The following is a 139,615-nucleotide window of genomic DNA, read 5'->3' on the forward strand; positions in this document are numbered from 1 at the left end:
CAAAACAAAAAATGAAAGGTCGCAGTGACAGACCAGGTAAGCCATGATCCAGGCTGTGGGAAACCCCAGTTCAAGACGCAGTAGATTTAGTTCCTGATAGACAGCCTGAGATCATGCATCTCTCAAAACAAGCTGGCAGTGACAGTTCCCATATTTCTATTCTTGCTGGTTCCATTATTACTGATTGATTGGGATATGGACTATAGACTCAAGACTATGGACTCCAGCTCATGATTCTGTCAATCACTGATTATTTATTACAAAGGTAATGACAGTACATAAATAAAAGATGTGACATCAAAATAGAGAGAACACTTTTTTAGAGAATACAAACCTCATTGGAATTTAGATGAAAAGCACTCACAAAATAAATACCAGAATAAATTGTTTAAAACACATATCTCCTTTTTCATAATAATATACAAGGAGTCTATAGAATTTATACTGAGGCACACATTCCAACAAAAGGACACTAGCAAGCAAGGCACACCCTTTTTTCCTTCAATGACAAGGCACAATTACAAACCAAAATGAAAAAAATCTTTTTTACACACATGCACACATAATACTTTCAACAGTTATTTCATGTACAGCTTTCTCCAATTCACATGGACTATTACCATTCAATTGAAAAGGGTAATAAAATTCTGAGATTGCACTTCAGTGGGAGTTAGTCATTATTAAGAATTTCTCCCATATTTATATAAATCCTAGTTGTTGCGATTGCTTTTCACGACATAAAGCCCTCTATGAGCCCCCTAGAACAAGTAGGTATACTGTGGTTTCTGCTCTTTGCTAAGACTTGTGCAAGTTTTATAATGACTGACAGGTTTATTTTAGGTAAAACAGTATGATGAGGGAGAATACTGCTAATATGTGGAAACCTGTTTTTTTTTTTTAATTTATAATATTTTGACAGCATGTTTTGGTCAAGTAGCAGAGCAGTAGAATTAAAGCTGGCCACAGATGGATCGGATCTAGGCCAGTTAAGCAGGGACCAGCCAAGATCTCATCCACCTATGGGCAGGCTGATTGTACCCAAGTCGATCCATTAATCAACTTGAGTACAACCAGCCTGTTAGATTTTTAGCATTCGATTACTGCCTGTGGCTATAGCCACTGGCAGTAATTGTATTCTGCCAGCAGGGAAAGCTCAACCACCAACGACCCCCCCTCCTTCCCTGCTGGCAGAATACAATAGAGCTGCGGAAGTCATTCTCCCATCAACACTGACTGGAGAATTGACAAAATGGGTTACACCTCTGCAATAATTTCCAAAAACAAGGCAAGAGTCCTCATGCTAGAAAGTGATAGATGCAATACAGTGTGTATAAACAGGTTTTTACTCTTTTTAAAAAAAGCAGAGGCACAACTTAAATATGATATTTGCTCTTGTTTACATAAGCTAGCAAAAAAAAAAAAAGCTCAAACCTAATTATTTAAATTTAGTCATACTCACTGAACAACATTTAATAGGAACTTACTGTATTTGCTGCTATATGAGATTTCTTGATAAGTTATGATTCAAGATTTGACTATGCCAGTGAAAAGAGGCACAAGGATAATCATCATCATTCTGTAGTACTGAAAAACAGTACCTTTTATTCCTTAGCAGCACCCTTCCAAACCGATACCTTCACCTGTTAAGTGATTAGAGAAGCCTTTCTCAACCTTTTCAACACAGGGGAACCCTTGAAATAACCTTCCAATTTCAGGGAACCCGACAAAAATTACTATATCTACAACTCATTATACATTAGTGTAATGGTCAGTGGGAACAATGCTCCTTATGCTTGTGTTCATTGGGAACAATTACACCCTGACAGATAGCTAAAAACATCAACGCCTCATTGCTCAAGGAACCCCTAGCAATCTCTAGAGAAACCCTAGGGTTCCATGGAACCCTGGATTAGAGCTTATGACCTCTATCAGGTACTGCCATTTCAGTCCCACCAGGACAGAGACTGATGGAAATCCAGTTTTACAGTTGTCACCAGAACAAGAATAGAGGAAATACTTCAAATTGGGACACCTGTTCCAGTGACAACTTTATAAGTGGCAATTTCCTTTGTAGAGATTTCTTCTCACTTCCTGTTCTGTCTTTAGGGTAGAAAGTGAAGGGAAACAGCCGAACAGGGATAAAACATTAAAATATACACAGTATCTAAGAAATAATAAAACAATTTAGCAATAAATACATTTAAATGGTGAACTAGCCATTTTAACATTTTTGGAGAAATAAACAGCTTAAAGCGTATGTGTGGGTTTTCACTAGAAGGCAGCAAAAAAGGTCCCACAATGTTCCTGGTAGCTAGAGAAATGTATTTTTTTCCCTTGGCTTTAGTTATATGAACCAGTGGTACTTTGTGTCTAGAACAATAATGTGACTTAGTTATGCTTATATGTGTCCTAGTGAATAATGTGAATGTTAATAAAAACAGCAAACTAATCATTTTAGAAAATGGGATTGGGGGATATTTCATCTACCTTTTCGATTTTTTGCATGTCCTTTGCTATAAAACCACATACACACTTTAAAGTGTAAGTGTAGGCATACAGTTAAACACAAAGCAGAAATGCTTATGTGTGAACTGTCTTGCCTGCTGAAAAAACTGTAGTCCCGTTCAACTTTTTATCTATATGAAATTAAACTATTTTTTTCTCCTCTCAAGGCAATGCAGTTGGATCAAGACTGCAACTACATACAGAAAGAACAGCAGCTGTACTGCACTGCTCCAATCAGCACATTCCATTTTTTTTGCAGCCCTTTGCAATATGTTAAAGCCCGATTGGCTTACAAAGCTGTCCCTTCCTTTACCAGTCTGAAAGCTGATGTACAATGACAGGTTGAGGTACTATTCAAAATACATTTAAGTATTTTTTTTAAATAATAATAATGGTATTATATCTGCCAAAACTTACACTTTAACAAATTCTAATGACTCCTCGCCCATTCATTTCTTCTAACTTTTATCGACTAGCTGAAAAGTTGTTCATACATACAGTACATCTTGATATATACATAATTTCAAACCAGACAATTAAATATAAAATTAACATCATTTCCATGGTGGTCGTTCTGTAATTGAACCTCTCCTAGCAGTAAGTCTCCCTGAGCAGCTTGCAGATCGAATGGTGTTCTTTTCAGATGAGCTACAGCGACCCTTTGCACTGGGTGAAGGACCTGCCACAGAGGGGCATCCTCCAGAATCAGAGTCACTGTCTGGTGGTTTCCAGAAGTCTCCTTTCATCTTCTGTGTCTCCAAAGATCTGCTTCCATTATCTTGAGGGTGTACAGCCTTGAGTGGAATTTGTTTGGTATTTGGCTTGGAGCTCTGTGGCCATACTACTGGAGGTGGGCTCCAGAGTAGGGGACGAATCCGGACAGTATCTTCTTTTTTTACCCATGGTGCTTCCCAACTACATTCTTCCACCTTTGGCCCAAACAGTGACTCATCACAATATGATGGTGAGCGGCTCTTTACTCTGAATAAAAGGGAAATACAATAAAAGGCAAACATACATTAGTGCTCATATTGATTGCCAGCCCCATTCCAAACTGTTGTTTTAGCATTCAACCTTTAATTATTATATCTACAGTTGTGGCCAAAATTATTCAACCCCCACTGAAATTGAGTGTTTTGGCCAGTTTGACATTGCTTTTGATCATTCAGTCATCTTGCTTACATTTACATTAAAGAGGCACTTGTAGGTCAGACAAATATAACATAACAGTTATAATGAAATAACCACAAATGTCTTTTCTGTGCTCACAGCATTATCAGTTTTATTCAACCCCCAAGTGACATTCAATCTTAGTACTTAGTACAGCATCCTTTTACAGTTATAACAGCTTTTAAACGTGAAGCATAGCTTGACACAAGTGTCTTGCAGCGATCTACGGGTATCTTCGCCCATTCTTCATGGGCAAAGGCCTCCAGTTCAGTCACATTCTTAGGCTTGCGCACTGCAACTGCTTTCTTTAAGTCCCACCAGAGGTTCTCAATCGGATTTAAGTCTGGTGACTGCGATGGCCACTCCAAAATGTTCCAGCCTTTCCTCTGCAACCATGCTCTAGTGGACTTGGAGGTATGCTTGGGATCATTGTCCTGTTGAAAGGTCCAACGTCTCCCAAGCCTCAGGTGTGTGACGGACTGCATCACGTTTCCATCCAATATCTCCTGGTACTGAAGAGAATTCATGGTACCTTGCACACGCTGAAGCTTCCCTGTACCTGCAGAAGCAAAACAGCCCCAAAGCATGATTGACCCTCCACCATGCTTCACAGTAGGCAAGGTGTTCTTTTCATCATAGGCCTTGTTCTTCCTCCTCCAAACATAGCGTTGATCCATGGGCCCAAACAGTTCTAATTTTGTTTCATCAGTCCACAGAACACTATCCCACAACTTTTGTGGTTTGTCCACATGGCTTTTGGCATACTGCAGTCGACTCTTCTTATTCTTTGGAGACAGCAAGGGGGTACGCCTGGGAGTTCTGGCACGGAGGCCTTCATTACGCAGTGTGCGTCTTATTGTCTGGGCTGAAACTTCTGTACCCACATCTGACAAATCTTTTCTCAGTTCCTCAGCAGTCACACGGGGACTTCTCTCCACTCTACGCTTCAGGTAGCGCACAGCAGTCGAAGTCAGCATCTTCTTTCTGCCACGACCAGGTAGCGTTTCAACAGTGCCCTTTGCCTTGAATTTGCGAATGATGCTTCCTAAGGTGTCTCTTGGTATGTTTAACATCTTTGCAATCTTCTTATAGCCATTGCCCTTCCTGTGAAGAGAAATCACCTCTTCTCTTGTCTTCCTGGACCATTCTCTTGCCTTCACCATGTTTGTAACCACACCAGTAAATGTCTAGAAGGAGCTGAGTATCACAGTCATTTTAAAGCTGCCTAATTGGTGCTTATTATGCTTGATTGCTGCTCGGTGACATCCACAGGTGTTTTCAATACCTGATGGAAAGCACCTGTATGAACCTCTGTTCTTCAGAGTGGTAGTCTTTAAGGGGTTGAATAATTGTGGCAATGAAGAAACCACATAAGAACCATTTACTACTGTATTACATAAACAATTGATGTCATTTTAGTTGCATTTGGGTAGTTACAACGTCCTTGTAGGATTTGATTCTGAATACAATTCCAAATGTACACTATAGTCCCTAAACCCCTTTACAGCATTGGGGGTTGAATAATTTTGGCCACAACTGTATGCAAGCTGAATTCTGAAATATTTACATTTCCCCTTTTTAACTTATTTTATCTAGGAGAAGGTGAACGTCTCCCCTTCAAAGGCACTTGTCAGTTTAACTAGCCACCGTTTACAAAATCCTAATGGGTCACATTGAGAGGTTTGTACTGCGCTCAGTAAAAACAGCCAACCATAAGTGCTTACAGTGGAACTCCAGCTTCAGAGCAGATCTCCATAAGTGTAGGCAAAGGGCAAAACACAAGGAGGCTTTGGATTTTCAGTCTTAGCCTGTACTTGGAGTTTCAGAGGGTCAGACATCAATTGAAATCTGACAATTGCTGCCCCTTAATTCCCTGACTCCATCTATTACACACACACGGGAAGCCGAGAGCCCTAAGCCTCTAACTGTTTCAGCAATAGCAGTTTTCATATTTCTATCTTGATCTTTTGAACTACTGCAGTTGAAGCCCTGTTGCTCTGAAACAGTTACAATGAGAAGCACCTAGTTGTTGTCTTGGGAACTGGTTGTTGAAAAGGAGAAGGTGCCCAGTATAGTCCAAGTTATAACAAACCATATTGGCCCCCCATTGTAGACATTTATTTTCTGCCTTCTACACAGCTAATAAGGCAGTACTAGGAGCTATTATGATATCAAAACTTTTAGGTAACCACTAGTAGCCATATATTTCCTAAATCCTAAAGAGACAAATTCTTGCTATCACAATGTTTCTTGCTCTGTAGATTATTACATTGAAGGGGAAATGCCTACCTATAATGTATTTTCTTTCGTGGTGTCCCTGGCGGGGTGCAGCTAGTCCTGCTAATGGTACGAACTTTAGACTCCTTTTCCGCTTCTGGGTGCCATGAAAATGATACTTGACCTGGAGAACCTGTGGTCCACTGAAGGGCTGGATCTACTTTGCCCCCAAATCTGCCAAAGAGGGTCTCATCCACAAAGGAATTAGCAGCTTTAAATCTATATACACTTCTAGCCTTTCTTGGAGGAAATGAGGTACGATGTCCCGTGATGGAGAGGTCCAGAGACATATCCACAAAGAACATAAAACAAAGCCAGAGGACCTAAAAATGGTACATAGAAGGTCAAGATTATCATCATAATTCATACCTCTAATAGGTCTGATTCAGAGTAATCTGCAATTCTGCACATTTTGTCTACACATTTAGTGCATTATTATGTAACATAAAATTAAAATAATTTCTATGAATTATCAGTCAAAATAATAGAATAAACAACATCAAATCAGAAACAGTGCACCAGGTAAACAATTAGATAGAATATATTAAATATCCAAGGATACATCCTGCAATTCCTCTACCTGAACACTTGAATGTAAAATCTTCAGGCTTTAATAAAATTGCAAATTGTCATATTTATGAATGACTTGGGCCACATGTACATGCCGTATAGTGTGCAGAGCCTGTGTAATCACTTTCCATGGACTTGCAGCTGCTGCATAGAGGCCCATTGAGATGAATTAGAGGTTTTCAGAGCATACAGCCATATACATGCAGGTGCAATACACAATCCCTGGTGCATAACTACATGCAGCCCTATCTTTTCATTTATCTCAATGGATGGCTGTACTCAGCAGCTGAGGGCCCCAGGAAAGTGATTATGAAGGCTCTTAGTGCCGTATAGCCCCTATATGGCTGTGTGCATGCTGTCTTATTGTTGTCCTCTTTTTTTCCGTATATTTGAATCTGACACTTCAACTTAAAGTGGAACTTCACTCTCTATATCAACATTGACTATTTTTAATCCTTATGCTGCTAGCATTAGTAAACAGACAGGAAGGTATCTCATATTTACTTTTTTTTTTATATTCTTTACTTCCTTGTTTCCATGCCTAGGCAAATGATGTCATGCATCCCAGGAGTCTTCAGGAGGGGGATGGATTATCTCTGCTAAGCACACCCTCCTGCCTGATCTATGGGTAGATGGATTCAAGGAAGGAAATGATACATGAATCATCTGCCCTTGCTCAAGATGGCCACAGCCATAAATGCTAAGGGTGTTTTACAATGTGATTTCTAAGCAAAATAAAACATGGAGACATGGGTGGATGGGGGAATTTGCCTGGAAAAATAAAAATGAATTAAATTATTATTATTATACAGTATTTATATAGCGCCAAAAGGTTTGCTCAGCACTGTACATTATAGTGGGGGACAGTACATGAGACAATACAGTAACAATACAATACACGAGGGGTTCGAGGGCCCTGCTCTTTCGAGCTTACAATCTAGGAGGGAGGGGATAGTGGCACAGGAGGAAGTGGCTGTGGGGAATGGAGGGGTAAGAGGAGATCAGCTGTTAGGTGAGGGTGGGGTAGGCTTCCCTGAAGAGATGGGTTTTCAGGGTGCGCCTAAAGGTGAGGAGGGTAGGTGACAGTCTGATGGATTGGGGTAGTGAGTTCAGCACTTTAAGTTTGTAGTGCTTAGATACAATGTAGTTCCACTTTGACATTTCCTGTCCTGGTAACTGACTGACCATATACAATTAGGACAATTTACTAAAGAAGTTGAGAAGCTTTGCACAAATTGTAAAAATATTCACTTCAATTATCCAATTAAGTGAAAAGCAAATTATATTTCACATAACCACAGAAGATTTACCCCCCTTCATGACCAGAAATGTTTTGTGATATGGCGCTGTGTTACTTTAACTGACAATTGCGCGGTCATGCAACACTGTACATAAATGAAATGTATGTCATTTTTTTCCCACAAATAGTGCTTTCTTTTGGTGGTATTTGTTCACCTCTCCGTTTTTATTTTTTGCACTATAAACAAAAAAATACTAACAATTTTGAAAAAAACCCTATATTTTTTACTATAAAACATATCCAATTGAAAAAAATAAAGCTCCTTCATAAATTTAGGCTAAAATGTATTCTGCTACGTCTTTGCTAAAAAAAAAAAAAAATCCCAATATATGTATATTATTTGGTTTATGTGAACGTTATAGCGTCTACATACTGAAATTTGTATTTACTTATTTTTTTTATACTAGTAATGGCGGCGATCAACAACTTATAGCAGGACTGCGGCGGGCATTCTGACACTGGGTGGGAACTAACTGCCACTGACATCCCCAGTGACACTAATACAGTGATCATTGCTAATAAAAAGCACTGACACTGTACTAATGACACTGGGCAGGAGGGGTTAACATCTGGGGCAATCAAAGGGTTAACTGTATGCTGTTTATGTTTTGCTTTGAAAAGTGTGTTTTTATTAAGGGGACCTGCTGCTTTTTATCTCTCTGCTGTGCAGAGAGATAGGAAGCAGCACATCCATGCTGACAGGAGAGAGATCTGTGTTGTTTACACACAGATATCTCCCCTCTTAGCTTCACCGAAGATCACCGAGTCACTGACAATCTCAGGAACCAATTGTAGCGTGGGTAGAGTGGCACACGTGCACCACCTACCTGGAAATGCAAAATCACGTATAATTATGTGATTTTGCACAACGCGGCCACCCTGTAGCAGTACATCTGCTATGGGGCTGTCATCAAGTGGTTAATACGTCTACATGATTGGACACGTTAGGTGAATAATCGCTGCTTATTATGTGAAGATTCTCAGCACCTCTTAGTACAAATCAACTGCCTTCCAATTGCTAAACATGCTTAACAATATCAAATACCAGAGCCCTGTAGTTAAAGTAAGCCTGTTGTGTCCACAAAGTGTATAAATCGCCATTGCAGATTATTATTATACAGTATTTATAAAGCGCCGATAGTTCGCTCAGCGCTGTACATTACAAACGGGGACAGAACATGTGACAGAACAATAGCAATACAATGCAAAACATGAGGGGATTGAGGGCCCTGCTCTTTCGAGCTTACAATCTAGGAGGGAGGGGATGGTGGCACAGGAGGAGATAGCTGTGGGGGATGGAGTGGTAGGAAGAGTGGATGAGGTTGGCAGGTTAGCAGGGGGTGGGGTAGGCTTCCCTAAAGAGATGGGTTTTCAGGGTGCGCCTAAAGGAGAGGAGAGTAGGTGATAATCTGATGGGTTGGGGCAGGGAGTTCCAGAGGATGGGTGACACCCTGGAGAAGTCCTGGAGGTGGGCATGGGAAAAGGAGACCAGGGAACTAGAGAGAAGGAGGTCTTGTGAGGAGCGGAGTGTGCGTGTTGGGTGGTACTTGGATATTAGGTCAGTGATGTAGTTCGGGGCAGTATGGTGGACAGCTTTGTACGTCAGTGTTAGGATTTTGAATTTGACCGTTGCGCAATCGGAAGACTGTGGAGGGATTGGCAGAGGGGGGTGGCGTAAACAGAGCGGTTGGAAAGGTGAATGAGTCTGGCTGCCGTATTCAGGACCGACTGAAGCGGGGATACCCAGCGGCGAGGCAGGCCAGTAAGAAGGGAGTTGCAGTAATCGAGTCGTGATATGATGAGGGAGTGGAAGAGCTGTTTAGTGGTTTCATAAATTACATGGTACTTTGCATGCCTGTAAGTTCATGAGGTCATCTTAAGATTGGTTCCTTTGTGTCTGTGGAAGACCCTGGATCCTAGAACTAGGTTATATACATGGGGTTAACATCTCTTCACGTAGAAATTAAAGTGGACCTTACACCCAAATACAACATTCACTTCTTAAACACTAGCCTTCTTCCAATGTCAAAACACCACAAATCACTTTAAATAAAATACAAACTTTGGGGTTAAGCTAATAGTAGTAAGTCACATTCAACTGAATATGTTCTATAATATTGAAGATTTTTCGGAACTTATCCAAGCCACATTTTCAGTTCTAAGTAGTGGTGCACCAAAAAGAAAATTCTGGACTGAAACCAAAAATTCAGAATGCACTTGGCTGAAAACAAACCGAAATGGACAGCTTTTTATATATTATATTTTTACATATACAGTCAGGTCCATAAATATTGGGACATCGACACAATTCTAACATTTTTGGTTCTATACACCACCACAATGGATTTGAAATGAAACAAACAAGATGTGCTTTAAGTGCAGGCTGTCAGATTTAATTTGAGCATATTTACATTCAAATCAGGTGAACGGTGTAGGAATTACAACCGTTTGCATATGTGCCTCCCACTTGTTAAGGGACCAAAAGTAATGGGACAGAATAATAATCATAAATCAAACTTTCACTTTTTAATACTTGGTTGCAAATCCTTTGCAGTCAATTACAGCCTGAAGTCTGGAACGCATAAACATCACCAGACGCTGGGTTTCATTGCTCTGCCAGGCCTCTACTGCAACTCTCTTCAGTTCCTGCTTGTTCTTGGGGCATTTTCCCTTCAGTTTTGTCTTCAGCAAGTGAAATGCATGCTCAATCGGATTCAGGTCAGGTGATTGACTTGGCCATTGCATAACATTCTACTTCTTTCCCTTAAAAAACTCTTTGGTTTCTTTTGCAGTATGCTTTGGGTCATTGTCCATCTGCACTGTGAAGCGGCGTCCAATGAGTTCTGAAGCATTTGGCTGAATATGAGCAGATAATATTGCCCGAAACACTTCAGAATTCATCCTGCTGCTTTTGTCAGCAGTCACATCATCAATAAATACAAGAGAACCAGTTCCATTGGCAGCCATACATGCCCACGCCATGACACTACCACCACCATGCTTCACTGATGAGGTGGTATGCTTAGGATCATGAGCAGTTCCTTTCCTTCTCCATACTCTTCTCTTCCCATCACTCTGGTACACGTTGATCTTGGTCTCATCTGTCCATAGGATGTTGTTCCAGAACTGTGAAGGCTTTTTTAGATGTCGTTTGGCAAACTCTAATCTGGCCTTCCTGTTTTTGAGGCTCACCAATGGTTTACATCTTGTGGTGAACCCTCTGTATTCACTCTGGTGAAGTCTTCTCTTGATTGTTGACTTTGACACACATACACCTACCTCCTGGAGAGTGTTCTTGATCTGGCCAACTGTTGTGAAGGGTGTTTTCTTCACCGGGGAAAGAATTCTTCGGTCAGCCACCACAGTTGTTTTCTGTGGTCTTCCGGGTCTTTTGATGTTGCTGAGCTCACCGGTGCGTTCCTTCTTTTTAAGAATGTTCCAAACAGTTGTTTTGGCCACGCCTAATGTTTTTGCTATCTCTCTGATGGGTTTGTTTTGTTTTTTCAGCCTAATGATGGCTTGCTTCACTGATAGTGACAGCTCTTTGGATCTCATCTTGAGAGTTGACAGCAACAGATTCCAAATGCAAATAGCACACTTGAAATAAACTCTGGACCTTTTATCTGCTCATTGTAATTGGGATAATGAGGGAATAACACACACCTGGCCATGGAACAGCTGAGAAGCCAACTGTCCCATTACTTTTGGTCCCTTAACAAGTGGGAGGCACATATGCAAACTGTTGTAATTCCTACACTGTTCACCTGATTTGGATGTAAATACCCTCACATTAAAGCTGACAGTCTGCAGTTAAAGCACATCTTGTTTGTTTCATTTCAAATCCATTGTGGCGGTGTACAGAGCCAAAAATGATAGAATTGTGTCAATGTCCCAATATTTATGGACCTGACTGTATAATTGTATTATATTTGACTTTTCAATTAATATGAAATTAAATGAATATGAATCTAGAAAATACAATCTAGTAACGTAAAATAACTTTTAATGAAAGTAACACACAAAAATTGAACAGAAAAATAAAATGAAATATATATAGAATTAAAAAACTTGAATAGAGGCATTTTTGCATTGAGATTAATAGGCAGAAATTATGAATTGAAGTCGACATGATTTTGCATTGAAGTCAATAGGGGGCGTTTTTGCATTGAAGTCAATGGAATGCGATTTTGCACTGAAATCAATGGGATGTGATTTTGCATTGAAGTCAGAAGGGAGCGTTTTTGTATTGATGCTAATGGAACGTAATTTTGCATTGAAATCAAATGGATGTGATTTTGCATTGAAGTCAGAAGGGAGCATTTTTGTATTGATGGCAATGGAACGTGATTTTGCATTGAAATCAATGGCAAGCGATTTTGCATTTACGTCAATAGGGGGTGTTTTTGCATTGAAGATAATGGGACACGACTGCATTGAAGTCAAAAGGACACGATTGTTCATTGAAGTCAATGGAACACAATTTTGCATGGAAGTCAGTTATCATTATGGCAATTTTTTTATTTTTTAATTGCCAAAATGCTGATAACCCTATTTTCGGTTGATAATTTTCAGTGGCCGATAAACCGATGCATCACTAGCTCTAAGGCCTCGTTCACACTGGGCTTACTAAAGTTACACCTGTGGAGGGAAGTATGGAACTCATTAGGGATGCTAGTGACCTAGTGATGATCCTGGTCTGAACTCGTGAGCGAGCTTGTCAGGAAGCTATCACCTGTTCTGGGTCAAGTATCTACGGCCAGGGCATTCCCCTCTCTATACGGATACAGAGGGCATGTATATGTGCAGCTGTGGGGTGAGCAATGCCCTGGCCATAGATCACGGGTGTCAAACTGATGGCCCTCCAGCTGTTGCCAAACTACAAGTCTCATGAGGCATTGCAAGATTGACAGTTACATGCATTACTCCCAAAGGCAGAGGCATGATGGGACTTGTAGTTTCGCAACAGCTGGAGGGCCGCCAGTTTGACACCCCTGCCATAGATGATTGGCCCAGTACAGGTTACAGCTTCTTGACAAGCTTACTCAAATGAGTTCTGAACAGGCTCATCACTAGCGCTCATGGTGACATGACAGCTGTTCTCTGCACCCTGACTGTAACACCAGGCTTCCTTGCTGAGGCACCATTAGGAGGTGTGTCCATGACACCCTAACTCACAGGAAGTAGGCTAAATTACATCCAGAACTGGCACTGAATCACAGAGAAGCAAATCTGTATTGGACAGTCCTGAGCAGAAGGTGAGTACTGCAGTGAAAATTGCTGTTTCAACAAGCGCTGGGCTATTTATTATTTTCTTTTTGCAAACTTGGGGTCAAACTTTAGAGTTTAGTTTACTCAAGGCTAGGTTCATATACAGGTGAAACTCGAAAAATTAGAATATCGTGCAAAAGTTCATTTATTTCAGTAATACAACTTAAAAGGTGAAACTAATATATGAGATAGACTCATTACATGCAAAGCAAGATAGTTCAAGACGTGATTTGTCATAATTGTGATGATTATGGCTTACAGCTCATGAAAACCCCAAATCCACAATCTCAGAAAATGAGAATATTACATGCAATCAATAAAACAAGGATTGTACAGAGAACAATATCAGACCTCTGAAAAGTATAAGCATGCATATGTACTCAGTACTTGGTTTGGGCCCCTTTTGCAGCAATTACTGCCTCAATGCAGCGTGGCATGAAAGCTATCAGCCTGTGACACTGCTGAGGTGTTATGGAAGACCAGGATGCTTCAATAGCGGCCTTCAGCTCTTCTGCATTGTTCGGTCTCATGTCTCTCATCTTTCTCTTGGCAATGCCCCATATATTCTCTAAGGGGGTTCAATTCAGGCTAGTTTGCTGGCCAATCAAGCACAGTAATCCCACGGTCATTGAACCAGGTTTTGGTGCTTTTGGCAGTGTAGGCAGGTGCCAAGTCCTCCTGGAAAATGAAGTCAGCATCCCCATAAAGCTCGTCTGCGGAAGGAAGCATGAAGTGCTTCAAAATCTCCTGGTAGATGGCTGCGTTGACCCTGGACTTAATAAAGCACAGGGGACCAACACCAGCAGATGACATGGCTCCCCAAATCAACACAGACTGTGGAAACTTCACACTGGACTTCAAGCATCTTGCAGTGTGTGCCTCTCCATTCTTCCTCCATACTCTGGGTCCTTGGTTTCCAAATGAGATGCAAAAGTTGCTCTCATCAGAAAAGAGGACTTTGGACCACTGAGCAACAGACCAGGTCTGTTTTTCTTTAGCCCAGGTAAGACGCTTCTGAAGTTGTTTGTTGTTCAGGAGTGGCTTGACAAGAGGAATACGACATTTGAAGCCCATGTCCAGGATCCATCTGTGTGTGGTGGCTCTTGATGCACTGACTCTAGCCTCAGTCCACTCCTTGTGAAAGTCCCCAACACTTTTGAATGGCCTTTTCCTGACAATCTTCTCCAGGCTGCGGTCATCCGTGCTGCTTGTGCACCTTTTTCTTCCACACTTTTCCCTTCCACATAACTTTCTATTAATGTGCTTTGATACAGCACTTTGGGAACATCCAACTTCTTTTGCAATTACCTTTTGAGGCTTTCCCTCCATATGGAGGGTGTCAATGATGGTTTTCTGCACAACTGTCAGGTCAGCAGTCTTTCCCATGATTGTGATTCCTACTGAACCAGACTGAGAGACCATTTAAAGGCTCAGGAACCCTTTGCAGGTGTTATGGCTTAATTAGCTGATTAGAGTTGGACACTTTGAGCCTAGAATATTGCACCTTTTCACAATATTCTAATTTTCTGAGATTGTGGATTTGGGGTTTTCATGAGCTGTAAGCCATAATCATCACAATTATGACAAATCACGGCTTGAACTATCTTGCTTTGCATGTAATGAGTCTATCTCATATATTAGTTTCACCTTTTAAGTTGCATTACTGAAATAGATGAGCTTTTGCACGATATTCAAATTTTTCAAGTTTCACCTGTATATGCATGTGCAGTTGGTACGTTTTTGATGCATGTTTTCTGGCGCTATTGCATTTTTGCATGCATGTTTTTGATGCCTTTTGCATTTTTTGGGCAGTGTTGATTTTGCAAGGAGGACATATCTGTTGAAAAACAAGAAAAACACACCAAAAACGCAAGAACATTGCTGCATGTATAAAAAAAAGTCCCTCCACCTCCCCCAAAAAACACATTGCAGGAAACTGCATAGATGTGAACGGGAGCCATAGAAAATATGGTTACATGGATTTCTGTGGATCTGCAAACGTAGTAAAAAAATGCACAGATGTGAGCCTAGCCTTAGGGCCAATTCAGGAGAGGAGCTGAAGAGCAGAAAGAATGGTGAACGGTCCTAAATGCTAGATGGGTCTAGCGTAGGGTTGCCCCCTCATCCCTTTAAAACCAAACACATACTAATTACACAGATTCTGAGGCTAGTTTATTGCAGATAAGGCACTGAGTTTGAAGTGTTACTAAACCCACAACAGTAAAATCAGTCTGTATATGCAGGAAAGCATGCTTGTTATACTCACTGTGGAACCTAAGGGGTTAATCCTCTGCATTTAGTAAAAAGGCTGTTTGATCCTGACTTCTCTGATTCTCCCCTTCTTCAACTGTCCCCAATCCATCTGCTGATAGTACAGAGCTCTAGGAGTCAGTCTGCAGATGCTCAGTTTGGTGTGTATTGCTAGGTAGTTTTTTTTTTGTTTGGGAGAATGCATGTGATCAACACATGGCCCATCAGTGCTGTCCAGACAGAGGGTCAGGTGTTATGCAGCCTCATAGGACAATCAGGGATAAATGAAAACTCCTCTTACAAGCTTTAACCAGTGCTCTGCTGGACACTGATAGAAGTCACAAGACTGCTATATACTGCTAATGAGAAAAGGTATTTAGTAATTTATATTTACTAAACAAAATAGCATTTTCATGTTCTGTATACTGTGAAAGACGAGATATTGTGAATGCAGGGGCATGGATTTAGTAACACTTTAATTACCATCTTAAAGTGTTAACAAACCCAGGACCCTGCATTCACTATATCTCATCTTTCACAGTACACAAAACATGGAAATGCTATTTTGTTTAGTAAATATAAACTGCTAAATACCTTTTCTCATCAGCAGTATATAGCAGTCTTGTGACTTCTATCAGTGTCCAGCACAGAACATGTTAAAGTTTGTAGAAGGAGTTTTCATTTTGCTCTAGGAGGATACAGACCTCTCTCTGCACAGTGTTGATTGGCCCTGTGCTGATCACATGCACTCTCCCAAGAAAAAAAAAACCTCTTTAGCAATACACACTAAACTAAGCATGTTCAGAGTGACTCCACATGATATGTCTTATCAGGAGATAAGAGGGGGACACTGGAAGAAGGGGAGGATCAGAAAAGTCGGAATCAAACAGCGTTTTTACACAATGCAGAGGATTAACCCCTAAGGTTCCACAGGGAGTATAACAAGCATTCTTTACTGCATATACAGACTGATTTTACTGGTGTGGGTTTCGTAACACTTTAATCAGCCACAGAACCTGTGTAATTAATATGTGTTTGGTTTTAAAGGGATGAGGTGGAAGCCCTAGTGTCTAGCGTTTGAGTGTTAATGCATTCTAATGGCCAGAATAAATGAATAACTTTACTTAACGCTAGACGCACCTAAACGTGTGCAATACGTGGCTTTTACTGGTTTTTTCAAAGCATCATTTTCCTTCCAGGAGCTGTGGTGTCAGGAAGGCTTTTATAGACATCTCCTGTGCACGAGGTCCAAGTCTAGGTTCACACATAAGCGTTTTCTGCTGTGTGTTGTAGAAACGCACAGCAGTCCATTTCACATGATTTCCTATGGGACAGGTTCACATCTTCGTGTTTTCACCTGGTGCATTTTTTTGGACAGGGTCAGGGACTTTTTTAAACATTGTGTTTTTGGTTCTATAGAATTCAATGAAAACGCTGCAGAAAAACATGTAGTGCATTTTTGATGCGTTTTAATCTGCTTAGCAACAAGTTGAAAATTAAAAACGCAGCAAAAACAAAAAACGGACTGCAAAATGCACTGCAGAAACAGATCAAATGCAAACTGCATAGATGTGAACGTAGCCTAAAAGTACCCCTCCCCGGCCTTTCTTTCCTCCCCCACCAATCTGACCAGCACTAACAGGCACGAGGGAGGATGTGATTGGCCCAGCTCTGTGATTGGAGTAGGTTGAGTCCTGGGCTCTGTGTAAGCTCTGACTAGAGCTCACACAGTGAATGTATTCCTTTCCATTGACAACACACGGGTTCACTGCTAGGTTTCCCACTGAGATGATGTCTCTCAGCCAGGGAACAGAGGCCTGCTATTATGGTGGAGACATTCTGCACCCTCAGCCTTTCCTGAATGGACATGCAGTTCTTGTAGTAGGAGGACACTGGGGGTCCCTGACAACCATGCAATCATCTGTAGCAGCATACTGTTACCGTCCAGCTCAGCTCCAGGCTCCCATAGTGACAACATAAACACCTCCCGCCCGGCACTACCCAATCACCCCGGGAGGGTCCTACTCCCTGCTTCTCCCTTCCTAAGACACACAAAGCCCCTCCGAGACCCCAGTACCCGGCTCTCATCCTCCTCACTCAGCTTTGGACTGACATTAGGAAGATAGGCGCGGCAGACAACATACCTAGAGAGGTCGGAAGAAACAACCTACCCCCGTGCTCTGAGCGCAAAGGTATGGTCCAGGAAGTCGGTCACACCATCACTTCCGGGTTGAGGAGAGACACGTGTGTGACCTGTCTGAGCTGAGGAGTCTCTGTGTTTTAGGGGGACCGTTGCTGTGTGGGACCGGCCAAGGCTGATTACTGAAGAGCAGAACTGTAGGCATGGCTCAGAAGAAGAAGAAGGGACACCGGGCACGGAAATCGGCTCAGGAGCGGGGGGGAGAGGAGAGCGACACCGGGGAGTTTGATGTCACCGCTGGGGTTCCCGAGCAGGATGGAGTGGTAAGAGCCTGGAAGTCAGGATCGTGTTAGGGGACTTGACTCAGACTTGTTCACATTGATCTGACCTCAGGGAGTTGTCTGCAACTCAGACAGGATGCATAGGAAATCTAACATATTCCACATACTGGGGCTAGACACGAAAATGGAACACTACATCATTAAGGTGTGAAAGTGACCACGTGTTTCATGTTAAAAGCAGAAATGATGTAACATTCTTTCTTCTGCTGTGTGATGAGACACCTAGATAACAGGTGCGAAGCCTCATTTTCGTTATCTGCATGCGCTGCTAGTAATACGGAGTCATGTCAGAGCTTACTGAGCTTCACAGAGGGCAAATTGTTGGTGCAGCTTAGCTGGGGCCTCTGTGACTGAAGTTGCCAATGTATTTGCCGTGTCACAAGGTACAATATCAAAGGTTATAACAACATATACGGTTTCTGTCAAAACGTCATCTGATGAGCATAACTGAGATCAACTGACCGAAAGGACATTGCGCAGGATTGAGATCTGGAAGAAAACAACTGCTGCAAAGTGACTGCAGAGCTCAATCTCAGTCTTCGAGGGAAACTGTATATGCCGTCATAACCTTTGATACTGTACCTCGTGACACGGCAAATAAAATGGCAACTGGTGCCATTTTATTTGCCATGTCACGAGGTGCAGTATCAAAAAGGTTATGACGGCATATACAGTTTCCCTCGAAGACTGAGATTGAGCTCTGCAGTCACTTTTTCAGCAGTTTTCTTATTCCAGCTCACAGTCCTGCACAATGTCCTTTTTGTCTCTTTCGGTCAGTTGACCATATCAACCGCGCTTATGCTTATCAGATGACAGTTTCCCGGAAACTGAATATGCTGTCATAACCTTTGATACTGTACCTTGCAACATGGCAGATACATTGGCAACTTCAGTCCCAGAGGCCCCAGCTAAGTGGGCATTAACAATTTGCCCTCTTTGAAGCTCAGTAAGCTCTGAAATGACTCCACATTACTAGCAGTGCATGCAATGAATGACGAAAGATTCCCACCTGTTAGCTAGGTGTCTCATCACACAGAAGCAAAAAAATGTCACATATATTCCGCTTTCAATGTGGAACATGTCACTTTCACACCTGCAAATAATGTAGTGGTTCTATATTTTTGTCTAACCCCTTTTATGTAGCCTTAGCTGTTTTGAGTTTTGTTTTGGATATCATAAGAAAAGTCTGTAAGTTTGTTTTACTGTTTGAGTCCCGTAGAGGAGCTTTCCCTTCACTTCCTGCTCAAGTAAGGGAATGCTGTACTTACCCAGTTTCACCATAGATGATCTCAGAAGTGTTTGGACAGGAGTCCAATTCCACCTGAGATATCCTGTCAGGAAGCTGTCAAAGTAGACAGCCAATCACAGGCTGCAAAGGCATGCCACTCCCCGCAGCTGTACATATACACCCCTGGTGTCCAACCCGTGGCTCTTTGGTATATGATGTGTGGCCCTTGGGCCTTTGCAGTCTGTAGTGGAAAAATTGATTAAGATAATAGTATTGATCTCTACTAACCTCATGTACTGGTTGCCAGGTTTGTATTGTCTTCTGCAGCATATACCCAGAAAGAAAATGTAGCATGTCCACACTCTCCGACCTTCATTAGCTCAGGTTCATACTAGAATGGTGTTGGAAACCCGTTATCAGTGTGAATTTCCTGCACCATTTTCAAAACGTGCTCCACTTGCAATCTGCAGGAGGTGTCAGTGCAATGTTAATGACACCCCATATGCAGGTCACAAATGCAATGCATTTGTCTGCACCTGTTTGCTTGGTACAAAACTACCATGCGCTTTGGTTGCAGTGCATGCACTACTTTGGTGTGTTGTGGTGCGATTTGAGCCCATTACAAATGAATGGGCTCAATTTGAACCACACTGAATCACATGTGAAATACACAGGAATGCAGTACACATTCCTGTGCGATTCAAAGGAAATACATAGTGTGAACCTAGCCTTAGGTTTGTAGTTTCACAGTCCTCTCAAGCATAACGTACATTGAACATTGTGTGCTGCCCTTTTGTGATGACAGGGGGTGCATTTGAGACCCTCTTTAGCTCATAAGTTGACAAATACTGGTATACACACAGCTGCTGGGTATGCCTGCAGTGCCTAAATTTGGCTGTCCACTTTGACAGCTTCCTGGGAGGTACAACAGGTGAATTTGGACTCTGTTCTGGGACAGCTCTTTGGCGAAATCCACACTTGTATGTGATGGTAACACATATAACTTGCATTAATGCATTGTGGTGCCATTTAACATGCTAAAACAAGGCTTTCTCTGATTACATGAGGTGGTGATGGCATCACAATCTCCATCTCATCCAGTCAGATAACATCTTGTATTCATTAAACAATATAAGGTGGTCTCTGAACAGTGGCAGTGCCAACTGAGGGACATCCTGTGATCACTATTTAGAAGGGAAGCCACTCCGCATCGGACCCGGAAAATAGATGTAGTAGTGGTGACTATGGCAGTGATATGCAGCTTCCACAGGGATCTGTCAGGTATGAGGAATGCATCCAAGCTGGACCAATGTCAATATAAAAATCATACCAGTGTTGCATCTTCTTATACTGACCATAGGACTTAAATGCAGGTGCAAAGCATTCACAAGACTTGATTTCTACTCCTTTTTGTCTCAAGACTGTACCACTTTCTACTACATCTTTCTATTGCCCTGTAAAGCTTCCTACTGAAGTAACAGGACAATAGGAAAGTGTAGGACGGAATGTGGGTGTCTTTTGTTAATACAGAGAAGTGTTCAGATCTTCACATTAAGATGCATTGGGTTTTTGTGATCCCCTTGTACATAACGATCCTGAAAAAGTTGTTAGCAAGCAGTGTCAGCTGTCAATATTTTGAGCCTTTGGTTTGCTTTTAAGGCCTCTTTCACATGGATGGTAAGAAGAGATGGTTGAGCTGTGGTTTAACCACCAACCTTAAAAGAGAAGTTTTGGGGGAAAAAAACAAACACATACTCACTTAGGTGAATGCAGCATCGATCCATGCTGCATCTGTGCCCCGCTGCCTCTAAGACCGAGAACTGAGTGATTACAAACCACTGATCACTCTGTACTTGGTCTTCAGTGAGCAGGGAGACGGTGACTATTAGTCACCAGCTCCGTTCTCTATCCCACCAGTGCTCACTATAGTGCTGAGCTGTGGAGGGGAAGCCTGGACCTGGAGCCTGTGACGTTAGCTTTGGCTATACTTATTCTCCTTTACTCTTACCATACCACCAGAGGGGCCTGTGTACATGCTGTGAGGCTTCACATCATGGAAGCAGCAAATTTAACATGGCTTGTTGAGTTGACAGGCTGCACTATTGCCAAAATTGCCCAATCGAGTCAACAGGGTTGCGCAGAAACTGAAGCCAAACTCTTGGCCTGCGTTTTTGGCCTATTAGTTCCTTTAAAAATTCCTATTCATTTCCTCCCTTCTATTCCACTCTTTTAACTTTTCCGTTTGATGGATTAATGTCCTATTATGACTTAAAGTGTTACTAAACCCAGGACCCTGCATTCACTATATCTGGTCTCCCGCAGTACACAGAACATGGAAAAGGAATTATTTTAGTTAATATAAACTGCTAAATACCTTTTCTCATCAGCAGTTAGAGCAGTCTTGTGACTTCTATCAGTGTTAAGCAGAGCAGTCGTTAAAGCTTGTAGGAGGAGTTTTCTTTCTGCTCTAGGATGGTGCAGAACCCCTGACCTCTGTCTGGACGGTGCTGATTGGTCTTGTGCTGATCACAAGCACTCTTCCAAGGAAAAAAAAAGCTCTCTAGCAAGTCACACCAAACTGAGCAAGTGCAGAGTGTCTCCACATGATATGTCTTATCAGGAGATAAGAGGGGGACACTGGAAGAAGGGGAGGATCAGAGAACTCAGGATCAAACTTCATTTTTACACAATGCAGAGGTTTAAGCCCTTCGGTTCCATAGTATATCAAGCATGCTTTACTGCATATACAGACTGATTTTACTATTGTGGGTTTAGTAACACTTTAAAGGCCGAGTAACACCCTGTTCCCTTTTTGTGATCAGATATCAGGCTCTGGTTTACTTGAGCTGCACCCGTGGAGTTAGTGTACACATTCCCTTGTTCCTGCTCTTGATTTTCTCTGGGGGGGTAAACTTTCATATCTGGGTTTGCTGCACCTACCATAAACGTTGTCAATGTATGCTTTCTCTGTTTGTGTCTCACCTGCATTGCAAGCTCTTTTTGCAGTTACCATCAAAGGCTTATGGCTGTATTGTTGCCTATTTATATGTTAACCTTCAATAAAACATTGAAACAGAAAAATTGCTGTTCAGCAAAAGAAAAAAAGAACAGGCATGCAGAAGGCTGCAGAATCACCTCCTGAACGCTTGAAAGCAACTGCTTAGCCGCCCTCTGAAATGAGATCCACCTCAGAACACTTTTCAGAGACATCCCAATTGTGAACTTAGCTTCAATGTTGGATCACTGACAGGCGGGGTTAAAATTTTTTTAAGCTGTTGTCTTTAGTCTCTAGAGATGTTCTAGTAATGTTTATTTAAGTCACAGTTTTATTTTGATATTCAAACGTAAGTGTTACTAAACCCAGGACCCTGCATCTGCTATATCTGGTCTCCTGCAGTACACAGAACATGGAAATGCAATTATTTTAGTAAATATAAACTGCTATATATCTTTTCTCATCAGCAGTATATAGCAGTCTTGTGACTTCTATCAGTGTTCAGCCCAGCACTAGCTAAAGCTTGTAGGAGTTTTCTTTCTGCTCTAGGAAGATGGAAATCCCCTGACTTCTGTCTGGACAGTGCTGATTAGCCCCATGCTGATCACATGCACTCTTCCAAAAAAAAAAAAATGTTCTCTAGCAATATACACCAAACTGAGCATGTGCAGGCCTACCGTTCAGTCTGGAGATAAGTGGTGGTCGCTAGAAAAAAGGGGTGGAACAGAGAAGAAAGGATCAAACAGCCTTTTTACACAATTCACAGGATTAACCCCTTAGGTTCCACAGTGAGTATAACAGGCATGCTTTACTGCATATACAGACTGATTTTACTGTTTTGGGTTTAGTAACACTTTAAGAGATAATATAAACAAAAGTAAAATCATTTCAATGTAATGTTTTTGTTTTTTTTGTCTTTTGTTTCCACCCCCCATAAAGCACCTCCCATCGTTCCCTACTGCAGATGTTGGTTCTGATACAGAATTGGACACTAGACAACTGGTCCGAGCACAGAACAAAAAGAAAAAGAAGTCAGGAGGATTTCAGTCAATGGGTATGGTGTTTTTTTTTTTTTTTGTCTGTTGTGTTAGGAAAAGAAAACAGAATGTAACTAAGTGGAACAATGAATAACCTCTACGTTGTATCTGATTAAACAAAAGACCTTTATTATAACTATTGAATGGGGTAGCAGTGTGTTTTTTAAATATACATGCAGCGGTGTTCACCTTCATATGACTTACAATGTTACCATTTGTTACAATTCCCCCATCCTCAGAGCATACTATCTCATGCCATTTTAATCATACCCACTTATATTATTATACCAGAGAAAAAATGTTTGCCATTTAAGTTGTCGTAAATGAAAAATATTACTGTGGATTTTAACTTTGTAGAAAATCTTTGTTTTTTGACATTTCCTTTACATTTGCTCACCAGGTCTTAGTTACCCTGTCTTTAAGGGTGTAATGAAGAAAGGGTACAAGGTTCCAACTCCAATTCAAAGAAAGGTGAGGCTATTAGAGTCTTAGCTTCTTAGAATACAAGAAAGGAATGGGTGTGATACAAGAAGTGCCATTGCCCCTAGAAAATACATTGGGGGAGCCCTCTTGTTGGTGGGACTTTTAAGGTACACATTAGACAAAAATTTTCTAACAAATGACAATTTAGAGAGAACCGTATTTTATTTCTACAATCTTAGAAGAGGCATATAGTTACAAAGTATGGCGGTGTCACCAGACGTGATTATACAGTGAATAGACAGAGATGAGTCATGCATGTATTCGCATTTGACGCGTTTCAAGACCAATCATAATCTCCTTCAGACATGCTCAGAAAACATGACGCCTATAATAAACATATCAATATGTATCTCAGATCGTACATGGATACAATAGACAATATAATTACATTCATAATTATACACTTACATGGCCCCATTCAGGGGCAAAGAGTATAGAAAAGACTGCCAATGAGTTAAAACTATTAATTAAGTGAATGTAGCCAATGAGTCCATAATCCTCTGATGACCGAAGTGGAAAGAGAGAGAAACAAGAAGAAACAACTGCCGCTCCGTTTGTCTCCTGGAGGAGCCCTGCCACAACCACCAAAAGACAACCAAAAAGGGTTGCCTGATCACCAATATTGTTGCAGATGATACTGTATGAGTAAACAATGAGATATGAATAAATTGTGATCTATTATCTCAAAGAATCGACATAACCAGGATGATTGGAAAAAGGGAGCATTTAACGGGGGTGCAAAAGTGGCAAGGAGCACTTAAAGTGAATAAATGATGACTTGACATCCAAATCCCATAGGGAAAAGATCTTTCTGGTATTATATGCCTATAACAAATACAGATGATAGTATCTAAGAAAGGGGCATATAAAGCCACTGATGTGGTAAAGAATTTCAAACAATTGTCCCCAAAAAAAAAATATATATACCAGGTCTGCTGAAGCAAGGTATCGTGGCTGCATAAGCAATATAAAGACTCTCAAAATGGTGTCTTTATACCCCCAGAAAGGCTTGAAAATACTCCAGTCAACATCTGAAAAACTAGAGTGGGTCAGCACAGGCCTTTCGGCACTCAGACCGGCCGCAACAACCCCTCCTCAGCTGCGCGGCGTCACCCCGCCGATGGCGTGATGACATCACGAGAAACATATTCCAGGGAGAGAAGCGGCCGAGGAGAGTGCAGGCCAAGCCTCTCTCTGGTGGAACATCCGTGCCGCCCAAGATCCTGGTCCTAAAGGCCAGCAACCCCAAAAACAGGAGTCGAGGCCCCCGTGCGCTGGGGAGACACAGGAGCAGTGAGAAAAAAAGCAAAAACACCATTTTGAGAGTCTTTATATCGCTTATATATATACTTTTTTCTTTTTCTTTTTTTTTTGGACAATTGTTTGAAATTCTTTACCACATCAGTGGCTTTATATGCCCCTTTCTTGGATACTATCACCTGTATTTGTTATAGGCATTTAATACCAGAAAGGTCTTTTCCCTATGGGATTTGGATGTCAAATCATCATTTACTCACTTTAAGAGCTCCTTGCCAATTTTTGCACCATCAGTAAATGCTCCCCTTTTTCCAATCCTCCTGGCTCTATCGATTCTTTGGTATATATGTATTATCACAATTTATTCATATCTCATTGTATACTCATACAGTATCATCTGCAACAATACTGGCGATCAGGCAACCTTTTTTGGTCGCCTTTTGGCGATTGTGGCGGGGCCCCTCCAGGAGACAAACAGAGCGGCGGTTGTTTCTCCATGTTTCTCTCTTTCCATTTCTGTTGTGAGAGGATTATGGAATCACTGGCTACATTCACTTAATTAATGGTTTTAACTCATTGGCAGTCTTTTCTATATTCTTCACCCCTGAATGGGGACATGTAAGTGTATAATTATGAATGTAATTATATTGTCTGTTGTATCCATGTAAGATCTGATCTATATATTGATATGTTTATAATAGGCCTCATGTTTTCTGAGCACTGCTAAAGAAGAGATTATGATTGGTCTCGAAACGTGTCAAGTGCATATACATGCATGACTCATCTCTGCCTATTCATTGTATAATCACATCTGGTGATACCGCCATACGTTGTAACTATATGCCTCTTCTAAGATTGTATAAATAAAATACTCTTGTAAATTGTCATTTGTTAGAAAACGTTTTGTCTAATGTATGCCTTACAAGTCCCACCAACAAGAGGGCTTCCCCACTGTAGCTTCTTAGAATACATTATGGCATGTAGGTTTCTGTACCAGACTTGTATCTCAGCAGAGATGTAATGTCTCTATTTTCTACTAGGTAATACCTGTCATTCTGGATGGCAAGGATGTGGTAGCTATGGCACGAACGGGCAGTGGTAAAACTGCTTGTTTCCTCATCCCGATGTATGAGAAGCTGAAGGCTCACAGTGCACAAACTGGAGTCCGTGGCCTTATTTTATCACCTACCAGAGAACTTGCCCTGCAGACTCTGAAGTTCACCAAAGAGGTACAAGTTGTGATTACTTTATTTTTTTTTAACTGTTCTTACTTGCTCATTCTGTCACCTCTTCACTGTTGTGAACATTTTTCTATTTCCAATTTATAATAGTAAAATTAATAATGGTCTTCTCTTACAGATTGGAAAATTTACTGGTTTGAAGACTGCTCTTATTTTGGGTGGGGACAAGTAAGTTTTGCAGATTTCTTAATAAATGGAAGAAGACACTTTTTAACCTTTTCCTGCAGTTGGCTGTCCTATACAAACTATTCAGATTGCTGTAAAACTGCTTGGTTACTTCTTCAGGCTCTGGTATGTGCTGGACCTAAGTCCCACTCTAGTATCCTGTTCTCCAATGCCCCCCACCTGGGTACATAGGAACTCCATAGCAGGAGAAGTGGGGGACAATCGGCAAACATTTGTTGAATGTTTCATGTGCAGCTCAGTGTGCATTCTGGCATGAGCCGGCCAGTCAAAATGGTCGAAGGCCAACACTTGGAAGAAGCCAGAGGTGAAGTATCAGGGACCTTGCAGTCATCCACAGTGTTGTAGCAAGGATAAATGTTGCAGATTATAGTTCCACTTTAAGTATAATTAAAAAAAAAAATTAAAATGAAACCCTCCTGTACATGCACATATAGGCACGTTTCTCAAAACCGCTTGTGTACAAAATCAACAATTGGGACACGCATGTTAGTTATCACCCAGTATGCCAGTGTGAGGAGCAATAATTCTAGGGCCATGATTCACTGTTAACTCTAAATTGATGCGCATAAAAGCTTTTACAGCATGGCCTGTGGACAATTATGAGTACCATAGTTTCATGGGTATGCGCAGTTTGGAGACTGGGCATGTTTAGTATCTACTTACTTGGTACATCTTTTATGTTTTTCATTTTTTATATATATATATATATATATATATATATATATATATATATATATATATATATATAATTTATTTTTTTTTTCCGTGTTTTATCGTGTTTGTGGGCACTAAAATTAATTTGAGTGTAACTTGTACTGTAATTTTGCATTTGATAACTGCCAAAATTTATTTCTACAGGGTTCCTGCTTTCAGAAAATCTATAATATTTTGTGGGTTTTAAGTAATATTCAGACCTATTTGATTTCAGCATGTGTGCAAAAGATGAAAAAAAGAAACTGCTCTGGCAGCAAAAAGGTCAAAGTAAAGGTTCAGCTAAAAAGCCGATATCACATTGTATCAGAAAACCCTTGTCTATGTGCCTCTTTTAAACTAGTTTTACATTATTAGCAGCTTTACTAATCTTACATTATTAGTAGCTTAACATCAGAATTAAGCTCTGCCAAATGAAAGCCATTGTTGGCCAACTGAGTTACACTCATAGATCATATTGGAGGGGGCAGTTGGTGGGGCTTGGTTCTGAATGCAGGAAAATCAGGCCTCTAGTAACATAGTGAAACTGTTTAAAGGAACACAGGAGGGCTTTCAGGTGAACAAATGTAACAGCAGGCGTATTGTCAAATACCAATACAGATTGGTGTCATTCTAAGCCTGCAGTATCCGTCTCCCAGTTTTACACTCTTTATTCAGGTGCTGGCACAGATAGAGCACACTGACCACATATAATATGGCATGCAGTTTCTGCCGCATACGTATACAACTCCGGTTTAAGGTAAATGACAGAGAGGCTTTCAGCTAAGAGACCAGCCCATCAGTCACACCCCTCTGACTTAAGCAGTCCATTGATGAGTCGAAAAACTAACAAAATTTGTGTCGATCGTCAAATCTGCGTTTTGGATCATTAGTGTGCCAGCTGCGAAATGTGATTTTCATGTCGCAATCGAAAGTGCCTCATCCAACATGCTGGGTTTTTTTTTTTAGACGACCGAAACAATTGATGGTACAACCATATGAGCTATTTTCCTTTTTCGATTGACAGAACCTTTCTTTTTTCAACTTTTCTATGGCCTGCTTCAAACGTATTCATAATGTCCTCCTTCTGCGGTACACTTAACAGTATATCATTGTATCTTTGCCTGTAGGATGGAAGATCAGTTTGCTGCTCTACATGAAAATCCTGATATGTGAGTAATTTTTGTCATTCTTTAGGTCTTCTGTTCCTCAAACACCACTGAAGACTGATTGTGCTTGTACGTGATTGTTGAATGCCTAAAATATGTTTTTTATTTAGAATCATTGCTACCCCTGGCCGTCTGATGCACGTGGCAGTAGAGATGAATCTGAAGTTACGCAGTGTGGAGTATGTAGTTTTTGATGAAGCAGACAGGTAAGTAGCTTTTTGTATACTGAGGTTAACCTGTACTCCATGTCAGTTGCTCACTGTGTTTTCTTTATGCTTGTCATAGACTTTTTGAAATGGGGTTTGCCGAGCAGCTTCAGGAGATCCTCGCCCGTCTTCCAGAAAATCGCCAAACCTTGCTTTTCTCAGCCACTCTTCCCAAGATGCTGCTAGAATTTGCCCGTGCAGGTAAAATTGCTACATCCACTGCCCTAAGACAAAAACATTGGTCGTTCATCTAGGGACACAGGAGATCTGTAACGTACAGCATAAGCCTAGTCTATAGCTGGTTGGATTTTTGAGTATGTTGCTTTCCCATCTGAGCTACACACCTAACTTAGGAAAGCAGTCCAAAGATTATACATAAGAGGATGGACACCCCATTTCCCACTCTCAGTGGATTGAGTCCTTTGAAAAATTGTAGCTCTGAAAATAGCCAGAAAACACAGGAAGATAAGTCCTTTTAAAGTTTTGCATCTCTATGCCTTGGCTAAAAACTGGTTAAGTATTTTATGTCCAGAGCAGTATCGTCCATAGGAGAGAGCAGCAAAGTTAATGTCAAGCATCATAAACATTATAAAACTATTCTGTTCTCCAATAAAAGGATTTTACTGTTACCATGGTAGAAAGTGGTGTAATAAAATATTTTTTTTTTTTTTGTTTTGTTTTGTTCCCCCGCCACCATAGGTCTTACTGAACCTGTGCTAATCCGTCTGGATGTTGATACAAAGCTGAGTGATCAATTAAAGGTAAAACGATGGAATGACGTGTAGGTAGCCTTTCATTTCTGCTAGAACTGATACTGATACTTTTTTTTTTTTCCTCCAACCCAAGCTGGCATTTTTTCATGTGAGGGCAGAAGATAAACCTGCTGTGCTTCTACATCTATTGCGCTGCATTGTGAAACCTCAGGAACAAACGGTCATCTTTGTGGCCACCAAACACCATGCTGAGTATCTGAAAGAGGTCAGAGCAAAAACAGATGCATGTATAGCCAAGTGTATGACTTACAGAGGTGCGGGGATATATCTAATGTAAAAATGAATGGAGACTATATTAAGCTTGTAAATGCATTAAAGAATGCCTAATATTATACATTTGTACTTTATGTGCATTCATCAACAGGCCCCTACTATAGCTAGCATATGCAAGTTCTTTTAATTTATTATTAACCTAGTCAATTTGTCCCACTCTGTTTTTAAACATATCAGATTGCAGCCAACATAGACCCCTACCTTGTGCCTAGAACTTAGAATGTTCTGTATGAAGGCATGGGGTGGCTGGAAGTCCATCTGTATGTTGCATATGTTAAGTTTGGAGTGGCTTATATCTAATTTATATCTAATTTATATAGATCCTAGTGTAGAAAATTTTTTTTTGTTTTTAATTTTCAAACAAATGACATCTAACATGACATGTTCATGCAAGCATTGTCTACTTTTAATGGGGTGGGATTAAACATATGGACAATGATAGATGGAAACAGAGGTTGCACCATTAAAGTCAAATGGGTCCTCTTTTATAAAAAAAAAAAAAAACACCAACATGGTATTAAACTCAGAAGCAAACATGTATTATACTTCAGCTTATCAGTTCTTAGAGGTGATAGCTGCATTACTTTTCTTTTTTTTTTAATTTTTTTATGTTTTTACCTGGTGATCTGGACAGTATGTCTGTCTGTTTTTCAACAGATCAAGCTGTCCTGCAAATTTATCAGTTAAAGCAGTAGTAAACCCCCTCCATTAAAAAAAAATACCCTGCAAGGTACAGATATAATGTGCTAGTATGCATCACATGCTAGCACATATTATGTAAAGCTTATCTTAAAACAAAGCCTTCCAGCAGCTCACCGCTATATCCATCTTCACCCAGTCTTCCTTCCGGGTTCACAAGCTCCAGTCATCTGACTGGCTGGGCCACGATGACGTCACTCTCGCGCATGCGAACGGGAGTCTCGGGATACAGCACAGTGTTCTCAAGGAACGGCACGGGTATGCTTTATTATAAGCTTACCTGTAGGTAAAAATATACAAAGTGGGTTTACTTCCACATTAAGAGTGTTAGCCCAGACCTTTTGCCACAGAGAGGGACACTTACAATAGTCGGCTTTTATTTATGTAAGACTTTTATTCCAAAAGAAAAAAAACCAGTTGCTGTAAGTATGAGCTGGAGTTTTGCTTCTGTTTTTGTTAGTGTATCTAAATCTACATTTAAATCTGACACCCCTCTCCCCCCATACTGACAGTGCTTCTCTTTGTTGTGCCCTTTGTGTTCCTTCAACCACAGTGCAAGCACTGTAATACAGGAGATGTGTTACTGTCCAGATCACCAGGTGAAAATAGAGGGAAAAAAACTAAAAGGAAAACTAATGCATCCCCCACATCTTATGATTTGTAATGTGTACATGAAGTCACATAGATGTCACACCTGAAATCCCTCTGACTTGCGGCTTTGAAATCATGCTATCTCAAGTGAAGTACCGCAATTTCAAAGTTACATTCTGTGTGAACTAGGGCTTAGGGATATAGCTGCCAGGTTCTCGTTGAACTTTGAAGAACTGTTTTAGCTGAATGTTTTTATTCTTCCCGTTGAAAATCTTCTTGACACTGTTTACCTATATGTAAGGCATCTCTTCCCTTTTTTGCCACCTAGATGCTGGATATGCAAGGTATCCCGTGTTCCCATATATACAGTTCTCTTGATCAGACTGCCAGAAAGATTAACCTGGGTTTGTTTCTGCATGGAAAAGTACGTTCTTTATTGGTCACAGATGTAGCAGCTCGCGGTATTGATATACCTATGCTTGACAATGTCATCAATTATAACTTCCCTCCAAAAGCCAAACTTTTCCTGCACCGTGTAGGTAAGGATGTAACTGGATCTGCTGATGAATACTTTAGGAACTATTAATGTCTTGTCTTATTTTTGTGGTAATCTCATGCGTTGCTTTCTTCGTTAACCAGGTCGCGTGGCTAGAGCAGGTCGGAGTGGCACAGCTTATTCTCTGGTAGCTCATGATGAAACACCTTATGTGTATGATCTCCACCTCTTTCTAGGAAGACCCTTGAAACTGGCAGGAGACCCACAGACTGATTCAGGTGGATTGTAAAGTCTTGGTAGCGATAATCCTAAAAGCCTAAAAGAAAAAGTTGTGGGTCCCTTCATGTGGTCTTTCTTTTTACAGATCAAGAAGCGGATGGAGCTCTAGGACGAGTCCCCCAAAGTTTGATAGATGATGAAGATGCTCTGCTGATCACAGATCATGAGCGGTCTTTAGAACTGCAGAACCTGCATCGCATCTCTGAGAATGCTTACAAACAGTACAGCAAATCCAGACCAGCCCCAGCTCCAGAGTCTGTGAAACGTGTCAAAGAGGCCAGTTACAATCAGTTGGGAGTACATCCCTTGTTTTGTGAGTGACCTTCATGTTGTCCTTGTCCCTTCATATCTATTTACCTGTCAGACATGTGTACTTGGTCCCATTGTATGTCTTATTTCTTTCTTACTTTTCCATCTCTAAATTTTATCCTTATCTAATTCTTCTTTGCCTAATATTTGTTCATTTTCAGGGTCTCGCCTTGGTGGGGAAGAAATTCAGAGACTGAAGTTTGTGGACAGCATTAAATCGTATAAATCAAAAGCGGTTAGTTATATTATACTTTAACAGTTTTGCCCTTACCTGAGTTTTAAAAGGGATCAGTCAAGAGACAAATTTATTAGTTGTTATTGGTGACCTAGTTTTAATGATCTAGGTACTGGGGCTTTCTTTGTTCTTTATTGTTTAGTGAATCACAACCTAGAGTGAGTGTATCAGATCATGTACTTATCAGGTTTCCCCCCACCTCTAATGCACATACATCATTGACTTGTCATGTAGAGAACCAAAGATCAGGGTGGAGAATGAAGTGTCCACCCTTTCAAAAACAAGGGAGTGACAGCTACCATATATCTTGCCCACGTTCTATTTGTAGATTTTTCTGTTTTGGTGTGGTTTTCTGTTCTTGTCTTCAGAAGACTTTTTTATGTTTATGTTCATTAGTAAAGGGATTAAAAAATGACTGTAAAATAAAATTCAAGTGACTTGCACAGCCTAAAATGCTTTACCACTTTCTCAGAAATGCAAATTACAGATCTAAGTTGAACCCTTGTTAGAATCAGCAAAGGCAGAGCCTGCACCTCCCTTCCCAGGCTGCTTGAACACTAGGAGCCGCTTGGTTTTTTCGTCTTTTTCTAAGGCAGTGGAGGTCTGGCCTCAGAAATCCTTTGAAAGGAGTTACATTGCCACAGCAATGGGAGATTCAATTATGCTAAAGGATTTAAATAAGTGCTCTAATCTTGTTTTATAAGATCTTTTGCAATTACTGTTCTAATTTTCCATGTGTCCATAGACAATCTTTGAGATAAATGCCACTAATAAGACACCTGCCAGTGAAGTAATGCGTGCCAAGAGAAATCAAGATTGCAAAGTAATCTCCAAATTCCAGCGTTTGCAGGAAGAGAAAGCAAATAGTACAACACAGTCCCCAGCCAGTGTTAAACCTGATCAGCCAGCCAGCCAAGACATTTCTGAAGAAAATATGGAGGTAACTGTAGCTACAGAATCTTACATGGGTCTCTGCCTTTAAATATCTGCTCTGATGGTTTATATCAATTTACCAGGGAGTCTTCTCACAAGTGCTTGGCAAAAGAAAGCGTCCAGATAAAATAGACACTGAAAGCAGCAGGAAGAAAAAGAAAGCTGGACCTACTCAGGATGCAGAATATTACATCCCATACAGACCGAAGGACTTTGATAGTGAAAAAGGGTAAGGAGCATAACTGCATGCAGACTAACGTTAGACATACACAAAGTGAACTTTCGTTGCCAAATATTGAATAGAAATATTGCTCGGCATTTTTTATGCCTTTAATCATTTTTATTACCTCAAAAGAAACACTGTCAAGTAGCCCATTTGGTCAAAGTGCCATCATGTTTAAGGTCCCTTTTTTTAGCAAAAAGGTAAACAAAGAGAAACCCAATACACACAATCCAAAAGAAAAACCATAAACAAGCAAGCCACTTTAGTTTCTCACATGTCTCATTAACTTGCAAATGTAGAAATCACTTAGTACATAACGAGCAGAAGTTATGTACTCCACAATAAAGCATACATTATTCATAATCATGGAAAGACCACACTAGTATTTTGGATTCAGAGGTCAAAGTAAGGGGATTAGAAAGCTACCTGCCCAATATTTTAATGAACACTTTGGGTTTTTCCTAACCTTGAAAGTGAGTTTATACAAGGGGAGATTGTTATTAACAAGTTTAAGCCAGTAGGCCAGTGTAGATAAAACCGACGCTTTCCAGGACAATAAAAGTTTTATCTTAGAAAAAAATTATAATATGCAAAATAATCTTTTGGCATATTGAGAAAGTTCCAGGTCTCCAAAGATTCCCAGGAGACAGTTTTTGGGAAGTAAAATATTAGGTAAGCACAGCATAGAAGAAATAAAGGAGCCTACTTCCTCCCAAAATCCCTGGACTATCGGGCAGGTCCAAAGGCAATGTGGGAAATCAGCAAGCTGAGCAAAACTTCTGAAACTGTCTGCTGAGGGTCGTAAACCCATTTTATGTAATCTAGCAGGAGGCTCCTATATACATACATAACGAGGCAGCACATTGGCTAAATGGTTAGCACTTCCGCCTGGCAGTACTAGGGTTGTTGGAGGTGAGAATGATGAAAAACTTTCAGTTCTATAATTCTATCCTTGGAAGAAATAAAAGAATTTTTGTAGGTGGCACTAAATTCAGACTATTCTGTGTCTGTAAATGGTATATCCAATGAGGCCCATCTTACCTGAGCAGTTTGGAACCTGGGATTGGAATCTGTCACAAGGACAGAGAAGTTGGTAGAAATAAGCTTGGTAGGATCAGGTCATCTTAGCATTTTTTTTTTCTAAGGGTGGCACTTGTATGGGGTTATCCAGTGACCCAAATTGTACACGTACTGCATGGCGAAGTTGATATTAGTAAAATAAGTAATTGGATGGCAAATTAGTCTGCCTGTAACTTTTGAAAGAACTTAACAGAGAAGTTTGGCTTCTTCCCCCACCCCCCAGATTGTACTTGCCTAAGTTGATGCAGCATTGGTCCAATGCTGCATCTGTCCCCTACCGGCTCTAAGGGTGAGAACACGTTCATATGCCCATCTGATCGCTGTGAGCAGAGCACTGGACTGTGGAGGGAGAGGAAGCGGCTGGCTTGGGCTCTCAGCGGCTTACTAAGAAGCTGAGCCAGGTGCCGCTCCAGACTCTGGGGTGGATCCTAACTTTGAAATCGGGATCTTTCCCCAACCTGGACAGGCTGAGTGACGTCAGCTGATAGAGGGCTTCAGCCCACTGCCAGCTGAAAATGGGTCACAGGAGTACAGAACGAACTGCACTCCTGTGATCCACAGAAGTATAGCCAAAAGATCTTTGGTTATATGCTTTGAAGCCTTTGCACAATAAAAAGATGTCATAAATGCTTAACCTCTCGAGAAGACACCGTTTGAGGTTGGATAAAGAATATAGCTCATGCAGTGTAGGATTAAACCACAGAGGGTTATTGGGAGATATCCACCAAGATGCATTATATACACGGGTTACCACTGTGCAAAACAAGAAGGAATTGTTTAACATTGTAATACCTGTGGGCACTCGATGCCTGTAAATAATATTATAAAGGGTCTCCAACGATAAAGCAATTGCTGCTTCAGTGGTAGTACAGGCATTAGCTGAGGCGGGATACATCTAATTATGAATCCTACAAATAAAACTTAAGGTAGGCAACACTCGCTAAATGGGTTGGCAACCTCAGCACCTCCAGCGCTATTATAGGAGGGCGACGTTGCCAGAAAAATGCTGTGCAAATAGTATCAATTTGTTTGAAGATTGATTTTGGTATTTTACAAGGGGAATTGGCTAGAACATACAACAGTTTAGGAAGATAATTTTAAGAATATTGACCCTGCCCATTAAATCCAGTGGTAGGTCTATCCATAGTTGCAGCTGGGATATCAACAGACAAACATTGTTGACAATATATAAAGATAATGGTAATTGATCCTTGACACCCAGTTACCTAAACAGGGTTACAACTTGCAATCTGGACTCGGTAAATCATAGATGTTGCTGCCTGGTCCAAGGGGAATAAGCCAGATTTACCAGATTTATCCCAATTCACCTGGAAGCAAGAATAATCACCAAATGTAGTAATTTCTTGTAGTAGAGAGTACAAGGAGTCATGGGGGTCAGATAATTTAACCAATGTGTTTTTGCATAGAGGGAAATGTGCTCCTCTGTTGTACTAATCGGAAGACCTTGAAAAGTAAGGGAGTAGTGGATACGAATGGCAAGAGGCTCTATTGCCAGGGTAAATAAAAGGGAGGACAGGGGGCACCCCTGTTGAGTGCCTCGATGTATCGAGAAGGCATCATTAATATGGGAGTTTACTCTAATTCTGACTGCAGGGTTAGTATTGAGGAGATGTATCCAAGCTATCATATAGGGGTCCAAAGCCATAAAGTTGCAGTATATGGAATAGACATTGCCATTCAACACTATCAAAGGCCTTACAGGAGTCCAAACCATAACATGTGCTGGAGGATATACAATGGTACACAAATCTAACAGCCAATGTTCGTGTTTTTTAAAAGTGTTCATTATCACATGAAAGTGTTTGACTTCTGATTGCACTGGTTATAGCCTCCAGGGTTAAATGTTTGCCACTTCTTCTTTGGGTGTGAGCAGTTTTAATTTACCACTAGGTCTGGGTTTGCTAAGATTTTAGAAGCTTGGAGGCTGTGACCATCTCCCACCCAAGTGTATTAGGGGATTCAAGTTTGTGTGCATTTAAAAAATATTACCTATTTATGTGACTCATATTTTGCTTCTGTTCCAGACAAGACCTTTTGGTTATGTTCAGGTCTAGGAGTTGAAGGGGGTCCTCTTGTTGGATACCAGTGTTTGTGCAACTGTATGTACATTTGTTCTGTGCCAATGGGGGCAGAAACAATTGTTTTAAACTGTTTTCTCTCCAGGTTTGTGTGTGAATGGGGGCAAAAAGGAATGGTAGCAAATCATTTCCTCTCCAGTGTTTTATATCCATAAAAATAAAGTGGTTTAGAAAATACCACATTTTGGCCACTGCATTGAGCTGGTGATCATAGGAATTAAGCATTTATTTCCTGTAATTCGAACCATTTAGTGGTAATTGTGAGGTATTTTTCCTGATCTACTTTATTCTTATGAGTAAAAAACATTTGACCTGGAAAGGAAATGATTTCTCATGTATCCTTTTCATGTGCTGTTCTGGAAGAAGATTGGGTAAAGCACCGTTCATTACCTGGTAACTCAATTTCCAGGATTCTACCAGGACAGCGGAGAGCGCCCTCCCATTATTTCAGTGGATAGAAGTATGTTCCACGGTTTTGCCACTTTTTTTTTTTTTTTGTTCGTTGTAAGGCAGTGAGTCTTAGTTCTGACAATTCTCCCCAGGAAGGCTTGGCTTGGTCTGCTTATTTCAAGTTAAGCAAGGCTTAAGAAAAATGTTTTCAATGGCCTAAATAGTTGAAGTTGAGTTGTACATATGTTGGCTGCAGTTAAAGTAATGCTGTCACAAACCTGGCCCAATCAAGGTGTTTACGCACTTTTCGGATTTTACATGGTATGAATTGCACAGGTCTGTGATTATATTTACTGCTTCATTTGGTTTCGTTTTCATTTTTTTTGTTTTTTAGGGTTACTGTATTTTTATACACTTAAATTATTGTATTTTTATTCTCTGTTTTAATATAGACTGAGTATTGGAGGCAGCAGCTTTGAACAGGCAGCAGCAGGGGCAGTGCTGGATTTGCTTGGGGACCAGGCTGAGGATCTCAACAAAAACAAGAATATCCTGAAGTGGTGAGTTTACTGTGGAAGGGTTGGCATTTCTTGTGTTACTGAAAATAATGAGTTAGTTATGGGTAATCCTTCATTATAAATACTTAGACTCCCTACTAACTTTGTTTTTTGTTTTTCTAGTTTACTTTTTTTATTTTTGTATTTCTAAGTACATTTTTTTTATATAAAAATTTAAACAATTTCCAGTGTATTTCCAGACAATTTTTTTTTCTGCTTTTTTATATAGAGTAAGGAAGGAGTTGAACACCTATTTGGATTTTTGCTGCTATCCAGGGCTCCATTAGAGAGATTTCCTCTCACTTTCTGTCCTGCTGACAATGGTTTTGACAGACAGAAAGTGAGAGAAAACTGGTACAGGGTAAGAGACGGTAGTCAGGGACATTTCTACTGCGAGGCAAACAAGGCATTTGCCTAGGGCAGCAATTTTTAGGGGGGCAGCACTGCCCCCCAGAAGCAGGGACCTGGTGAGCAGTGGCGGACAGAGCCATGCAGGGCCATCATCTGAGGGGTACCACCAGTACTCCTGTAGGTGGCCCAGACAGCAGGAGGATCGGTGTGGTGGGGGAGAGCAGTTGCAGAAGGATGCACTGTGTATCTCTCCCTCCAGCAACTGAAAGCCAGTTTGAGGTTTCTCCTCCTCTCTTTTTGCTGCTGGAGGTAGAGACAGACCTGGCCGGATGGAGGGGGTGCCCTGGTGTTCCTGAGTGGCCGCTCTCCGCTGAGCTCCATGATCATGACAGATCATATGGGACTGCACACACACATTATGATTACCACCCCCTGCCCACATTTCCCGCTGCCTGGTGGTCAGCAACCCTTGAATTGCGTGTGTGTGTGTGTGTGGTGGGGGGGGGGGAGGAATCATACATTGTGTGTGTGTGTGTGTGTGTGTGTGCAGTCCAATACAATCTGAGAGAGAGAGCGGGAAAGGGAGAGAGAGATAGAGGGAAGGGGAGATCAGCAGCCCTTGGATTGGGGGGGGGGGGTAATCATACATTGTGTGTGTGCAGTCCTATCTGATCTGGGAGAGGGAATGGGAGAGAGAGAGGGGGGGGGGAGAGAGGAGGAGGGGGAGAGAGAGAGTGTGTGTGTGTGTATATATATGATTCTCTCTCTCTGTTCCTTGTGTTGCCTAGGGTGGAACATGTAATATGTTCCCAAAGGTGAACTTCTCCTCTTTCCCTTTTGCTGCCAGAGCTCTTTTTATGTTGTTTTTGCACACATTTAAAAAAATAACTTTAGGCCTGAAGATTGCATAGCCCCCCCCAAATAATAGCAGTGTGGAGTTCTATTAGTGAGGTCATTCATTCTTTGAAAAACAGGTGGCAATTATTGCCCTTATTTAAGGAAGGAAGGCAGCAAATGTTGTACATGCTGGTTACAGTGCATTTCTCTCTGACATTCTGAGGAAAATGGGTCGTTCCAGACATTGTTCAGAAGAACAGCGTACCTTGATTAAAAAGTTTATTGGAGAGGGGAAAACATGTTAAGAAGTGCAGTAAATGATAGGCTGCTCAGCTAAAATGATCGCAAATGCTTTAAAATGACAACCAAAACCTGAAAGACGTGGAAGAAAGCGAAAAACTACCATTCGAATGGATAGAAGACTAGCCAAAATGGCAAGGACTCAGCCAACAATCAGCTCCAGGAAGATCAAAGAAGGTGTAAAGTTACCTGTGAGTACTGTTACAATTAGAAGACGCCTATGTGAAGCCAAGCTATCTGCAAGAAGTAATTATAAACAGAGGTCCTCATGCGCTCCACAGAATACCTAACTAAAAAGCCATCTGCTATCACCTATTCCCTATACCACAGGACATGTTCAAATAACCAAAAAATTGATGAAGGGCTCAGCTTATAATGTACATAACATAAATCAATAATATATATTGTATATTATAAACTACAAATCCAAACGTGATTAAATCATGTGAATAATAAACACACTCAATCCCCTATAAAATGACAATGGATAAATAGCGTGACATCAGCAATACAAAATGAACTAGTGCTCTGATAAGGTACCTAAATTCTAAAATTATATAAATGTGACAAACCAAACTCCTGATATGCCACCTAGTGGCTAACCAGATAAGTGAAAATTATTAAATGATAACACTGTGTTTTCAAAGTGAAAGGTGTAACAAAATATATAAATAAATCAAAAACAGTCCAAAATAATGTGATATCAAAACTGTGCAAATAATGTATAGTGTTCAATACACAGTGCTTCAAGACTTCATTCCATGCTGCAAATGTGCTCCTGGTGACACTCTGATGTGACTCCCCTGGACTAGCTAAAGTGCCTCCTCACCTTCTAAATTCAACCCATAAGAGCCACAGAGCTTTATATTATAAGGATCTCAACCTGGCTCCAATGTCTCCACTGATTCCACCGAATCCACTAAGGTCCCCCTCGGGGTAATGGATTCCTCTCAGACCACTCTCCTCGCAATATGGACTCAGATATACAGGGCATGTGTATTAAAACAAAAAACAGATTTCCATAGTGCAACACCGTTTTAATTCACTTTAAAAACACCAAGAAATGGACACTCACATGTTATCCAGTACACATGGCCTGTATATCTGAGTCCATATTGCGAGGAGAGTGGTCTAAGAGGAATCCATTACCCCGAGGGGGACCTGAGGTAGGCTTCCCTGAAGAGGTGGGTTTTCAGGGGGCGCCTGAAGGTGAGGAGGGAAGGCGACAATCTGATGGATTGGGGGTAGTGAGTTCCAGAGGATGGGGGAGGACCTGGAGAAGTCTTGCAGTCGTGCGTGGGAGGAGGAGACGACCAGGGAGCAAGACAGAAGGAGGTCCTGTGAGGAGCGAAGGGTACGGGTAGGGTGGTACTTGGGAATCAGGTTGGTGAGGTAGTTAGGGGTAGTGTTGTGAATGGCTTTGTAGGTCAGAGTTAGCAGTTTGAATTTGATGCGTTGGGCAACCGGGAGCCAGTGGAGGGATAGGCAGAGGGGGGTGGCAGAGGTGGAGCGGCTGGTGAGGTGGATGAGTCTGGCCGCTGAGTTCAGGATGGTCTGAAGCGGGGAGAGCCTGCACTGGGGCAGGCCGGTGAGAAGGGAGTTGCAGTAGTCAAGGCGTGAGATAATCGGGGAGTGTACGAGTAGTTTAGTGGTGTCTGGGGTAAGGAAGGAGGGTATCTTGGCGATGTTGCGGAGGTGGAGCCTGCATGTGTTTGTAAGTGATTTGACATGAGGTTGGAAGGAAAGGTTTGAGTCCAAAGTGACGCCAAGGACTTTGGCTTGCTGGGCGGGATTGATGGTGGTGGTGTTGGTAGTGATGGAGAGGATGGGGGGGGCGTGGGCAGGGGGAAAGATGAAGAGCTCGGTTTTGGAGAGGTTAATGTGGGGGAAATGGAGCGACATCCAGTCTGAGATGTCGTTTAGGAGGTGAGTGATGCGGGCGGAGACTGTGGGGGTGAGGTGAGGGGTGGAGAGGTAAATTTGAGTGTCATCAGCGTAGAGGTGATAGTTGAAGCCGTGGGAGTGTATGAGTTTGCCAAGGGAGGATGTGTAGATGGAGAAGAGAAGGGGTCTGAGGACAGAGCCTTGGGGGACCCCAACAGAGAGGGGGAGGGGAGGTGGCACCGTTGTAGGAAACGCTGAAGGAGCGTTGGGATAGATAGGAGGAGAACCAGGAGAGAGCGGTGTCTCTGATGCCAAGGGAGAGTAGTTTATTAAGGAGGAGGGGGTGGTCAACTGTGTCGAAGGCCGCGGAGAGGTCCAGGAGAAGGAGGACAGACTAGTCGGCTTTGGCGGTTAGCACGTCGTTAGTGATTTTGAGGAGGGCGGTTTCGGTGGAGTGTTTGGGACGGAAGCCGGACTGTAGTGGGTCAAGGAGGTTGTTGTCAGTTAGGTGGGTGCTCAGGCGATCATAGACTAAGTGCTCAAGGAACTTGGAAGTGAGTGGCAGAAGGGAGATGGGTCTGAGGTTGTTTGGGTCTGTGGGGTCCAGGGAGGGCTTTTTGAGTATGGGGGTGATGTGCGCATGCTTTAGGGGGGAGGGGAATGCGCCAGTAGAGAGGGAGAGATTGAAGATGTGGGTGAGGGAGCGGATGAGGGAGGAGGGGGGTGACCGGAGGAGATGAGAGGGGATAGGGTCCAGGGGGCACGTAGTGAGGCGGGCTTCTGAGAAGACCCTGGTGACTTCCTCAGTGGTAGCAGGGCTGAAAGAGCATAGAGCTGGGGGGGTTACCGTAAGCGGAGCCTTGGGTGTGGTGGGGGGCAGTGCGGTTGCGAGGTCAGAGGAGGGGAGAGATGAGGGGGTGATGGGGGGAGGTAGATTGCGAGTTGACTATGTCCTTACGGATTGCGTCAATCTTGTTGTGAAAATGGGTGGCAATCTCGTGGGCGGTGAGTGAGGTACTGAGTGGAGGAGGGGGGGAGAGAGCAGGGAGTTGAAGGTTGAGAAGAGTCGGCGAGGGTGTTGATCAGGTTTACGAAGTAGGCCTGCTTGGCGGCGTGGAGGGAGGAGGTGTAAGCGAGGAAGGCAGATTTGTAGAGGAAGAACGCACGAGGGGACCTGGTTTTGCGCCATAGTCTCTCCAGCGCGCGACTGCGACGTTTGAGGCGTTTAGTATGGTCATTCTGCCATGGTTGAAGCGGTCTAGGTTTGATGTTGCATGTGGTTAGGGGTGCCAAAGAGTCTAGGGCAGCTGACAGTGAGTCGTTGTATGTGGTGGTGGCTAGGTCAGGACATGACAGTGGAAGGATGCTGTCGTGTAGGCGGTCGGCAGCCAAGTGGAGGGGGGCCGGGTTCAGGTTGCGGAGGTTGCGGCTGGTGATGGTTTGGCGCCTTGGGGGGGGGGGGTAGTTAGGGGAAGGGGAGATGGAGAACGTGAGGAGGTGGTGGTCGGAGAGAGGGAAGGGGGTGTTAGTGAACTGGTTGAGGGTACAGAGGTGGGAGAAGACGAGGTCCAGGGTGTTCCCATCGATGTGGGTGGAGGATTGAGCGTACTGTGTGAGCGCGAAGGAGGAGGTTAGGTGGAGGAGTTGGGAAATAGCCGGGTTGTTGTCGTTGATGGGGATATTGAAGTCCCCAAGGATGATGGTCGGTAGCTCAGAGGAGAGGAAGAAGGGAAGCCAGGCGGCGAAGTCATCCAGGAAGCGGGGTATGGATCCGGGAGGCGAGATCCTTATAATATAAACCTCTGTGGCCCTTTTGGGTTGAATTTAGAAGGTGAGGAGGCACTTTAGCTAGTCCAGGGGAGTCACATCAGAGTGTCACCAGGAGCACGTTTGCAGCATGGAATGAAGTCTTGAAGCACTGTGTATTGAACACTATACATTATTTGCACAGTTTTGATATCACATTATTTTGGACTGTTTTTGATTTATTTATATATTTCGTTACACCTGTCATTTTGAAAACACAGTGTTATCATTTAATAATTTTCACTTATCTGGTTAGCCACTAGGTGGCATATCAGGAGTTTGGTTTGTCACATTTATATAATTTTAGAATTTAGGTACCTTATCAGAGCACTAGTTCATTTTGTATTGCTGATGTCACGCTATTTATCCATTGTCATTTTATAGGGGATTGAGTGTGTTTATTATTCACATGATTTAATCACGTTTGGATTTGTAGTTTATAATATACAATATATATTATTGATTTATGTTCTGTACATTATAAGCTGAGCGCTTCATCAATTTTTTGGTTATCTGCAAGAAGCCCCCACAAAGTCCCACTGTTGAAAAAAAGACGTGCTGAAGAGGCTACAATTTGCCAAAGAGCACATTGACTGGCCTAAAGAGAAATGGCGCAACATTTTGTGGACTGATGAAAGTAAGATTGTTCTTTTTGGGTCTAGTGGCCGGAGACAGTTTGTCAGACGACCCCCAAACACTGAATTCAAGCCACAGTACACTGTGAAGACAGTGAAGCATGGTTGTGCAAGCATCATGATATGGGGATGTTTCTCATACTACGGTGTTGGGCCTATTTATCGCATACCAAAGATCATGGATCAGTTTGAATACATCAGAATACTTGAAGAGGTCATGCTGCCTTATGCTGAAGAGGAAATGCCCTTGAAATGGGTGTTCCAACAAGACAACGACCCCAAACACACCAGTAAACGTGCAACATCTTGGTTGCAGACCAACAAGATTGACGTTATGGAGTGACCAGCCCAATCCCCGGATCTTAATCCAATAGAAAACTTGTGGGGTGACATCAAGAATGCAGTTTCTGAGGCAAAACCAAGAAATGGAGAAGAACTGTGGAATGTAGTCCAATCATCCTGGGCTGGAATACCTGTTCACAGGTGCCAGAAGTTGGTTGACTCCATGCAACACAGATGTACAGCAGTTCTCAGAAACAGTGCTTATACAACTAAATATTAATTGAGTGATTCAAAGGAAAGCAAAATCTTCAAACATTTTTCAGTTTATATAGTGAATGTTTGAGTTTGTAAAGAAGAATACAAACACTGCTATTTTTTTGAACATTCTAATATTCACTTTTCTTCAATTTTTTTAGAGGAACAACACAAATTTGATATATTTTTCTTCATGTTTTGAGTTGGAATAGAATGTGTAGTGTTCCCAATGCATTTGTGTGTATGGAAATAAAATCTATTAGAAGGATTTTGAGCTTTATTCACTTTTTTCAACACACTGCTATTATTTTGAACACAACTGTATTTTCTGAAAGCAGAGACCCTAGAGAATAAAATAGTGGCAGTTCCAATTTTTTATGTCACATGATATTATCTCAAAAGGTCTAGGAAATGCAACATTTAAGTGAAAAACACACTTAAGGTAATTTTAGGACACTAAAAGGCAATAAATTACCAATTTTTTTGTAAAATATAAAAGATGAGGTTGCACCAAGTAAATAGATACCAAACATGTCAAACCTTAAATTTGCGTGCACTGCTGAAATGGCGACAAACTTTAGTACCCTATATTTTTTATAGGTGACACTTTTAAAGCCCCATGTAGGTAATCACTTACGGAGCGTTATGTAGGAAGTCTAGTGCTAGAACTACTGCTCTCGTTCCGGCGTGCATGGCAGTATGCAACAAATGGGACGCAATCAACTTTTTCAGGTGTAGGCTCCCTGAAATGTGTGTTTATGTTTGTATATGTGGGGTAGGCCTCAAAATACTACCTGCCCAACGCCCGAAACCATGTCCTTGGCATCAGGCGATACAAATTGCTCATCCCTGCCCTTTCCAAAAACGTAGCGGCAGAAAAATTATAGATGTGAATGTGTCCCATAGGGAACTGTTAAATGGACTGTAGTGTGTTTCTGCAAAAAGCACCAAAAATACATAGGTATGAACCAGGTCTAAGTGGCCACAGCTCTTTGCAAACACCTGTTATTCTAACTGCAGGAATCTGCTGATTCTTGCTGCTGGAATTCAGTGTATGTTATTCACACAGTGTAAATGAGGCCTTTTAGTTGCTTGTCCAGCACTACTTTTGAGTCTTGCTAATAATGAAACCTAGAAGTAAGTCACTTGGTGGCTGTGTTTTACATATACTCACTTTATCTTTCCATTTAGGGATCGTAAGAAAAAGAAGTTTGTGGGAGCTGGGGGACATGAGGATAAAAAGAAAGTAAGAACAGAGAGTGGAAGACTTATCAGCAGCTCTTATAAGACGAACATGTATCCTTTTTTATGGCTTATTTGTTAGGTTGTTAATACTTTTTCTGGTTTGGTGAATCTCCCCAACTCAATAGATTTTCATTGCACTTTTTAAAACCTTTCCTCTGGTTGCCCCCATTCATCCTACCTTCTTTCTTCTGGTAATTTGGCAGGGCCATCGTCTCTTCCTTCCTCTCTATAGAGGAATTTTCTGTAAATCTGAGTTCATGGGCAGAGATTTCTTGCCTTGTTGAGGCACTGGACAACAGGGGCCATGGTATGTCCCTTTTTACCTTCCCTCCGGAATCAGTATTTGACTTTGCCCTTGAGCCAGACACAGTGCAAGAGAAGGTGTCAAATGATCTGAACACCCCACCTTCTGAGGCATTGGTTTAGGATGATACACCTGTTAAAGACATTTCCCCTAAGCTCAACTAGACTATTGCTAGACCTATTGAAGTTGTATGCTCTTGTTTTGCATGGGAGCAGCCTGAGTCTGCTCCCCCAAAGGTTTCAAGTATCGGGTTTCTAAAATGTGCTACACCAGCTTACTCCTTCTCTGTCAATTCATTAGTTGAGCCTGTCCTGTATGGAGGCCGGCCTCGCCTTGTGAGTTTGGAAATGGGCATTTCCTGTGCTAGACTTTAATAAGACCCTCAGGGTCCCCATGGAGGACAATTCTGTGTTGAAGATCCAGTAGATAAAAGGATAGAGGCCCTCTTTAAAGTAGTGTTAAATGCTCGTCACCTTAGCTTAGCACATTGAGTACAATAAAATAAACATTCTTCAGTACACTATTTGTTTAAAATGCTTACCCCAGCACTTGCAATTAACAGATTTCAATGTTTGCTCCTGCTCTATGTGCTGCTTCCCTGAATGTCTGGTCTCCACAAGAAATAAGTTAACAGTGGACAGTGCAGTCTCAAGTTAGTCTGTTAGCTTGGTGGAGAGAGGAGTTGGAGTGCCTTGCCATCCTAGGCTATAGGGCTGTATGTATCTGTGATGCACACAAAGTAAGGAGACACAACTCTAGTTCCTGCATTGAAGCGTAACTCAATAAGATGCCACAAGTGAAAGGAGCAATCCTGAAATGGGAAACCTGGTATACTGGTCATGGCAGCTAAAACGGGAACATAGGCAAGGATTAAAAGAAAAAGGTGCTGAAGTAAATGAATAAATCTGCTACCGAAAGTGCTTAAAAAGAATCAAGGTTTAATATCCCTTAAGGCTATCTTTGCCTTGGTGGATCCTGCTATCTGGACTAAGAAGATGGTCTAAAACACCAACTCCATCCTTGTGGATCCCTCCTGTCTGTAGTCAGCTGGATTTTTTGCTTTCAGTCTTAACCCCAAGACAGGAACATACTGTCATAAGAAGACGTGGCTGTCCAAACCATCCACGACTGGTGTCTAAGCCTCTTCACAGTGATGTGAAGATGTCTGAGTCCAGAGTGTTGTTTTTAGGGGTTACAAACTGGAGTTTGGCACGCTGCATCCTCCACTTCATGCTCTCTAACTTGTCCCCTTCCCATTCAGTAGGCAGATCTGCTTGCTATTTTCCAGCAGCTCTTGAATCAAGGGGTCATTACCCCTATACCAAAAGGAGAATGCTTTCAGGGTTTCTGCCCGAATATCTTTATGGTTCCCACAATAAATGGGGGAGTGTAACCTAATCTATATCTGAAGACTCTCAACTCGTTCCTACATGTTCATAGGTTTTGCATGAAAAGCAAGGTCAGACATTGCCTCAATAGACATCTAGAATGCTTATCTGCACACTCCATCTCACCAACACTATATTTGCGTTTTTCTGTGGGCAATCAGCATTACCAATTTGTCACTTTTCCCGTTGAAGGACCAGGCCCTGTCAGTCAACATCCAACAGACTGTACAGGCTCAGTACAACTTTGGTTGGATGCTCACTCTCCAGTATTCATTGCTAATTTCTTTTCAAACAAAGGAGTACCTGGGCCTGATGCTGAATGTGGCGTCCCTTTGGTCTCATGCCAGGGTATCTGGGCCCAGAGTAAGCTCTCAATTCCTGCTTGCAAGAAGGTCTTGGGTCTCACGGTGTCCTCCTTCTAGTTGGTAGTTTAATTCCTTCCATCCATTGAACTTACCAGGGATCTTTCCCTATCTTACATTTCCAGTAAGGTTGCCGTTTTGGTGGCTATCACCTTGGCAAGGAGAGTCTGAGTTAGCAACCCTGTCTGGTAAGGAGCCTTTCTTACTGTTGCACATGGTGGTCTGTGCCTTCCATCTTCATTAAGATATTGTGTTTTCTTATATTTAGCTCTGAAATATTCTAGGGAAATTTCTCTCCTTTATCTGGGCATGGTGGTGCGTACTAGAATTTACGTCCCTGCTGCAAAATTCCCATTTTAATGCTTCCTGAAGGTTCCCCAAAGGACCTTCCTGCTTGTCCCTTTACCATTGCTAGGTGGATCAGGCACAGTTTTCATTAGAACCTATTGATATGGTTACCATTAAGAGCACAATCTACCAGATGTTTTAGTACTTTATGGGCTTTTCAGCATAAGGCATCCATTTCTCAGATTTACATAGGCTGCCACCTGGGCTTCTGTTCACACGTTGGTGGTTCCTCAAGCCTTCTATGATGCCAGCTTTGGGTATAAGGTGCTACAAGCTGCTCTGAGTTTCATAGCCATCTTGACCTTTTTATTATGTTCGCCTATGTTTGTTGTGTTGCCCACTCCTCAGTTGGACTGCTTTTGGATATCCCAGTCATAATGATTTTAAGAAGCCTTTGTCCTGCACTGTAGGATCAGGAACATTTTGGATTTTTCAATTACCAGTAAAAGCTGTTTCCTGGAGTACAGTACAGGACACAGGTTTCTTTAAATCTTTATGACTGGGTTATATGCACTTACCTTCAGCTGATTTGACACTGGCAAAAAAAGAAGGCTGCAGGGGCATCCCCCTATTTTAAAATCCCTTTCAATCTCAGCAAGTGAAGGTCCTGTGCTGTACTACCGAATACATATTTTACAGGTAAGTCAAAAATCTTTTTTTTCTAGCTGCTGTGCAGAATAGTTTTGTGTGTAGCACTTGCAAGAAAATAGAGGAAAGATTCTTGCTTTAAGTATAGCTGCAGTGAACCCTATGGAGAGTTTTTACTTCAGTGGAGTATGAACACCATATTTGAGAACCACAATGCATGTGCAATATACACTAACTCCATTATATCAAATCTAGACCTGCATCTTCTGGGTAATATCTTGTAATATATGGTGTTTTTTCCCCGTTATACATGAACACTCCAGCGCTCCAAAAGTATACACATCCAGAGGTACCACCTTCACTAACTGTAATGCTTTACCAATACAGCCCTCCTTAGACTGGGGAATCTTGACAGAAACTGTAAAAACATACAGGGGGATGCAAAAGCTTAGTGCAGTACTACAACCACTTTTATTAAAAGCCAAAAACAAACATAAATAAAAGCAAACGTGATATATTACAATGTTCTGATCTAGCCGTGGGACAGTGTCAACTGGCCCAGGCAGATACAGCTATGTAGGCTTTCGCATTTCGAAGGATGTGCCCTCTTCAGGGTTTTTTTTGTTCGCTCTGTAGAAGGAGGCACGTCCTCTGAAACGCATAAGCCTACCAATCTGTATCTGCTTGAGCCAGGTGATACCATCCCACAACTGAATCAGAACTTTGTGATATATCACACTTGTCTTTATTTATGTTTGTGAGTGTTTTTATCTTTTGGGTGTCTAATAAAAGTGTTTGTGGTAATGTTTGTGCCCCCTTCCCCCTGTGTGTTTTTATAGTATTTGAAAAAAAAACCCCTAATTCTTTTCTGTATCTTCTTTTGTAGCAGTCTTTTCAATGCCTTTTCTTCTAATAGTATGTAACAAGGTTATATCTGCAAATGAGTGTGCTTTTAGCCCTTTACATTGTGTAGATATGAGGACTGGAAGAAAAAGTACAAGATTGATGACCAGGACTCTGAGGAAGATGAAGAGAGACAGACAGGAAGGACACATAGGAAGGGACGAGGTGAGTGTTCAGCAGTAGGTAGACATTCAGGCATAAACTTGAGTAGATTTCATTACACTGTTAATCCTAAAGGAAAAACAAAATATTACAAAAATTATAGACAAGCTAGTTATTCTGTTGGGTTTCTTTTATGTTACAAGGCTGTAGGAGAACAGTGTGATTTGACCTGCAGCCTTTATTTAATTTAACACACTGTGTTTGATCAAATGGATACCAAACTTGAAGTCTTTTGAAGAAATACTGTAAAAGAAATTGCTATTGTCATGTGTTGCATGCTTACAAATTGTCTTCATGTTTGTAGATACATTTGGAAGCCAAAAACAAATATTAGCAAAAAAAAAGTGAAAAGTAGTGCCGCGCTCTTATGTAAACACCGTGAATAAATAAAATCAATTTATAGTAAATAATATTCAATGATCTATAAATAATTTCCCCTTAATTACTCCAGATAAAAAATATTAAAAAAAAAATATATATAAAAATTTTTTTTTATAAATAAATAATCTAAAAAATAAAATAATTGATATTAATTGATGAAAATAAATAAATTAAGAAAGAATAATTCATAAATGTTCAATAGAATTGAAAGAATAATTAAATAAATACATTTAGAATAATTCATAAATGTCCAATAAAATTGAAAATCCCTTCATATATCATATCCCATCTAAGTGGGACTATATACTGCAAATGGACTGTTCACATGATTTCCAAAATGACACCTCTCAAGATGAAATGAGTTACTTGGTGTTCTTCTATTAGTAGAAGACTGAATGTTTCTCCTGTTTTGCTCCTACTGATCTGCCGTAAATAAATCCTGGACTAGATCTTCCCTCCAAGAGTTGCTGTTTATTTTCTCCCTGTTGCTCAGCGTATTGCCAGAAAAAAACAAGAAAGAAATAGTGCCTTATCCTTGATAAGCATAGAGATTTATTAGTGCCAATTGCGCACTTACTAGATAAAAGCCAACAAAGCGCTTTTGATATAAAAACTGTATCCAGCCTGAGCGGCGTGTGGGATCACACTGCCTATACTCGCCGTGCATCGGAGTCCGGGTACGTGGTGACGTTGGTGCCCCTCCCCTATATATAAATGTTCTACTATGTAACCTTTTGTTCTTTGTCAACAGGTGGACGTGGTGGCTCTCGAAGCTTGCCCCGCACAGAGGCATCAGGCCCCCGTGGCAAGGTTCGCTCTGAGCTGCGCACCAAACAGCAGATTCTCAAGCAGAGAAGATCACAGCAGAAGCAGCATTTCTTACAAAGCGGTGGAATGAAAAAGCTGAAAAATAAAACAAAGCAGAGAGTGCAGGAAATGAGGAAAACTGCTTTTGGCAGAGGAAAGAGCAATGGATTTAAGAAAGGAAAGATGAAGAAAAGATCTTGACACTTCCAAGCTGGTAAATGAGCACTTGCAGTGTTGTTTAGAACATCACATGGCTCATTTGGAATAGATTTACTTGCTGTGCAAAGGGAACACTAACTACGTTGGTCTGTATTGGACAGGCTTTTAATGGGTTCCTGATTCGAGGATTGAACTGTTTTCAACTTTGCTCAAGTAGGCAGAAGCTTGGCAACTTTAACTTCAGAGTAAGAAGATTTATTTTTCATTTGGATAAAAGCAGTCTACATTTTTCTGTGTTCACTGAACAAAGGAGGTCAAACACCCAGGACTGCATTGCACATACTTCTACACCTGGACTGCATAACATGGCAAACGTGAGCGCATAATGGCTATTATGAATGTTATTAAATGGCTATATTTACAGAGTTTTTCTGATGTTCAATCTGTAATTTCTAACTGTTATTACCATTGTACCGTAACATGCTCGGATTGTTGTTTTGCTTTCCATAGTGTCCATCAAATTATACATTTGATAGAAAATGTTTAATTTGCTAAACCATCATTTTGAATAAGGAATATTTTATATATAAATTTATATATATATATATATATATATATATATATATATATATATATATATATATATTTTTTTTTTTTTTTTTATTTTTTTTTTATGTAAGTAGTTACATAAAAATGCCTTCTGTTGTAAATAAAAAAAAAAAAAAAATATTTACAGTGGATGGCTTCCCCCCCCCCTTTTGGCCCACCTTAACCTGACTGTAACTACTTATTGCTCCCCCTGCCTTATGCCAAAGAAAGCATGGTTTCCATGCATTGCACACGTGATAGCTAACAACCCTGAAACCGCTAGAAGCAATTTGAAGGAAGTTGCTCTCTGTTACCGCCTATAGGAGAAATGGACACATCCCACAACCATCGTGTCTCAGTTTTTTAATAAAGTGGTACCAAGAGCAAGAAAATAAACACAGAGGCGAGGGACCTATTTCCCCTCAATATTTTCAAACATAGCATTTTATGTTGTGTACAAAAATTCTATTTTCTTTCTTGTTCATTGAGAGGCACAAAGTTCTTAGACTGTCAAGCTGTTCAAAACCAGCACAGCAAAGGGGTGAGCAAAAGAAAAAAAAAAAAATCCTAACAGACCCCCAGAAACAAACTGGGGACTGAAACTCAAAGAGCCACATGAAGAACATAACACTTGAAGCAGGCATCTGATGATCCGTGAATAGCCACCTGATAACCGAAGACCAGGTGGTAGCCTCACAAACTGGGAAAAAAAAATACTTGATGTCAGAACCCAATCCCTTAGGCCATAAGCTTGAATGGTGGTCTGTCTAACCCATCTAGAGATGGTGAAATGAGAAATCAAACAGCTACAATAATGGGAAAACATTTTGATATGTGTGTAATAGCCAAGTCTGAACAATTCTTTCAGAGAAGGTATACAGTCCACATCTAATAATGAAGCTGTAGACCAGCCTTTTTTTTTTTTTTAACCAGGATGCCGTCAGGTTTCTTCAGGGATGCCTTGGAAAAATGCCTAAAAATGGTATACAAGCCAATGGGTGGATCAAGCCTGATTTTAAGTTACACAAAGCCACAGGTTTTCATTGTAAAGCGTTACATCCTTCTAGCTGCTAGCATCCTTACAACCAATGAAGTCATTGGTTGATAGGGAGGATGCTGGGTGCCTGCACAGCATCTTTGTTTGCCCCTCTTCATCAGCACTGGGGTCACATTAGGGAGAGGTAGAACTGAGGCAGAAGAGGAACATTGGAATACTAGTCAGTACCAATGTGCAAAGGTGTATTTGCTTTGTAAGACTATTTCACCTCTAACATTGGGTATCCTATGTGTGTGGATGTTTCTGCATTATGTAAAACTATTAGTTTAGGTTTTTTTTTACATTTTAGAATGGGGTGCCTTGAGATTTGTGCAGGATTTTTAAGGGTGCCTTGACTGAAAAAAAAGGTTGCGGGAAACTGCTGTAGACTGATCCTAACCCAAACCAGTCCACTGTGCCTGTGTCAGACTTAGCAGAGGAGGGGAGAAAACAGACTGTAATGACCCATGGGTCTGAGGTGATAACTGGCAGACAGCTGAACCGGACCAAACTGACTCTCCCTAACACCACAGCCAAATGGAACTAAGTTCCTACATATGCAGAGAGACCCCACTTCTATTTGCCAGATAAAGATGTGAATGCCAAACAATGCTAAGAGTTATTATTATTGTACAGGATTTATATAGTGCCAACAGTTTGCTCAGCACTTTACAATATAAAGGGAGACAATACAGCAACAATACAGTTCAATACAAGGATAGGAGGGCCCTGCTCCTTGGAGCTTACAATCTAGGAGGGAGGGGTTAACGGTACAAAAGGTAATAACTCTGGGGGATGGACTGGTAGGAAGAGTAGAAGATTCCATTATTAGCAGAGGGCAGGATAGGCTTCCCTGAAGAGATAGGTTTTCAGAGATCGCCTAAAAGTGAGCAGAGTAGGCGATAGTCTGATAAATTGGGGTAGAGAGTTCCAGAGGATGGGGGAAGCTCTGGAGAAGTCCTGGAGATGAGCATGGGAGGAGGAGACAAGGGAGCTAGAGAGCAGGAGGTCTTGTGAGGAGAGGAGAGTACGGTTTGGGTGATATTTGGAGACAAGATTGCTGATGTAATTTGGGGCAGCGTTATAAATGGCTTTATATGTTATTGTTAATGTTTTGAATTTTATCCGTTGGGCAATGGGAAGCCAGTGGAGGGATTGGCAGAGATTGATGAATGATATAGAACAGTTAGTAAGGTGGATGAGTCTGGCAGCAGCATTCATGATAGACTGAAGAGGGGATAGTCTGCGATTGAGGTTGGCCAATGAGGAGGGAGTTACAATAGTCAAGGCGAGATATAACCTGGGAGTGAATAAGTTGCTTAGTGGTTTCCGAGGTTAAGAACGGCCGTATCTTGGAGATGTTGTGGAGGTGAAGTCTACAAGATTTGGACAGTGATTGGATTTGGGGCAGAAAGGACGGATGGGAGTCTAGGATTACACCTAGTACCCTGGCATGAGGGGAGAGACTGATGATTGTGTTATTGATTTTGATGGAGAAGTTAGGGGAGGGGGCACAGTTTGGAGGGAATACTAAGAGCTCAGTTTTGGAAAGATTGAGTTTGAGGAAGTGGAGTGACATCCATGCCAATATGTCACTTAGTAGGTTAGTAATGCGAGAGGAGACTGAAGGGGTGAGGTGAGGGGTAGAAAGATAGATTTGTGTGTCATCAGCATAGAGATGGTACTTAAAGCCATAGGAGTTTATCAAGTGACCAAGGGAGGAGGTGTAGATGGAGAAGAGTAGGGGCCCAAGGACGGACCCCTACAGAAAGAGGGAGTGAAGAGGAGGAGCCAGAGTTATAAGTCACGCTGAAGGAGCGCTGTGATAGGTAGGAGAACCAGGAGAGAGCAGAGTCTCGGAGGCCAAGAGAGTGGAGTTTTTTGAGGAGGAGGGGATGGTCAACCGTATCAAAAGCCGCAGAGAGGTCGGGTAGTAAAAGTACGGAGTAGTGGCCATTGGTTTTAGCTGTTAGTAGATCATTAGTGAGTTTTAATAGGGCAGTTTCAGTGGAGTGTAGTGAGTGAAAGCCAGACTGTAAAGGGTCAAGAAGGTTGTTGTCGGTGAGGTGAGAGCTCAGGCGATTGTAGACTAGGCGTTCTAAGAGTTTAGAGATAAATGGGAGCAGGGAGATGGGTCTTAGGTTGGTGGGGTCCAGGGAGGGCTTTTCAAGTATGGGAGTGATGTGTGCATACTTTAGAGAGGAGGGGAAGGCAGCGTTAGAGAGGGAGAGATTGAAGATTTGAGTGAGGGAGCATAGGATGGAAGAAGAGGGTGACCGTAGTAGTTGTGAGGGAACAGGATCCAGGGGGTATGGTGAGACGGGCTTCTGAGAAAACCTTAGTGACCTCTTCAGGAGTAGCAAGGTCATAAAAGGAAAGTGTTGAGGGAGGTTTAGTATGTGGGATGGATGTCTGTGCAGTGGCGATGCCCCTACGAATTACATCCATCTTGCTTTTGAAATGATTTGCAATCTCGTGAGCAGTGAGTGAGGTGCTGGGTGAAGGTGAAGAAAGTAGAGAGTTAAAAGTAGAGAAGAGACGACGAGGACTGGATGATAAGTTATTGATGAGAGGGACAAAGTAGGCTTGTTTGGCAGCATGGAGGGAGGAATTGTATGTTAAGAAAGCAGATTTATAGAGGGTGAATGCTTGGTGAGATTTGGTTTTACGCCACAATCGCTCCAGCGCACAACTATGTCATTTAAGATTTCTGGTGTCGTCAGTCTGCCAAGGTTGTAACGGTCGGGGCCTGATGTTTTGTGTTGTTCGAGGAGCAAGTGAGTCTAGTGTGGATGAAAGCGAATTGTTGTAGACAGTAGTGGCCAGGTGAGGGCAGGACAGGAGAGAGATTCTGTCGTAGAGTTGGTCAGTTGCAGAGTGGAAAGGAGCAGGGTTCAAGTTGTGAAGGTTTCTGCGGGTAATTGTTTGCTGCTTGGAGGGATAGGTGTTTGAAGACGAGGACACTGAAGGTGATGAGATTGTGATCAGAGAGAGGAAAGGGGGTGTTTGTGAGGTTGTAGGGAGTGCAAAGACGGGAGAAAACAAGGTCTAATGTATTCCCATCAGAGTGCGTGGAGGACTGTATACATTGTACTAATGCAAAAGATGAGGTTATGTTGAAGAGTTGGGATGTAGCCGGGTTGTTGACATTAATGGGGATGTTAAAATCTCCAAGAATGATAGTGGGTAGTTTAGAGGAGGGAAAGTAGGGTAGCAAGGAAGAGAAATCATCAAGAAAGCGTGACTCCGGTTCAGGAGGCCGATAGATCACTGCAATCCTCAGAGAAATGGGAGAAAACAGCTGGATGCAGTGAGTCTTGAAAGAAGAGAAGGATAGAGAGGGGAGGGTTAGGAAGGACTTGAAAAGTGCTCAGTGGGGATAGAAGCAAGCTCCTTTCCGACCACTGGGTCTGGGTGAGTGGGTCCAGAGAAGGCCTCCATCCAAAACTAATCTCCTTACTGCCCAGAGTTGCTATCATACTAGAGCCAATGAGGAAGCCTGTAACAGGGCTCCAGCCAGTACTGGAGACTTGTTACAGCCTCTTATAAATTGTGAGCATGGTCATCCTGTGCTAGCCAAAGTTTTTGTCACCCGTGTCCATTTCTCCTGTGGGCAGCAGTACATCCAGCAGAGTGCTTCCATCAGAGAGCTGCTTCTTCGCCGCTTGAACACCTGAACTAGGTATTATAGTTTGGCATTGCACCCAAGAAGTAGATGACACGCTTAGGTGCAAACAGGAACTCACTTTATTGAAAATGTATACCACAAAAATCAGGTAAGAACTTGATCACAGGATCCTAAACAATGCAAACGTTAAACAGTAATGTTATCAGTATATCTAACAGTACATCTAATGAACAGCTAACAGTAACCTAATTAAACAGTGATCTAATTCACAGTAAGCTAATCAACAGCCAGGCACAGTCCAGATTTAATTAGTCAGGGAGCCCACCCCAGACAGCCTGGCGCCACAGCCCTGGATACACAAAGTACCTTACACATGCTGTCTTTCAGGTGTTTGGTTTTCACTTGTGTAATCTGTCCGCTAGAAAAGTCATAAGACAAAACCCATACAATGTTCCAGCAGTCTGAAAAAGTGGAATAATTTATCTTCATAGATTTCTTGAGGGAGATTGTTGATAAATATTTCTGTCTCAAGTGAAGGAGCTTCTCCAACCCAGTTTGGAAGGTCACCATTTTTCCTCTGACCATTAACCTGTGCAAGATTATTACACCTTTTCATCCACTCTAGAAGCGAAGCTTTGTCTTTATTCAGAGAATGAATCCAAGCCTCGCTCTCAGCGTTTATCACGTTGTTGTCCATCATGAGAATGATCTGTTCTCTCCATGGGATCAGAGGTAGAAGTAAGCTCTTTTCCATGCTCTGACTGGGAGAAGTAGACAAAATCCCCAGTCTCCTCCATGGGCCATAATCAGTGGGTAGAAAGTTAGCCACTAGTCCCCTCCAAAAGCCCCTGTCCCAGTTGGGTCTGCCACACTTGCTCTATGCCAAACTATGAGATTTAGAGGAGGAGCAAGTAAGAAACCTCTGATGAAGCTAGTAAAGGTCACTTGGGGAAATGTAATGTGTTTTCTCTTACCTGCAAAGGTGCTGTTGCAAAGAAAGGAAAAACCTATTGCTGCTAAAAATGTGTCTGCTCCAGCTCAGGGCTACTGGTTGTCAGGGAGCTGACATCTTAACAACTAGTGGCTAATTCAGCTGTCAACCAAGCATTCACAGCTAACAGGTGAATAAAAAAAAATAGCATGAGGCTTCCCCTATATTTATAACTTTTGAAGTCTGGTTAAGACTATCTCATGCAAATATCAAGAGAAAAAAAAAGGTCTCCCACCATAAATCCTCCCCAGACTCATATCTTTTTTTTTTTTTTTTATACAACATTCAGTTTATTGAATGGCAACAAAAGTTACAGCCAGAACAAGTAAGCACAGTAATAACAAAGCGAGATAGCATACAAGTGTACCGTACCAAAGTTTAACTGGTGACAATGATAATTGGACAGATCAGTACAAAAGGCAGTATACAACATATCAAACCACAATTCAATTAAGCTCAGAGTAGAATAGTAAAGCATTCAAATATTCAGGTAATCAGGTATTGGGACAGGAAATATATAAGTTGGTGTTCACCAAGTGAATAGATATGGGAGCAAGCCTTTAGGGCAGTGGTCACTAAATGGCAAACCGCGGTCTTGGATCGGACCGAGGGACAATCCCATCCGGACCGCAGCCACGCCACCACCGGGTGCCCTCCCCTGAGACCCCCAACCAGCCACCGACGCCATCCCCACAGCGGGTGGGGTGCGAGGAGCTGCAGATTGGGACCAAGGGGCGGGAGCTGCCCAAGTGACCATGACAACAAGTGGGCGACCGCCTGGCCCGCCAACATGAAAAGACCCTTGCCTTGAGCCACAGAGAGCGGAAGTCCCCACACACCAGCAAGTCGGACAATCACTAGCTCCCGCCCCCTAGTCCCAACCCACAGCCCCCAACACCCCGCTCACCATGAGGACGTCACCGGTGGCCGGGTGGGAGGCCCAGAAGAGGACACCCAGCAGCGGCACAGCTGCCATCCAGATAGGACCGCCCCTCTGTGGGTGGGGCATGAGGAGCTGCAGATCGGGATCGAGGGGCAGGAGCCGGCGACCACCCAGCCAGTCAACATGCAAAGACCTCCGTTCTCTGCAGCTCGAGACAGAAAGCGGGAGCCCCCCCACACCAGCAAGCCAGGCAATCACCCACCTGCCAACACCACAACCTAGGCAGCTCCTGCCCACCATAAGGACGACACTGGTGGCGGGCCAGAGACCCAGCAGAGGACACCCCAGAAGGATTAGTGTCTCTGCCCTGCCTAAGGTACCATAGGACTGTACAGGGGAAGGCTTTTATTAAAAGGGGCTCTGTGTGTTTTAGGGGTGCTGTGTTATGTTAGGTGTGCTGTGTGTTTTAGGGGTGCTGTATTATGTTAGGGGCGCTGTGTTGTGTTAGGGGGTGCTGTGTGTTTTAGGGGCACTGTGTTGTGTTAAAGGGCGCTGTGTTAGGAGTGCTGTGTGTTTTAGGGGTGCCGTTTTGTGTTAGGGGCACTGTGTGTTTTAGGGGCACTGTGTTGTTAGGGGTGCTGTGTGTTTTGGGGGTGCTGTGTTGTGTTAGGGGCACTGTGTTGTGTTAAGGGGTGCTGTGTTGTGTTAGGAGACGCTGTGTTTTGTTAAGGGGTGCTGTGATGTAAAGGGGAAAAGAGGACACTGTGGGACTTCTTTAAAAAGGGGACTGTGATTTAAAGGGGACTACAGTGTGAAAGGTACACTAAATGTCATAATGTACTGGGGGACTGTGATGTATTATATTACTAACGAGATTCAGACCTCTGCGGGAAGGAAATTTTGCTGACTGGACCTCTGTAAATTTTAATTCAAGACCCCTGCTTTAGGGGAAAGGGGGAGGGGAGAAGGGGAGGCCAGGAGGGTAATCCCATGTTAATAGGAACAGGGCAATTCACCAGTATAACATCAATGGGTCATAGCATTAGGTCTCTGGCTTTAATCCAGGCCCCCCATATTTTTTGAAATTTCGTGGGGCAGTTACGACCCAGATATGCGAGTTTATATATGATGGCAACACTTAATAACCCAAAGTACACCACTGTTGCAGTGTAGGGGGCATAGCTAACTTTTATTTGAGAAGAATAGTTTTCCTAGCATACTACAATGCATATAACAAAAATAATCTTTTTTGATTGGTAGTATTTACTGTATCACAGATGCCTAATAGGAGGAGTAATGGGTCCAGAAGCACCGCCAATGCACTTAAGGCACTAAGGTTAGACACCACCTCACTCCAAAAATATCGTAGAGTGGGGCAAGACCAGATCATATGTACAAAAGTACCAACATCCCTCTTACATTTAGAAGAAGTGGGAGCTAGCGTAGGATATATCGAAGAAAGGCGTTGGGGAGAGTAATATACCCTATGTAGAAATTTAAGTTGAATCCATCTATCTATAGCAGAGTTCATAAGAGGGATATATTGCTGAGCACTCTCTTCCCAATCCCCATCCGTCAGGTTGGGCATATCGCGGTGCCACGTATCGTATAAACGAGTGACCCTAGAGCTATCTGATTGGGCCAGACAAGGGTACAAAGAGGAAAGTGGCTTATCCAGTTGATCTGTAATTTATAGATTTTTAACCGCATGGGAGGCAAAGACTAACGGAAAGGTCAATTGAAATTGGGCAGCATGTCGGAGCTCAGGATACCTAAAGAACGTATGCTTGGGCAAAGCAAACTGAGGCTTGAGACTGTTAAAGGTTAGGAGCTGACCACAAAAAATGATATCCCTCATTGTTTTAATACCACGCTGAGTCCACAGAGCTGGGTCAGGTATTGTCTGGAAATGGGGCAGCCGGGGGATTCCACCTGTCTCCACCCTGTCAGGGTGGTCTGCATAGGTTTAGTCACATTGGTGTTGGAGCGAAGTCCATGGAACACTAAATTAAGTAAGGGGTACATAGTATCCCTACTCATTCAGAAAAAAATGTACTCAGTAAAAACACACAAACACACAGTTTTTGACAAGTCCTTTAATTTAAAAAAAAAAATCCCACAATGTACATCCATCATCAACCACATCTCCAGCGATGCAAATTCACATCAATTACTGTAAGGGACAAGTCAATGTCACCTCAGAGACTAAATACATTCCTGTGCAAACTAACATATGTGCTCAGTAGTGGTGCACTCAAATGAACATTCTGGTACCGAAACCGAAAATTCAAAATACACTTGGCCGAAAATCGAAATGCGCAGTTTTTAAAAATTCAAGTTACGTACAACTCATACGAACAGAGGGAGAAACAAAAAGTGAGAGGAAATCTACTCTTAGGAAGGGAAATTCACTCCTGTAAGAGTTATCATGGGAAAAAGGTGTCTCCACTGAAGGTTTATCACCAATCCTTGTTTCCAGGACAACCCAAAATTTTCAAAATCCAATTGTCACAGGGACATAAAGTTAGGAGAAATCTTCTGAACATGGGCACAGACCTCAAAACAAACATCACAGGTGTGTTAACCCTTTCCTATGATATCCAAAAAAATGTAAAAATATTTTTTTTGGCTGGAGTTACACTTAAAAAATGGACCTGTTCCAACTTACATACATACTTCCTGAAGACGCCGCCAAGCCAATGTACGTCAAAGAAAAAAAACATGATACCGTTGTATCTGGGCTCTGGTGACGTCACATCCGGCCGGGACAGAAGCTTGGAACACATGTTGGCCATCTTAATCTGAATATACAGGCAATACATGCTGGTGCTGGCTTCTTTGGCACTGTATCATGTGAGTGTATTCAGTTTGTTAGTATTCCTACTGTTTGCATATTAACCCCTTGGTGCCGGCGCCTCCCGGCCCTTTAAGGGTTTCAGAAGTCAGGAGGCGGGGCGGGTTTAGGGTCATGTGACCGCCATGATTCGCAGTCACATGATCGGGAAAGGTCCCGATCAAAAGAGGAGATTGGGACCTTTCTGTGAGTACCGGACATGTGTGCTGTGAGCCGCTCGGCGTCAAGGCCCAGACGCCGGGAGGCTGCACATTTGCGTGCAGCCAGCGCGAAGAGGTTAAATACTACACTTAGAACGATTTTATTGTGATTCCTTTTCAAGTATTATGGCTTAAACAGCCAGGATTAGATTATCTGTCATTTGGGGAATTTATTTATCCAACCTTGAAGTGCGGGTGTTGGTGATTATACATGGAGGAATCTCCAGAGATTATCCTGATTTCTAACACACAATGCGATATATGACCACTGTAATGGGGTCATATAGGTCTGGTGAGTGATTCATTAGTTTGCTTTTGCACTGAGGTATGAACACATGGATTTCTATGTCAGCAAATTTTGAGGTCTAAGAAGGACTGTCACAACTTGAATTCATCCAGCACTTGTGGGAAGCATTGGATGTTTTATAAAATTAGAACTATTCAGTCACTATATATATATTTTTATAATTTATTTGTGTTTGGTTTATGAATTGTTTGAAATCCATTTATTGGCATTATTCACAATATCGAATATTGGGTTTATAAGGTGCATATATACAATTTATACTGCATGCTACATATTCTATTTGAGTACAGCGCCTATTAATTCACTATTAATTAGCTAATTAATTAATGATTTATACTGTATGCTACATATTCTATTTGAGTACAGCGCCTATCAATTCACAATTAATTAATCATTAATTCACTTGCAAGTGTCACATTCCCTTTTTAGGGGCAGCTGTAAAAACCTCCTAGGGGGTTAATGTACTAACATATCACTTTCAATTGTTGCCACAATAATTCATTTTTGTTTGGTTAAGAACAAACCAACATACCCTAATGTGTTTGCAACCCAGGGACTGCCTGTATAAGGGGCTGCTGGAGGGAGATACACTCAGGTTGTTTTTTTCCTTAATGCAGAGAATGCATTAAGGTAACAAACCTTAAGTCTTTTAGAGCCACTTTGATGAGTTCAAAATTATGGAGGATGTCATGGCCTCATTAAACCGCAGAGGGGAACAATTTCCTAAGACGTGGTTGTGCTGTATTGACTTGTATTCCCAAATACCAGGCTGAAAAGACAAATCTGTGACAGGCCACCCACCCTTTCCAAATCCTTTCATACCCCAACTCCTCCCTCCCCTTGATTTTTTTCTTCACTCTTTCCCTCCTGCTCATAGTGGCTACCCGTTGTAGCATCCTAGATTGAGGCACGCTTCCTCAGCTGGCCTTGTGTTCAGATAAGGTGTGTATATTACAATTAAGGAGCACTAGTTAATCCATGCGCCAGTTTCAGCACTTATACTTCATACATTACTGTAATATGAACTGATCCTTAGTATGCTCCATCATGAGTGGGCTTGCTGACTAGATAGCGGAGAACAGATTACTGAACAATGTGAGTCCTTGTTCTCTCTAATGTATTCTTTCACTAATGAGACATATGTATGTGACCAATGCTTTTATTTTTTTTTCTTTCTTTTTGTGTTGGTTTTTGTTTTATTCTTTAAAAAGGAAAATAAAGAATAAAAAAATTAAAACCTCTTTATTAAGTATGCCCAATGCACACCTACATAAATGCGTGCACTTTTGCTCAAGCACAGAGATAATACACATCTGGGAATCTACCATGGATGCTTCTACCATATCAGTCACAAACACTCTGTCCATGCTCCTTCCATATGTAATTATAAACCATATAAATGCTGCGCTACATTCAAACTTATTTAAGTGAATGTGGAATCCAATAACTCAAATCAAAATAGTGACAATAATAATGAAAATAAATATTATGTGCTTAATGATAACAAAATTACCAAATAAACCACCCAAACTAATGAAAAAGCACAAACTTAAATCTATACGTATGTGCATGAGAAATACACATACATATATTACATCACACGTGCACAATGTGAAGTGAAATGATGACTAAATAATAAACGCAAACTCAAAGTCCAATAATGAAATGTTGAAGGTGAACAAAACTGTAAACGGTGTTTCCAATAATACTGTAAGGTGACCACAAGTGAAACAAATCGTGCAGATATCTGGGTGTAGATAGAGCTTATGAATCCAACCACCTTCTGGATTAGCCTCTCACCTCATCACTTCGACCCTTGCGGGTCAAAGAGCAGTAATGGATCCCTCTCACAGATCCTCCAGGCACCACAGCACTCCAAAACCACTTTTCAGGATTTAGTATTCCCACTCAGGCTCTTCTCCAAGTATAGGTGAAATATCAATTTCTCAGAACAAAAAAGAGGAATCCTCCCATAGTGTAGTATGTTTATTATACCATAGGAACATAAAATCTTTGGTAAAAATGCACTTACGTAGCAGCCAGTCCACATTAGACCCTCATGCTCTCAGATGAGGATATATCTATGTTTGTTGGGTGTACAGCTTCCATATGTAATGACGTCGCCTTGTTTCTGCCCTACGCATTACTTACTTAGATTTACAAAAATACATTTTTAATAGCAATAGCTCTTAGATTGTAAGCTCCAAGGAGCAGGGCCCTCCGAACTCTCTTGTATTGCACTGTATTGTTGCTGTATTGTCTCCCTTTATATTGTAAAGTGCTGAGCAAACTGTTGGCGCTATATAAATCCTGTATAATAATACTCTTAGATTGTAAGCTCCAAGGAGCAGGGCCCTCCTAACCCTCTTGTATTGAACTGTATTGTTGCTGTATTGTCTCCCTTTATATTGTAAAGTGCTGAGCAAACTGTTGGCGCTATATAAATCCTATATATATATATATATATATATATAAATATATACACCTTAGATTGTACACTCCTTGAGGGTTAGGGACTGATGTGAATGTACAATATATATATAAAGCGCTGCGTAAATTGACGGCGCTATATAAATACCGGAAATAAAAAATAATACTCTTAGATTGTAAGCTCCAAGGAGCAGGGCCCTCCTAATCATCTTGTGTTGAACTGTATTGTTGCTGTATTGTCTCCCTTTATATTGTAAAGTGCTGAGCAAACTGTTGGCGCTATATAAATCCTGTATAATAATACTCTTAGATTGTAAGCTCCAAGGAGCAGGGCCCTCCTAACCAGGGGCGGACTGACAACTCATGGGGCCCCCGGGCAATAGGGGATCATGGGGACCCTGTATCCTTGCCCAAACTCAAAAAGCCTATAAAAAAAGTACCAGGGTCATCTCATGGGGCCCCGTATTGACACCGGGCCCTCGGGCAGTGCCCGAATTTCCAAATGGTCAGTCCGCCCCTGCTCCTAACTCTCTTGTATTGAACTGTATTGTTGCTGTATTGTCTCCCTTTATACTGTAAAGTGCTGAGCAAACTGTTGGCGCTATATAAATCCTATATAATAATACTCTTAGATTGTAAGCTCCAAGGAGCAGGGCCCTCCTTTTTTTTCTTTTATTTAAAGATTTATTCATTTTCCATATAAAATACATGTTCCATCATTACTCTCATATAAAATACATAACCATCAGTTATATCCCTTTCTATCTTTATTCCCATTACCCCCCTCCCCCCACCCCCAATCTAATACCCCCACCTACCCTGAAACCTACCCCCCCCAAAAAAAAATAAAACCACCCACTCTGCATTCCTCCATTACACCTTTTCCTAAGTAAGGGGTACTTTCACATATCTCACTCTACTGCTTCATAATATTTCACCTTGGGCATAAAATCTTCCAATTTTCCCCACCTCCTATAATATAACCCCATCTTGTCCTCTTGCATATAATGCAATTTCTCCATCCTACATATCTGATTTACTCTTTCCACCCATTCCTCTTCTCTCGGCACCTCTGAACTATGCCAAAACCTAGGTATCAGACCCTTTGCCGCATTTAGATAGTGTTTTAGATATGGACCTAATCGTCCAGTGCTTATCTATTCCTGTCCTAATTTATGACGCTAGCTTTGAAATGTGCGCACATTGGAAGACACTCACGCTGACACACAAGTTCAGTCTATGAATACTTCTAGTTTATTATAATGAGAAAGTGAACTTATATATGCAGAATGATGCAAGAGTCATGTGACAACAACATAAGCATTATATTAGTCTTTGATTGGTCATTTCCACACGAAAACAATCTCCGTCATGGTATAGGTGTGATCTTCTTCAGTCTTATCTTAAAAAGAGAAAAACATTCTTTTGTCTTCCAAATCACACGGTGGGAGGGGGTCTGTTCCTGTGAGCAAATATTTCTTAAGCAAGGATTTCTTAAAGTACCACAAAGCCCAGCAGGCAGAAAATATTCACACAACATATATATTCAAGTATAAAAGTAAATATTTATAAAACTTATAGAAATAGCGTATATATATATATTCAATAGGAAACGAAATAGGCATTTTACCAAATCCATCACAATAGTACCATATACCCGAATCCTTATATTTGTTCACAGATAGCTCTGTACTATGTAATAGATGCAACTCTGGATCCAATCCTATCTTTATCCCAGAAATTTTCCCAATCAAATAAACCATTGTCTTCCAAAAATCTTGAATCTTTGGGCACTCCCACCATATGTGATGTAGCGTACCTATCTTTCCACACCCCCGCCAACACTCTGGTGTATTCTCCCCACTCATCTTATATTCAACGTTCGGTGCAATGTGCCATCTTGTTAAACACTTATAGTTTACCTCCACCTCTCTCATGCTTACGTTCTCATGTGTTAGTCTATATATTTTCCTCTGTTTGTCTTCATCTATCTCTATTCCCAAATCCCTTTCCCATAGTAGTACATTGGCTTTGTGTGTGTGTCTAACTCAGTGAGAATCTTATAAACTTTTGCCGTGCCCCGTTTCCCATCTCCACGTGATTCCAACAACCTCTCAAACAAATTCCAATCCTTTCTCAATCTCAAAGGTTTCGGAAGACTCCCGACAAAGTGTTTTAATTGGTGATATCTCCACTCGTCTATCTTAATGAAAAGTTCCCTTTTGTCCTTTTTCAAATCCTTAAGTGTTCTCAATTCCTGTCCTTCCATAATATCCCTCAATTGAATATCCTCCTTTTTAAACCATTTTCCTGTGCTCTCCTCCCTACCTGGAGGGAAATACTCTGTGTTCCTCAGTGACATTAGTTGTGAATTAAAATTCCATTTCGTAAACTTGTGCAATTTATCCCAAACCTTTAAAACATTTAATGTATAAACACTCGTGGTATCTTTTAATCCTCTATATTGTGCTGGTACCCATATGATTTTACTCAAGTTAACTCCACTTAATTCATTTTCAATCTTGACCCACCTTTTCCCCTCTGGATTGTGTGTCCAGTCATAAATTCTTGCTAGAACTACTGCTCTATAATACCTCTTAAAATCCGGCACTCCCAATCCTCCCTTCTCTTTATTTCTACTCAACAAATCATAAGATATTCTAGGTTTTTTATTTTTCCATATATATCTGGTTAACATCTTTTTAATTATGTTAAAAAAAAAAAGTTTAACTGGGATCATCTGGAATCTATACAGGATTTTAAGTACGATCACCATTTTCATCAGATTTATGCACCCTATCCAAGACGGGTTACTTCCTCCCAATTTCTTTAGTTCCTCCTTAATCTCATTTAAAAGTGAGATATAATTTAACTTATACAAGTTCGTATATGAAGCAGTGAATTTAATGGAGCAGGGCCCTCCTAACCCTGTATATTGTAAAGCGCTGAGCAAACTGTTGGCACTATATAAATCCCATATAATAATACTCCTAGATTGTAAGCTCCAAGGAGCAGGGCCCTCCTATCCCTCTTGTATTGAACTGTATAGTCGCTGTATTGTTTCCCTTTATATTGTAAAGCGCTGAGCAAACAGTTGGCGCTATATAAATCCTGTATAATAATACTCTTAGATTGTAAGCTCCAAGGAGCAGGGACCTCCTAACCCTCTTGTATTGAACTGTATTGTTGCTGTATTGTCTCCCTTTATATTGTAAAGTGCTGAGCAAACTGTTGGCGCTATATAAATCCTATATAATAATACTCTTAGATTGTAAGCTCCAAGGAGCAGGGCCCTCCTAACCCTCTTGTATTGAACTGTATAGTTGTTGTATTGTCTCCCTTTATATTGTAAAGTGCTGAGCAAACTGTTGGCGCTATATAAATCCTGTATAATAATAATAATAGTAGCACTCCATGGGTTTCATTTTTGAGGGTTAATTTGGTTTAGTGTATGAAACACATAGGAGTTCTGGCTGATATTAGAATAGGTTTATAATAACAGAACAGAGGGATTATTGCATGGAGGCACTCAGCAGGGGTGAGAAGCCAGGAGCACCAGTGGGGAACCTGAGGAGGATCAGAAAATTATTGCACAGAGCAAATAAGTATACCATATTTGTTATTTAACCGCTTCTCTGCACAAATACTGCTACAGGGTGGCAGGGCTGTGCAAAATCACATATATATATATATATACACTTGATTTTGCATTCCTGGGTAGGGGGGAGCACACGCATGCCGCCCTGCCCGCGCCGCCTTTGGTGACTGCAGCTGTCGATCACTGGGTCACGGACAGAGATTCCCCGCTGGCACCCAGCGATCGCTGAAGAACACTGACAGGTCTGTATGTAAACAATACAGATCTCTACCCTGTCAGCTCCAGCATGCTGCTTTGTTTTGCTCTGCATAGCAAAGCAATACAAAGCAGCGTGCCTACACAGTAAATCACACACAGCACACATAGCAAAACAACACACAGTTAACCCTTTGATTGCCCCAGATGTTAACCCCTTCCTGCGCAGTGTCATTAGTACAGTCAGTGCTTTTTTTTAGCTCTGATCACTGTATTAGTGTCACTGGGGATGTCAGTGGCAGTTAGTGCCATAGTCCCGCAGTAACACTATAAGACGCTGATCGCCACCATTACTAGTATTAAAAAAAACTGAAAAATTCCAGTATATATACCGCCATTTGTAGACATGTAGCAGAATACATTTTGGCCTACATTTATGACGAAATTAGCTTTTTAATTTTTTTTTATGTTTTATAGCAAAAAGTAAACAATATTGTTTTTTTTTTTCAAAATTGTCGGTCCTTTTTAGTTTATAGTGCAAAAAAATAAAAACGCAGAGGCGATCAAATACCACCGAAAGAAAGCTCTATAATTTCAATTGGGTGCAGCATTGCATGACCGCACAATTGTCATTTAAAGTAACGCAGAGCTGTATCACAAAAAAAAAGGCCTGGTCAGGAAGGGGGGTAAATCCTCTGGAGGGCAAGTGGTTAAAAAAATTAAATCTGAAGCTACAATCGATTTAAAAATGGGACAGCAAACCTACAAGCCACCAGCAGATGGCACTACAGATTCTGTTTTTTTAATAAAAGACGATCCATTTTCATATAGATGCACAAAATGCTATTTTGACAGCCATTTGTTTTTCAGAAAACAGCTATTTACAGTCATTTCATAAAATGAATCAAATATGTTGAAGCCTTCAAGCCAAGGCTGCTAAAATGTATGCTCTATCAGAAATGACTCTTTAGACATATAGAAGCAGCTGTGCGCTTCAGAACAAATAAACCCTGTTGCTCCTGAGTTAACTGCTTCCCGACTGCCCTATAGCAGAAATACTGCTACAGGGCGCCACCGGTGCGCAAAATCACACATATACAAAATTTTTCATTTCCGGGTAGGTGGCGAGCATGAGCCGCACGCGCACTCTACCCGCGTCGCCATTCGCAGCCATGGCTGTAAATCACCGGGTCCTGGCCGGTGATTATTCGCCAGCGCCTGATGATTTTGGAGGATCTCCGACAGGGAGGAGAACTGTTTTGTTTACTAACAGTTCTCTCTATCAGCTTGGGCACAGTGCTTTGGATGCAAAGCAGTGTGATTACAATGAAACACACAGACACTGCCCCCTAGTAAAACACCCCCTGCACATCAGTTAACCCTTTAATCGCCCCCCCCCCCCATGTTAACCCCTTCCTGCCTAGTGTCCTTAGTACAGTGGAAGTGCTTTTTTTCTTAGCACTGATCACTGTATTGGTGTCACTAGGGATGTCCGTGACACCAAGTCAGTTCCCCCAGTGTCAGAATGCCCGCCGCAGTCCCACTATAAGTCACCAATCGCCGCCATTACTAGTAAAAATAAATAAAAAATCCCAATATCTATACCGCCATTTGTAAATGCTATAACTTTCATGTAAACCAATTAATTTACACGTATTGGGATTTTTTTTAGCGAAGACATGTAGCAGAATACATTTTGGCCTAAATTTATGATGAAATTTGATTTTTTAAATTTTTTTACTGGACATGTTTGATAGCAAAAAGTCAAAAATATTGTTTTTTTTTTCTCAAAATTGTAGGTCTTTCTTTTTATAGCGCAAAAAATAAAAAACACACAGGCGATCAAATACCACCGAAAGAAAGCTCTATTTGTGGGACAAAAAGGATGCAAATCTCATTTGGGTGCAGCGTTGCATGACCGCGCAATTGTCAGTTAAAAAAAAGAAATGCAAATAAGGTCTGGTCAAGAAGGGGGGGGGGGGGGTAAATCCTCAGGATGACAAGTTAAAAAAAATAAAATATATGGTTGACTTGCCTTAAGGTGTATCTCTAGCCAGTAGTTTTCAAGTGTTTCTAAACTCTAGTCCCTGTTTACATCTTGCTATTTAATTTTCGGGCAGAATTGCTGCAATTCTGCATGCAATCCCAAATTGCATGGCAATTGCAGCACAACTCTCCCCAAATGCGATGTGATTCTGACGCAACTGTCACGCAAAAGGATTATGTGGCAATCGCAGCAAAACCGTGCCTTTAAAAATCGCACAACGCTTGTCGCATTAAAAGGAGCAGGAGCTTCTTTTTGGGAGACAAACACACGTAGGGCAGCTCATTCAAGATGCTAAATCTTGTGCGAATCGCACTTTTGAAAATCCTGCTTTGCCATATGTGAATGAGGCCTAAAGGTTTTTTACTTAAATGCATTCCTTGCCTTATGGTAAAAACCTCCCCCACCCCCCAACAGTTATGCAAATCAATCCAGCACTGTACCCAGGCTGCAGGTCTTCTCTCCCTGCTCTCACAGGCTTTGCTGACACCAGCAGGAGCCATTGGGGGTTCAGACGTGCTGCGTGTGTCTAGAGGAGGAGGAACAGGGAGTACTAGTCAACCCTAGAAGAGGCAATAAGGGACCCCTCAGTGCAATACTCTTGCACAGAGCAGGTAAGTAGAACTTATTTTTTATTTTAACAAAAAAAGAATATGAAGGTTTACAGTCACTTTAAAGTATAACTAAAGGTAAAACTTTTTTCCTGCATTTTTGATTAAGGGAGGGTTATAACCACTGTCAGTACTTTTTGTTTTTTAGCCATCTGTGTCCCACTGGGGAGAATTCCCTTCACTTCCTGTGCCATAGCCAAATCCAAAGTGAGGAATCCTGGAATGTCACCTAGGGGTTTATTTACTAAACCTGGTTGACTCAGAATCTTGTCCACTTCTGCATAAAAACCAATCAGCTTCCAGGTTTTATTGCTGAAGCTTAACTGAACATGCTGAGGTTAGAAGCTGATTGGCTACCATGCACAGGTGCCCAAGTTTCTGAGTCAACCAGGTTTAGTAAATAAACCCCCTAGTGTCCCCATTGAAAGATTTTTCCTCTATTATTTTTCTTGTGTCAACCCAAAATTCGGGATTTACTTACTTTCACTTTTGATGACATTGGTAAACAGGACAAATGGGGGGGGGGGGTCTCCCTAAGGTTCTATGCACACTGGGCTTAAAAAAAACGCCAGTTCCCTTGGCAGAAACAAATGCTGATATAGAGTATTTTTGTACACAGCTTACACGAGTTCAAGAGAGTTTAGCATTTTTTTCTGCCAGAAAGCTCCAATCAAAAACGCAAACCAGAAGAGTTTTTTTTCCTGCCTCTAAACTTTGAGCATAAAATATGCTTCTAATGTGCATGGAAACAGGATAACTCTAAGCTGTGTGTGTATAATAAATATATATACATATATTATAAATATAATAAAAATGTGTGTATATAATATTTTATTATATACACATACACACGCGCAAAAACATACAAACATTCTCAATCTAGGTTTTTCTATATCCACTGTCCGCTGTGACTTCTTGGTCATTACTTCATTTATTTTTGTGCTTCTGTGAAGAATGTCAATGCTGCATTTTAGGCAAGTACACAATAAGGAATGGGTGATGCAGCAACAGGCATGGTAAACTTGAGTTCTGCAAGGGTAGCTTTTGAATACAGTCAGTTGGCAGAAGACATGGCTGGTGTCTGTGGATTTATTTCAGCCTTCTTTAGGTCTTTATGTATGGCATCAAGGTCCACAAAGCAGATCTTAATCTAAATGCACAAGAAAGTTATGTTAGTATTAATTGGATGTGGCAATGAAGCATAGGAATGTTTGGCATTCTTTTAATCTGCTGCTTAGAAGTACAAAGGGCATACAGCAACTGGTGGAGTTTCCATTAAGGCTACCTTCAGATGGCCGAATATATGCGGCCTTAGGGCAGCTGCCAGAAACAATCAGATTCTTCCTTGTAATTGTTGTTGCTTGGACACATTGGGGTTCATTTACTAAAACTGGAGAGTACAACATTTGCTGAAGTAAGAAGCTGATTGGCTACCATGTACAGCCACACCAGATTTTGCACTCTCCAGTTTAATAAATCAACCCCACTGTGCGCAGCCAGCAGCAGCTATCAGATTTGTACTCTGTGCAAATCAATGGCAGGTGCTGCTGCTGTTTATTTATTTTTTCATTTATTACAGGTTCTTATATTGCTATATATATCAATATACAGAGCACTTTACATGTATATATATATTGTTAATTCACACCAGTCCCTAACCCTCAAGGAGCATACAATCTAAGGTCCCTAACTCACATTCATATACTGCTGCCAATTTAGACAGGAGCCAATTAACCTACCAGCAAGTCTTTGGAATGTGGGAGAAAACCCACACAGACACAGGGAGAACATGCAATCTCCAGGCAGGTGGTGCCGTGGTTCAGATTTGAACCAACAACCCTAGTACTGCCAGGCGGAAGTGCTAACCATTTAGCCACTGCTGCCCTGTTCACATATAACCACTCATTCAAGCAGTTACATGCACATGGAACTTACATTGACCCTGGACACAGCCAGTGTGCATCCAGGGTCAACATTTCTGCAGCTACACACAAACACGCCACAGCTAATTGTCCAGTTTGTTTATCTCCATACCACATAGATTTAAACATTAAGGATTTAATTGGATTAGAGGATTAAACTGTAGTTCAGGTATACATTTAGCTGTTAGATGCATGAAAAAAAAAGTATTAGCATTCCTTTTTTGGAAGAACATTTCTTGTTATTGAAATAAATACATCTAACACAGGACCAATTAACCAACAAATATACCCTTCTGTAAGGCTGGTCATACACTATACAATTTTCTGTCCAATTTCTGCCCAATTTCCTTTAGATTTACCTTCAACCCCGTAGTGCAAGAGCCTGCCTAACTGGATACAATTGAAAGTGTTGTTAGGCTTGACCTTTTATTATATGATTTTTGGTAAATCTAAAGCAAAATTCGAACGAAAACTGTTTAATGTATGGCCAGCCTAAGTTACTGGTTCTGTGTGGATGCCAGGGTTTGACATGATTGAACTCGTTCCTTATGTGATCATTTGTAAACCAATCAGAAAATGTGTTAGGTGGACCTTCACCTTTTCAAGCTGCATTTCAGTGTCTTCTATAGATGCATCAGACTTCATATGCATCTGCTTTGTGATGATTTGGAAGAGATTCAGAGTTGCCATTCTGATGCGACCCAATCGTAATGTATTTTCAGCTGCGGTGTTTTGAATTTGTGCCCATCGAGACTCCTGCAGAGTGTTTTAGAAAGCATTAATTGTCCTACTAATTAAACATTTTTGGCACAATATAAAAGAGAATGACATCCAGCTGTTGGTACATGTTGTGTGAGCATCACCTGGCAGTGGTAGCTTAAAAGAAGTAAGGACTTAAAAAAAAAAAAAAAAAACGCACATACTCACCTCAATGCTGTAGCTGTCCCACGTCAGCTCTAACACCGGGAACGATTACATGACCACTGATCACTCAGCTCTCAGATGTCTCAGAACAGAGGCTCCTTCCAGATCATGGAGCAGCTCTGCTATGTCAACTTATAGTGGGTAATAGCCCACTATTAACTAACTCTGGGTCACAGGAGCACTTCTGTGACCCACAAAAGAAGTATGGCCAAAAAAGGTTTGCTCATACTTCTCTTTTAAAATGTCAGTCCACCGAAAGTATATTTCTTTCTCATCCATTGAGAGACACAGGAGTTCTGAAACTGAATTATAACCCCTCCTGCTACCAGCATGCCTCAATGTTTTGCTTGTATCCTAGAAGGATTGAGGTATTTTATGCAGCTCTGCTTATTTAAAGCGGTACTACACTACATCTGAGCACCACACACCAAAAACGCTATTTAACCTCTTCACGCCAGCCGCAAGCAAATGTGCAGCCTCCCGGCGTCTGGGCCTTGATGCTGAGCGGCCACACATTTGCGTGCAATTAAGTGCTGAGAGCGTGCGCCCTGCCCGCTCCCAGCACACATGTCTGGTACTCACGGAAAGGTCCCAATCTCCTCTTTCGATCGGGACCTTTCCTGATCATGTGACCGCCGTGACGGCGAATCACGGCAGTCACATGACCTTTGAAACCCTGCCCCACCTCCAGGTTTCTGAAACCCTTAAAGTACCAGGAGGTTAATTAATTTTTAATATTCAAAGCAAACTTAGACATCTACAGTTGCAAGAAAAAGTATGTGAACCCCTTGGGATTACGTGGAGTTTTGCATGAATTGGGCATAAAATGTGCTCTGAACGTCATCTAAGTCACAACAACAGAAGAACACAGTCTGCTGAACATAATACTACACAAACATTAGATGTTGCCATGGTTTAATTGCACATAACATGTAAACATTCACAGTGCAGGGAGGAAAAAGTATGTGAGGCCCTAGCTTAATGACTTCTCCCAGAGCTAATTGGAGCCAGGAGTGAGCCAACCTTGACTCCAACCAGTGTGATGATATCGGATGTGTTGCTGACAGCTGTCCTGCCCTTAAAAAACACACACCTGTTTTGGGTTTACTGGTTTCAAGAAGCACTGTCTGTTTTGAACCATGCCTTGCAGAAAAGAGCTCTCAGAAGACCTACGATCAAGAATTGTTGACTTGCATGAAGCTGAAAAGGGCTACAAAAGTATCTCCAAAAGCCTCGATGTTCATGTGTCCATGGTAAGACAGGCTGTCTACAAATGGAGAAAGTTTAGCACTGTTGCTACTCTCCCTAGGCGTGGTCATCCTGTAAAAATGACTGCAAGAGCACAACGCAGAATGCTGCATGAGGTAAAGAAGAATCCCAGAGTGTCAGCTAAAGACCTACAGAAATCTCTGGCACATGCTAACATTTTTGTTGACACATCTACAATAAGGAAAACATTAAACAAGAATGGTGTACATGGGAGGACACCACGGAGGAAGCCATTGCTGTCCAAAAAGAATATTGCAGCACGTTTGAAGTTTGCAAAAAGAGCACCTGGATGTTCCACAGCACTACTGGCAAAATATACTGTGGACAGATGAAACCAAGATTGAGTTGTTTGGGAAGAACACACAACACTATGTGTGGAGAAAAAAAGGAACAGCACGCCAACATCAAAACCTCATCCTCACTGTAAAACATGGCGGAGGGAGCATCATGGTTTGGGGCTGCTTTGCTGCCTCAGGGCCTGGATGGATTGTTGTCATTGATGGGAAAATGAATTCCAGCGTTTATCAAGACATTTTGCAGGAAAACGTATGACCATCTGTCTGCCAACTGAAGCTCCGCAGAGGATGGGTGATGCAACAGGACAATGACCCAAAGCATACAAGTAATTCAACAAAACAATGGCTGCAACAGCACAGAATACGCCTTCTGGAGTGGCCCAGTCAGAGTCCTGACCTCAACCCGATTGAAATGCTGTGGCATGACCTTAAGAGAGCGATTCACACCAGACATCCCAAGAATATTGCTACACTGAAACAGTTTTGTGAAGAGGAGTGGTCCAAAATTACTCCAGATCGTTGTGCAGGTCTGATCTGCAACTACAGGAAATGTTTGGTTGAGGTTATTGCTGCCAAAGGAGGGTCAACCAGTTATTAAGTCCAAAGGTTCACATACTTTTTCCTCCCTGCACTGTGAATGTTTACATGTTATGTGCAATTAAACCATGGCAACATCTAATGTTTGTGTAGTATTATGTTCAGCAGACTGTATTCTTCTATTGTTTTGACTTAGATGACGTTCTGAGCACATTTTATGCCCAATTCATGCAAAACTCCACGTAATCCCAAGGGGTTCACATACTTTTTCTTGCAACTGTATTCATGTCTCGCTGCCAGCATTTCTGGCTGTGGCCATCTTGATTAAGGGCAGATGATTCAAGTAGCATTTACTTCCTAGAATCCATCTGCCCTTAGCTCACGCATGCATGTAGGAGGCTGTGCTTAGCTAAAAAAAAATCCTCCTCCCCTCCTGAAGACTTCTGGAATGTATGGCATCATTTGCCTAGGCCTGGAAACCAGAAAGTAACTGAAGAAATGTAAACAAAAGTCGAAAAGAAGTAAATATGATACTTTCCTATCAATTTACTAATGCTAGCAGTATAAGGATTAAAAAATTCAATGTTGATTGAGTGAAGTTCCACTTTAAGACTGGTTCAGATAATGCAGCTCTGGAGCACCTTTAGGTCTAGAGCATTAGGTGCCAAACCTTATTCCCCTTTTCCTCCTGGCCTGCTTCGAAGGGTGTTAACACTCTCAGAGTGCTGATGTCATTCCACTGGCTCTTTCCTGCCTACTGCAAGAGTCACATGGAGCTTTGACCTTTTACTGCTGACTGCCTGCAGTGGTGCTTAGTTGCCTCTGGCCACTAGACCCTTCAGTCTTGAGCTTTTCTGCCAGTTACCAGCTGTCTAGGTTCCATGAGTAAGTGGAAAGGCCTTAAAATACTTTAAGCTTACAATGCCTGCAGCTGTCAGAGTCCTCCTTAGCTCTGTTGGGTGTAGCTGTGCCTGTTCCTCTTCTTTGCAGAGGTCTTTACTACATTATACAGGACTTTGTCCCAGATTATCCAGCTAATTTACCTACCTGCGCAGCAAGTAGTTTATGTCACAAAGTGGTCTGTTCCTACTGTGGAACAAGCTATTTCTCGCCCTAACAAGACAACTACTATACCAATGGAGGACACCCTTCCTTTTAGGACCCCACCAATAAGAGGCTGGAAGCTGTTTGTAGGGCCATATTCACTTTAGCAGTCTCTGCTTTACATCATCTTCTGGTTGTAGATCTCATCTGCCAAGCTACATATGACTGGTTCAGAACCCTTAAATAGGATCTAATTGATGCGGACATAGAACAGCAGATCATGGATTGTGTGGACTTGATGTGCCTGGCTCTGAACTTCAGCTTTGATGGGTAGTTAGAAAACTCCTGTCTTCTGTCTCACATTAGTCTCCAGTCAGTACATATACACAGGGCTCTGTGACTAAAGTGCTGGACAGTGGTCCACATGGTCTTTGAGGGGCAACTCAGGACTGACTCTGAAGGCCATCATCAAGGATTCTACTGGGGGGAAGAGTACTCCAGCCTAAAGAGCAGACATCATTATTTGTTACTTCGCAGAAATGGCCGACTGAGTCAAAAAGTGACTCAGTCGGCCATTTCTGGAGCATGCTTATGAGTGTTTGTCAGCGCTGTTGCTGATGACCTTTTGCTCTCTGATTGCATCGAGGACCAATTTCTTGGAATCATCATTTGAGGTGTTCTATGCTTTGTGACTCCTTGTGGGTCGCATTTTGAAGGTGAGCACGCACGCTAGCTGGTGGAGGATTTTTCCGTATATGTTTGCAGCACTGGATGTTTCACAGCGTACACTGAAGATTTCTGGGACTGAGTTACTTATTGATTTATCTTTTTTAGTATTGAGTCACTTAGTTTTTAATTGTTTTTTTTTGGGGGGGGGGGGGACTGAGTCACTTTTCATAATATGCATCAGCATTATTGATTTATTCTCCTGTGTCACCAGCACTTTATAGCCTTTTTTGCGGCTGTTACTGTCACGTGGTATTTTTTGCACCCATTCATGTTTCTATATGTTATGTTTACACTTGGAAGAGGGACATATTTACATTCAGTTTATGTAATTTATGTTTCACTGATCATTCAAGTAGCGCAGCACCCTTTCACGCCTTTAATTGTTTTTCACTATTTCGGAATATAGTTAGATGTCTGCGGCCACTTTGTTTTTGTTTTTTTGGGGTCATTGGGGGTAGGGAGGTAGTGAAGGAGGATCATCTCTGTACAAACCCTCAATCCAGCTGCTAGCACTTCAGCTGGGGTTAGGAGTTCCACTGTATCGGCCTGCTGCAGGGGAGAAGGGCTGCCCACCCTGGCTCCCTGGAGCTCTGGAAGTGCTGTTGGTGCTAGACAGAGGTCAGTGGTGCTCTGCCCTGATGCCAGCTCCTCCACTGGGAAACAAAATGAAAATTCGGTGGCCTCGCACAAATCCTCCAGGACCACTGATTGTTGTAGGCAGGAGGTCAACAGCACTCTGCCTTGATGCCAGCTCTTCTGCTGAAAGCTCACTGGGTTGTTCCTCCTTAGCAGAAAAGTCTATTAAATCCCCAGTCTCTGGAATTGCTGACAATTCAAGGCACAATCTGGCAGCACTTGGGCCCAGTGGCAGCACTTCAGTGGGTAACTCGTAATCCATAACATCCATGAGTGCTGGGCAGGGGCGGACTGACCATTCGAGCATTTGGGCACTGCCCGAGGGCCCAGGGTCAGTAGGGGGCCCCATGAAATTATAGACTTTTTTGGGTGTGCTTTGAGTGTGAGCAAGGACACAGGGGCCCCATGATCCCCTATTGCCCGGGGGCCCCATGAGTTGTCAGTCCACCCCTGGTGCTGGGGCATACTGTTGAGCTTCGTCAAACAGTCTTTTATATGCTTGTTCCAGCTCCCATTCTTGTGTAACTATAGTCCAAGTCACTTCTTAATCCGAGCTCACTGGGAAGGTCTAACTCCCTAAAATCTTGGATGTCCTCTCATCTCCGCTCCACTACCAAAATGTGGATCCTCCTGAAGCATCTCAAATATTAATCCCGGGCCACTGTAGTCATAGCCTTCTATTGGATTGCTGTTCTATAGCCACGGACACACTTGGGTAGCGTATCATTGCAACGCCCGATAACCATTATCTAGCACCATTTCTGTCTGAACCAACCTATACAGCTTCATCATCCACTCCTTCCGAGGATTATCTCCTAGGAATGGTATATGCAAGTCCAAGTGCAGCCAGGGATGTAGGGAGAATCTTTCCATAATAGTCTTGCTCCACTTGGAGAGCCTCCAACCAAAGCCTTTCAGCGAATCACGTCTCTCAATTCCAGCATGTCCTGTGTAGAACCAGACTCTCCATACATGGCAATATTCTCTTGCATACACCACTGGAACTCCGCTTCCATGGCGACCGGCTCCTGGAACACTTCTTCGATATCACCCGATACCGATTTTTATACATTTCAGGAATAGGGGCAGTCCCCACATGAACAATAAAAACAAATATACATTAGGATAAACATCCCGCAATGGTTTGGTAACAAGGTGAAGTAGGCATAATACTAATCTCATCTCCAGGAGAACTAGCAGACAGACAGAAACAATAGGTGACTCAATTAACTCAATTAACAATGGGAATGCAAATCGTGGAGGCACACAATGGTAGAAAGACAGTAAACACATCCCATCTTAATAAACAGATTAGAGCAAGAGTCCTCAGCATCAGATTGTTTTGAGCTTAATATATCAACATCTGAAGCTAGGAAGGGGGGGAGGGGATTGAAGACGTCAATGCTGGTTTGGGCACAGAGACCCCAAAACTGTATCCTGGTCCTTCAATTCTCAGAGTCTGTGTTTTACGGGGTTACATGGACTTGAAACTGAAGTAAACTACTCCAAAAGGTCCATCTAGGCACACACCTCCCAAAGAATAGAGCCCTCTCAGATGCCAGGGCCATGGTCAGTTGGCAAGAGGCTAGCGCCTGCAGTCCCCTCTAAAAGCCCCTGTCCCTCTTAGGTCAGTCTCTCCTTGTGGGACAAATCAGCCTTGTCTCTGGACAAGCTGATTCCTTTAACACCATTGACCAGGCTGTCTCTGTCTTAGTGGCTTTGGGATCCAGCTCTGATATTAGGTAAATCGTTCCTTCCTATATTCTGAAAGATCCTGATGATGGACACCAGCCTGTCAGTCTGGGAGGAAGCCCTGGGTACTGTGTCATGCAGAGAACTTGTTTGCCGGGGAAATCTCGCTCCTAATCAATATCTTGGAGCTTCAGATGCTTTGTTTTTGTCTTTCCCTTCAGCATTGGACTGACCAGAGTCACCTGATCCAGATCCAGTGAGCCAATGCCTGTGTACTGTAGATCAATTATGAGGGATGAAAAAGCAGTCACTACAGAAAATGGGGTAAAGCAAACTCTATCTTGGGCAGAACATCATGTTCCAGCTGTCAGCTGTACATGGACATAATTAGTAGGCAGATTTTCTCAGCCAACAATGTCTGGACCTGGTAGAGTTATCTCTATACCTAGAGGTGTTCCAAGAAGTCTGTTGCAAGTGGGGAGACCCTGAATGTGGACATCTTGGCCTCCAGATTCAACAACAAACTGCACTTGTTTGTGTCCAGGTCTGAGGTTCTGCTGCCTGAAGGGGTGGATGCAATAGTAGCTGTATGGGATCAGTACTGCCAGATTTATGCACTTGCTTTTGTGTTCCAGAGTCCTGCTCTATGAGCAAAACTTTTCTGCTGGGGTATCCCACGTGGTTCCCCTGGTGAAATCTCCTCTGCCTCCATAAGATTTGAATTTGGTCCTCTCTGCACTTCAGAAGCTCCCATTTGAACCTACCAGAGACATTCCTCTCTCTGTTATGACTACCAGGTTATTTTTCCTAGTAGCTATCACTTCAGCTATGCAAACATCTGAACTGGCAGCCTTATTTTGCAAGAAATCCTTTTTAATCCTGCTTTTCAGGACAAAGCGGTGTTGAGACCTAGGCTTTCTTTACTTTGTAAGGTGGCATCTGCCTTTAACCTTAATGAAGGTACTGCTTTTCTACATCTTGCTCTGGTTTACTAGAAGGAGGTTTTTCTCCTTTATCTGGATGTTGTTCGGGCTGTGTGAGCTTATCTCTCAGCCACAGCTTTATTTTTGGAAAGCAGATTCCCTTTTTATTATTTTAAATGGGCACAGGAAAGGCACTCGGGCTCTTGTTCCACCACTTCTACGTGTCTCACGCAGACCAACATTCTTGCTTTTTGTCTCAAGGATCACAGTCCCCCTTTTCAATTAAGGCTCACCCAACCAGGGCATTTTGGCATCATGCCTCTGTCTCCCAGGTTTTTAAGTGTGCACCTGATTTTCTGTTCACATATTCTCTAAGTTTTACCAGATAAATGTTTTTGCCTCATCTTATGCTAGCTTCAGGCGTAAGGCCATTCAGGTGTCTCTTTGAGCTGTAGGCAGCTCCTTGTCCTCGATGGGCTGGTTAGCTGTGTTGCCCATCGCTCAGTCAGACTGCATTTGTGCATGGTTTTAGTCCTGTGTCCCTTAATGGACAGGAGAATAAAAATATAAGGATTTTTATACTCATCATAAAATCATTTTCTCAGGGTCCACTGAGGAACGGAACTTCTGAAACCTTTGGGTTATAGTGCCCCTTACAGGAGGACTAGACACTGGCAAAAAAAATGTAGGTCAGTCCTGAGTAAAACTCCTCCTACTGCTAGCATGCCATGGTTTGGTAGTAAAGCAGTATCAAGAGCTTGATTATCAAAACAGAGAGGCAGGACATGTGTCCTTTAGTGAACTTCATGAAAGAGATTTTAAGGTGAGTTCAATAATCCTATTAATTTCATTGTATACATGCAAGTTAGGTGAGTCATCTATGTGATTTTTAGATTTCTTGATGACTTCAACATTAGCATCAAATTATTTATATATATTTTACCCTTTGGCTTTGAGTTCCATGTTACAGCCATTCCATACACAATGAGGCTGTTAGATAAACTCTACTAAATATTTCATTTGAGTAGAAATTCTTTGTAAGCATGTTGTAAAGATTCCCAGTGCAAAGCTAGGAACAATCATACCCATTCCAGCTCTATAGCTCTTGCTCTCTCCAGCTCTTCTTGTAGATCAGCCAGCTGGTTATTGAGCTCCAGGATCTGGCTGCGGGCTTCCTCCTGATAATGCAGCAGTCGTGCCTTTTCTTTTTCAGTATTCTCCTGATTTTCAAGCTCCCGCTTTAGCAACTTGTCTTGCGTAGCCATTAAGGTGTTGAACCGGTCTATCATTTCCTGTACTTCTTGGAACTAGAGAGAGAAATACAGCAACAAATAGTGTTTGAAAAACATTATATTTCCCATAATTCTATTTGTGGACACAAATCAAATGACGTGTATTTAAATTTAAAGTGCCCATCAAAGTTCATATGCATCTCAAAGGACAGCAAGAACACCTTACATTTTGAATAACCAGCATTAAAGTTTAACATAATACCTGTGGAGCTCCTTTTAATGAGCACTTTCATGAGCACTACCTGCTTGGTGATGTTGTCTATCCAAGGTACACAAGGGCTGCTTTTGAGGGGCTACATCACAATGCTTATCAGAAATATCAACTAAGTGACATTTCATAAATCTGTACACAGCAGAACCAACACTGCCACCATGAGCCTTTTTTTAATCCACACACCAGGGGGGCAGAGAAGCATGTCCTGCCCAGGGGCGGACTGACCATTTGGAAACTCAGGCACTGCCTGAGGGCCCGAGGTCAGTAAGGGGCCCCATGAGATGCCCCTGGTACCTTTTTCATAGGCTTTTTTGAGTTTGGGCAAGAATACAAGGACCCCATGATCCCCTATTGCCCGGGGGCCCCATGAGTTGTCAGTCCGACCCTGGTCCTGCCACTACATGCATGTAGAGAAAGGCCAGATCTGTCACTGTCATTTTATGGCCAGGTGTAAATGAGTTTTATAAGTAACATAATAGACAATGAAAAGGATATGACACGGCTCTGTTTAGGCAGATGGTTCACCATAAAGTGAACATCAGAATGCCAGCATAACATCCATACCTCTTCAGTCCTTTCCAGTACTCTCTGCAGGTAGTTTTGGTATATACTGGTTTTCTCTTGTCTACGCAGCAGTCTCTCCTTACATACTTGCAGCTGCTTGTTTTTCACCTGTAAACGTATGGCTTCCCTTTCTTTCTGAGCTGCCAGCTGTTGCTCCTCAGTTGCTTTTCGCAGTGCGCGTTTACGCTTTGAGTCATTTTCCTGCAGAAAATCAAAGCATGAGGTATAGAAAGGTGGCATGTGCCATCTTTTTATAGAAATAACAAGTCTCTTTATGAACAATGACAGTGGCACACATCATGGAAGATCCCATAAAACCGGCCATAGATGAGTGGAAAACTAAATGAAATTTGTGTTGATCATCAAATCATTTGGGGTTTTTTTGCATCATTAGTGTGCCAGTTGCGTCACATGATTTTCGTGCTGCAATCCAAAGTGCCTGATCCAAAATGCTGGTTTTTTTTTTACAAAAACGAAAAAAGGAAGGCACAAATGTTTGAGCTCTTTTCGTTTTTCGACCAGCAGAACGTTCGGTTTTCAACTCATCTGTGGCCTTCTTAACTCTCTAGCATTTTTTCCAGGTACAGTAATTATTTTTCAGATCCTTGCAACACTATTAACTTGATGAAAACACACTGGTCCTTCATTTAGTTATTACTGACTGCTTTAAAATGTAAATTTTTTATGATTCACTGTTCATTACCTAACCCATTACATTAGCCTTGATGACCACAGCAAATGTTGCCATCTTCCAATGTGCGGACTGCTACTAACTCTATAGCACCACTGTGCATTTAAAAATTACATTGTTTTTGTTTGTTTTTGAAGTGATACATTTTTTATTCATTTTGGTTTGGGAAAAAAAGAAACATGTACTAGACACAAACAGCATTTTTTTTGCTGTCCAGATAACCTCTAAACATATTTAACTGTTTGTCGTGTCTACAGGCATATTAAACTGGATTGTGTTACTGACGATTTATGCTTATCACTTGGTTTAAAAATAAGGAAATACATTTCATTTCGTGTTGAAACAAATATGGAAAGACTTAACATTGCAAAAAATATATATACTTTTAAATGCACACCATTAGCAACAGCATAAATCAATATGCATTCATTAATGAACGATTTCATGTATGTATTGACTATTTTTTCCTTTTTGCCTTTAAAGCAGAGGTCCAGTGAGAATTAAAAAAAATAGAAGTCAGCAGCTACAAAAATTGTAGCTGCTGACTTTTATCCTAGGTTCACATATCTGCGGTGCGGTATATCCCATGTGATTTGCACAGGAACAACACCGCATTCCTGTGAAAATCACTTGCAATTTGTGTGCGGTGCAATTGTACCCATACATTTTGTATGGCTCTATTCACACCGCAACCGCACCAAAAACGTGCAGGACCCTTTTTTGGGTCCGCACTAGAATTGGATTGCATAGGTATTCGCACCTATGTGATCCGAGTCTGCATATCACACCGTGTTTTGCGGACCGCTTTTGGGGTGTTGTTAACATACACACCCACAGCGGTTCGCATGAACGGGTGCGATTCTGGTGTGGTGCGGAATTCGCACTGAAAACACTGCGAATTCCACACCAAATCACTGTGAACCAGGGCTCAAAAAATAGACACTGATCTGTCCCTCGATCCCGCGTGTCCTCACACTGGCTGGGCTGACCGACCGTCCTGTCTCCTCGGGCCTGGCATCTTCAGTGCAGGCACTCGACTGTGACAGCTTGCAGCTTCACAGCCGGGTACCCACTGCACATGCACCAGTAGCGCTACAGTTTGTGAATGGTCCCTTAGTCTTCTGGGACCTGTCACATGTCCCAGAAGACTACAGGAGGGGGGGACAATTTCCGCTTCCGATTGCCTAGGAGATCGCAACAGAAATGGGAGCGGGGACCTGTCAAATTTGGGAACCCCCCTCGCTCCCCAAAGGTGTCAATCCTTAATGGGGAACAGGGGACAAAGCCTTCAAGCGGAACTTCCCCTTTTGGGTGGAGCTCCACTTTAAGTGATTTTTTTTCTTTTGGGTCTTCAGTTGTACAAATACACCCTAAAACTTAAAGTGATATTAAAGGCAGGCTTACCAGCTCTGTGCAGTGGTTTTGCACAGAGCATCCCCAATTCTCCTCTTCTCAGGTTCCCCGCCGGCACTCCTGGCCACTCACTCCTGTTGGGTGTCTCCAGAGCAAGCCAATTGCATTGGGGGCACCTGAGCAGGCTCGTTCCCGAGCCACTGTTCTGTGTGTCCATTCACACACAGAGCGCGGCTCAGTCCTGATCATCCCCCCCCTCTCTCCTCATTGACTCACTGGCTGTGATTGACAGTAGAGGGAGCTGTCTCAACCAATGAGGAGAGAGACCCAGGAGAGCCGCTGCTCTTTTGCACATCGCTGGATCGAGATGAGGTTCATGTAAGTATTAGGGGGGCTGGGGGTGCTGCTACACACTGAAGGTTTTTCACCTTCATGCATAGAATGCATGAAGGTAAAAAACCTTGGGCCTTTAGAACCAACTCAATGGTTTGCATAATTACCCTACATGTGTTATTCATTGGCAGTAACAAACCTATAAGGCCCAAAATTGGTAAAGTATAAAAATGACAAAAGTACAAAATTACAGCTTTTTCACATGATCACTGGCCAATCATAGTGTAAGTGAGAGCCACTCTGGTTCTACCATGGGCAATATACAGTATAAACCAGGGTAGAATACTTCATGTTACTGTAGAGTCATGTTTAGACTTTGGGAAAGACCACAGACCCAGACGTAGCAATATTTCTAGTGCACGGCATGCTGCTGCTCCATTCTGTACCAAAATGAATTACCATGTAAGGATGAATCAGTCTGGAACTGATATTTCATTAATTGAGAAATATACAAGGGTCTGTGTAGCACACACTATTCATATTAAAGATCAGAGAACTCATAAATCAAGGATTGCCAGGGATGAATCATGCAAACACTAGGCACTTACGTTCAGGTGGGATCCTTGTTCAAATAGAATGTTTGAACAAATAAAACTACTGACAGATTTCTCTTTTGTATTTAGATTTTTTTTCAGATAGCAAATGTTTAAAATACTACAATAAAACAATAAACAATAAAGACAATAAAACGCCATCATCATGATATCCATCACTAACTGGTTGCTGTTGATGAATATTGACAAATGTATTGACCAAGAAGCTTGACTCTACCTTGAGAAACTTATCAAATTTAAACAACGAATCCTTAAGTTTCTCTTCCTTGTGTTCCAATTCTGCACGACGCTGCTGAAGGCTCTCTGTTTTCATTTGGAATTCCTGTAATAAAGTGGAAGGGTAAACTAGCAGAAGTACAATGTTATTTTATGGTAGTATTATGTACAATTAAAATATATTGCACTGGCCATGCACAGAATTGATAAAATATTGACTGCCCCTGTGGCACTCCAACATACATTCTTCCTTTACTAAGGCTTATAGATGCACCTAAGATATGCGCCTGTGGACAAAAACCTACAGTAGTTTTAATGATTTGTGGTTTTAGCTGGCCATACGCTCATCAAAAAAATGACCATTTTAGCAGGGTCTGGCCAAATTTCTATCTGTGTGTGGCAGTCTTCATTTGACAGAAGTTAACCGCTTGAAGAGGCATGTGGGAAATTTTTTCTCAATCAGCATCTGCAGCCGCTGACCAGTGAATTCTGAAAGCAGCAGGTTCAGCTGTCAGAATACAGTATCCTGTTAGGGAGATTTCCCCATCCACCTCTTTTGTGAGGATGGAGGAATCTATTAGCTTTTTTTTTTGTTCAGCCCACTGGCCATACAAAAAAGATTACATATATAGCCAGAATTACACTCACACAACATTGAGTGGCGCTTCCAAAATGAAAGCTAAAACCCAAGATAAATAAACGTAGAGAAATAATACAGTATAGTGGTATAAAAAACAAATGAATAAAGATTTCGGCTCCACCTCTTTCTGTGTATTTAAAGCTTGCTCAACTTCAATCATCTCTCGTCTCTTTTCTAGAAGACGGGTAGCTGGAGTTAGGAAATCATCCTCCCGATCTGGCATTCGCCTGTTATACATAGTAGAGGAAATCTTCTGTTTAGTGAACATTCTAACTGGTACTATTCTAAACAGATATACAGGAGTCACATGCAAAAAAAAAGGATTCTGAGTGATTACATCAGTATTTCTGCCAGAGTACAATATGAAAACTGAGCCTATCACAAACCTAGGCAATCGATGATAAAAAAAACAGCATAAGCAGAGCATGCATTCAGTGAAAAGCACAAGTCAAAATGATTAGTATATTCAGAAAACTGCAAATCTTGAAATTTCCTGTAAATGTCAGCTGTGCCCATCCACATCTCAAGCCTCTTCACTGGTCATAGAGATTGTACATCAGGATAAAGGACCAGTATTGGTCTATACCTCTGAATCCAAGGACGGACTAAGCGGGGTAGGTAGAAGAGGTGACTGCCTTGGGTGCCACAGCAAGAAAAAGGGGGAAAAAGAGCAGAACCTGCAACTTATGTTGTTAACGTAGTATACATTCCACATAGTAAAAAAGAGAGACGCAGCACCATCTAAGTGCAGCAATAAAGCTTGACTCAGTGGCAGCTGATTCAAAAAGAGCTAGAAGAGACTCTGTGTGAACCAGAGGCTGTGCCAGGACTGCACAGGTCAAATACTCGTATTGTTCTAGGGGAGAGGACACCGAAGATATACTCACCTGACCCGCCAATCCTCCCAGCACAAGAACGGTCCTTTCGGCTCCTACTCCCCCCCCACCTGCGGTCCAGCAGTCTTGTAAATAGACACTCCATAGACAGGAACAGTCCACTGCTGGACCGTGGGGGAGTGCAGTTTTCTGGAGGATTGGTGGGTCAGGTACAGGTGAAACTCAAAAAAATTGAATATTGTGCAAAAGTTCATTTATTTCAGTAATGCAACTTAAAAGGTGAAACAAATATATGAGATAGACTCATTATATGCAAAGCAAGATAGTTCAAGCCGTGATTTGTCATAATTGTGATGATTATGGCTTACAGCTCATGAACCCCAAATCCACAATCTCAGAAAATTAGAATATTACATGCAATCAATAAAACAAGGATTGTACATAGAACAATATTGGACCTCTGAAAAGTATAAGCATGCATATGTACTCAGTACTTGGTTTGGGCCCCTTTTGCAGCAATTACTGCCTCAATGCGGCGTGGCATGGAAGCTATCAGCCTGTGGCACTGCTGAGGTGTTATGGAAGACCAGGATGCTTCAATAGCGGCCTTCAGCTCTTCTGCATTGTTCGGTCTCATGTCTCTCATCTTTCTCTTGGCAATGCCCCATAGATTCTCTATGGGGTTCAGGTCAGGCGAGTTTGCTGGCCAATCAAGCACAGTAATCCCACGGTCATTGAACCAGGTTTTGGTGCTTTTGGCAGTGTAGGCAGGTGCCAAGTCCTGCTGGAAAATGAAGTCAGCATCCCCATAAAGCTCGTCTGCAGAAGGAAGCATGAAGTGCTCCAAAATCTCCTGGTAGACGGCTGCGTTGACCCTGGACTTAATGAAGCACAGTGGACCAACACCAGCAGATGACATGGCTCCCCAAATCAACACAGACTGTGGAAACTTCACACTGGACTTCAAGCATCTTGCAGTGTGTGCCTCTCCATTCTTCCTCCATACTCTGGGTCCTTGGTTTCCAAATGAGATGCAAAAGTTGCTCTCATCAGAAAAGAGGACTTTGGACCACTGAGCAACAGACCAGGTCTGTTTTTTTTAGCCCAGGTAAGACGCTTCTGACGTTGTTTGTTGTTCAGGAATGGCTTGACAAGAGGAATACGACATTTGAAGCCCATGTCCAGGAACCGGCTGTGTGTGATGGCTCTTGATGCACTGACTCCAGCCTCCGTCCACTCCTTGTGAAAGTCCCCAACACTTTTGAATGGCCTTTTCCTGACAATTCTCTCCAGGCTGCGGTTATCCCTGCTGCTTGTGCACCTTTTTCTTCCACACTTTTCCCTTCCACATAACTTTCTATTAATGTGCTTTGATACAGCACTTTGGGAACATCCAACTTCCTTTGCAATTACCTTTTGAGGCTTTCCCTCCTTATGGAGGGTGTCAATGATGGTTTTCTGCACAACTGTCAGGTCAGCAGTCTTTCCCATGATTGTGATTCCTACTGAACCAGACTGAGAAACCATTTAAAGGCTCAGGAACCCTTTGCAGGTGTTATGGCTTAATTAGCTGATTGGAGTGGGACACTTTGAGCCTAGAATATTGCACCTTTTCACAATATTCTCATTTTCTGAGATTGTGGATTTGGGGTTTTCATGAGCTGTAAGCCATAATCATCACAATTATGACAAATCACAGCTTGAACTATCTTGCTTTGCATGTAATGAGTCTATCTCATATATTAGGGCTCGTTCACACTTGACTGTTTTACCAACGCTTGCCAAACGCCCCTATAGCGTTTGGCAAGCGTTGGTCTGGCGTTTGCGGAGTGTTTTTTAACGCTCGGCAAATGCTCCGCAAACGCCGCATGCGCGATTTAGCGGCAGTTGCTAGGCGTTTGCCGAGCGTTAAAAACGCCCACAAACGCCTATAATGTAGTTTAAATGGTGTTACCGCTCCGCAAACGCCCCACAACAGCGTCGCAACCGCACCACAAACGCCAGCTAGAATAGGAGGCTTCAACGCCTCCTGACTCGACCAGAGGCGTCCGTTTTGCCGTGATGCAATGCTAACGCTCCCGTTAGAACAGCACCATGTGCTGCAATGTGCAGAATTGTCAGAGGCGTTTGGGAAGCGGTAAAAACGCTTCCCAAATGCCTCTCTGCCACCTGCACACAACGCTAGTGTGAATGTAGCCTTAGTTTCACCTTTTAAGTTGAATTACTGAAATAAATGAACTTTTGCACGATATTCTAATTTTTCGAGTTTCACCTGTAAGTATGAGCTTAGTCCTCACCCCTAGAAAAAACAAGCAGCTGATCCATGTGGTGTGGGCACAGCTCCCCTGCATGGTAAAAAAAATATGTGGACTGGAGTTCTGCTTTAAACTCTTCAATAATTTTTGTAACGTATAAAATGTGCCCATACATGAACTTTAATTACGCAGTAAACAATAAGATGCTGTATATCTTTTTGCTGTCTGTGGTACTTAAAGCGGACCTCCTGTCTCTGGTGAAAAAAAAATAAAAGTGAGCAGCTACAAAAAGTGTAGCTGCTGATTTTTAAAAACCAGCCACTTACCTGTCCTAAGATCCAGCGGTGTTCTTACTGCAGCCGGGTTCACAGCAGTCCTGTGTCCCTTGCGCCGGCATCTTAAGTGTGGGCACCTGGCTGTGACAGCTTGCGGCAATGGTTCTGCAGTCCTCTGGGACCTGTCACATGTCCCATGAGACTTCGGGGGGGGGGGGGGGGGAACTAGGCAATCGCAGTGGACATGGGTACCTATCAAAATTGGGTACTCGCTCCCCACAGATGCCAATCCTTAACAGAGAGCAGGGGATGAGGCCTAACACCCGTCACTTACACTGAGTCGCATGATTCAAAATCAGGTGACATGCCAATTTCGGTTGCGATTTGCAAGACGTCTGACACAGATGTCTATGCAAACCGCAACAAAACGAATGCATGCACTACTTTAGAAATTGGTGGAACCGCACCGATATGACCACTCTAATAGCAGACAATAGGGTGCAACTTGGCATACGATGTGTAAGTCGCAGGGCATGGAAATCGCATGCCAAGTCACACCTGATGTGACCGGAGTGTTAAAGCTGAACTTCCCCTTTTAGGTGGAGCTCTGCTTTAAAATGAACTAAGAGATCCAAGTCATTTAGCTAGAAGCTACTAATTACAGAAGATACAGGATTGGATCTCTGATGATCAGCAGCTGAAATATCTGCACACAGAGGAGGAAGCCGGACACAGGGGGAGCAGACAGAGGAGGAGGGGGGGACAGACAGAGCGGGAAGAAGTCTGGACACACAGGCACAGTCACATGAAGGTATGCTCACACTAGCAGCTTGTCTTCGAAAGCCGCCCGAAAATATTCCCGCAGATCGAACTCCATGGCTAAGGCTCCTTATACAGGACAGCGCCAGAGCTGAGCGTGTTCTCGTTACCCTGGAAACAACCTGTTCCGCCTCCTTATAGGTCAGAGGAGGAGACTGTTCTGCTCTGTAGACATCTTTATTCCGGGCATGCCCTCACGTGTTTGGTCATATTGTGTATGGCGGGTAGGCTGGGACATACATGAGCCCATATCCCGTCCCTGACAATATTTATAACACAGGAAAAGCAGTGGGGAAGTACAAGCTTCAACCACGGCCGGTAACCATAAGGCTTTGTGCCGGTGTAGCGGCAAGATGGGTATCACGTGAAAACACCGGGCCTTCACACTTCCCTCAAGAACAGCTGACCTCAGACTTCCTCTCACATCGTCATGGCGTACTGAGGTCTGACTGACATCGGTTTCATCTGCTAACTGGGCAGCTCAGAGTCCCTACAGCAGGAACAACTCTGACAGGAGTCCTATTCATGAAGTCACTTCAAAGATGAGGCAAAATGGCCATGGACAAGACTCTCCCTGTAAGGCCTCAGTTAGGGTCCTTTCACACGGGCGTTCCAGTTTTTTTTCTTCCGTTCAGTCATGTTTTTCAAAGTAAAAACGGATGAGTTTCTGTTTTTTCATCCATTTAAATCCGTTTTCATCCGGTTTTCGTCCATTTACATCTGTTGACATCTATTTTTTGTCCCTTTCCGGGATTTTTTTGCGGAAGAAAAATAGGGTTTTCTTCTGTTAAAAAAAACGGATGTTAACGGATGCGGACATTAACCTCCCTAGCGGTCTGATTATGTCCATATTTCTGTGCTCAAAGCGGTACTTTTTTTGCATGGAAATATGTATTTTTTTTATTGTAGGCCTGTAATTTTTAGGAATAACTCACTGAAATCTGTCTGAACAAGAGTCTAGTAAACATCCCGGGTAGAATAAAATTTGAAACACGAAATCATAAATTATAATTTAATAAATAATCATAAAAAATAATAATATAATAAAAATACATTTAATTCAATAATATAATCAAACCAAAAACAGTGAATTTTGAAATATAGCGCCAAGTTCGCACATCACTGAGCAAAGTCGCAAAATCACTTTCAGTGTCTGATGATGAATTTCCCCACGAATCATTATCACTCAATTCTGCAAGTGGTTCTAATTTACTATCGCTGTTCTCTAGCTGGTCTAAAACCGGTTTTGACCTAAAGGGACGCTTTTTGGACTCCATGGACATTTCTCAGTTTCCAGGCAGAAAGAACAGTAAAAATGCAGGCAGGGCACAAGACAAAGCAATAGGGACAAAATGTATGTGAAATGGTTTGGTAATGTTTTACTATGTGATTTTAGTGTATTTAGTGAATGTCACTTTTTGTCATTTTCAAACTTTCCGCCGTTCCGTCCCCCGTATGTCCCGACGCTCGCAGGGGACGGAACCCAGATGACAGATGCTGGCATCGGCTGGATTTCATTGCCGGGGACACTGCAGGAGGGACATCGCGGGAGAGCAGGACAAGGTAAGTGAGGAACAGATCCCGGAGCAGCGCCGCATGGTAAGCACGAGTGTAGCTCGGGGTTACCGCTTTTGGTACTGAAACTTTACCCCGAGCTACACTCGGGAATACCGTCAAGGAGGCTACTGGATGTAAAAAGATGTTCATCCGTTTACATCAGTCCATAGAAATAAGGGGGTCCATTTTTCATCAGTAAATGGACAGATGAAAAATGCACATACGGAAAGCCAGTGTGAAAGGGGCCTTACAGTGCTGCTTAAGGTTGCCCCCTCATCCCTTTAAAAAGCGAACACATACTAATTACACAGGTTCTGTGGCTGAATATGGTGGTAATTAACCACTTGCCCTCCTGAGGATTTACCCCCCCCTTCCTGACCAAGCCATTTTTTGCATTATGGCTCTGCGTTATTTTGACGCTGCACCCAAATGACATGTCTTTCCCCCCCCCAGGAATAGAGCTTTCTTTCGGTGGTATTTGATCACCTGTGCGGTTTTTATTTTTTGTGCTATAAACAGAAAACAACTGACAATTTTGAAAAAAAAAAATATATTTTTGACTTTTTGCTATAAAACATCCAGTAAAAAAACTAAAAAAATCAAATTTCGGCATAAATTTAGGCCAAAATGTATTCTGCTACATGTCTTTGCTAAAATAAAATCTTAATACATGTAATTTAATTGGTATATGTGAAAGTTATAGCGTCTACAAATGGCTGAATTTTTTTTACTAGTAGTGGCGGCATTCAGGGACATAGTGGGACTGTGGCGAGTATTCTGACACTGGGGGCAACTGACTTGGTGTCACTGATATTCCCAATGACACCAATACAGTGATCAGTGCTAATAAAAAGCACAGGGCAGGAAGGGGTTAACATCTGGAGCAATCAAAGGGTTAACTGTGTGTGTGCTTTACACTGTAAGCACACTGCTTTGAATGGCTCTGCTATGCAAAGAAGTGTGCAGGAGCTGACAGAGGAGATATCTGTGTTCTTTATACACAAGTCTCACTCCCGTTGGTGATACACGGCAATCACTGGGTACCGGCGGGGAATCACCAGCTGGGACCTGGTGATTGAGCTGAGGCCGTGAATGGCGGCGCGGGTAGGTGAGCGCACCCTACCTGGGAAATGCAAAATCATGTGTATATATACGTGACGCCCTGTAGCAATATTTATGCTATGGGGCAGCACAGAAGCGGTTAAATTAGCTTCAGAACCTGTGCAAATAATATGTAAATAATATGTCTTAGGTTTTAAGGGGATGAGGTGGCAACCCTACTGCTGCTTCTAATACTCAGTTCACATCTGCGCAGGTGGAGCCACTGTGGGACCCACACAAATACCTGCAGCTGCACCACCCACACAGAGAAATGCGGGACCCACAAGCGGGTGCCATTAATTCTAATGGCACGCCACCCGCACTGGAAATCGCAACTGTACTGGGAACCTCAGTTCCCATGCGGGCTGCGATTTCCAAAGTAGTGCAGGAACTTCTTCCCTGCGTGTCCCAGGGCACGGGAGCTTTTGGCGGTTTTTTGGCCAAAGCCCCTGAACTCAATTCAATAAAAGGTTTAGGGACTCATGTACACATGAACCCACCTAGTCATTCAACTCTTCTGGCAGCAGAAAAACACTAAACGTGGCCAAAATGTATGTAAACATAGTGCTGCGTTTACCGCTTGGATGTTTATTCATTTTATTGGCCAGAGTATTTTCCATTCACCTGGATAAACGCTCAAGCGCTAAACATTTTATAAGTGCGTTTTGCCACGTTCAATGTTTTTTGGCCAAAACTAAAGGCGACTAGAAAGTGCATATGCAAAGTGCAGTTGCTCCAGAGCTTAGTAAATGAGGTAAAGATTCACTTTGCAAAGAATACCCAATCGCATGCAAGGAAAATAGAAAAAAACAGTATTTTTGCTTGCACATGACTGGTTGATGGAAGCCAGCAAAGTGTCTGCTCATTTACTAAGCTCTTTGCAAAGTGCACGGTTTATTTGCCTTTAGTAGAGTTCAGGGGCTTTGGCACTCACGTTTAGGAACAGCAGAGTACATGAGGCCTTAAACGTTCCTCCTGAACGCAGAAGAATCGCATTTTAGGTGAGGAACGTTTTGGCCAAAAAAGCGCTAAACACGGCAGAATCATGTCTAAATGCTAGCCGCGCTTGGGCATTTATTCATGTCAACTGAAAATACTATGGCCAATCAAATGAATAAACATCCAAGTGCTAAACATGCTACCGTGTTTACACGTGTTTTTGCCGCATTTAAAGTTTTCCTGCTGCCAGGAGGGAGAAACGTCTAGGGGAGATCATGTGTACATGAGGCCTAAACCTAGCTTATTCAATTAACCACTTCAATACCAGACACTTTCACCCCCTTCCTGCCCAGGCTGTTTTTTAGTTTTCAGTGCTGTTGCACTTTGAATGACAATTGCATGGTCACGCAACACTATACTCAAACAAAATTGTTATTTTTTTTAGATAGAGCTTTCTTTTGGTGGTATTTAATCCGTACTGGGTTTTTTATTTTTTGTTAAACAAAAAAAGACCAAACCTTTTTAAAAAAAAAAACCCTATTTTTCAGTTTCTGTTATAACATTTTGCATAAAAGTAATATTTATTCCCCACTGATGTGAGCTGATGAAGCTGCACTGATGAGGTGGCACTGTAAGCTGCACTGATGGGCGCTGATAGACCACACTGATGGGGCTGCACTGATAATCAGTGTAAAGTGCTGACAGCCTTGCTGGGTATCGGCTGCCTCTTCCTCACACAGACGCAGCGTGTGAGGAAAAGACTGCCGATAGCCAGCAAGTCTGTTTATATGTGATCAGCTGTGATTGGCCCTTTACTGCAATCTGTGATCAGCTGTGTCACACAGTGGTCACAGAGCGCGCCCCAGGGGTCATGCGGGAGGCACGTTCTGGGAGGACATCTATAGACACCCTCCCAGAACCTCTTGTTCCACGGTTCTCTTAACCGTGCTGTAACTGTTTTTCAGCTACAGTGCGGTATTAAAGTGGTTAAGCTTTGACAAAACTTGGAAGCTGATTGATTTCTATGCACAATTGTAGCAGATTTTTCACTCTCCTGTTTTAGTAAATCAACCCCTATGTCTCTTCTGCATTAAAGTTGTTTACCTGCCTGTCTGCACTGTACACATAGCTGCAAATTCGTAGTTCGCTGAACAATTTTGCCAATGCTGAGATGACTGAACTGCATCATATCCATGGGAGCGATGGCATCACGGGCTGGTTAAAATGGAAAATGGCCGAGGATTGACACCCAGATGCAGACCTGCCAAAAAGGTCAGGAGCTCCAGGACACAAACATCATATACCCCTCGCCCCAGTCCCCTATGTGCTTACCTCCATGGGTGATTAGCTATCACTACTCCCACAGGCAGTGCAGCAGCCTGGGAATTTGAAAGCCCCCCTCTGCTTCCCCTTCTTTCCTTAGGGCTTCTGAAACAGATCAGAGTTTTCATATTTGGGCACTTCACTGCTTTTACCAATCAGATTCGCTCTGATTTGTCCCGAAAACCCTAAGGAAAGAAGAGGGGGGGTTTTCAGATCACTGGACTGCTACTCCGGCTGTGTAGGCAGTAACAGCTAAACACCCACAGAGATAAGTACAACGGTGATTGGGGAGGGGGTCTACGGTGTTAGTTCACCTTTTGATTTTTTGTGAAAAGGTGAACTTGCACTTTAAATCTTGGTGTCCATTGTGTATTTCCTGGTCTGTGCAGTAATCCAACATGAAACAGCCCCTGCTGTAATGCTACTCCTGACAGGGGACACAGGTTTTCCCAAGGCATGGAGTCTAAGGGTTTATTCACATCATGGCGCAGAGACGTCAGTTTTTCTGCACACGTTTTGCAAGGGCACAACTAAATCAACTGTTCTCTATGTGCCATGTTCACCCTACAACACTGATATCGTGCAGATTTTTTCTGCCTAGGAATCTGCAATGTGTATAAAATCATTGCAGCACGCATAAAAATTTGATGTAAACTAATGTTTTTTAAATCTGCGTATCAGTTTCCATCAGTTTTTCTGCACGTATGGTGTGAACAAGGTCTAAGTTGTATATGTAGGATAAGTGCAGCGTTAAGTATAATCCGGACAAATGTATGGTAACAATGTTCATAAATGGGTTATTAGTCCACGATATAATTGTTCAAAGGTGATATATTATTCCCACAGTCGTAGCTTTCGTAAGACTCGGTGAGGGGCAGGGTATGTATAAAGTGCGCACTCACCGGACGCGCAAAGAAAATGCGCAATGTATCAACAAAACAGAGGTTTGCCAGGGGGTCCCGTTCAGGTTACGAATAGAGCCAGCCCGGGATGGATGGACATCGTCTTGATATATGCTCTCAAACCGGAGGTCCATTTTAAGGACACGGGTGCAGCCTCTTCAGTACAGTGGAATAGTCACCAGGGGGAGCTCTGGGGGATTAAACGCTCAATGCAGAGCAACAGCTGGAAATACCCATAGTGTAGTAATGTCAGAAATATTTAATGAAGGATGTTATACAGCAGCAAAAAATATATCCTCATACATATAAATGCTGTATGCCAAACGTGCCAAGAGGTTGTATCAAAACAATAGGCAGGAATATTGCAGCAACAAGCTGCTATGAGCACTAACCAGCTGGTGATCAAATGGGGCCGCCGGATCTCCGTGACCCGGTGGCGTGACGTCAAAGCTTGCAGGCTCCTCCAAGATGCATTTCGTACACTAGTACGTCTTCAGAAGGGTGTACCATGATCTAAGGTCTAAGGTGCCAAGGTCTAAGTTGTAGTTGGTCTTGCCAAGAACTCCTGATGGTGGAGATTGGCCAGAACACCAGTGATCCCCAACTGGCACCAGGCTGTGGCTTCCAGGACTGCTGCACCAAGGAGTTTCTGCTACAGAAGGGCTATAGTGCAAAGACTGTTCATGAAGCAATTGATAAGACAGTTATTGGGTCCAGGTAGGGGTCATGGCAGGTGGCAGACATGAGAGTAATCATGTCCAGGCAGAGGTTGTGGCAGGCGAAAAAGTAGTCAAGTCTGAGCAGAGGCCTAGGCAGGTGTCAAGCAAGAGAGCAGCCAGGTCTTGGCGGGTAGCAAGCAAGAGGGTAGTTAGGTCAGTGTGGGTCAGGAACAAGCAGGAAATTGACAAGTTTTTTTTATAAATGATTTTGCTCTGTTACTGGTGGTGAAACACTGCACGGTCTAGTCAGAAGACATGCCTGTCATTGATACTGGGGACTATGGACGTAGATGATGTGACCAATGCAGTGTCAGACCACTGCCCTTTTCATCAACCGGTGACAAAAGACTGGTCAACCTCACACTGCGCTGTCACTTATGCGATCTCTCAGCTTCACCCTGAACAATGATTTTTCAACTTGCTGGGCCCAACCTAAGTGGCAACAAACTGAGAGCAATTGTCACTAGGTTAAATTAACTAAACAATTAACCCTTTACACTGCCACCACCTACTTTTTTTTTTACCGATAAGCAGGAAACATTCCCAATGTCAGCAATAGCAGCTTGTGATTTTAAAATAATCGTCTGTAACACACACTGTCACCACAGACAGCTATGTTCAGAGATTTATACTACAGTAGCATTCTTCAAGAGACAGGGATTTTTTAGCTTGCATTAGAGACAGTTTTAACACTTTTCAAAATATGGTTTAATAATGAAAAGGGTAAAATGGTGCAAATAAAAAACAAAGGTATTACAAAGTAACAAAGAGACAACAAGCATAAGCAAGGCAAAGGGGTGAAGAATTAAAAAGTACTTGCAAAATCAAGCAAGACTGTACATTGGCTCTCATAGGACTTGACAGAAGTTCCTTGGTTTGATGTTAAATTAGAGCTGTCAACTTCAGGAGCAGACTCCTTTTCTCTGATATCAAGGGAGTGTTGTCAGAAACCATCTGACCATTTAACCATTAGCCGCCCGGCCAATGGCTGAAAGGCGGTGTGCAAAATCCATTAGCGTTCTGGGTGGACTCAATATGGCATCCTCCCGGGCATGCGCAGTTTGTGCCTGCAGAGCCGCACAGCGGCGCGATCTGTCACCGGCCGTATACCTCGGACACGGCCGATGACAGATCTGAGTACCGGCCCCGTTGCCGATACCATGTGACCTGCTGTGACCAATCACAGCAGGTCACATGACAGTTGTATACAATGGATGGCTTCATTCATGCCATCCATTGTATACTAGTGTGTGTAGCTGTGATTGGTCACAGCGATCACATGCACAAGCTGGGCTAATCACAGCCCAGCTGTGTCATGTGATTAGCTGTGGCCAAATCACAGCTAAGCACAAAAAAAAAAACCCTGAATGAATCGATGTCATTCAGGTAAACGCTTGCTTATAGCAAAGTAATTCTTTGCTATAAGCAAATTGTTTAAAAAAAACAAAAAGCAAATACTGATCACTTGTTACCATTGTAGTACTTTGGTCATAGTGAAATATGAAAAACAAATCGTAAGAAAAAGAAAAAAAGTAATAAAAAATTAAAAATAATAAAAAAAATTATATTTTTTTTTTTCATACTGTCACCAGTCAGTGTCCCTGATCACCACCATGCCAGTTATATGATGACGCTGTACTGCACTGGTGACAGTATGTAAAAAAAAATTGTGAAAATAATTTGTTTAATTTTTTCATTTTCCGAAAAATTATGACAAAAAAATACAACTTCAAAAAACTCGCCATGCCTCTTATGAAGTATGTTGAATTGTCTACTTAAGCAAAAAGGGGTCAGTTGGAGGATATCTGTACTGTTCTGACATTCTTGGACCTCAAGAAATTAGATTGGCTGTCAGTACTTCAGGATTGATCAATTTTCAGATCTATACCATAGTTTGTGAACTCTATAACTTCCCTACAAACTAAAAAATACATCCTAATTTGGGTTATTTCACCAAAGACATGTAGTAGAATACATTTTGGTCTAAATTTATGAAGAACAAGTATTTATTTGCAAACGTTTATAACAGAAACAAAGAAAAACTTGTTTTTTTTTCAAAATTTTCATAATTTTTTTGTTAATTTAGCAAAAAATAAAAACCCCAGTGGTGATTAAATACCACCAAAGAAAGCTCTAGTTGTGTGAAGAAAATGATAACGTTTTAGGTTGGGTACAACGTTGTATGACCGCGCAATTATCATTCAAAGTGTGAGAGCGCTGAAACCTGAAAAATGGCCTGGGCAGGAAGGGGGTAAAAGTGCCCTGTATGGAAGTGGTTAAGTGGCTGAGGAGTAGCTATAGGATCTCTCTGTGTTTATGACTGTATCATGACCCTCCCTTACACACAGTGTTATACTAATATTAATATCTTCCAATATGTACAGACAGGGACGAAACTAGTGGGGGGGGGGGGATGTGCCTCAGGCACCACACTAAGAGGGGCGCCGCCAACGCAGACACTGTCTACAATAACTGACCCGAAGGGGGGGCGAGTGCGCTGCATCTGAATGCGGGGCAACACTGTGATCTGCTCTTCTAAAGCAGTTGGAATCTCTCCCCTGCAGGGCTGCACTGCATAGAGACATCCTTCTTGCTATCCCAGCGCTTGTCTTGTGTTACACCGCCAGAGAAGTCTTGGTGTGGCCGGCAGTCTGCCTTCTCCCCCCCCTGCCCCAGACTTCTGTCAGTGTCATAGAAGCCGCATTTGCTACTGGAGGTACACATCTCCTTCAGGCTTCTCTTACTGACAGCAAGGATTGTGATCTGTACATTGACAGTCCTGGTGTTTTTGGGTGAACAAGGCTGCTGCACACTCAGGAGGGAATACAGTGCCCAGGAAGGTAAGGATAATTTATTCTGACTAATTTGGGAAAGGGGGGGGGGATAAAAGGATATGTGCTGGGGGGTGCTTTTGGAGGGGAGAGGACTAGGGGGTTCTGATTTGAAATCTGTCTCCCCCTATCCTTCCTTCTAGCACACAAGTCCTCTCCCCTCCCAAAGTGCCCTAGCACACATCCTCTCAGTTCCCAAATCTAACACATGCCAGCTGCCAAACAGGGAACGATCGCAGCTTCTGGGACCCCAGGGCATGTGCCCCAGTCTCCAGGTTCTCATGCTAGTTCCCCTGCCAGGTCTGTTAGGGCCAGTTTACATTATCCAAGACGGTTTAGTGTGTGGGCAGTGACTTGTTCCATTTAAATATAAAAATTAAGGAATGCTATCATTTAAACATTACAAAGAATATAACAGAATATCCAAAAAGGAAATAAAGGGTGCAAAAATTGAAAACGAACGACAGATTGCAAAGGATAGCAGAACAAACCCCCAAAAATTCTTCAAATATATTAATAGTAAAAAGGTCCGGTCCGAGCATGTAGGGCCTTTACAAATAATCTAGAGTGGGTGACTGGGGACAAAAAGAAGGAAAATGTATTTAATGCATTCTTCAGCTCTGTGTATACAAAGGAGCATGGGGGAGCCATTGTCCATAATAGTCATGGTATTGACACAGCTCCAGATTATCCACATTGGCTCACAATTGATATGATCCAGAAATATTTAGACAGAATAAAGGTGAATAAAGCAGCTGGACTGAATGGCATACACCCACGGGTCCTTAAAGAATTGAGCTCTGTCATTTCAAAGCCATTGTTTCTAATTTTTAGGGACTCTTTAATGATCAGCATAGTACCACTATATTTAAAAAGGGGTCAAAATCTTTACCAAGTAATTATAGACCTGTTAATTTAACTTCTATAGTTGGGAAGATACTGGAGAGTTTAATAAAAGACCATATAGATGAGTTCTTGCTGGAAAAGAATATTTTAAGCAACAGACAGAATGGATTCACGAAAGACAGAAGTTGTCAAATAAATCTGATTTCTTTTTATGCGGAGGTGAGCAAAACCTTGGACAGAGGGGTGGCGGTGGACGTGGTATACTTGGATTTTGCAAAAGCGTTTGACACAGTTCCCCACACATGGCTAGTGTAAGGTACAGTCTACGGGCATGGAAAAATCTGTATGTAAATGGATAGAAAACAAAACAGGCTAAAAGATCGTATTCAGAGAGTAGTGGTTAATGATTCATACTCTGAATGGTCTAGGGTTGTCAGTGGTGTACCCCAAGGTTCAGTGTTGGGACCCTTACTTTTTAATATATTTATAAACGATATAGTGTCTGGGATTAAAAACACCATTTCAGTCTTTGCAGATGACACCAAGCTGTGCAGTGGAATAACATCCTTACAAGATGTCTTCAATTTACAAGCCAACCTCAATGCACTGTTTAATTGGGCAACTATGTGGCAAATGAGGTTTAATGTTGATAAATGTAAGGTTATGCACTTGGGTGCTAAGAATATGCATGCATCATACATACTAGGGGGGTACAACTGGGGGAATCAATGGTGGAGAAGGATCTGGGGGTTCTGGTAGATCACAAGCTTAATAATGGCATGCAATGCCAAGCTGCGGTTTCTAACGTAAGCAAAATCCTCTCTTGCATTAAAAGAGGTATAGACTCCAGAGAGAGAGATATCATATTACCCCTGTACAAATCATTAGTAAGACCTCATCTGGAATATGCAGTTCAGTTTTGGGCACCAATTCACAAAAAGAACATTGGGGAACTGGAGAAAGTACAGAGAAGGGCAACCAAACTGATATGAGGCATGGAGGAGCTCAGCTATGAGGAAAGATTAGAGGAACTGAATTTATTCTCTCTTGAGAAGCGGAGATTAAGGGGGGATATGATCAACATGTATAAATACATCAATGGTTCATATAGTGAACTCGGTGTAGAGTTATTCACCCTGAGGGCATCACAGAGGACAAGGGGCACTCTTTACATCTGGAGGAAAATAAATTGAATAATAAAAAATAATAATAAAATTGTCAATGAAAATAAAAAATTAACTGACACCGTCCACTGCCTTACTGACACTAACCTCTGCACTACTGACTATCCTCTTGGGGAGAGTGGGGGGGGGGGGGGATGTCACAGGTGAAATAATATCTAGTATTGCCACTGGCTGGGAGCATGCAGGGAGCGCACTCTCAGCACAGTAAAGTGTTTAACTTGGGAAGAATATTAGCAGCCGCTCAGCATTAAAGCCTACCTGCTGAGAGGCTGCATATATGTACCAGGTCAGCGAGAAGTGGTTAAGCTTCCCATACATATTACCATCATTCTAACCTCTCCATTAGATATACCAAAATATGTAATATGAGGACCTATCTAAAAAAGAAACCCAACAAATTCGTATTCAGTCAATCAGGCAAATGCACTAGATAGTTGATGGTAGATCTAAAGGAGGTTGTACAGTCAGATAGCAATGTGTGTAATGGACTTTAGATAATGTAATATAGGAGAAAAGCATAGGTTTGTTAAACGGTATCTGAAACTTATTTTCATGCTGACAGAGTAGGAAAGGGTTAGAACCTCTGTAATGTTTATATTGATTTCTAAATTTCCATTAGGGAAATCTTCCCTCTTTTTTAATCCTGGAGAAAAAAATCCAAACTTTTGAGCTATCACATCATTAACCATTCCATATTCTACATAATATTGAAAAAAGGTTTTCGTTTTAGATCTACTTTAATTATCTGTAAAGAATATTGATGAAATATTTTTGATGGGAATGTGCTTATATATACAGGTATTTGCTGTTTCTATATGATCCTAATAGAATAAAAACAACCATGCTACAAATAACATTTCATTTTGTAAATTTTTCTCGTACGTGCCAATGCAGGCCATACACTGGGCTATCAATTTCAATCATTCCCCCCAATTTTTGATAATAAAATCAACCAATTACATGGATCAATTTAACCATTTTATATCGAATATAGAAGTTATTTGGCAGGGATGTTGGTAGGTTGCTTTAAGGCTTATATAGATGGGCAACCATTGCATGCTTTTAAATGCTTCCAGCTTGCGTTTGGGATCAGTGTCAGATATTTCTGTCTTCCTGCATAGGTGTATCTGACATCCTAAGCTGAATCTCGCTGCTTCAAGACACAATTTGAATTCCAATAGAGTTTCAGGAGAAAAGCAGTTCTGATGCAAACTAAGGGCTAGATCAAAACATGTCTGCATCTGAATCGCACAGGAACACACTGCAATGCAAACCCCATGCAAAATGCACTACATTTGAGATCTGTAACAGGTGTCAATAAAAAGTTAATGACACTCCGACTGCGGGTCGCAAGTGCAGTGCGTTTTCCCGCACCCGATTGCATGATACTTTTGTACCATGCAATGAAGTTACAGTGTGTTTTAAAAAGTAGTATATGCACTACTTTTGATGCGGTGCAATTTCAGCCCATTCAAAATGACACCACTGTGCATTCCTGTGCAATTCAGATGCAGGCATGGTGTGAACTGGCCCCTAGCCCATTAATGTGCAAAATCCGAAAGTGGTTAAAACTGCTGAAAATAACCCTTTGGTATCAGTATAACAAAAGATCAAACTGGAAAAACACCTGACCTTGCATGCTTCAACCCACTCTGAAAATGTTAAAAAATGATCAAACCTGTAAAAAATTATTGCTTTGCCTTTTTAGTTTACTTCTGGCATGATATACACACCTGGCACTTTCAGTTGATAGTTGTTTATTTTTTTTCAATACTGTAAGTTTTATCAGCTATTTGTTTATATTTGATTAAAGTGGTTATTTTTTACTATCATGGATTAAAGCAGTTAAAAGATAAGTTCACCTTTTGGACAAAAATAATAAGTGCACTTTTTTTTGCAGGTAAAAAAATGTGCATTTATTATTTTTGTCCAAAGGAGCCTCTAAAGCATTGCACCAGCGATCAGTAGATCAGTGATGCCATGCAGATCTCCTGCAGACCTGTCAGAATATCTGCTTGCCATACGGGATGTAGGAGCAAGCAGATATTCTGACAGGAAGCTTTAATGAACTACCACGGTGCTCCACAGTGCCATGGTAGTTCAGTGAAAACTACAAGCCCACAGCCACTAAGGCTGCCAGGACAAATTGTTTTTTCTCGGATACTTTGTGTAATTCTTTCAAATTCTGTTTTGCCATGTCAACTGTTGTTTTTCTGTTCTACTGTTATGTGCAATACCTTTCTTTAATAAAGAACTGATTGTTAATTAAAAAAAATTAAATAAAAAAAAAAAAGGCTGCTGGGACTTGTAGGCACACGTTCACAGAACTCTGTGAATGAGTGATGCGGCCATGAGGGCAGAGCTCTCCATGTTCCCCATTAAAAACAGGTGAGACACGTAACGTTCCAAAGGTGAACTTATCCTTTAAAGATATATATATATATTTTTTTTAAATAAAAAATACTATACACTTACCTGCTCTGTGCAACGGTATTGCACAGAACGGCCCTGAACCTCCGCTCCTGGGGTCCCCTGCAGGCGCTCTAGGATCCTCCTCTTCTCCTTCTGCCACCAAAGGAAGCTGTTTCCTATGGGTGCGCATGTGTGGGCTCTTTCCTGAGCCAGGCTGTATGCATCCATGGACACACACACAAGTTCTGAAAGGAAAATTCAAATCCATTCAGGAAAGAAAAACTTTTGAACTAAGAATGATAATTCTATTTGACGCAAGAGATAACGGCCTTAATTTGGACATGGGATTCCTCACTCATTATCCAATAGTTTTATGACTATTAGCTAGCTTGACTCCCTCTGTGTGAGTGTAGTATCCCCCCCTCCCTCCTCCTTTTGCTGTATCTTATCTGTAGCCTTTTTTTTTTTTTTCATCCCTTCTAACATTCTGCTTAAACTTTGTGATTTGTAATAGTACTGCTTGGACTTTGAAGAAGGGGACATGCCCCGAAAGCTTGTCCTCAAAATTGTATGTTAGTGCAAATAAATAAAAAAAGTATCACGGACAGTACTCAATTGTTTCTGTCGCAAATGCACTAATACGGCTACAATCAACTCTCGAAAAAAAACCAAAATTTTTGACTTTTTGCTATAAAACATATCAAATAAAAAAAATAAAAAAAATCTAATTTCGTCATAAATTAGGCCAAAATGTATTCTGCTACATGTCTTTGCTAAAAAAAAAATCCCAATACGTATACATTAATTAGTTTACGTGAAAGTTATAGTGTCTACAAATGGCGGTATATATACTGGGATTTTTTAATTTTTTTTATACTAGTAATGGTGGCGATCAGCGACTCATAGCAAGACAGCGACGGGCATTCTGACACTGGGGGAGGGAACTGACTAACTGTCACTGACATCCCCAGTGACACTAATACAGTGATCAGTGCTAATAAAAAGCACTTCCACTGTACTAATGACACTGGGCAGAAAGGGGTTAACATCTGGGGGCGATCAAACGGTTAACTGTGTGCTTTACTCTGTGCTGTGCTTTATTGTGTAAGCATGTTGTTTTGTATTGCTATGCTATGCAGAACAGTACAAAGCAGCGTGCTGGAGTTGACATAGGAGAGATCTGTATTGTTTACATACAGACCTCTTCCCGTCAGTGATATTCGGTGATTGCCAGGTGCTGGCAGGGAATCACCAGTCGGGACCCGGTAATCGACAGCTGAAGCCACCAATGGCAGTGCAGGTAGGGTGCACGCGCCCCCTACCTGGAAATACAAGTTCATGTATATATGTGATTTTGTACAGCCCTGCCACCCTGTAGCAGTAGTTCTGCTATAGGGCAGTCGGGAAGCAGTTAAAAAAAAAAAAAGCATAAAAAGAGAGAAAATATGTCCCTGTTCTGGATTTCAGTCTGAGTCATTTCCATTTTTTGCAATGTTTGTATGGCAACAAAATAATATTTTTATAAATAAAAAAGTTTTTGCCTGTGAAATATTCGCTGTTTAGTAATTGTGATGAACACAGATGCTAGTGTATGTTTTCTTTCACATGCTTAGACCTTGAAGTTAGACAGGCAAAGCACCCACCTCTCCACTGGGCCTGTACATCCTTGTATTCCTATGGTACCCATTCTTGCTTCATACTCTGTTGCTGTGGAAACTACTGGCAGGGTGGTAAGAGGCAAGGACGCATTCACACGCCAATTCTCTTCTATTACAAAAGAGCTGTGGGATTAGCGGAGGCAGGGAGCTGAAAAGTGCTGCTTTTAAACATCAATCCTGTAAAACCATGAGATAAAACAATTACCTCCACCCATACACTGTCAGAATGGCTGCAATTCTTCAATGAGCAATCCAAAACGACGCCGTCTTATGGATCAATAGATGAATGCACCACATAAAGAAATATTATTTCATATATTAAGGCCACAGGGGGTTTTAGTTAAAAACGTACACGTTTAAATCTCAATGATTAGCAGTTGTCAAGCTAAAAACAGAGCATATATCTACAATAAGCAGCATGTCCATTTTCCTGTCCCCCATTTTTTCGAACATTTGACTCAAATGGGCATATGCATCAGGGGGAATTACCAACCTAGCTTGTGCAATAAAGTTTAAGAGTTCATTCACACCAATGGCCATGTTATACTACGGCCGCTGGTGTGCACTGTGAAGGGAACAGTACCGACACGGTGTAAACATTTCACCTTGTTTATATTTTTGTTCAACTTTATTGAAGTGTCACAAAAGATCTTTACTCTATCCTTATTCATATGCTGCACTGTCAAAAACTAGTGCATGTTCTGCCCTGTCCCACTTATATGTATTTTTTGTATGTTGTATTGATGTGCTTCAGGTTATTATTTTTCTGCAGTGTGCTGACATCTAGTGCCAGTTTTGGGCAACTACTACTTGTTTCCATATGTGTTTTTTTGGTATCTCCCTATGTCCTTCCCTCTTGTTTAGTGCCAGCTAGTTCAGTCCTAGCTAGACCCTTCCTGCTTCTTCCATGTGCCCTCAGCCATTGTTAGTACTTTAAATCAGTGGTTCTTAACCTTGTTGGAGGTACTGAACCCCACCAGTTTCATATGCGCATTCACCGAACCCTTCTTAATTGGAAAAAAAAAATATGATTTTTAAAATTCAAAACATAGGTATATATTTAGGTATATATTTATACATAGGTGCACAAAATGAGCAAAACCGTTAAGAACAAAGAACAAAACCATTAAAACATGATTTTCACACAAAAACAAAAACATAATAATGAATATTTACTGCACGAATCATATGAGTCGGGTGTGGGTCTTCACCTCCGCCGAACCCGCGAGACTGACTCACCGAACCCCTGGGGTTCGATCGAACCCAGGTTAAGAACCACTGCTTTAAATGCAACACCTCCTGCACTCAGGGACACGGATCCATAGGGGGCTGATGGACCAATACTCTTGAAGAGTATGGAGATTCATCCAGGACTGTGCAGCTCAAACAAAAAGCTGGGGAAGCTTGATACAAACTGTAGTGAAGAACAAAAGATAGAGCGCACCAACCTTGCGCATTACCTCAGTAAACAGTTAATTGATTTATTGATTTTGGAGATATACTCACAAACATAATAGTAAAACAAGCATGTAGGGTCCAAAATCGAACCACAATATAAGAAGACACGTGCGCAATCCATCTGAAGGGGAGATTCTCAGTGATCTGATGCGTTTTGAAGGGGGAATCCCTTCTTCATCAGAACTAGCCAGACTGAGACCCTCTCCTCTTTATATAGTCAGTATCAATGTGCAGGTCCTCCCAAAAAGGGGGGGAGGGACCAGCACATCCCAGGAGGTGGGGCCAACATGTCACAGTAATAATCAAAATAAAGCTTAGTATATAGCATAGAAATACATACAAATAAACCATCAAAAAAAATTATCAAGGTAGAGTTGTATATGCATATAGTTACCAATGGAAACATGCTAAAAAAGATGCTCAAAAAGATACTAAAAAAGATGACACAGTTTTTCACGTATACTTCAGTTCATTTAACCGTGTATAAAAGTGTGTATGTACATAATAAAAAAAAAAATAAAAATTGAATTTAATAAAATATCAAGGGCTTAACTCCAGACCATACTCACCATCGAAGTTCGGATGAAATGACCTGAGTAGAATGTTTTAATAATTTGGATTGGAATTACCTTAAAGATATACAAGGCACGGGAGCATATACCTAGTGGTTTATATTAGTTTATATTGGAATCCATTAGAATCCTGCAAAAGCAGCTCCTAGTAATGACACTTTGGAGTTTCCAACTTTTTTGGATCTGTCAGCATGTATCTGGGGAGTACTCTGACACAGGGTGTTAATACATCTGTCAGATTGGCAAAATGGCAGTGAAGAGGGAAATAAAAACTGCGCATGCACGAGGTAATGTGCAAGTTTGGTGCGCTCTGTCTTTTGTTCTTCACTATTGTTGGTACTTTGCAGAGACAGGGCTTGGGAAATGTATTGTCATTAACTGCAAAAACATCCTCTTTACTACACTTGTCTGAAGTAAAAATTGTTAAATTATTATTATTAATATTATACAGGATTTATATAGCGCCAACAGTTTGCTCAGTGGTTTACAATATAACGGGAGACAATACAGCAACAGTACAGTTCAATACAAGAGGGATAGGAGGGCCCTTTTCCTCGGAGCTTACAATCTAGGAGGGAGGGGCTAGTAGTACAAAAGGTAGTAACTGTGGAGGATGGACTGGTTGGAAGAGTAGAAGATTCCATTGTTAGCTGAGGGCAGGATAGGCTTCCCTGAAGAGAGAGGTTTTCAGAGATCGCCTAAAAGTGAGCAGAGTAGGTGATAGTCTGATAAATTGGGGTAGAGAGTTCCAGAGGATGGGAGAAGCTCTGGAGAAGTCCTGGAGATGAGCATGGGAGGAGGAGACAAGGGAGCTAGAGAGCAGGAGGTCCTGCGAGGAGCGGAGAGTACGGTTTGGGTGATATTTAGAGATAAGATCGGTGATGTAATTTGGGGCTGAGTTATAAATGCTTTATACGTTATTGGTAATGTTTTGAATTTTATCCGTAGGGCAACGGGAAGCTAGTGGAGGGATTGGCAGAGAGCGGTGGCAGATACAGAACAGTTAGTAAGGTGGATGAGTCTGGCAGCAGCATTCATGATAGACTGAAGAGGGGATTGCCTGCGATGAGGTAGGCCAATGAGGAGGGAGTCAAGGCGAGATATAACAAGGAGTGAATAAGTTGCTTAGTGGTTTCCGAGGTTAGGAACGGTCGTATCTTGGAGATGTTGTGGAGGTGAAGTCTACAAGATCTGGACAGCGATTGGATTTGGGGCTGAAAGGACAGATGGGAGTCTAGGATTACACCTAATACCCTGGCATGAAGGGAGGGACTGATGATTGTATTATTGATCTTGATGGAGAAGTCAGGGGAGGGGGCACGGGCTGGGAGGAATACTAAGAGCTCAGTTTTGGAAAGATTGAGTTTGAGAAAGTGGAGTGACATCCAAGCCGATATGTCGCTTAGTAGGCTACCGATGCGGGTGGAAACAGAAGGGGTGAGGTGAGTGGTAGACAGATAGATTTGAGTGTCATCAGCATAGAGATGGTAGTTGAAGCCTTGGGAGTTTATCAAGTGACCAAGGGAGGAGGTGTAGATGGACAGTAAAAACAGGTGGCTGCTCCCAAATGCTCACCTATATGTCACTTAGTAGGTTAGTAATGCGAGAGGAGACTGAATGGGTGAGGTGAGGGTTAGAAAGATAGATTTGTGTGTAATCAGCATAGAGATGGTACTTAAAGTCATGGGAGTTTATCAAGTGACCAAGGGAGGAGGTGTAGATGGAGAAGAGAAGGGGTCCAAGGACAGAACCTTGAGGGACCCCTACAGAGAGAGGGAGTGAAGAGGAGGAGGCAGCATTATAGGCAACGCTGAAGGAGTGCTGCGATAGGTAGGAGGAGAACCAGGAGAGAGCAGAGTCTCGGAGGCCAAGAGAGTGGAGTTTTTTGAGGAGGAGGGGATGGTCAACAGTATTAAAAGCCGCAGAGAGGTCAAGTAGTAAGAGTACGGAGTAGTGACCATTGGTTTTAGCTGTTAGTAGATCATTAGTGAGTTTTAGGAGGGCAGTTTCAGTGGAGTGGAGTGAGCAAAAGCCAGACTGTAAAGGGTCAAGAAGGTTGTTGTCGGTGAGGTGGGAGCTCAGGCGATTGTAGACTAAGCGTTCTAGGAGTTTAGAGGTAAATGGCAGCAGGGAGATGAGTCTTAAGTTGTTCAGGTCGGTGGGGTCCAGGGAGGGCTTTTTAAGTATGGGAGTGATGTGCGCATGTTTTAGAGGGGAGGGGAAGGCACCGTTAGAGAGGGAGAGATTGAAGATGTGAGTGAGGGAGCCTAGGATGGAAGAAGAGGATGATCGTAGTAGTTGTGAGGGGACAGGATCCAGGGGGCAGGTAGTAAGACGGGCTTCTGAGAAAACCTTAGTGACCTCTTCAGTAGTAGCAAGGTCAAAAGAGGAAAGTATTGAGGGAGGTTTAGTATAAGGTATGCTAAGTGGGATGGATGTCTGTGCCGTGGCAATGCCCCTACGAATTGCGTCAATCTTGTTTTTGAAATGATTTGCAATCTCATGAGCAGTGAGTGAGGTACTGGGTGGAGGTGGAGAAAGTAGAGAGTTAAAGTAGAGAAGAGACGACGAGGACTGGATGACAAGGTATTAATAAGAGTGACAAAGTAGGCTTGTTTGGCAGCATGAAGGGAGGAAGTGTATGTTAAGAAAGCAGATTTATATAGGGTGAATGCTTGTTGAGATTTGGTTTTACTCCACAATCGCTCCAGCACACGGCTATGTCGTTTAAGATTTCTGGTGTGGTCAGTCTGCCAAGGTTGTAATGATCGGGGCCTGATGCTTCGTGTTGTTAGAGGAGCAAGCGAGTCTAATGCGGATTAAAAGCGAACTGTTGTAGACAGCAGTGGCCAGGTCAGGGCAGGACAGGGGAAAGATTTTGTTAAATCATAAATATACCAAGTGGGTGCTATACACTATATCTCTCTACATTTAAATCACATCACCATAACATAAACTGTGTGAACAGCTCATAAACATGCAAACAGCTCAAAAGCTTGTATATTAAATTAAAGTGACACTAAAGTTTACATTTTTTTAAATAACAAATATACCTATACCTACCTGCTCTGTGCTCTGTGATTTTGCACAGAGCAGCCCTGATCCTCTTCTTTTCGGGTCCCCCGCTGGTGCTTCTCAAGCAGTCCCCCCAGGGAAAGCTGCTCGCTCTTGGGGCACTGCTGCGTGCTCGTATCTGAGCTACTGCTCTATGTGTCAATAAGACACCAAGCAATGGCTTGGCACCATCCCCTTACTCCTCATTGGCTCACTGGCTGTGATTGACAGCAGCGGGAGCCAATGGCTGCTGTCTCAGCCAATGAGGAGGAAGAGTCCCCAGACAGCAGAGGCTGTCGAGAATCCGTTAAGGATTGGGAGGGCTACTGCACACAGAAGGTTTTTTACCTTCATGCATAGAATAGAGTTAGGTCCATATATATTTGGACACAGGCACAATTTTATTTTTTTTTTCAGGTATTTACCAAAACATATTCAAGCTATAGTTATATAATGGATATGGGCTGAAAGTGCACACTCTCTCAGGTTTAATTTGAGGGTATGTACATCCAAATTGGAGGGAGGGTTTAGGAATTACAGTAGCCACACACCCCCTTTTTTTCAAGGGACCAAAAGTAATTGGACAATTGAATCAAAAGCTGTTTCATGGCCAGGTGTGGGCTACTCCTTCGTTATTTCGTCATCAATCAAGCAGGTAAAAGGCTTGGAGTTGATTCTAAGTGTGGTATTTGCATTTGGAATCTATTGCTGTGAACCTACATCATGCGTTCAAAGGAGTTGTCCATGCAAGTGAAACAGGCCATTGTAAGGCTTCATAAATGAAACAAATCTATCAGAGAGATAGCAGCAACATTAGGAGTCACCAAATAAACAGTTTGGTGCATTCTGAGGAAAGAAGAACGCACTGGTGAGCTCAGCAACACAAAAAGGCATGGGCATCCACTGAAGACAACAGTGGTGGATGATTGCAGGATCCTCTCTATGGTAAAGAAAAACACATTCACAACATCCAGACAGGTGAAGGACACTCTCCGGGAGGTGGGTGTATCATAGTCAAAGTCTACAATCAAGAGAAGACTTCACGAGAACAAATACAGAAGGTTCACCGCAAGTTGCAAACCATTCATAAGCCTGAAGAAAAGCCAGATTACACTTTGCCAAAAAACATCTAAAAAAACCAGACCAGTTCTGGAAAAGCATTCTTTGGACAGATGAAACTAAGATTAATCTGTACCAGAATGACGGGAAGAAAAAAGTGTAAAGAAGGCTTGGAAAAGCTCATGATCCAAAGCACACATCATCTGTAAAACATGGTGGAGGCAGTGTGATGCCATAGGCATGCATGGCTTCCAGTGGCACTGGGTCATTGGTGTTTGTTGGTGATGTGATAGAAGACAGAAGCAACCGGATGAATTCTGCAGTGTTTAGAGATATACTGTCAGCCCAGATTCAGCCAAATGCAGCAAACATGATTGGATGGCGCTTCACAGTACAGATGGACAATGATCCAAAACACACTGCAAAAGCAACCCAGAAGCTTTTGAAGGAAAAGAAGTGGAATATTCTGCAATGGCTGAGTCAATCACCTGATCTCAACCAAATTGAGCATGCATTTCACTTGCTGAAGGCAAAACTAAAGGCAGAAAGACCCACAAACAAAGAACCACAGAAGACAGCTGCAGTTAGAGCCTGGCAAAGCATCAGAAAAGAGGAAACCCAGTCTATGGTAATGTCCATGGGTTCCAGACTTCAGGCAGTCATTGCTAATAAAGGATTCTCAACAAAATATTAAAAATTAACATTTTATTTATGATTATATTCAATTGTCCAATTACTTTTGGTCCCTTGAAAAAGGGGGGTTGGCTACTCTTAAGAGCTGTAATTCCTAAACCCTTCCTTCAATTTAGATGTACATACCCTCAAATTAAACCTGAGAGTGTGCATTTTCATCCCATATCCATTATAGAACTATAGCTTGAATATGTTTTTTAGTAAATACCTGAAAAAATTAAAATTGTGCCTGTGTCCAAATATATATGGACCTAACTGTACATACCTTTAGAACCACTTAAGTCCATCAATAAGATGTGCCCAGCATGGAATATATCTTATTCTTGCTTGTGCTTCTCCACACCATACAAAACTGTTAGAAATTCTGTATATAGCCCAGAACAGATAACAAAAAAGACATACAGTAGAGTTTGCCATTGATGCAGTTACAAACCTATAAACACTGCCATCTACTGGCTGAAGAATAGATCTCTACTGAATACTGATGTAGTTGTTGCACAAATTACATGAACACTGTATTCCAACACCCACGCTCAACAATTTATATCAATCCCATTTTTTAATCTCAGTTCTATATTCTTTGTTCAACCTGACCATGTATGCAGTGGTGTCTGACATCGACATGTTTTGTTCTTGCATTGATCTTTTCATTGGCAAGTTTGATACATCCTTGATTGTCCTCATATAAATTTGTAGGCTGGGACAATGGCTCTCCAAGATCTTCAAGCGACTGGCATAGCCACACAGCTTAATGACTGGCATAGGCAGTAGCAATGTATACTGCCTCTGTAGATGACAAAGCTACTGAGATCTGCTTCTTGCTGGACCAAGATATAGGCCTGAGTCCACATTTACTACGAGATTCAAATCACCAACTGCAGACCGCTTCAGACTCAAGTCTGTTGTTTCTTTGAGATATCACATGACTCTCTTGATTGATAACCAGTCTCTTTGCCGTGGTTCACTCATGAAGTGCTCCAAAATCTCCTGGTAGACGGCTGCATTGACCCTGGACTTAATGAAGCACAGTGGACCAACACCAGCAGATGACATGGCTCCCCAAATCAACACAGACTGTGGAAACTTCACACTGGACTTCAAGCATCTTGCAGTGTGTGCCTCTCCATTCTTCCTCCATACTCTGGGTCCTTGGTTTCCAAACGTTGCTCTCATCAGAAAAGAGGACTTTGGACCACTGAGCAACAGACCAGGTCTGTTTATCTTTAGCCCAGGTAAGACGCTTCTGACGTTGTTTGTTGTTCAGGAGCGGCTTGACAAGAGGAATACAGCATTTGAAGCTCATGCCGTCTGTGTGTGGTGGCTCTTGATGCACGGGCTCCAGCCTCAGTCCACTCCTTGTGAAAGTCCCCAACAATTTTGAATGGCCTTTTCCTGACAATCCTCTCCAGGCTGCGGTCATCCCTGCTGCTTGTGCACCTTTTTCTTCCACACTTTTCCCTTCCACATAACTTTCTATTAATGTGCTTTGATACAGCACTTTGGGAACATCCAACTTCTTTTGCAATTACCTTTTGAGGCTTTCCCTCCTTATGGAGGGTGTCAATGATGGTTTTCTGCACAACTGTCAGGTCAGCAGTCTTTCCCATGATTGTGATTCCTACTGAACCAGACAGAGACCATTTAAAGGCTCAGGAACCCTTTGCAGGTGTTATGGCTTAATTAGCTGATTAGAGTGGGACACTTTGAGCCTAGAATTTTGCACCTTTTCACAATATTCTAATTTTCTGAGATTGTGGATTTGGGGTTTTCATGAGCTGTAAGCCATAATCATCACAATTATGACAAATCACATCTTGAACTATCTTGCTTTGCATGTAATGAGTCTATCTCATATATTAGTTTCACCTTTTAAGTTGCATTACTGAAATAAATGAACTTTTGCACGATATTCTAATTTTTTGAGTTTCACCTGTATATCATAGATGCAGCTACAAACTTATACACACTGCCATCTACTGGTTGAAGAATATATCTCTACTTAATACTGATGTAGTTGTTGCACAAAATACATGACAACTGCATTCCAACAAAAACACCGCAGGATATGCTGTGAATCCACCACATGATGCCAGTGTACGAACTCAGCAGAAACTGTTGATTCTTTTAGAACAACAAGGTCAACATGCACTTGCTACAGGCTCGGGCAATTCAGGATCATCTGAGCTTCAGACATCCAATGTCCTCAGAAACATTAATAAAGATCCACAAGTTTCATTCTCTTTTCTCTCCCTCTCAAAAGCAAATCTACATCCACCAAAAGATACTCAAAGTGTAGTATTTTTAATAAGATCAAAGGCAAACAACGCACATTAAAATAACGCAGATACATTCATCTGTGCCAGCAACCTGCACCAATATAAACAGTTTTTTTGGAAGCGCCACCGCTTCCCTAGCCCTGAAGCCGGCATGCACTCCAAAGACTGGAAGACGTACCCAGATGACACCAATCTACTGCAAATGACAACTCTCGCCTCAACGCGTTTCTCTGCATGGGCATCTACAAGAGGAAATCACTTCCAATATTTTACCATTTTTCATATATGAAGAAAAATTGTGTTTGATTCTGTGTCTCAATGAAAAGTCAGCATGTCTGAGGATGGTGCCTAGTCAGCAGGTGACCATACTGCCCAGAGAGACTTGATCTAAGGAGGTATATCAATGTATGAAGTGGCATTTGAAGCAGAACATGTCTCGCTTTTGTTTTAGTGCACAACACTTCAGCACAGTGGTGTGAACTGAGCTTAAGGTAAATTGCATTGTTTATTTATTTATTATAGGTACTTATATAGAGCTGTCAATTTATGCAGCACTTTACATATATATTGTACATTCACATCAGTCCCTTCCCCTAGGGAGCTTACAATCCGAGGGCCCTAACTCAAATTCATACACACATGTACTAGGACCAATATAGACAAGAGCCAAATAACCTACCAGCATGTCTTTGGAGTGTGGGAGGACAGGCACAGGGAAAACATGCAAACTCCATGCAGGTATTGCCATGGTTGGTATTTGAACCAACAACCCTAGTGCTGCTAGGCAGAAGTGCTAGCCACTTAACCACTGTGCTGCCTTTGTGATTAGGTTGGAAAAAGCTTCCCAGTGCAGCACAACACATGTATGTGTGAATGGACCAGCCCTTGCAAAATTCAGTTGGTAATATAACAGTGATATGCAGCTTCCTAATCATTGAACAACAAATTTGCAAAAATTACATGAAATGTATAGTATTTTTAGAAGATGTAAATCTTAAAAGCTTCATGTAAAAAGTGGTACTTTTCCGTTACCCTTGAGCCATTATTGTTATTATCTGAAGGAGAAGGGCAATTTACATATGATCTTAAAATTGCTTGCTGATCCCCACTTCTGATTGCGCAGAGTGACGTCTGCCAATGGTGACCCTCTATCTTGAGAACCAGTTAGTAGGTAGAGTAGTGTGGTTTCGATGTCTGAGTGGAGAATTTCCTGCTGTTGGTGTTAAAGGGACCTTCTCACCATGCTTACAAAAATACTATCTGTAAAATCTAATGGCCAAATATGGTTGTCACTTACATGATTGATACTGCCCCCTGAGTCTTCCATTATCTGGGTAAATATTTTTGTGATTCCATTGCTCTTATGTTCTCTTCTAATGAAGGAATTTCAGTTTGGGACCTCCCAAACATAGAGCAAAAACTGTGAACAAGTGTAAGGGATTTCCAATAAGAGGAATTGCGAATAGAAATGCACATGCGCATAGGAACGTCCGGAGAAGAGTGGACGGTTGTGCGCATGCACGCGGAAATGCACGATCGCGCACGCGCATGGTGAAGATTGGCGCCAGACGGGCTATTTAAAGAGTGCCTCTGCCTATGTTAGGTGCTGACTGGTCTTCAGCTCCCCCGTGTCCTGCTTGTTCCTGTGTGATTACTTTGTTGTTGACCCGGCTTGTTCCTGACCTGACTCTGATTGCTCTCCTGATTGATACTGGTTCCTGACTTCGGCTCTGCTCCTGACCTTGACTTTCCTTCTGATTCTGTACCGTGCTGCCTGACTGTTGATGACCCTGGCTATTCCTATGACACTGCTCCTGTCTCTTACCCTCACTGCCTGCCTTGCTACGGTGCACGCCTGGCAATCTACAAAACCCGCTCTGCTTGTTACTACTGTGCCTGAATCAGAAGATCATCTGTCTTCCAAGGTCATCATCTGCAAGAGCTGCAAACAACAACTACTGGCGCTCTTGTCCCCCTGGTCCCTAGACTCCCTCTGTTCCAACTCCAGTGGGGTCAGAGCTAGTGACACAAGTGAGGCCAACCTCGTCATTTCAGTCTCCCATTAGGTATGTGACAACAAGGGACTGCAAAAAATTATACATGTTGTATAATTCACATGGAGGCAAAAACACAATATGATGACATGTTCTCTAGTGTACTCAGCGCTATTGCAAATTATTGGCCTTCTGAAATCCATAAATAATTTTCATTCTGACATACACACTGTAATTTCATATATGAAATAATTAAGACATGAAATAAATTTCTTTCTTTCTAATTTCTCCTGTTGAGTGGCAACTGTCCTCACAAAAGCCTGGGGCTGTTGCTCCCAGATAATGGAAAGTACTAAATATCTTATTAGCTTGGGTTGTTTTTGTGTACATCATAGGTGCACATTTTCTGTTTAAATATGCTTAGTTTGCTTCGTACTTAGTAAAGCTGCACGGCGATTGTGCTTTAGGTCCCATATACTATATATTCTTGCAGTTCATACATTAACATACACCTTTTTGTGTGTTGTATTAGTGTTGCTAAAGTCAAAAATATTAAAAAAATGTAAAATAACAAACAAGTTATACTCACCTGCTCTATGCAATTGTATTATAGCCCTGATCTCCCTCTTCTCGGGTCCCTTGGTTGTGATTTTGTCTGTTTGCTATAGGGGCACACAGTGTCTGCCAATCCCGAACAGTGTATCTATGGAGCCACACTCCATAGATTCACACAGTGGGACTTAGCCCTGCACCCCCCCACTTCCTCCTCACAGCTATTGATTAACAGCAGTGGGAGCCAATGGATCCTGCTGCTGCTCAAATGCTGTGTGAAGAGGGATAGAGGGGAGAAGAGATGCAGCCATGCACAGTGCTGGATCTAATTTCTTCTCTCTTCCTCTTCACACAGGGAATGGAAGAGGAGGAAAGAGGAATAGAAAAACTTTTTTTTACCTTAATGCAAGGAATGCATTAAGGTAAAAAATGTTTTTAGCTTTAGTATCACCTTAAGACCCATTAATTTTGTGTGCTAGCAACGCAGTCAACATAGTCAAATATGTGTGTTGTGGTGCACAATAGTGCAGGAGCATTTCACATTATGGCTTCTCTCTGTTGTAGTGTCATTCAGAATAAATGCATTTTATCTGTCAGTCTGCCCATGTTCAGATTAAAAGGATAAGTGCAATTTGATCATCATATCTATAATACACATTTCTGGCCCTCTTCTTCAAAAATGAAGGTTAAAATTTCATTGCTAAGATCCAGATGGCAGCTCTGCTTATTGTAGATAGACAGACAGGTCATTATTGTCTATAGAATCTGGTCTTTGACTGTACCCAGGCTGCCATGGTAACTAGAACCAGAATCTAGATTCTTATTTTCTAACTTTTATTTTGATGAGAAGGCAGGGCAGCATATTGAGTGCCCATTTATTATGTTTGCATGTTAACACACTTTTTTTTTGGATGTGTTAATGTGTGCTGCATTAAGGCAGCTCATTCTTTTTCATGTAGCTGTCAGCACTCTTCGGTGCAGAAAAAATGCACCAGAACTATATTTGCAATTCAGTGCATAACAATGCAGAGTGCACATATGCCCTTTGTGGTGCGTTATAGCGTAGGTGTGTTTTGGCTTACTACAGAGGTTGATGACCTTGGTGCTCCAGCTTTGGTGAAGCTACAAATCCCATCATGCTCCTGCTTTTGTGAGTATGCCTGTCAGAGTCTTGCAATGCCTCTTGAGACTTTTAGATCAGCAACAGCTGGAGTGCTGAATTTGTCTACCCCTAATTTACTGTATATGAACTCGGGGTGTCATTCTAAAAGATTTGTGAGCCTGTTAGACTGGAGTGCTGACACCATAGTGCTGAAGAGGATCGCTTGTCTGCCATAATATGCATTGTATACTAGCACATTATGGCTAAAAGCTCCTTGGGCCCATTTTTTTTAGATGGTTTAATTCCACTTTAAAGGGAACTTGACTCAAAAGGGGAAGTTCCGCTTCTCTGCCTCTTCCCACCTCCCACCTCCTGTATCACTTTTCCATACAGTTATATTTTGAGGGGGAGTGGGTACCTGGTTTTGACAGGTACCCGATCCCACTTAAGGAACAGAGTGGAAGTTCACCCACCCTTGCCTGCAGCCTTCTGGGACACAACACATTGACTTCCCTTAAAAACATGCAGATGCCAGGGACCCGAAGACTGGTGAAGAACCAGCCCAGGTGAGAATGGTGCTAGATTCTTGTACAGGTAAGTGTCCTTTTTTTAAAAAGCCAGCAGCTACAGTATTTGTAGTTGATGACGTTTAATTTTTTTCATATGGCCTGAAAATCCTCACTAAATTTTGAAAGTGCAAGCTAGAAGCTGATTGATTGCCATGCACAGCTACTCCAGATTTTGTCTTCTCAGTGTATTTTCAATGGGCACATATTTTTTACTATAAGTTTCAAATTTTTTTGCAAGTTTTCTTTTCCATATTATAGTTACTAAATTATATATACTTATAGATTAGTCATTAGAGGGAGCTCTTACTATCTCTATGCAGTTACTCTAACTCTTTCCTAAAGCGAAGCTCCACCCAAAAGGGGAATTTCTGCTTTAAGCCTTTGTCCCCCGCTCCCCATTAAGGATTGGCACTTTTGGGGAGTGGGGGGGGGAGGTGTACCTGAATGTGACAGGCATCTGCTCCCACTTCCGCCGCTGTGATCACCTAGGAAGCAGCAGTTGACCTCGCCCCCCTCCCTCCCTGTAGTCTTCTAGGACACGTGACAGGTCAAAGAAGACTACGGGGCCATTCACAAAGCACAGCGATTCTTGCGCATGCACAGTGGGCACCCGGCTGTGAAGCCGCAAGTTGTCACAGCTGGGTACCCACACTGAAGATGCCGGCACCAGGGAGAGAAGATGGCCGGTGAAACCAGCGGTGTTGAGGACACCGCTGGACCAAGGGACAGGTAAGTGTCTGTATTTTAAAAGTCAGCATCTACAGTTTTTGTAGCTGCTGACTTTTTTTTTTCAGGTGGAACTCCGTTTTAACAGCCTGTTGAAATATGGCATTGTCTACACTGGGAGTACAATGCAGACTGAGGAACTCCAGGACAGTGCAACACTGGAGTGAAGGTGCGTATAGTCCCACTTTAACCTTCACACTGAAGCTCCCTATAACCTTCATACTGACCCTTACTGTTACCTAAACACAAACCCTCCCTTATGCAAATGTAACCCCCTATTTGCACAATTACCTCTCCTATATCAGGATCCTCTGCACTGAAGACTAGCCTCCTTGTTCAGAAAAATACCATGGCCAAGACTCCAATATTGGAATCTGGCCTGCTTCGGTAATATGAGTATGCATTATGCAAGTGATCTTTGGAAGTTCTCTGCACCATGACTCGCATGACACTACACAGGGACATATGCTGGCTAGTGTACATGATTTTTATTGTGAGCGTTAATCAGAAGACAATATAACTTGTTCAGTAGGCTTGCACTTGAATTTAAGCCTCTATGCAGACTACATGCAGTGCTGAAATCGGTTCTATTCGTCATACTTTGAATAAAGATTTTAAAAAATCAAGCATCACCACTAACAAAATACAGTGCCTGTATGCAGAAATTCTATTGGAAATTACCCTATTTAGTCCTAGTGAATATTTTAGATTTACTATCTGGCTTGAAGAAAATAGACAGGGAAAAAGAAGGCAAATCAAAGTGACAGAAAAGTGACTAATTAATACACCAGACATTTCCGTCACAGCTCTCCGGGTCCTCTGGGAGTCTTTGTTCAGCAGACTTTTACGTGATCTGTAGAAGTGCAAGTCTTTCACATATCCAGCCAAGAAGATGAAATACTTTACCCCAAATAACTTTTTAATGCACCACTCCGCTCAATTAGATTGCATAGAATTAGAGATGGGAAGGCCCATAAAAAAAATGGAAAAATTGGGAAAGAAAAGGTTTTCTTTCAATTTTTCTCAAAGCCTTTTTTATTTTTTTCCCAGAAACTTTGGAAAAGAATAAGTGTGGAATATGTTCTTTTACAATGATAAGTAATATATCTATGACATGGCATTCAAACTATATAACATGAAGACATTAAACATAAAGTCTTAATTTATTGCAAGTTCTCTCAGCTGAAGACAAGCAAATCCTGGAATGCAATTTAAAGCTGAGCTCTACCCAAAAGGGGAAGTTCCGCTTTAGAGACTGGTCCCCCGCGCCCAATTAAGGATTGGTACCTTTGGGGAGCAGGTACCCGAAATTGATAGGTACCCGCTCCCACTTCCGCTGCGATCGCCCGGGCGATCTATTGGAAGCAGAAGTTGTCCTCCTACCTTCCCTCCCGGTAGTCTTCTGGGACACGTGACAGGTCCCAGATGACTACGGGGCCATTCAGGAAGTGCAGCGCTACTTGCACATCTGCAGTGGGGACCCGGCTGTGAAGCCGCAAGCAGTCACAGCCGGGTGCCCACACTGAAAATGCCTGCGCCTGGAACACCAGATGGCTGGTGAAATGGGCTGCGGGGAACACACAGCGGAATCGTGGGACAGGTGCGTGGCTGTTTTTTAAAAGCTAGCAGTAGCAGTTTTGTAGCTGCTTTTATTTTTTCACAGTGCAACTGGAACTCCGCTTTAAGTAACATTGTACTTCTCAATGCAGTTCTCAAACAAGAGAAACATGCATGCCTTCCACTAGGCAGCACTGCAGGGGAAAGGATCCAGTTTAGTTTGCTTGTGGACTCCATCTTGTACCTCCTGCAGTTGGGTGATTGTTGGGATACAGTAGATGATTCTGTCCTCTCAGGCCTTAAAGTGTTACTAAACCCAGGACAATGCATTCACTATATCTAGTCTCCCACAGCACACACAAAACATGGAAATGCAATTATTGTAGTAAATATAAACTGCTAAATACCTTTTCTCATCAGCAGTATATAGCAGTCTTGTGACTTTTATCAGTGTCCAGCGGAGCACTAGTTAAAGCTTGTAGAAGGAGTTTTCATTCTCCCCTATGAGGCTGCAGGACCCCTGACCTCTGTCTGGACAGTGCTGATTTGCCCTGTGCTGATCCTATGCACTCTCCAAAGAAAAAAAAACCTCTCTAGCAATATACACCAAACTAATCATGTGCAGAGTGTCTCCACACCATATGTCTTATCAGGAGATAAGAGGGGGACACTGTTAGAAGGGGAGGATCAGAGAAGACAGGATCGAACATCCTTTTTACACAATGGATTAACCTCTTAGGTTCCAAAGTGCAGTAAAAGAATGCTTTATTGCATATACAGACTGTTTTTACTATTGTGGGTTTAGCAATACTTTGACAGGTAAAAGGGTAAATTTGTCTTACAAATTAGTTTATCTTTTTAACCCTTAAAGGATTCTTGTTAATGTTCTTCACCATCACAGCATAATATTTACCTATAGTCTGGTCAGTAAATTGGTTTTTCTTTTCCTCCTCTCAATAAAATGGTGAGACTAACATCTAGAGTTTGGAAACTTCCACAGTGCAATTTCTGCTGAGAGCAAAGCTGCAAGTGCACATATTGTGAGAAGAAATTTTCTTTTTCAAATGCTACAAGGATGGCAAAACACATCCTGGAATGCCAGAGCTGCCCTAAAGACATTACAAATGCTTTATGGAAATAAAAGATGAGAGCCATAATGAAAGTGAAAGTGGCTTTTCCCTCCATAGTTCTCATTCCAGAAACACTTATTCTGCTGCTTCTGGATCATCACAAAGTTTCTATTCAACAGCAGCATCTTCAAGTATTATTTTACAGGATTTCTATAGCGCCAACAGTTTGAACAGCGTTTTACAACGTGAGGGCAGACACTACAAATACATTACAATCTAATACAGTAGAAAACAAAGGGCCCTGCTCGTTAGCACTTATGATTGAAAAGTCAATTGATACAAAAGGCAATAATTTTGGGGGATGAGCTGATGGAGAAATTAAAGTACAGATATCAGGTGGTGGCAGGAAAGGCTTGTCTGAAGAGATGAGTTTTCAGGGATTGTCTAAATGTAGACAGAGTAGGAGACAATCAGACATATTGGGGTAGGGAATGCCATAGGATGGGAGAGATTCTGGAGAAGTCCAGGATAACACCTAACACCTTGGCATGCGGGAATGAGTTGATAGTTGTGCCTTCAGTCTTGATAGAGAAGTCAGGGGAATGGGCACGTGGGTGAGGAAATATTATGAGGATGGTTTTGTATAGATTAAGTTTGAGGAAGTGGTGCAACATTCAGGCTGGTATGTCCATTAGTAGATTAGTGATGCAGTGAGCTCAGGGGTAGAGTGGTAGATTTAGGTGTCATCGGCGTAGAAATGGTATTGGAAGCCATGGGACCAGTTCAACTTGTGATTAAACAAGCACAATCAATGCTCAAGTCCACAGTGAATAATCCATAGAGTTCACAAAGCAAGTGGATGGATGGCTGGAAAGGTGAATGAGAGAAGCCCACTCCGTCCGGCAGCTCCTAGCCAGTGGATCTGGGTAGTCCCTCATGAGCATATAAAGGAAACAGAGCAGGGTGTCAGATTAGTGTATAGTTTTAACCATACGCTAATCTGGTGCCCTGTTCTGTTTCCTTTGGAAGCCATGGAAGGCTATCAACTGACCCAGGAAGGAGGTGTAAATCGAGAATAGGAGAGGTCCAAGGACAGAACCTAGGGGGACCTGATGGAGAAAGGAAGAAGAGAGGAGGAAGGGAGATTGTAATTTATGCTGAAGGTGCCGTGAGATGGGTAGGAAGAGAACCAGTGAAGAGTACATTCACAGAGACCGGAGTGGAGTTTTTTAAGGAGGAGGTGGTTCAGTGTCTCAAAAGCACATAGAGGTCCAGGAGTAGGAGAACAGAATAGTGTCCATTGGTTCTATTGTCAGTAGATCATTTGTGAGTTTTAAGACAGCAGTTTTTGAGTGTTGAGGGCGAAATGCAGACTAAAGAGGATCAAGAAGGTTATTTTCAGTAAGATGGCCATGCAGTCGGTTGTAGGCTAGGCGCTCAAAGAGTTTGGAGGAAAATGGGAGCAAAGAGATGGGGAGCAGGTTGCTAAGGTTGGTGGGGTCCAGTGAGGGCTTTTTAATTATGAGGGTGACAAGAGCATGTTTTAGAGAGTTGGGGAAAATGCCAGAAGAGAGGGAGAGATTCAAGTAAGAAAGTGTTACCACTGCCTCACAAAAACACACAATACATTAATTTATAGATAAAATGGCACCTGAAAATCAGGAGAACATTGATCATGCTCTTGCAAGAGCAATGTACGCTTCTGGATCAGCACTGTGAATAATTGAAAATGCATATTGGCATGAAGCTTTTAAATTATTGTGAGGGAACGGAGGGTGGTGGCCTGTTCTCATGTATAACTGAAAACATATACAGTCCTTGTTATTCCATTTGTAGTAAAAAATACAATTTTAAAAAGCAAGTTTAGTTTTTTTACTGAATAAGCTATAATTTTATTTCAAGCATATACTTTTTTTACGCACTGCATTTTACCTTCTCAGTGTATCAAAATGACTTTCAATTTGTAAAACTACTCCACACTCAATTTTTTTTCCAATTTTTCCAAAATATCCATTTTTCTCTGAAAAAAAAACAGAAGAAAGTTGTTTTCCCATTGCTTCAAATTTCTGAAAATCTTACATCTCTACATACAGTTGAGACCAACCTAACTATAACCCACAGATTTCCATTTGTTTTGTTTCAAATTCAACTGGAATTTATGATTGGAAGTATTTGTTTATGTGCCACACTTGTTTTTAATAAATGAATTAATTCAACTATGGTTCCCAAATTTTAACATTTTAACGTGAATAAAAACATTTGGTTTTTCATGCACTGAATCACACTAAAATTAACAATAATTAGATTAGTAATTAGTAGATTCAGCCAGCTGCTTTTTTACGTAGACAAGCTGCGCTACCAGTATGTACATGTAATAACTTAAAAATACCATATATGTGAATACATTAACCACTTGCCTGCAGGGCACTTATACCCCCTTCCTGCCCAGGCCAATTTTCAGCTTTCAGCGCAGTCACACTTTGAATGACAATTGCGCGGTCATGCAACACTGTACCCAAATGAAATTTTTATCATTTTTTTAAGACATATAGAGCTTTCTTTTGGTAGTATTTAATCACCTCTGGGTTTTTTATTTTTTGCAAAATAAACCAAAAACTGAAAATTTTGAAAAAAAAGTTTTTTCTTAGTTTTAGTTATAAAATTTTGTAAATAAGTGATTTTTCTCCTTCACTGATGTGCGCTAATGAGGTTGCAGTGATGGGAACTGATAGGCTGCACTGATAGGTGGCACTGATGAGGAGGCACTGGTACGTGGCACTGATGGGCATTGACAGGCATCACTGATGGGCACTGAAAGACAGCACTCATATATGGCACTGATAGGAGGCACTGATAGGTGGTACCGACTGGCACTGATAGGCGGCACTGACTGGCACTGTTAGGCGGCACTGATAGGCAGCAATGACGGGCACTGATAGGTGGCACTGACTGGCACTGATAGGCTGCACTGATTGGTAGCACTGATAGGTGGCACTGACTGGCATTGATAGGTGGCACTGATAGGTGGCACCTAAAGGCAGCTTAGATGGGCACTGATATGTGGCATTGATGTGCACTGGTAGGCACTGATATGTGTCATTGATGTGGCACTGATGGGCACTGGCAGGTGGCATTAATGGACACTGACAGGTGGCACTACTGGGGCTACACTGATCATCAGTGCCCTGATGATCAGTGTACATGTCTCCTCTGAGGAATGCTGATTACCAGCTCTCCTCTCCTCACAAGCTGTCAGCGGGAAATGCAGATAACCGGCATTTCCTTATTTACATGCGATCAGCTGTGATTGGACACAGCTGATCACATGACCGAGCCAACATCTTTGGCTCTTTCCGTTGATCGGTGATCCGCTGTGTCCGAGGGACACAGCACACCACCGATCACCGTGCTGCGCGCCCCCATAACCGTGCACGCGCAGTTAGAGTGGGAGGACATCATATGATGTCCTCCAGAATGAGAGAACCGCCTTGCGCCCGTCATTTCCTTATATGGCGGGCGGGAGGCAGTTAATATATGCTGCCAAGACAACAAAAATAATTTTAAAACTGCAAAAAATAAAATATTGTAAATAGTACAATCATTTTTTGTATTTTTGTTTTCTTGGCAGCATTCACTTATATGGTATTTTTGTAAGTTATTATATGTACATACTGACAGCGTAACACTATACACTTGTGTTTTAATTTGGATGGTATGGGAACACATTACAGGTGCTGCTTGTAAGCTTGGTGGTGCATTTATATCCTGTGGCAGCGCATGAGATTTTTTCTTATTGGTTTGCTTTTATATGTAGTTCTTGACTTTTATGCCTAGTACACATGATGAGAAAATCGGATTGTCTTATATCGAATATGAGAGTCCTACTAAGCATACGAAAATTCTCGTACGAACCAGTACAACTTCCCCATAGTAATGTACAAGTGTACAATCGGAAGTGATGTCATGTACGTGTGACCCCTCTGTTTGCCATGCCTTCTGCTATACCCAATCAAAGTGTCACGTGGTATTCATGCATTGGTCTCCACATGTAGATTTGTTCTCCTCATGTCCTGAAAATGATGTTTTTTTCATATTTAGGAGCATTTTGCTTGTATACAAAGATTGTTTTCGTTGCCCTTTTTCCTTTCGGGTTGTTTTCATGTTTCCAATCATGTGCAGTCTTGGTCACTTGATTTTTACGGACAAATACTGTTCTGATTAAACAAAAATCATCCTTTCTGTTATGAGAAAAATGTTTGTGCTTGACCCTTCAGATAAATTTGCATGAATTGTTGTGATCGGATCTGAAGGCTGTGTACTAATGAATAGATTATCGGATGATCGATCTGAATGCTTTATTTTTTTTTTGTTCGATATTCTCATCGTGTGTACTAGGCATTACTGTAAAGTTGAGCATAACTTTCCTCATCCAATCCTCCTATTGGTCATTTAATGTGATGGGGAAGCCTCGAGGAGTTAGAGGGTGAGGCCGGAGTAAACCTCAGGTAAAGTCAAGATTTGCATACATTTTAGAAACCTTATCTTCCCACCACAGTGCTCTTCTGACATTCTTGTTCTAGCTATCCTATGCAAAATCATGCTCTGGGTTACACATACTATGATAAAAGGCTCTCACCACCTAGAAGTAAGACACCAAAGGCACAATCTCAGTTTTGATTTCCCTTTATTGCCCTGTGTTGTTATTAACCATTTGCTGACCTGCCCACAGTAATTTTACTGCAGACAGTCATCTACCCGTTGGACACAGCGGGATTTGGTCAGCAGCTTTCAGCCAATGATTCATGGCTGAGACCAGTTGATTGGTTGTGTCCAATCACAGCTTAGAGCCCTGTGTTGACAAACACACAGGGCTCTGTAATTTTACAGAGGGAACGACCTGTCAGTTTCTTCTCCCTGCAAAGCAAGGAGAAGGAACAAATGGATTTTTAGTAAAAAGCAGCACATATTACACACATTAACACTTGTTAGGCACACGCTTAACCCCTTTATTTCCCCGAGATGTTAACCCCTTCCCAGTCAGTGTCATTAGTACAGGGACAGTGTATAGTATTATCAATGATTACTGTATTAGTGTCACTGGTGATGTCAGTGACAGTTAGTGTACCTTCCACCCAGTGCCAGTTATGGTCAGATGCCGCACTATCACAGTCTCTCTTTAAGTCACTGATCACTGCCATTACGGGTATAAAAAAAATTAAAAATTCCAGTAGACCTCCCATAGTTTATAGACACTATAACCTTCACACAAACCAATCAATATACATTACTGGGATTTAATTTTTACCAAAGACATGTAGCAGAATATATTTTGGCCTACATTTATGAAGAACATTTTAAAAAAAAACATTTTATTGGATATGTTTTAGAGCAGAAAGTAAGGAATATTGTTTTTTTTCAACATTTTCTGTCTTTTTTCATTTATATAATAAAAAAAACCCAGTGGTGATCAAATAACATCAAAAGAAATCTCTATTTGTGTGAAACAGATTATATAAATTTTAATTTGCGTACAGCATTTCATGACGACAATAACCAGTTAAATTAGCCCAGTGTCAAAAAGCAAAAATGACCTGGTCAGGAGGAGAGTAAAATCTTCCGGTCAAGTAGTTAAGCAAAAAGAGACAAAATACTGCTCCATACTGTATTTTATGAACTGATCTGAGACTGCAGACATATGATCCATGCTACCATGCCCCTGGTATATGCTCTGATCTTTCAACAACAAAGAATATACACGAAAAGAAACCCATATCTCTGGATTTACTGATCTTTTAAAATTTCAAATGATCTTTTCAAAATCAGAATTCAGTAAATGTAGTCTTCATTTATACAGGTTTTCATCATGTCATTATTATATATTATTATATAGGATTTATATAGTGACAACAATTTGCGCAGCACTAAACAGTATAATCAGTATGAATTGCTCTGGTTTCTCACAGTTTTACTTTCACCATCAGTTTCTTTCCAGCCGTGACTTGTACAACATGTCTATTTGGTTAACTGTGCCTTCTTTTATTGTACCCTCTAATGAAGATCCCAGTGGTATTTTTTTTCCAATAAAACATTTTAAGTTAATAAAAGAAATCTATGGTCACAGCATATACTTTCATTTCATAACATCAGCGTTGTAAAAGTGATGATAGTTATTTTTCACAATCCAATACAAGTTTACTTGTAAGTCTCCTTTCGTGTTGTGAGTGCTGCTTTTCACTACTTCTCAACTTACTTTTTAAGCTTTGTACCTTTTCCTCTGCTCATTCCTTTGATATACTTTTATTTTCTAAGGACTAAATATCCCATGGTACCTTGCTGCCTGCAAGCTGTGATTCCTGTACTGACTTCACTTCCTGAAACTCCCCCTCTCAGCAGGCAGGCTCTGTGAAATGTGTGACACAGCAGTGTCTACTCCTGGGGCATCGTGAATATCTGTCACAGAATTCAAGGAAGTAAATGTGGGGGGTGATTCACAAAGTTTACCAATTTCAAGATCATTCAGATTAACCACTTGCCCTCCTGAGGATTTACCCCCCTTAATGACCAGGCCTCTTTTTGCTACTCGGTGCTGCACTAATTCAACTGATAATTGTGCAGTCATGCAATGCTGCTTCCAAACAAAATTTACGTCCTTTTTTTCACACAAATAGAGCTTTCTTTTGGTGGTATTTGATTACCTGTGCGCTTTTTATTTTTCACGCTATAAACAAAAAAAGACCAAAAATTTTGAAGAATTTTTTACTTTCAGCTATACAAAATATATAGTAAACTCAAAGTTAATTATACATTTTGGCCAAAATGTATTCTACTACATGTTTCTGGTAAAAAAAATCCCAATAAGTGTATATTGATTGCTTTGTGTTGAAGTTATAGCGTCTACAAACTATGGTATAGATACTGCAATGTACGCCATTTTGTTGCTATACAGCACTGCGCTAGTTTAACGGACAATTGCGCGGTCATGCAATATGGTACATAAATGAAATTTACATCCTTTTTTTTCCCACAAATTGAGCTTTCTTTCGGTGGTATTTGATCGCCTGTGCGTTTTTTAATTTTTGTATACTATAAAAAAAAAAGGCTGACATTTGGAGGAAAAAAAACAATATTTTGGACTTTTTGCTATAAAACATGTCCAGTAAAAATCAAATTTAGTCATAAATGTTTGCCAAAATGCATTCTGCGACATGTCTTTGCTACAAAAAACCCCAATACGTGTAAATTAATTGGTTTAAAGTTATAGCATTTCAAATGGCAGGAAAGATACTGGGATTTTAAATTTTTTATACTAATAATGGCGGCGATCAGCGACTTATGGCGGCGATCAGTGACTTATGGCGGCGATCAGCGACTTATCGCGGGACTGCGGCGGACATTCTGACACTGGGGGGGAACTGACTTGGGGTCACTAACATCCCCAGTGACACCAATACAGTGATCAATGCAAAAAAAAAAAACACTGACACTGTACTAATGGCACTGGGGAGGAAGGGGTTAACTTTATTATTCAGTGAAATGGTTAACTGTGTGAGGGGAGTGTTTTTCTAGGGGGCGGGGGTGTGTACTGCAGGGAACACCGCTGATCGGGACAGATAAACTCTTCTCTCCCGATCAGCCTGTCAGGAGCTGTCAGGGAACTGACAGAAAGCACAGCTACTGCAGCTGTGCTCTCTGTCACTGATTGCTGCTAATCGTCGGGACATAGCCGGTAATGACTGGCTATGACCCGGCGACTGACATCCGCGGCCGTGATCGGTGGGACAGGTAGGGCGGCGGCGTGCCTCGCGCACGCCCCCTACCTGTTTTGAAAACGCATGTTTTAAAATGTGGTTTTGCCCAGCCGTGCCGCCCTGTCGCCGTATTTCTACAGTGGCTGGGTGGCATGTGGTTAATATCAGTGGGCTAGAAATAACAATTTGAAAATAAATATATGATTTTAAATTTTGACCATAGATACACTTTAAATCGTTTACCTGCAATGGTGGTTGGTAATAAACTGATTTTGATGTAACGCTAATTAATGAACTGTTAGACAGTATGGTCATTAAACGATTGGAACATTATGGAAAGTGGTGTTACATTGTGTTTCTTCAATGTATCATTTTTTGATTAGTTAACTGTTCTCATTTATTCATACATGATTGATATACTGCAACTACTAAAATGACTATTCATCTTAAAGCTGCATATTTCCACCTCATTCATATTCCGTAACAGCACACCTCACACTGTTAGGCAGAATGTACAATCAAATTGTTATTCATACGTCCATCTTAACACATTCGCATTTTATTACTCCTCCAGGGCAGTCCTCTATAGCCTGTTCCCCTTCCCTTCAATAATTTTCCCAGCCCAGTTGACTTTAGCCATCCCATATAGCCAGTTCCAGGACAATGTCAAAGTACCTAGTTGCACCCTCTACTCCCATGAGCTGTAAATTGCCACTCCTTGATACACTGCAGCAACAGAGTTGCCAGAACACTGACAATGGAAGTCCCTCACTTCCCTTGGGCATGACTAAACTGCCAGCGTGTGTTGGCTCAGTGTTGCGGGCACAGCAACATACAAAGCATTGTCGTCTCTGACTCCAGTTTACAGTGTAATCTGTATGTACCTGGAGAGCTGGACGAGGCATGGGTTGTGGGGCGGGGTATGTGTTAGGGAGGGGGTAGGGTGGGTTTCCCGGTAAGGCACAGTTTTCATACTCCAAGCACCCACTCATCACTGCTGCAGAGACTAGCTGTTCTTGTTAGATGCTACCCGTGCAAAAAGTGACATCACATTGGCAGATGGTGAGTTCTTCAGGACTACTGGAGCAAAGCCAAGTTTTCAGAGGGTGGACCTCTCTCTCTTACCTCCCTCTCTCTCTTCTCCCTCTCTCTCTCTCACCTTACTGCTTCTGGCACCAGATCCTGACAGCCGCTGCTGGACAGGTAAGAGCTTGGAGGACTGGTGCTTCCCCACTCCTGTCATGCTGCCCTCACCTGTCCCACTGCCCCCGTCATGCTGCTCCACCACCTGTCACACTGCCCTCTCACCTGTTCCACTGCCCCCTCCTGTCCCATTGCCCCCCTCCCGTCCCGCTGCCCCCCCATCATGTTGCCCCTCTCCTGTCCCACTGCCCCCCACCTGTCCCACAGAACCCCTCCTGTCCTGCACCACCCCCATCACACTACCCCTCTCCTGTCACGCTGCCCCCATCCTGCCCTGTCCTGAAGGGGTGGATCTTAAACAGGAAGTGGTAGGACAAATTAGGATGGGGGGTGCCTGATTTTACTCTTGCCTTTGGCAGCACAAAACCAAAATACACCACTGCTGCACCCTATCTAGTGGCAGACATTTAACCAAAGGGCTCCCATGCAAGACCAATGCTGCTCATGTACACACATTGATTAAAGGTATTGTAAAGGTTTAACTTTTATTTTTTTAAAATAACAAATATAGTATACTTACCTGCTCTATGCAATGGTTTTGCACAGAGCAGCCCCAATCCTCATCTTCTTGGGTCTCCTGCCTGCTCTCCTGGCTCCCCCCCCACTGAGTGCCCACCATATTCAGCCGTTTGCTATGGGGGCATTTGTGCATGCTCACTCCAAAGCACTGCTCCATCCGCACTGGATGTGCTTCACAGCAGCGGGAGCCAGTGGCTCCCGCTGTTGTGTTTCAGCCAATGAGAAGGCAGAGAGCCGAGAGAAAACCTCTGCTCTTGGATTGAGATCGGGCTCAGGTAAGTAAAAAAAGGGTGGGGGGCGGTGAGGGAAACTGTACGGAGAAGGTTTTCTTTTAGTTAAATGCGGAGAATGCATTAAAGTGGATGTAAACAGTTACACATACCCAGTGAAGTGATTGGCCTCATATGATACACAGAGATGAAACAAATCCTCCTACATAAGTTGCACTTGCCTATCTGCAGTCTTTTGTTCTCTACATCCACTCAAAGTGCTGAATTTATAATGCTTGTCTGAGATTTCTGGAAAAGGGGGGTGGAGAGCTGAAATTACACATTGCAGAGCTTAGCGAGGAGAGCTCTGAGAGCTGATTGAATGTAAGGGGCACACACCCCTCCACATAGCTCACAGGAACAGAGCTGAAGCTGTCAATCTGTTAGAGATCCCTGCCCTGTCACCATTTTTCTCTTGGTGTCAGAAAAACTTGTCAGAAGTGGTTCATGCTAATTGCAGAGGAATGAAGCAGGAGACAAAAATGACACTCTTGAAATAATTACACACTATAGAGGAATATGGTTTGTTCATATTTTATGTCTGCAGTTTACAACCACTTTAAGGCAAAAAACTTTAATTTCATATAAATAGCAGCTAGATAGAGAGAAATGAACATGCGTTTATGTTACTACGATCTTTCTATCTGGAATTTAGCTTTTGTTGTCAGATTTGTTTATATTACATTTATGTTTTCCTCTTTTCCTCCATTCTACATATTATTGCACAAGGACTTTTAAATGTTAACATATAGGAAATGTAGGAAATGTAACACTGAAAAAGCTCCAGCGTGTTTGTGTTCATTATTGGGTTTAAGAGGAGCTGAACTGTGGAAGCTTTAGCTATGTTAAAAAAACAAGAGGCATGGAATGCCTTGAGTAAGTCAACACTTGAGTAACACTCATTGTTAATAGAAATGCCATTCAGTAATTGTGGAGGGCCACCAAGGCGACTGGGGGACCAGTCCTACAGACATGTTATTATATGATATTTGCATTGTAGTCATTACCTTTCTTTGAGGCATAAAAGACGGAGGCTTGTTTGTTTGTATGTATTTCTGTGAATCATTATTGCAATGCTGTAGACTCAAATAAGTAGCACTGTATTCCTTTGTATGACTAAAAATCCAAAATATGAGTTCTATCACAATAAACAGAGTAAAAAAAATTGGAGACAGAAGGCAAAGTGCTAGTCACCTGTATTTCATTTGGTCTGCCTATATTATTATTATATAGTATTTATAAAGCGCCAATAGTTCGCTCAGCGCTGTACATTACAAAGGGGGACAGAACATGTGACAGAACAATACCAATACAATGCAAAACATGAGGGGATTGAGGGCCCTGCTCTTTCGAGTTTACAATCTAGGAGGGACTATAGCTGATTTATTCTCTGTACTGACTTAGGCTCTGTTCACACCTATGCAGTTTGCTTTTTGTCCATTTTGCAGTGCTTTTCAAAGTTCATTTTGCGTTTTTCTACACATTTTGTATGCATTTTTACCGTGTTTTGTTCAGCTCTTTTTTTTTTAAGTATAATTTTTTTATATTTTTTTTTTTTCTGGGCAGAATAAAAATGCAAAATATGGCAAAAATGCACTACCATGCATTTCATCACATTCTCCATTGAACTCTATTGTAGCAAAAATGCTGCTTTTTGCTTTTAAAAAGTCCCTGACCCTTTCCAAAAACGCAGCACCTCAAAAAAGCATAGATGTTCCATAGGAAACTATGTTAAATAGACTGTAGTGCGTTTCTGAAAAAAGCGCTAAAAAACTCATTGTTTTGAACAGAGCCTTTCATTGCCTTTTTCTGCAACGTGTCTCCATGTGGAGGAAGCAATTTTAGTAAAGGCAGGGTCTTGCTTCCTATTGTCAGAGCCTCCAGCAAGAAGAACAGTGAGCAACATAGTTGTGACATCACCAGATCTCAGTACAAATTTCCTGAGTGTAGCAGTCAGAGGCAGCAGTGCCTCTCACATTGCAGACAGATCTCATCTCATCAGAGATCAGATCTCACATTGCAGACAGATCTCATCTCATCATAGATCAGGTCTCACATTGCTGATAGATCTCATCTCATCATAGATCAGATCTCACATTTCAGACAGATCTCATCTCATCATAGATCAGATCTCACATTGCAGACAGATTTCATCTCATTATAGATCAGGTCTCACATTGCAGACAGATCTCCTCTCATCATAGATCACGTCTCACATTGCAGACAGATCTCATCTCATCATAGATCAGGTCTCACATTGCAGACAGATCTCATCTCATCATAGATCACGTCTCACATTGCAGACAGATCTCATCTCATCATAGATCCGATCTCACATTGCAGACAGATCTCATCTCATCATAGATCAGATCTCACATTGCAGATAGATCTCACCTCATCATAGATCAGATCTCACATTGCAGATAGATCTCACCTCATCATAGATCAGATCTCACATTGCAGATAGATCTCACCTGATCATAGATCAGATCTCACATTGCAGACAGATCTCACCTAATCATAGATCAGATCTCACATTGCAGATAGATCTCACCTCATCATAGATCAGATCTCACATTGCAGACAGATCTCACCTCATCATAGATCAGGTCTCACTTTGCAGACAGATCTCACCTCATCATAGATCAGATCTCACATTGCAGATAAACAGCTATGGGTCTGCAGGCACAGGAACGCCTAGCCACCTAGTGCTCTGCTATTTTTCATTAGAAATTCAAAACAATAGGTAGATTTTTCAGTGCTTAGACTGGCCATAGCTCAAAATCTGGCTAATTCCTGTTGACTGACAAAACATTCAAGCTATGTGTGGCCCTGCAAGCACCACCATAACCTGGCTGAACAAAAGTCGATTTACAAATCGACTGAGATGGGTTGAAAATTATTGACCAGTGACTGCATCCTATAGGCAGCAGTGCACATCCACCAGTTCAAGCCTCACACATATGGGCTCTTGGACAGTGGCAGGCTCCCAGGACACATGCTCATATCTTATTTGGGGTGCCCCAGGTCCCTAACAGTACAAACATCTGCTACTGCAGCGGCTGGTATCTCTCTCTGGCATCTGCCTTTCAGACTGATAGACTCCAGAACCTTGAAGCTTCTCTCCCCAGCTCTGACATGTCACATGACACAATGGAGAGGGAGCCTACAAGAAACGTTCCCCAACCATCTGACACGGGGGGTTGCCGGTTTTTGTACTGGGAGGGATAATTTGAGGGTGGGGGGAGGTAGGATTTGTGCTGCGAGGGGGGATTTTTGGGGAGAATAGTTTTTCTGAGCAGGGCATTTGTGCTATGAGGGGGATTGGAAGGAAGATTTGTGCTGGGAGGGGGAGTTCTGGGAGATGCATTTGTGCTGGTAGGGGAATTTGGGGGGAAAGGGAAGTTTTGCTGTAAGTGACATTGGGGGGGGGGGGGTGATTTGTGCTGTGAGAGGGTATTTGGAGGGTAACATGATTTGTGCAGATGGGGGGGGGGGGATTTGGGAAGAGGAAGAGCATTTGTGCAGGGAAAGATTTGGAGGGGAGAGATGATTTGTGCTGGGAGGGGGATTTCTTTTGGGGGTGGGAAGCATTTCTGCTAGGATGATGAGAATTTTGGAGGGGAAGAGGATTTGTACTTGGAGGGAGCAGGGTGGGGGGGGGGAGAGAATTTGTGCTTAAAGGGAGAATATGGGGAGTGGGGGGATGATTTTTGCATAGAGGGGGGGATTTTTTTTGGGGGGGGGCATTTGTGCTGGGATGGAGCTTTTGGAGGGGAAGAGGATTTTGTGCTAGGAGGGGTTTTGGGAGGGAGAGGATTTGTGCTGTGGGGGGAAGTTGGGGGGGGGGGGGTGATTTGTGCTGTAAGGGAGAATTTGGAGGGTAACATGATTTGTTCAAGTAGGGATTCAGGGAGAAGAAGAGGATTTGTGTTAGGACACTAGTTTTGGGGGAAGGGAGATGGGATTGGTGCTGGGACGGGATTAGTGGGGAAGGTGATTTCTGCTGGGAGGGGGATTTGTTCTGAAAGGGTGAATTTGGGGTGGATGATGATTTGTGCTGGTAGGGGGATTTAGGGCAAAGGGAAATGGATTTGTTCTTGAAGGAGGGATTTTAGGGGTAGGGAATTAAGCATGCCTGACCCTTGTACACAGTATATTGTGCACACTTGACCCCTGCATTATGTGCAATTCATACTCCTGACCCCAGCACCATATGTTTTATGTACTCCTAAACCAAGTTCTGACCATAGCACCCTGTGCATTGTGTACTCTTGGTCCCTGCTTTTCTACATTACACACCCCTGACTCCTGCACTCTGTGCCTTACAGATTCCTGCACTATACACTATATAGTACATTACACAGTTCTGACCAAAGTGTTAATTGTGTCAACAGTTGCTGGTTGCTAAGCAGTCCCTGACTATCTTCATTAAGTTTTTTTTTAAGGTAGGCTCAGACAAAGTGTTAGCTCTCTGTCTATAATTGATGTACACAACACCATATGTAATGAAAGTATTTCATTTTTTAAAATGATTGCTTATACATGTTTGTGAGACTATCACTTGTGGCATAGCAACGTAAGCATATTTTATGAGTACAAGGAGGCACTTTTTTTTTAACTATTCCCCTTTAAACCCCTCCCACTGAGAAGGACGTTTGGCAACACTCACTGTTCACCATCTAGCTTCACATGCACTGCATAATTTTGCTTTTTACGGTGCCCAAAGGTAACCCAGGTTTATTGCAGTCCTAGCAAGGCCCCTGTACCTGTGGGCGTATGACATAAACGTTCGGCATATTTCCTTGCCTGGGACCTATAGGTGCTATGCAGAGTCTCTCACAGAAATCAATGAGCAAGTCCGCTGGGCACAAGCAGTCTATGTCCAGGCTCATGGGTCCATATACATGCACAACCACTTGCCCTCCAGAGGATTTACCCCCCCTTCCAGACCAGGCCATTTTGTGTGATACGGCGCTGCATTACTTTAACTGACAATAGCGCAGTCATACAATGCTGCACGCAAATGAAATTGATGTCTCTTTTATCCCACAAATGGAGCTTTCTTTTAGTGGTATTTGATCTCCTGTGCATTTTTTATTTTTTGTGCTATGAACAAAAAAAGACTGACAATTTTAAGGAAAAAACAATATTTTGACTTTTTGCTATTAAACATGTCCAGTAAAAAAATATAAAAAATGAAATTTCGTCATAAATTTAGGCCAAACTGTATTCTGCTGCATGTCTTTGCTAAAAAAAAAATCCTAATCCGTGTAAATTAATTGGTTTACGTGAAAGTTATAGCGTCTACAAATGGCGGTATATATACTGGAATTTGTTTTTATGAATACTAGTAATGGCAGCAATCAGCAACTTATAGCGAGACTGCGGTGGGCATTCTGACACTGGGGGGCACTGACTAACTGTCACTGATATCTCCAGTGACACCACTGCAGTGATCAGTGCTAATAAAAAGCACTGACACTGTACTAATGACACTGGGCAGGAAGGGGTTAACATCTGGGGCGATCAAAGGGTTAACTATGTGCTGTGCTTAACTATGTAAGCATGCTGCTTTGTATGACTCTGCTATGCAGAGCCAAACAAAGCAGCGTGCTAAAGCTGACAGGGGGAAGATCTGTATTGTTTACATACAGACCTCCCCACCGTCATTGATACTCGGCAATTGCCGGCTGCCTGCGGGGAATCACCAATGGCAGCGTGGGTTGGGCGCGTGCTCCCTACCCGGAAATGCGAAATCACGTATATATACGTAATTTTGCACAGGCCTGCCATCCTGTAGCAATAGTTCTACTAAAGGGCAGTCGGGGAGCGGTTAAGCAAGGACTAGCTTATACCTTGGTACATCCATTAATTTCTACAGGTGGCATTTGGCAGCACATGTGGCTCCTGAGCAGGAAATTACACCCCCATTGTAAGTCAAATGGCACCAAGTGCTCATGTTCATGAGACCTATGGGTATCTACTAACTATTCTATTTTATCTATTTGTTGTCTGTGTCTCCATTAGGGAGATTTACCTTCTATATTTGTCTTATTTACTGTTATCATCGGAACTGAAAGAAGATTCCAAATTTTGGGTTGACATCAGAACAGGAATAATGGAGATATCTTGCAATGTGTACACTAGTTCTGGTGACACCCTGGGACTCCCTCACTTTGGAGGGATTTTCTCTAACCCTGCTGTTTTGGCTATGGGACGGGAAGTGAAGGAAAATCTCCACAATGGGAAACAGATGGCAAAAAAAACTAATCCATTACACTATCCAAAATGAAAAGAAACGTTTTGCCTTTAGTGATCCTTTACAGTGTTACTAAAACCAGGCCCCTGCATTCATTATATCTGGTCTCCCACAGTACACACAACATGGAAATGCAATTATTTTAGTAAATAGAAACTGCTAAATACCTTTTCTCATCAGCAGTATATTGCAGTCTTGTGACTTCTATCAGTGTTCAGCAGAGAACTGGTTAAAGCTGGTTAAAGTAGGAGGAGTTTTCTTTCTGCTCTAGGAGGAAGCAAAATCCTTGATCTCTGTTTGGACAGTGCTGATTGGCCCTGTGCTGATCTCATGCACTCTCCCAGGTAATTTAAAAAAAAACTCTCTAGCAATACACACCAAACTGAGCAGATGCCTACGGTTCAATCCAACACAACAAACACTTTACTTCTGCGCTAGGAAAGGACTCAGTAGACCCAATAGGAATGTTCTGGAATTTTCTGGAATATGCACTGCTTGCTGCCCTCAACAGACCGGGGTGGTCCAAATACACTGGATACAAATCAAGAAACAAATGGATACAAATGGAGAGGTCACAACCTCTTCCTCAGAGCCACTGGCTCTGAGGAAGAGGTTGTGTCATCGAAACGCGTTAGACAGTTGGTCATCCAGGGTTCCATCGTATGGACTCACATGTTGTTTGGATCATACATCTTGTTCAGTTTGACATGCCTGTGGTATTATGTCCATTGTGAGTATGATACCTATTTTGTTTCTTCAATAAATTATTTTAAACGATAATGCACTAGGTCGGTGCGCCCTTTTTCTGTTTCTCCATTTGTATCCTATGGTTCAATCCGTCTTATCAGGAGATAAGAGGTGGTCACCTGAAAAAATGGAGGATCAGAGAAAACAGGATCAAACGGCCTTCTTACACAATGCAGAAGATTAACCTCTTAGGTTCCACAGTGAGTATAACAAGCATGCTTTACTGCATATACAGACTGATTTTACTGGTGTGGGTTTAGTAACACGTTATTATTTACCAGCAAATAAAGACCCAATTTGTCCTAAAATAAACCAAGGTATAATTTGCTGGAGATGCTTCAAGATTTTTGGGTGTTGTGACTAAAAAAAATAAAATTGAGAAAAGTTGCCCTATAGCAAAGTTCTGTTTGGATTATTTTATTATGGAGCAACATGACAAAGGTGTGCCCTTTAGAGCTGGGTACTCACAGTCCATAACGGTTGGTTCCACAGCAACCGGCCTACTTTTGGCCCATGTGTACAGCTGTCTGATCTACAAAAGCTGGTCTTACAACTGGCTTCTGTTGAACGGGCATTCTGGAAAATCAGCATCTGATCAGCACTAGCAACCAAGGGCTGCCAGAGCTGATCAGTGTATTCTGCTGTGCCTTGTCAGAACACAAAGGCACAGCAATGACAATCGTCACACTAACATCCCTTGTGTTAGTATGGCAGTCTCTCACTGTGTTGAATGAGAAATTACAGTACGAATCTCAGCTGGTTCACCAGAAACCGGTTGAGATTCGAACCATGTATGGGCAGGCTGAATGTACTTGATCTTGAGTAAAACCAGCCTGCCAGATTTTACATGTGATTATTGCTAGCGGCTATTATAGCCGCTAGCAATAATCACTGTCTTCTCCTGGCACTGATGGCTTCCCCCACCCCCCTGCCGGGAGAACACAATGGTTTTGCAGGAGTGATTCAGTGTTGGTGGGGGAATCAAGTGAATTTCTTTCCTGCAACTTGTGGCTGCAGGAAAGAAATT

The 139,615-nt window shown here is 42.0% G+C and overlaps 3 protein-coding genes across 4 annotated transcripts; 1 reads left to right on the forward strand and 2 right to left on the reverse strand.

The window, feature by feature from the left end:
* Positions 1 to 234: 234 nt before the first annotated feature.
* On the reverse strand, positions 235 to 17,556 carry RITA1 (RBPJ interacting and tubulin associated 1). Of its 2 annotated transcripts, none has more exons than XM_089655418.1 (3): positions 17,485 to 17,556; positions 5,965 to 6,275; positions 235 to 3,486 (listed from the first exon to the last, which is right to left on the reverse strand). In XM_089655418.1, exons 2-3 carry the CDS (start codon positions 6,255 to 6,257, stop codon positions 3,060 to 3,062), a joined length of 720 nt encoding a protein of 239 aa, XP_089511544.1. In that variant the 5' UTR covers positions 6,258 to 6,275; positions 17,485 to 17,556; the 3' UTR covers positions 235 to 3,059. The 2 variants fall into 2 exon arrangements, with proteins under 2 accessions (XP_089511544.1, XP_089511543.1); XM_089655417.1 differs by lacking the exon at positions 17,485 to 17,556 and adding an exon at positions 17,282 to 17,322.
* Positions 17,551 to 50,675, forward strand: DDX54 (DEAD-box helicase 54). Its single transcript, XM_089655416.1, has 20 exons — positions 17,551 to 17,803; positions 22,984 to 23,098; positions 23,482 to 23,552; positions 25,862 to 26,050; positions 26,181 to 26,230; positions 28,069 to 28,110; positions 28,218 to 28,313; positions 28,393 to 28,514; positions 29,013 to 29,074; positions 29,160 to 29,291; positions 30,978 to 31,188; positions 31,289 to 31,423; positions 31,510 to 31,737; positions 31,895 to 31,968; positions 32,714 to 32,908; positions 32,985 to 33,130; positions 37,146 to 37,253; positions 44,792 to 44,896; positions 48,809 to 48,903; positions 50,033 to 50,675. Exons 1-20 carry the CDS (start codon positions 17,684 to 17,686, stop codon positions 50,287 to 50,289), a joined length of 2,553 nt encoding a protein of 850 aa, XP_089511542.1. The 5' UTR covers positions 17,551 to 17,683; the 3' UTR covers positions 50,290 to 50,675.
* Positions 50,676 to 67,698: 17,023 nt separating this feature from the next.
* CFAP73 (cilia and flagella associated protein 73) lies at positions 67,699 to 89,820 on the reverse strand. Its single transcript, XM_089655419.1, has 7 exons — positions 89,689 to 89,820; positions 85,623 to 85,728; positions 84,863 to 84,967; positions 81,655 to 81,855; positions 80,670 to 80,891; positions 72,132 to 72,290; positions 67,699 to 70,762 (listed from the first exon to the last, which is right to left on the reverse strand). Exons 1-7 carry the CDS (start codon positions 89,742 to 89,744, stop codon positions 70,667 to 70,669), a joined length of 945 nt encoding a protein of 314 aa, XP_089511545.1. The 5' UTR covers positions 89,745 to 89,820; the 3' UTR covers positions 67,699 to 70,666.
* Positions 89,821 to 139,615: the final 49,795 nt, after the last annotated feature.

Source organism: Staurois parvus, unplaced genomic scaffold, assembly GCF_062004578.1.
Source record: "Staurois parvus isolate SC_StPar_1 unplaced genomic scaffold, SC_StPar_1.0 ptg000840l, whole genome shotgun sequence".
Classification (NCBI taxonomy): domain Eukaryota; kingdom Metazoa; phylum Chordata; class Amphibia; order Anura; family Ranidae; genus Staurois; species Staurois parvus.

What these genes read in the sequence shown, in the direction of transcription:
- DDX54 (XM_089655416.1), top strand. Translation starts at nt 17,684, where the DNA reads ATGGCTCAGAAGAAGAAGAAGGGACACCGGGCACGGAAATCGGCTCAG. An exon ending in CTTATTTTGGGTGGGGACAA is followed by an intron (nt 26,231 to 28,068) that starts GTAAGTTTTGCA and finishes CTTTGCCTGTAG; the next exon opens with GATGGAAGATCAGTTTGCTG. An exon ending in GACTTTGATAGTGAAAAAGG is followed by an intron (nt 33,131 to 37,145) that starts GTAAGGAGCATA and finishes GTTTTAATATAG; the next exon opens with ACTGAGTATTGGAGGCAGCA.
- RITA1 (XM_089655418.1), bottom strand. Translation starts at nt 6,257, where the DNA reads ATGTTCTTTGTGGATATGTCTCTGGACCTCTCCATCACGGGACATCGT. An exon ending in CGAAAGAAAATACATTATAG is followed by an intron (nt 3,487 to 5,964) that starts GTAGGCATTTCC and finishes CCTTTTATTCAG; the next exon opens with AGTAAAGAGCCGCTCACCAT.
- CFAP73 (XM_089655419.1), bottom strand. Translation starts at nt 89,744, where the DNA reads ATGGAGTTCGATCTGCGGGAATATTTTCGGGCGGCTTTCGAAGACAAG. An exon ending in AATTTGATAAGTTTCTCAAG is followed by an intron (nt 81,856 to 84,862) that starts GTAGAGTCAAGC and finishes GATTTTCTGCAG; the next exon opens with GAAAATGACTCAAAGCGTAA. An exon ending in CTGAAATGCAGCTTGAAAAG is followed by an intron (nt 70,763 to 72,131) that starts GTGAAGGTCCAC and finishes TTGTGCATTTAG; the next exon opens with ATTAAGATCTGCTTTGTGGA.